The sequence below is a fragment of the Mauremys reevesii genome, linkage group 8 (assembly GCF_016161935.1).
Source record: "Mauremys reevesii isolate NIE-2019 linkage group 8, ASM1616193v1, whole genome shotgun sequence".
NCBI lineage: Eukaryota > Metazoa > Chordata > Testudines > Geoemydidae > Mauremys > Mauremys reevesii.
The window spans coordinates 99,773,900-99,918,078 of record NC_052630.1 but is presented as its reverse complement, the minus strand read 5'-3'; the positions used below and the strand labels follow the sequence as shown (position 1 = coordinate 99,918,078).

The 144,179-nt window shown below is 42.7% G+C and overlaps 1 long non-coding RNA gene across 1 annotated transcript; it reads right to left on the bottom strand.

The window, feature by feature from the left end:
* Window positions 1–60,913: 60,913 nt before the first annotated feature.
* On the bottom strand, window positions 60,914–139,145 carry LOC120370758. Its single transcript, XR_005583912.1, has 4 exons — window positions 138,987–139,145; window positions 67,636–67,824; window positions 63,681–63,747; window positions 60,914–61,110 (listed from the first exon to the last, which is right to left on the bottom strand). It is a non-coding gene; the product is annotated as an uncharacterized LOC120370758 (long non-coding RNA).
* Window positions 139,146–144,179: the final 5,034 nt, after the last annotated feature.

The window sequence follows — 144,179 nt, the reverse complement described above, 5'->3', positions numbered from 1 at the left end:
ATTGATTGAGTCCACAGATCTAGGATTGCATGATTCGTGTTTTTTTGCCATAAAAAGCAAGAATAAGAGTCACTTCCTTATTCCTATCTTAAATCTTTTTAACAGCCCAACTACACGTCTTTAAGTCTTGTTTGGATTCTGTCTCTAGTATATATTTTTATTTTGTTCAGGATGGATTTCCAAGAGATGTTTACCATCCAGCTTTCCCATGCCATGTGTATGAAAGAGGGCCTGCCTATTTTGCCTTTCATGCAGACATGTGGGTCAATATAATGTATTTTAATATATAGAGATAGTACAAGTTCAGTACTGTTGGTGAGTATTGGAGTCGATATTTATTGTCTGTGTTCTTATTCTATTATTTTGCTGTTATTTCATATTTACGGTCCATAACCTAATAACTTTATGTGCTTTGTCTTAAAAACATAATTATTAAATTATATGGTCTACACAGCATCTTGGTTGCTGAAATTTCAAGGCCTCGTGTTTGAAATTTTCTAATGCAAAGAGTTTTGGAGGTTTTTTTTTTAATAAAGTAAGCAATCTGTCTACACTCATACTGTGAGTTGTATACTGGCTCCCAGATATTCCATGTTTACATATCTGCTAGTGTATATCTCTCAGAAATAACAGGGGAGTCCCCCATTTTTGTCCTTAAGGAATGGTATGGCTGTTCTCAGTCTTCTCTTAGAAATCTGTCTGGTCAGTGATCTGCCTGAGTTGTTCTTCCATTTGTAGAACCTTTGTTTTGCAAATAGGAGAGCTGTCTGGTTTTTTGTTTTCCTGTTATCAGGAAATGCTAGTTTGGCTTCTTAATCTCCTGGAGCAAGTCTGTGTTGTTCGTTATTTATATAGCTCCAGCAAACCATTAATTTGTTCCTTTAAGTCTGCCTGGTTTTGCCTATGTAATTTTTTCCTATAATTATTGTGTGAGATTTTTATATCCTCTTATTACCGCTGTAAAGGCCTTCCTCCTAGTTACTGGGAATATACCGTGTAAGGGATGCTCCTTAATAATTATTAATATGGTTTTCCATTTTATTCCCAAAGTCTTTGTCTTTGAGTAATATCTTAGTGCTTGTCCATGCAGTGGCTTTAGTCTGCACTAGTGTGTTGTGCACTAACTGGCCTGTATGGACCCTGCTGACACGCGCTAAGAGTTCCGTAGTGTGGTTCAAAATGTAGAGTACCTGAGTCTAATCGGTGCCTCCTTCTTACTGATCACGTGCATCTGGTTCCGGCGCTGAGATCAGGAGTTTGGGGCTACCCTTGCAATGTAGAAAGTATGGGTTTGTCCCACCTGGTGTATTTTTAGGGTAGCTGGGAATATCAGAGCTCATTAAAATGCTTTCCTATGGACCTGCTCCTGGGCTTCTGTAAATTCAGCCCTTTTCCTCCGTACAACCATAGAGTAATCTTGATAGAAGTATATGCAGTTACCCTCCACTCATTTCTTTCAGCTTCCTGGCTGCTTCAAGAATTGAAACCAGGTCTCTATATTTCTGTAGCTATGGTATGACTGGACATGGTATAGTCAAATTTCTGTTGTATACAGGGACACCGATCTGGTGTGACCATTCAGTCTTAATTTGATTTGATTTGACTGTCAGATTGACAACACTGTGGATCCATGTTTCAAAGTATTGTCTGGGGCATTTGCTTCTGGGCCTCTTTTGCAATCTTAGAATTCTGATATTTTTTTCTGTGCCCCCTATTTTTCTGTCTGTGTTTTGATTTGAGACTCTAGGGCTGCAATTCTCCAATTTGTCATTTAACTTTTCTCCGAGCTTGCTGAAATGGATTTCCAGCAGCACAGTTCATTGAATCTGTGCCACCATTTCACTAGCCATACCCATAACTGCTGATTCTTCTTTTGACTCTGATTTCTTGCTTTGCATGTTGCCTTTTTTAATTTTACCCTCTTTCTCCTCCTTTGTCATTTTCATCCAGAGTGACCAACCATCACCCATTTTTCTGGGGTAGTCATGTCTACTGCAAGGACACCTGATGTCCCCCTCTATCTTGCACTCTCTATTCTGGCTGCCTCCAGCCTGTTCAAACCCGACCTTGAATTATTCAGAGAGCGGGGCAGAGGGTGGAAAACCTACTGCTTTTTTCAATTATGCTGTTGTTGCCACCCACATCACAGATGCTCACTACCCCTGATTACCACTGTCTCCACTCACCAAAACTTCCATCGAAGTGGGAAGTGGAGGTGAAGGGATAGAGAGCTTAATCCAGTTTGGAAGTGGATTTAAACTAATTTGGAATAAGGTCCTCGGACCCACACAGGGAGTTAATCAGGCATAACTATTCTTCTTTAAATTCACACTCAACCTTGATCCAAATTAACTTCTCAGTGTAGACAAGCCCCAAGTAAGAGTTGGTATGTGAGACTTTCCTGGGGGTCATTCTTGGTTTTCACTCAAACCGAAAATAATATAGAAGAAACATGAGAAGAAAACAAGGCGTTAATCACGCCCCAGACCCTCACCTTTTGGAGAGAGGTCCTTTTTTATGGACTTCAATAGGACTTAAGCACATGCTTCAATACTTACTTTGATCAACAGGGATGGACATGGCACATAGCTGCATGCTTTGCTGCATTGGGACATAGTGCTCAGCGCCTTGCAGGCTTGAGCCCTTATTTGAAATCTGTCTATCATCAATGAATTACTATTAGATCATATAAAACAGTGTCCACAGTGGTCAAGGAGTAAAAGTTGCTGCACAGTATGGGGCACTGGACTCATACTCCCAAGAGATATGATGTTAATGCTGGCAGCCTCCCAATGGAGAGAAATTGATTGCCAACAAAAATTCCCTGCCCAGACATGATGAGGGTTGTGGGAGCTGGTTTTATCAGGTTTTCCCTATCTCCCTCCCATTTAGAGAGGTGCTAATGCTTTTTTTTCACACAACACACGGTCAACCTGTGGAACTCCTTGCCAGAGGATGTTGTGAAGGACAAGACCATAACAGGGTTCAAAAAAGAACTAAATAAGTTCATGGAGGATAGGTCCATCAATGGCTATTAGCCAAAATGGGCAGGGATGGTGTCCCTAGCCTCTGTTTGCCAGAAGCTGGGAATGGGCAAAAGGGGATGGATCACTTGATGATTACCTGTTCTGGTCATTCCCTCTGGAACACCTGGCATTGGCCACTGTCAGAAGACAGGATACTGGGCTATATGGACCTTTGGTCTGATCCAGTGTGGCTGTACTTATGTTCTTATGTTAAAGACTGAGGCAGAGGTACAAGTTGCAGCAGAGTCCCTAACTGATGGAAATAAGTTTTAATAGAAGTTCAGGATAGTTACCTGTTTAAAATATTCCACTGAAATGAAGCCCTGGCCAGCTATAGGGAAATGTAAAAGTTGTTGGGATGGCTGAATTTGCCAAATACCTGGTAATTGAAACACTTCCTAGAAGGAGATCAGCAACAGTGCAATCTACAAAACAACTTTTAAAGTAAAATCTTTACTCTTTTAATTGACCACAGGGAACAGAACATTTTGGGAATGTAAATTACAATTGTGATTAAAATATAAGCTGTGCTTTCTTAATATTCAAAGCGATATTTGCTACAATCAGCATTAAAATTAATTCAAATGTATTCTTATCTCTCCAGAAACACATTTTTTTTATTAAAATGAAAAGTTTATTTATGATTATCTTGGTGGGAGTGCAGATTTTTGCCTATATAGAAAATTAAGACTGTCATATTCTCTTGTGTCCTGTATTTGCCAGGCTGCCTCATGGCTCATTTATTTGTGGCTGTTAAATGCATAAACCTTCTCTAGCTATTATGCACTTTCTAAGCAACTGTGCATTAATTGTTATTCATGTGTAGGAAGTATTCTCTCATCGTTGGGAGGTGCCACAGTGAAGTCTGTAACAAACCGGTAATTCAGCACCTTGTTTTCATTTAGCTTTTAAATAATCCTGAAGCAGAGGCAAAGGTGAAGAAAATAAAGTTTAAGCAATATAAAGTGAGTACTCCAAAATACCTCTTTTTTCATAGAAAACAGAAATACAAGAAAATAGGTATTGCCATTACTGATCAGGCCACTCAGTCAACTAGCCCAGTTTCCTGTCTCCAATAAGGCCAGTATCATATACTCCAAAAGACGTTTCAAGAATCCCCACAATGGGCAATTCTGTAACCCGTCTATAGAAGTTTTGTCCTAACTTCATGCATTTAGTAGCACATTGAAATGTGCCCCAAATGAGCAAACTACTGACGTACATGTTTAACTTTAAGCATGTGAATTCAATGGCGTTAATGAATGCCATAGATGATGATTGCAGGTGCTGTAGCTGTGTCGGTCCCAAGATATTGGAGAGACAAGGGGCATGAGATAATATCTTTTATTGGGCCAACTTCTGTTGGTGAGAGAGACAAGCTTTTTTTTTAAAGCTTTCTCTCACCAACAGAAGTTGGTTCAATAAAAGATATTACCTCACCCATCTTGTCTCCCTAATAGATGATAAAGTTAGCATCTTAAAATGGATCTCCTGGGTTATTTTTCCTTGTGCATTACTGCAGGATTGTCTTCTATCTTAATGGTGTAGGGTCAATATTGGCTCCATGGGCCAGATCTTCAGCTGGTGTAAATTGTCATGGCTCCATTGACTTCAACTGAGCTACAACAGTTATGTAAGCTGGGGCTCCCAGCCCTGCAGTCTTTGCACTGCAGAACTGGCTAGATCCCTATAATGCTTCTGCAGCCACCCATGTGATCTCTTCATCATGGGAGAGGAGCCTAGGGGATTGCACAGCTCAGTGCTGAGCTGATTTATAGAGTGCAAATATGACTTCATATTCTGACCCCAGTATTTAGCCCTTAATTGTTTTATGTAATCTACTCTAGTCAGAAATGAGCTGAACAGTCTGCCATGCTAAGGAACTCGTTAACAGGAAAAACTCGTTATTTGCTTACCCCAGCTTGATTTTTCCAGAAACTAAACCTGTTGTAGGGATGACAAGGGCTGAGACACTCAAAGGGACAACGCTGTGGTAAAAATACAGTGTCTGACTCTGGTCTTGCATTGTTTTTGCTGTTAAGTTCAATGCAATTAGTCCTTATCGGTATCAGTGTAACTGAGAGTAAACTCAAGCCCTGTGTATTTGTCCAGAAGCAAATATCCTAACCTGTGATGTTACTAGTGCCTTAGGAAAAAATGGAATTTTTTAAAATTAAAAATGTGCAGTGTTATCTTTTAGGCTGTTTGTTTGCTTTCTGCCTTTCTTTCGGTTCAGATAACAAACACAGACCAGTCAGTTTCACTCCAATTTGCAGCCATATCTCCTTTTTGATTCATGAACATCCTTACTACGCTGCCGTGTCTGACTGCAAATGCTGGGCTGCATGGAAACACTTCAGTTAAAAAATGATGAGAACATTTATGCTAATATTAGATTTTGGGAAGAGTCCTTCCCCCAAAAAAACTAAAACGTAGAATTTGGACCTGAACTACTACTTGCCTAGCAGTGTTTTTACTAGTGGCTTTCAAGTTTGCGCCTCTGACCCATTAAGACTAATTAAACACAGGTGGAGGTCTGAACATCAGTCACAGCAGTGGTTCTGGTTTTGTCCATTGCTACCAGAGCAGGGCTGATCTGAGCTTCAGTCAGCAATGGCCAGATTTTCAAACCAGCGCAGCTCCCATGCTGACACCTCAAAGAAATGGCCAGATTTTCATGTGTTCAGCACTCAGCTGCTTGCACAGACAACGTGCTGGGAGCTGATGTCTTTGAAAATCTGGCCACTTAAGGACCATTGAGGTACCTAAATACTTTTAAAAATCTGGCCCTTAGGGACTTGAGGAGTAAGGAGTACTGATTAGGGGGGAGGGATAGCTCAGCGGTTTGAGTATTGGCCTGCTTAAATCCAGGGTTGTGAGTTTAATCCTTGAGGAGGCCACTTGGGGATCTGGGGCAAAAATCTGCCTGGGGATTAGTCCTGCTTTGAGCAGGGGGTTGGACTAGATGACCTCCTGAGGTCCCTTCCAACCCTGACATTTTATGATTGTAAGGCCTGATTCACTTGTGTCTGTAAAGAGATTAAATGCTGTCATAACCAGGTAAGAGCAGAGCTGGACAGGACACCCATCACTCTTATTCTCCGTAAGGACTCTCCTCTTTCCATTCTTTTATGAATGTAGGAGATGGGCAGGGGGTGTGTGGTGGCAGGTTAGCAGTGGCAAATACTCCCACTTCCTGGAGCACTTCTCAGCCCTTCACCATAAACTCAGTTTTCCCTAGTTTCCCCGTCTTTACTTGACACAGTGTTCCAATCTCCTCTCTCCCCTAGGCAAGGAAACTTCCCCAGCCCTTCCTCAAAGAACGGCGCCTCACCACCCTCCCCATCCATTTTACTGATGTGGATTCTTATGGTTTTCACTTAGCCACTCATTGTTCCTGGGTCCCTACTTCAGCACCGTTTTGGCAGAGACCAATGCTGTTTTTTAAATGCCAAGGTGAGAAAGTGCTTCCATTACTGGGCAGGTCACCATTCTTTTCTGGTGTCAAGTGATGAGTTTCCAGACTGTAACCACGCTGACATTTGCTAGTGCCCTTAGAAAGTCGAAACATTGAATGGAGTCATAAATAGCTTGTTGGCTGACTTCAATTTTGCTTCTTGTCAATTTTGTTGCTTCAGTTGGTAGAAATTACTACTGGAGGTTTCTGAACAAATATTAAACATCAAGTTTCCTGTAGTATAAATAAACCCTGTGGAGAAGAGGAAAATCTTACATCTGTGTTTGTTTTTTGTTTTAAAGATAGCCGCACTAGAATGTATGGTGGGGCAGGGGAGATGGTGTTTTCCTCCTTTTGTTAACATGGTAGCACGTCTTAGCACTTTCTGTGTTGTGTCTATTAGCCCTCTGAGTTGGGTGTTACTCTTAATATTATTTGTATTACTGTTGTATCTAAGAGCCCCAGTCATGGAACAGGACTCTACTGTGCGAGGAGCTGTACAAAAAAGATCAAAACAAGTCACCGTCCCCAAAGAGCTTGCAGTCTCCCCATTTTATAGACAGTGAAAAAAAACAGATAGATAAAGGGGGACTTTCAAGTTTAAAATTATGTATTTTTTTTAAATCAGAACCAACGTTGTTACTAATACCACCTTCTAACATTAAAAATGAAAAAATTTAAAAATCATCCTTTTTCTTACTAGCTACCATTCACGGTTTGCTTACCTTGAGCTTTTCCCCTCAGCTTGTAATAGAAACTAAATGAGACAGTTTCACTTTTGTTTCGAGTCAATTCCACTTTCAGTTCTCACGCACTAAAGCAGTGCTGCAGTGTTTGGGGTGCCAGCACTACAAAAGATTGCTTTGGGGTTTTATAAGTGTTTCTGTGGAAATTTGAAAAGAAAATCAGGAACAGTTGTGTGGGTTTTAGGCTTTATACGCTTATTTTTACTAAACCTAAATTTGTAGCTACATTTGCCCTGACAGTACATCAAGTTAACATGGGAGTGATTGTGCAAATGAGACAAGATAATGAGTGTGGGAGTGGCTATGCTAATGAACCTCTGAGCTTTGCACAGGTGAACTAGACACTACAGAAGCTTGAGCATTCTTAGACTGACGGTGCTCATGCAGTTAATAGAAGCACAGTGCCTCCTTTCTAGCCAGCCTGACTCCAGAGTCCTTACTACACATTACAAGCTGTCGGATGTTGTTGTGAGCCCAAGACAGAGCAATTACTTCCTCCATGTCCCTGGACTTACAGGAAAACCCCACAGAAAAATGTCAACTTGAGCAAGGGTTTGAAATGTCCCTCATCACCATGAGTGCAGGCAGTGACATTTCTCCATGTGACAGGCCCAGCAGTATTGCTGATATAGGCTGAGCAGAAGGAAGATACACAGGATTGGCAGAGGTCGTGGATGGATTTGAGAGGAACTGTAGCTCCATAAAAATGTTGCTTATGTGAGACATATGGCATTTCATTTATCATCAACGGCAATATGAACCAGTTGATTCACATCAAACTGAAGTTTTAAAGCTCAAACCCATGAATTGAAGAAGCCATGTGGCTCTTGAATAAAGTGAAGGCGGCTACATGTTAAAAGCATCCAGAAATTTCAGCCAGCACAGATACCACAGCCAGCTTATTAAGTGTGGCTTCGTACAGCTATATTACTGCTCATTATATCTATGCTCCATGAACTGCACAGGCTGGCAAAGAATATCTGGGCAATGGTTAAGATAGTTTTGACCTATAAAAAACGTGAATGCCTTGGTTCCTGCTTTGCATGAGAGACCACGCCCAAAAGAAGACCCTGCAAAGAAGACCTTGGTGAGACACGAGTGAATTTAAGCAACACATGAAAGAATGGAAAGTGGGGAATTTTCTGTCATATTGTTATGAATCCTTTGTGTGCTTCAGTTTCCCACTGTAGTTACCATTGGTACCCGCCAGGGGAGAAAGGATTATGTTTGTGCTCAGGGCAGACTAAGAGACATCAGGGTGTGTGCGTCACCTGGCTGTCTGAGCGGACTGAATGGCTCATTCAAAAGACTGTCCAAGGCCGAGTCATATCAATGGAAAATCCGAGAAGACAATGGAAAGCCCCAGTCACCAGAAGATTGACAGCTAGCAACCAGTGACCCAGAGGAAGGAGCTTTTCCCTGCCTTTCGTCATGGACTCAACATGGCCCTGGTTGGAAAGCAAAGGACTGAGAGGTATGAGGTGTGGGAGTAAGTGTGGGCTCTGGAAGAATTTGCAGCTCTCTAATGGGACTGACTAAGGAAGTCAGCGCCTGAAAATGGAGTTCACTGCAGCTTATCAGGTGAATTGCTCTGGTTTGACCAGCATGGACTAAACTTTAATTTGTGTTTCTCTATGCTACTCTAAGGACCTCCAATGCTGTGTTCTAGCTGATGAATAAATCCTACTGTTTTGAAAATGTTACTTGGGTGTCACTGCAAACACTTGTTGAGGTGCATTAATCCCTGCAGTGTGTACAAGTCTCACTGGGCGGAGCTCATGGTGTGAAACAGGAATACTGCAGTCCTGAAGCTTGAGTCTAGGATGTGGTGAAGGAAGAATGGGACTCCTTGGGGGTCTGCCTCACTGAAAAGGTTCCTGTAAGGGACTGTTTAAAAACTGAGGCATAGCACAGACCCTGTGACTCCATGCTAGTTACAATAACAGAATGAGGAACTGGCTTACCTAAGGCAGGTGTGCACATTATGATGGGACACACTCCAGCAATGAGTCTCATGCCGTGGGGTTGGAGTGAGCTGCAGGGATGGGAGTGCCCGGTTTTTGCTGGAGGCTCTGATGGGGGTGGTATTGATGCCAGGGCCAGCTCCAGGCACCAGCTCAGCAAGCAGGTGCTTGGGGCGGACAAGGGGAAGGGGCAGCATGTCAGGCTCTTCGGCGGCAATTCGGCAGCAGGTCCCTCAGTCCCTCTCGGAGGGAAGGACCTGCTGCCGAATTGCCGCCGATCGCAGCTTTTTTTTTTTTTTTTTGCCGCTTGGGGCGGCAAAAACCCTGGAGCCAGCCCTGATTGATGCTCAGACAGTAAATCTGTTTTGAGTTTTTGTAGTTGCATTTTGTCAAATCTATTTCATGTGTGTGGGATGCACCAAGAGCTTGGCATTGATTGTAAGGTGCCCGGGGAGCTGGTGAAGGGCACCAGTATAATAAACACACACATAAACTCTCCAGATAATGTGACTGACTCAAAATTGGTTTTTAGATGGTTTGAAAAACTCACCAAGTGCCAGGGGACTGGTTTCCCAATGAAATTTCCCTACCCCAGCCAAAGATATTCTTCTGTGGAAGAAGGTCCTCTGCTTCCCTAAAGCAGCCCCACGGATCCTCCCCCTTTTAACCCTCTCACCTTCAAGGCCCACCCAAAGCAGACTGGGTGGGATTCATTCCCAGAGGTCATCCACACAACTCCCAGATTTTCTAGCTGGGTCGAGGCTGAGCCAAAGGGCGCAGCCATTCTCGAGAGGCTGTGCACTGCCTGCATGTTTGAGTTCTTTCTTTTGTTTGGCCTGCCTGAGACTGGGTAGGGCCGGCAAAAGTGACCCATTCCTTCATTTTTGGAGGAACTAATTGTCCTTTGCACTCCTCCCCTACCTCAAGGCAGGAGACAGCTGCAATCGCGACACACAACTTAGCAGCTCCATCCTCTGAGCCTGGTGCCAAGCCTACGTCAGAAATGCAGCAACAGGAGAGGCAATCCTCCACCTGTTGGCTGTTCCTCTCCAACAACACCCTACACATGCCACTGCTGAGAGACCCTTAAACTCCTCCAGCTTGAGAAGTGACAAACACAGGGCCAGAAATCTCCTCAGGACGTTACTTCATACCCTTTGAACTGTCATTGTTTGTTAGGGAGACAGAAAACTTCTGATCCTCTTCAGACTCAGCTTCATTGGCCACTTTATTAAAAATGCACTTAATCCGCTAGCGTGTCTCATGTAACTGAGAATAACAAACAAAGGGCTGCTCTTTGTTTCTCTGGTATGTAGCAGTTCCTGTTTTGTGATGACTCAGCTCCTTGCTTTTCCAGTCACTCTTATTGCAGGCTCAGGAAAGAGGGTAAGTCATTTTTTTTAAAATGTAGCCATGGCATTAGGGCACTCACTACCACTGGTTCAGAACAGCTATGCTCCCATGTTCACAAACCCCAAACCGGAATTCACCTGCATTGCTGATCACCAACAGGTGAATAGCTTCGCTGATGAAGGCCCCACAGGACTTACCACCTAGATGCCCGCTTCCCAGCTAAGGCAGACCAAGACAGCATATCCTAGGAATGCTCTGTGCTCTACACTGGCTGCCTGTCCACTTCAAGATCCCGGTTCTGATCAGCAAAGCCTTTAAGAGGGTAAGATTCAGATATTCCGCTTTGTGGCACACAGCTAGTCTGCCTGGGCTGTAGCAGCAGTTCTAACTTTCCTCCTATTCTCCTGTGCAGGGTAGCCCTTAGCTTTTGAGGAATCCCAACAATAGTTATCATTTTCACCTCCAGCCTTGGCTTTCTCCTGTTAGCAACAGTTAAATAAGACATTCTGATGTGAATTTCAATCACATTTTATCTGTGACAACGCTCCACAGTAGGACAGGCATGTTACTATGACAGTAACCAGTGCCTGATATTAGCAAGGAAGAAAAAAGCTGCTCCATACATACCTAGCCAATTATGCAATGCTGTACATACAGGAACACTTCCTTCCTGATCTCCGCAGTTGATCAGATTGTGCCCTGAAGCATTAGACTTGATTACACTAATCATTATTTTAGCTAGCATAGCCCCAAACGTCATTAGTGGTGCCCACTGACTTTGACACTTTGGGAATTTAATCAAACAGTTACACTAAATGAGACTATTTATTATATCCCTTGCGGTACCGACTTTTTTAAAAAATCTCTGAATATCATTGAAATTAATATGAAGCCTTTCTACCCTAGTGTAGTTTTGAGGATTTGTATATGTTGATATATAATTTTTTTCTAGCAGGAGTTCCCTGACACACTCCCACAACATCATCTTTGGCATTTTCCCAGTGGGGCCCCGTTGCAGCATTCCTGGCCCTGCTGTGTTGTGTCATGCTTAACACACGCTATTGCCCGGTGTAGTCGGGAACACAATGCCACCTCTCGCAGCACACTGGCCATTCCATCTTATATCCCCTTTGGTGATGCTCATGTATTATAAGAAGTCCTCTTTCAACACTACATGGCACTCCTAAAAGAGCTTATGACCCTGATTCTGCACTACCGGGCCCCTTGAGAAAGAGAGAGGGAGAGAAGCAACCATGGGACCAGAGCAGAATTTTGATTTGGTAGCATTTCATACCCAGCTGGCACTCACTTTGCATCAGTGTAAATGACAGCACAAGGTGCAAAAGGGTGTAGAATCAGGCCCTTTATTTCTGAGTTCCAATAAACTGCCATTTTCCAACACATTCCATGGAAATTAGAGGCCTGAGAATCTTTCCATTGACATCAGTGAGCTTTGCATCAGAGCCGGGCTCAGATTTGGGTCGAGGCTGAGCCAATGGCCCAGATTTTCAGAAATGGCCTTTATTTTGGGGTGACCAATTTTCCATACCTAGGGCCTCGCTTTCAGAGGTGCTGAGCCTTACATTCCTGCCGCGTCCCACACTATATCTGTGTGATCTTCGGGCCAATAAAAATGTATGTACAGTTGTCACAAGACCAATATGTCTCTTTACTTCCTCTTCATCTTCCCTCTTGAGCAGCGCAAGACTTTCTATAAATAAACTTCTTCAGCTCCCCACCCCTGACTGAACGCCATTTCTTTGAGACATCCTGCAAATGTTTATGTGCTGCAAGCTTGGTTTAATCTTTTTAAACCTCTGCATCAGCCCCATTTTCTCTCTTTCAGTCCTCTTAACCCATCATCCGCTGCTTTCCCTCCTTAGCTTCCCCTAACCTTGTGCAGGGTCTTCAGTCTAAGCTACTTACTTATGCTTGTTCCTTTGAATTGAACATCACTCATGCAGTCTGTGATTTCCTTATAGGTATCCCACAAGCTCTCTACCTTTCTTCCATTGCCCAGTTCAGCAAACAGGGCAATGCAGGCTCAATTCATGGAGCTAACTGGCAGGTGATTTGCAAGATCAATAAGAGTGTTGCCATCCCCATATGCAAGCATTTTCTCTTTCTCTTTACTTGCCAGTTCGCACTGCAATGCTGGGAAAACAACTTGATATTTAGAGCCAATTTAACTTCTCTCCATCTTGCATACAGATGTGCCACAAGATGTTTGTCACTCATTACAAGGGGCTACAACATTGTCTGTCCCCCCTATCCAGGTGCCTCCAAGGATTTTGCACACAGTGGAGATAACTTGCAAATCATTTGTGACTTTACGCGATCTAACAACAATATAGGGTCAGAACGGGCATAGTTGTAACACGTGCTGCCATTTTCTTCACCAAGCCGATATCATGAATGTGGGGGTTTTGCACAGTTGTTCATCAAATAGAGGTGAGGGAGAATAAACTAAAGTTCTGGAAGGTTGTAAATAATCTTTATTACATTAATCAGCCAATGTTATTTTTACAATGTATCCAACTGATATTTCTAGGAAACATTTACATACAAAAGATTGCCATGTGTTCCCTGAACATCAATACTATACTTAGAACATAAGCATTTTTTTAAATGAATGTTCATGTGGATTAATGCCAATTATTACAGCTCAGTTCTTTACCTTTGAGGAAATCTCCCAGACAATACTTAACAATGTTGAAAAAGATAGCCCAAGTGAGTCAAGAGTTCCCAAAGGTGCTCTCTTGAGCCCTGTCTCATAGGAAACAGCTTTCCAATTAGTTTATTCCAGACAAGCTGGCTTCTCCACTCTGAGAATTTTGCTACATGTCTATTGTCCATCTGTGCCTTCCCTTTGTCCTACAGTTGGTATGATACAGTGAACTTTTTGACCTGCAATGTTACCTTATTTAGATGCTACATGGAAGAGTACTAATGTCTAATAAAATTGCCCAATGCTCAATGCTAATAATGTATGTGTGTGTTCATATGCAATATTGGAACACATGGGAGAGCACCTAGACTATGGACCATCAGCTTATTCGTGTTTACTTGTATGTGTCTAAACTGCTTAAAGAATCAGTTTTCTTATAAAAGCTTCTGTTCGGTATTTCTGCCTTCTGAGCTGAATGAACCAAATATTGTACTGTGGGGTGGGGGGCGTCTTAAAGACATGTCCGCCAAAGCTGAGGTCATATCTACTGTGAGTGAATGTTGTCAGCGGGTGACTTTTCCATCTGTTCTCTGGCTCAGTCTACGCACCTAGTGTAAGCTCAAAGCTCACTCCCTTTCACTTCACTAACTAACAATAAGGTCTAGTCCGAACCTTCTCCCCAGGCTTGGCTGCTCTTAAGGTTCCAGTTCAGGTCTATTCAGCCCACTCCCTAGCTCTTCTCTATTACAGACCCAAGATCCCTCTGCCGGGCAGCCCAGTTCTGAAGTCTGCTTCCTTAATTTTTAATTCCTTTTTGCTGGTGGACCCTCCAGCCAAGCTTGATAATGCTGGCAGGGCAGGGCAGACCATTTATCCCTTCCTGCCTTGGTCTAGTGAGGGCTTTCTCTTTCCGGTCAGAGATGTTAAATACACAATTGAACTTCCACTCTTCAGCATGCTATTCACCTGCTGTTTACTAGAGGTAACTGCATTTCCGGGGTGGCCTATGTATATTGGCTCGAATCCTGATATCCTTACCAAGTTTTTTCACTCAGCCTATGCTCAGACAAGCTTCCACGGAAGTCAGGGGGAATCTAGCTGAGGAAAAAGTCAGTCATAAATGAGTAAAGGAACTCAGGATATGGCCCACACTGTGGTATCTGAGAGAATAAAATTGACTCCCCTCAACTTGGAGCAGGAACTGCTGTGCAGTAACTGATGCCAAATATTAACCTTTCAGTATGACTAGTGTAGCATATTGTAATGATAGGTAGAAGACGCTCGTTTTCTTAGCCACTGGATAGATATAAACATTTCCTTGTCAAACTACTGAAAACACATTGTGAATGAGCTTCATAATATTGGGGTCTATTGATCCGATTGTCAGTTTCTTTTACATGAATCCAAACATCACAAGATTTAGGTGCCAGAAGCTGGAGCAGCTTTCAAACTCCTGATTGTTTTAGTCCAGGCTGTGCCGCAAACACACCATCTGAAGTTGTTGGTTGAGAAGAAACCAGAATTTCAGATCCCACAATTCACAGTCTAAGATTCTAGGTCCTTTAAATTCCCCTGGAGTAGCTCTCTTCCTTGACCAAGGTCTGGTGAAAGGATAGGTTTAAAGACTCGTTATTTCTAATGTTGACAGCTGGTGGTGTCCAGAGCATGATTCAGCATGTATGTGCTAAATCTTTGTGCTTGAGTCTTTACCACTTTCCCTGGCTGCCAGGTCCGTTAATGCTATAAACAAGGGTGAGTCGTTTATGCCAGCCATTGGTTTTTCCCTTTCCATCAATGTGGATGGAGATAAAGACTCATAAATGACATCGCTGACCTCAGAAACAGAAATGCCAGCAAGGAAGAGTCCCAACAATGTTAGGCTATGACCTCTTGTAGTATTTCCTTGTCTGACATAACTGTAATTCATATATCCCAGTGTTAGGACAGTCGAGGCGCTGGATCTGTGATTGTTTATGAGTGTCTTCGACTTCATGCTCAAAAACCCAGCTGGGGTGGTGTTAGGGATTCCATTCCTGAGAAGGAGGCAGCACAGAATGCCTAATGAGGCATTACGCAGCTGCTTACGAAAGGAAGAGTTCCCTCTGGAATCGCATTTAGCCTCCACAGCTGCTGAACCCAGCTGACGCCAAGGAGCTCCTGCAAGCCAGAAGCCATAGACGCTAATAGCGTCTGGAGTAGGCCCTGTGTGTTAGCAAAAAACCCCATAAAAAACATTTTAAAAGGTGTATAAATACACACCCAATAGACAACGAAGCCTCCGTTGTATATTTAACAGTAGGCCATGATGATTCCAAGGTACTAGATGAGTCATTAAGGTACTATAGGGAAACAATAGTCTCTATCTACAGTACTAGAGAAGGCTCATTGGAAGAATTCTCCCCAGACTCCCAGGAGACATCATTTTCTATTGTGAACTAACTTTAACAAACAAAACAAAAAGGAGCCTCACCTACAGGACAAGCATGTCAACATCACATTAAAAGGGTGGCTTAAACTGGCAGAACTCAGGACATTCAGCATTAGATACAGAACCTCAACTTTTACTTGTCCTGTTGTACCAATGTATCACGGATAACAAGGTCTTCTCTTAGGTGAGCCACAGAATAGTAGGTGACCTTATGTACCAAATGAGCTGTGATTACTAGGTATAGCAGGGGTGAGCTAAGGGTGTGGTTTGAGCCTTTAACTGAATTTTACATGTTTTTTCAGTTTACATCAGCTCCTTAAATGTTATTTCAACTTGTCTTTTTAAGAGTGTGCACAAAGACAGACGTAAGTATGCTGAGATTTTATATGTACACACAAACCTGCACATCATGCAATTACTGCAAAAACCACCCCCACAGTCCCTCATTTAGTGTTTACTCTGAGACAAGAGGCATATAAAAGTCTTCCTATGATATCTTCTCTATTCACTGCTTGCTCATAGAGCTACAAGGGAGAAAAACACCTGGGTCTTGGCTAACTCCGAACGATTAGGAAAAGTCAATAATTTTGTTAAACCAACAAGCAATCATGGTACATTTTATTCACAAAGGGCTTCGCTGCATTTTTAATGTACTACTTTCTAAATAGCCATGCTCAATAAATGTACACAAAATATTGGGTGAACAGTAAGTACAGCCCCAGCGTAGCTATGAGCATCCTTGATTTTGTCCAAGGCAGGGGCGATAACAAAAGAAAGCATGTAAAGATTTATTTTACAGACAGTTGCTGCAGGAAAAAATTATTAATTTCTACATAAAGTGGTTCATTCCACTCTGAGCTTTTTGTACAGTATACACCTTGGCTGCACGTCAGCTGTTGTTGTATGGCAGAAGCTGTATCCATCTGTAACTTTCATTAAAATAGAATGCCATTGCATAATTATAGTTGGATTTTTTTTACATGGAATACCAGTAAATGTTTCTTTCTGCAATAGAAGAGAGCTTGTGTATGGGTTCTGAATTTAAACCTAGAAAATGTGTGGATAGCAGCAAAACATACCACGGAGAGTAAGCATGATAAACATAGAAAAGACAAAAAGTTAGAACATCAAGTTGATTTTACTTGATGTCTGCCACCTATAGCTTCTGCAGATTAGCTAGCAAGGCTAGAAGAGAAAATGGCTGTTTCAGAAAAATATACATCTCTTCCTCAGTCATTTATGTATTTTAAAACGTTCTGTACCTAGTTTCCAGATTAAACAGCGATAATTCACTCTCTCTTTTGTTGTTCTGAATATAACAGTTCAGAAATAAGCTCTCTGCTTTCTCGTGATGGTGTCTTACTAGAATGATGCTCTACCTTTCACCTCAGAACAAGGAGGAGGTAGTAGACTAGGAAGAGAATTCTTCACATTCTGAGCTTCAGCAGTCTTGGAATTGACTCCGTCACAAATAGTCATTCTTATTCTCAGTGAGTTTAGCACATTTACATGCTGGAAATAATTTACTCTGTTGCACCCTCTAGTGGGTTTTACTATATACTAATCAGATCCCCCGCCCGATTCTGTTGTTTTTCCCCTGGTTTTCATACTAACGCTATTCAAATTGTGGAAGCGCCTATTAAATGAGAGTCACAGAAGGTGTATTTAGGTGCCAAAATCAGATTTCTTTAATGTACATTGACATTTCACTTTATTTTAAGATTTTGTTTCCAATAATAAATACCAAGGCACATAGTATCTTTGGTGTGTACACATGTTAAACAATTATGCATGCCAATTTCTGATTTTTACAAGCTAGTTTATCTTTTGAGTCTCAACTTGGACTAGAAACATTTTTTCATGCCAAGAAAAAATTATATTCTTTTATTAAGGTCAAACCATATATGTCATAAGGAGAAAACTAGAGACAGAGAGCATTTTTGTGCATTATTGATTTGCTATATGCTACACTAGCTGTGTTCTGCAGGGTTTTTTCCTGCAAATTAGCCAATGATAAAAGGCCACGTTATTAATTATTTAATTGACTCTGGTAGTGTCCGTGATGGTCCTACTCTAAAGAGCTTATATTCTAAAAAAGTCCAGACACAGCCTGAGAGATAGGGGTAAGAGACGAGAGAACTTTAAACTCAGGCCCCAGTCCTACAAAGATTTAAACACGGACTTACCTTTACATATTGTAAGCAGGCCTGTTGGGTCTGATGCTGCTCCCATTCAAGTCAATGGGACTTTTGTCTTTCATTTCAGCAGGAACCAGATATGGCCCATTGACTTCAGTGTAACCGCACATGGTGCTTAATGTTCAGTATGTGTTAATGTTACGTTTTTGCAGGACTGGGCATAATAAAGTGTTCAGATGGTTATTGGCCGTACGCTGATGGTACAAAGTTTTGATAACAATGAATAAGATCATCCCCCCCGCTCTGGCCCCTTTATGGCAGGTGGCATAAAGGAACTCAATGGGTATGTCTACACTGCAGGGAGGGGGACATACGGCAGCAAGTCTCAGCGTCCAGTCTACAGACTCAGGCTTATGCTACGGTGCTAAAAATAACTGTGTATACATTCCAGGTTGGACTGGAGCTCAGGCTCTGAAGCCCAGGGGCAGGTTTCACAGCCCAAGCTCCAGCCAGAGCCAAAATGGCTACACAGCTTTATTTAGCACCATAGCATGAGTCCTGTTAGCCTGAGTCTGTAGACCTGAGATCTGAGATTAATGCCACAATTTATTTTTTTTTCAGTGTAAACGTACCCTTAAGCCCAAGATTGGGCTGTGGAAGGATTCCCCCAGCACTGGAACTGAAGAACACAGCCATCAATCTGCCGTCTTTGCAAACCCTGGACAGATGGTCATAGGGTAGACATTTCCCCAGAGCTGTCTGTGTTAGGTTGGGGCCATGAAGGCGCCCATAACTGGGAAGGCACAAATGTAGCTTCAAGCCATGATCCGGCTCCTTAACCCTAGGTTCTGAGTTCTGTGCTGTGCCTCAAAGGATGGCTACCAGGTGTATTTTTAATACACACAAAGATATATAGATAATCCCAAATAACCCTACCAAGTATATCATGATTTAAAATATCAAGATACTTCCAACAAGTTCTGACACTGGATGGCAAAAAAGAACAAAGAAAGATGTCTAGCTTATCTTTTATTCTAAGCTGTGTTTTATCAGAGTATAAACAAAATCAATATCCCTCTCATAACTCTTGCTTACTCTCCTTATAGGCATGAGGGCTGACATCCATGTGAAAATATCAAAATGAAAACACTCTGCTCTCTAAGAGATTTTGGTCAATCTCTTTTGGTTGTACAAACAACATTAATGTAAATAAATGCCTTGAGAATTTGAAAGTTCACAGAAGATGGGACTGTTGAGGTGCAGGCTGTGAACCCTTTACGCTGACTTTGTAACTTGTCGAGTACCCCCATTGCCTTCTTGTGTGAGTCACTGTTCTCAGGTATGAATACAGGGCTCATAATCTAGCTTTTAGCTATTTCCCCCAATACATTAACATTTAAAATGAATTATATATTTTTGTTAACATCATTTACTAACTGGTAGATTGCAGCATAAAATAGAAAGACCCTGTAATTGGTCAATATGAGCCTACTCTGGCTCATGTGTCACAACCGTAATATTTAGTGATTCTTAACATTTTGCTGGGCCATGAATGCATGACAGCTGCTACCGCAGCACAGCTACAGCACTGCAGCTGTGCCGCTCTAGCACCGTAATGTAGACACTTCCTAGATAGATGGATGGGGGTTTTCCATTGATGTAGGTAACCCACCTTCCTGAGAGGCAGTGGGTAGATCAATGGAAGAATCTTTCAATTGACTTAGCCACGTCAATACCGGAGGTTTAGGTTGAACAGTGCTCAGGGCATGAATTTTTTCATAGCGCTGAGCATCGTAGCTAGGTTGACGTAAGTTTTGGGTGCAGACCAGGTACTTCCAAAGAGTTGAATCTTCATACTAAAGAACCCCCACAATTTGGACATTATTCTTCTATTTCACTGAGTGTGACACAAGGCATATGACAACATAAAACCTGAATTGTGATGTGCAGAAAGCAAAATGTAAACCTGCCGCAACTTCAATTATAAAATGTGCTTGCGAAAGCGGTATTTTTATGTCATCCAGTTTTTTTAAAAATGACCATTACCAAATTGACTAAGGGAGTTGGAATCACTTTAAATGAACTAATTGATTTTTTTTTTAAATTAAGGAATTGTTTCATTTTGTAACTGGCACCGAAAAGCCAAATGCTAGGTATTAATTAACAATACAAAATTAAATGCAAGCAATCTAGCTGATGTATAAGAAGAATTTCAGGAAAAATGTACACCGATATTTTTATTAATGGCCAACTGCACTTCAATTATGTTATATTATGCACATCTGAAAGGAAAAGATAGCATGAGGGTAAAAATTTTGTAGGCAATTGTTGATAACAGAGGTAGCACAAAGAAGAGAATAAAACTAATACTGGTTCCAGTATCCTGGAGGCAAAATCTAAAACAGTGTCATCAATATCCATGACATCTGTGAAAAGAGTCATCATAATGTTAAAAAATATATATTTAATTTTCCCCACTATGGTAAGCCCTGGGAACTTGCTCCTCTGCTGCTCACTGTAACGTTGTCGGCTGGTGAAGTGAAATACACTCCTCTTCACGCCAAGGCTTATGCACCACTTCAGTTCCACTTTATACTACACACACCAAGAAAGTGTAGGCTTATCTGCTAAGCATAAAGGGTGCTTTAGAGCATAGAAATGTAACATTTGCTGAAATGTGAATTTGATTCAGATCTTGGAGACATGGTTGGAATTTAAGGGATGCGCATGGAAGATGGAATCCTTACAGTTACTCTAACCTTGAATTTTGTTTCCGATCAGGATTTTAATTTTTAATTTCAGGAAGTATTATGCAGAAAATTGAGGCTCTGGGCCAGATTCCCCACTGCCTTACACCTCGGGCAGTCATTACCTTTGCAAATTTAGTATACAATAATATCAAATTGAATTCCCCCATTGCAGCCGGGTAGGGTTCTACACCCAATTTACAAAGATGCAAATGGCTACACGAGGTGCAGCACAGTGGAGAATCAATCCCGCTGTATTTAAAACCATCAGATAGTGTGGTGATGCACAACTCCTTCGCCTACAGAGCCCAAGAATCATATTAGGGTTAGGCTTGAAATAAGTTAAATAAGCTTGGTGAGATCAGTTTAGATTCTGATGGATTTTTATCCGTATCACAGAGCAATCACATAGCTGGAAGTTGCTGCTTAATATAAGGCTGGACTAAGAGAGTTACAAATCAGGCTGGAACTACATGAATGTTGGCGTGTGGGAACGCTTCATAGCACATAGCTGTTATTAGCCGCTTGTTTTCATGGATATTAAATATACCCAAAATTTTAGGTAAAAACATACTGAAAAAAGTCCTGATCATGGAAAGCATAATTATGTATAGCAATCGGGAAATGCCCTCATCCTAAATTTTAATGCCTACTAAATATTATTAGCACAAAATGAAGCATTTCCTGAGAATTTAAATCTAAAAAGATTCTGTATGTGACTTGAACTTCATCTATGTGTAAACTATTATGTGGAAGAATAACTTATCAGCAAATTAATTTGATATAAATAGAATGGTCTGATGTGTTTTGTTTTAGCTGTCAGTGAACTCAGCACTCGTAAAGTTGATCATCAGTATTATTTTATTCAATCAACTAAGGCCCCATATACTATATAACATTACAGAATATAACAAGAACTGTTATAATTTGGGCTGAATCCGTTATCTTTGCTACCTTGTGAATACAGTATAAAAGAGGTACTGAAAATGCTGATATACTTAGAATGACCTTCTTTGGTTCAGTATGTTATAGGCATAGTTTTGAGGGTTTTTTTGTTTTGTTAGTCAGAAGGAGAAAATTACATTGGGCTAAAATGAATACTAATGAAACTTCTTAGTTAGCTTTCTTTGTGGTAAGAATAAAAAAAAGAAACAACGTTCCTCTAGAATCTCAAGCAATTTTTGCCCTTTCTTCTGATAAAAAGATTACTGACAGTAGAGAAGGAGAGCAAAGTAATTTCATAAAATATCTTCATTTTTAAGAATGCTTTTGTTGCAAAAATGTTGGTATGCAATTTCTTCAATCTACTTTTTAAGGCTGTAAAGAAGAAGTACCTATTTGTTCTGCACTGCAACAATGCCAGCTGCATTCAATCAACTAAAAAGCTGCAAGCCATAAACCTTCCTCCACCGCTATAGAAGAAAAAAAGGCAGGGCCATAAAAATTCATCAGGATAATGTAGAGATGAGGCGCGTTTGAATCACCATCCCTGCAATCAACCAATCACTCATCCTGTGGCATTTACAGCACATCTCATTCCCCTGTTCCTTAAGGACAATTGATTTTCCTGATTCCATTAGCATAACGGCGAGGAAAATGACTGCAGTGCAATATTTCTGGAAAGTTCCAACAAGTATGCTGTGTGCTGGAGTGTGACCATAATAATAAGCTACCTAGCTAGCAACTGCGTGTGCTTCTGTTGCTGCTGCTATGGTATCACATCAGAGTGAAAAGGACACAGACTAAGCAATTTTGGGTTCAAGCACAGAAAAAAAATGTTTTTGCAGAATATAAAACAAAAACTCATTTAAGCAAATAAACATAATTTCAAGGAGGGCCGATCAGTAGGCAACATCTAGGAGCCCTTGAGCATTATTGTGTTATGGTTAATAATTCCATTTTCTGAATCATTAGCAATACTTCTTCATTCCTCAATAGCTTTTTTTTCCCTCTTGCTTTTGCTCAGGTTTAAGAAAGAAGAAAATGAAACTTTAATACCACAGACTCCTTATAAATATACAGGAAGAATGCATCAGTGGATTCCCCAAAGAATATATATAATCATTCACAGCATTACATAGTCATCAGCCCTAAGCAGGGGTCTACACATTTTTCAGTTTTCTCTTTGACTTCAACAATAATATCCACTCTGGCTTAAATTATTAAAGATGATGAAGCTTTATTGGTGAACATGCACTGCCTAACTTTAAAACTGTACATGATTATCTTGCCTTGTAAATGTATTTTAAAGATATGTTAAGCTTTTTTGAAGCATAATTCAGAGACTACTGTCTCTCAAACAACATAAAACACTTTTCATCTTGTGAAGAATCCTTTAGACTTCTAAGGTCCTATCTGTTGTACATTTTTAAGTCCCTTTATAGTTTCCAACCAAGTGGGTTATGCATGTTAAATTCAAACCCTAAATTGAATTCAAAGCTGATACAAGGCTGCCCAAAGAACTAAGAAAAGGCTTCCTCTTACAAGTAGTAAAAATCAATAATTTTAACCCCTTTATTGACATGATTTTTGCCATGCATATCATTCCTAGAAATACTATTTCATTACTACCCATGACCATGGAAGGGATGGGATAGGGAAGAAACTGTCACCCATTTCCAATGCAGCCTCTGACATGGTTATGGGCTTGCTTAATTTTAAACACGACGAGACTTCTCAGATGCATGAAGTTATTCATGTGCTTGATGGTGAAAGTTTGAAAAGTGCCTGTGTTGACCTAACTCTGCTCCATTAGTCAACTGACCTCAGTGGGAGCAGGGCTACATATGATGTTGAAGTCTGCTCCCACTGATGCCATCTGACTTCAATGGAAGCTGGGTAAGGTGGAGAGAGACCGCGCTGATAATCCTACCTGAAGCAGGATCAGGACCTATGCACTGGAGTCTTAGCAGCACAACATGACCTTACAGTGGGCAGGGATAGCTAGCAGGGGGTTTCCCTCACACCAGGGAACTGTCCACTAGCATGAAGCTGACGAGGCAGCTTTGTAACCTCCTGCACCAACCATCTCGTCCAACTCTGGTGCAAAGGGAGGGACAGGGCGGGGGCAGGACATGAAGGGGCTGTGGTGCAGCTCAATTCTCCACTGGCCTAAAAGCCTCACAGCAGAGACGTAAGTTAGCGCTCCTGTTGTACTGGGTGAAATCTAGCGCCATTGGTTCCGTGCGCCCTCCTCTCCCCCCCCCCCGACTTTCCAGTGCATCTGAGCAGAGCTGGGACGGGATGGAGACGCTCCCTCTGTATTTCTACACACTGGGCTCAATGTTTCTGATTGGAGATAAAATTCACAGGAAGTGTTAATCGTGTAACAGAAACAGTGTAAAGGAAGAAACTGTGGTTTCGTGTATGTTTGAAACAATTGGCTTTAAAGAAATGCTCTGTTATTAACTCTCTGTGGTCTTTTAAATGTATTAATCCCTTGCTACACTGGCCATCCAGCTATGTTGCCTAATGACAAATATTAATAATTAAAAATTAGCACTTGATGGAACTTTGCATCTTCAAAGCACTGTACAAACAATAATTGACCCTTACAATATTGCCATGGGGGATAGTAGGTAAATATGCTCACTCTCGTTTTACAGATGGACATAATGAGTCAGAGAGGAATAGATCCAGATTCTTGTATGTACTTTCAACTTCCAGGGAGTTCTATCACTGTCTGGCACCGAGGAGACAGAAAATCAAGGTCTCTGAAGCTCTTTGTTCCTGCCTACACCGCAACATTAACACTCAGCACCTCTGAAAATCAGGCCATTTGTTTAGATGCCTAAATATGGACTATGGGGCTTGATTTTTGCCACCCAAGTATGAAACTTTGGCATAGTTCTTGTGTTTAATTTCTTTAGTTTTCATTCTACCTGATATTTATATTGCACTTTTAATCCAGCAGGACCCCAAATCACTACAAAATGTACACAGGAATCATGTGTAAACCCCTCCCTTTATGGGGGCTGCTGAACCTTGCCAGGGGTGTTTTGACTAGGGCTCTATGTACTTCGTATTGACTCCAAAGGACCACAACTACTTCCAGTTAAATCATAGAGGCTACACTGTAAGGACTCCAAATCCCATGATGCAGTGTTTGGTGCCCTGACACTTACATCAAGTAAAGCTGTTCCTGGCGCCAGCGTGGATGTTTAATGCTTTCCTTAGAACAATAAGTATCATTTGTCTTATCTGCTAGCCCTCTTGCATGATTTAGGCTGGAGGTGTTTCTGGAAGCTAAGAAGATACCTTAACAGAGGTCATTCAATGCATAGCCAGGTACAGGGACCACCAACTGTGTCATTCTTCCTATGAGCAGAGAGCTACTGCAGATGGGTGGGTAGAAGATTCCCACTTGTCCAGCAGCACCACTGGACCCTTCCCAGGATCTCCGTTATCCTCAAGAACATCAGGCAAGAGGTGAGCACATGCCTATTCCTGGATGATCAGGGAGGGAAGAGAGGTTTGCACATGTAACCTCGCACATACAGGCAGCAGCATGGTCCCATGAACTGGACATGGGGCCCTGTGCCAACGACTCCTGAATTCAAATCGCAGACTTGATGTACAGTTAGGGTGATCAGAGAGCAAGTGTGAAAAATCGGGGCAGGGAGTGGCGGGTAATAGGAGCTTATATAAGAAAAAGACCCAAAAATCAGGACTGTCCCTATAAAATCGGGACATCTGGTCACCCTATGTACAGTCTTGGGCAAATCACTTGACCTCTCTTTGTCTCAGTTTTCTCGTCTATAAAATGGGAATAATGCTATTTAGCTACAGTTAGGACTGTTGTCAGTTATTAGTTAATGTCCGTGCAGCACAGTGACAGCCTGGTCTGTCTCTTTCAGAGATTGGGGGTGTTTCTAGCCGATTGGTTTCTGTGACCAGCACTTTGAAAATACAAAGGACCATCTAACTGCTAAGAACATATTTATTGTCACTGAAATGCAGCCATTGCAGAGTAGCATGTGGCAGGTTGTTTAACAGTGCACAGAACTGTTGTGCAACTGCTTGGTATAGGAAGAAAAGAGAAATATCGGGGCCCAGTTCTCCATTGGCTTGTACCTTGCAGAATTATTAACGCTGATGGAAAGTGAGTGTAAAATGATACCCCATCAGAATTCTCCACTTGGACAGCTGGCAGCATGGAATGCCCAGTTTACACAGTTATATATGACTACACGGGGTCTAGTCCGTGGCTGTGCTGAGACTGCTTGCAGCTACGCTGGTTGTTCAAAGCAACCCTAAAGCTGGCTTAACCAGTACAGGAGAATCATCTGATGGAGGGGAATCCTCTGGTGGCATCAAGCTGACATTGCAGTTTGACTGGGCTTCCTTGCTGTGATCCCTAGCTGCTATAGCAGCCCCATGGGGCTTGATCCCTAGATTCTAGAGCAGGCCCATGGCAATTAGTGTAATTTAGAGCAATCTTCAGGGATAGTCAGACCAGTGCACAGGTACCCTAGAGTAGGGGGGGAAATCACAAAGGTGGTTTAAAACCACCTTTCCAACCCACTCCTGAATTGTGCTGTGCACTTCTCTTCCAGAGCCTAGGATGAATCAGGCCCATTGTATCCAATTAAAAAAATCCCGGGGAATTTAAAGATTCAGACTGATTGAGGTGAAAGGCTCCCTACATCACAGCTGCTTCCTTTCAGTATCTTAAATTTTGCTTCCAGGCATCAAAGCGATAAAGTCGCTGGGTCCACTGAAGTGCCTTGAGCTTTGAGCCTTGAAGCATTGCTGCATACGGTGAAATTGAGGTACGGGAGCACATGAAGAATTGCACTGTAGCACTCGACAGCATGCTAATACCAAGAACTGGACCTTCGGCACCAGACTTCATCCCAGTTTGTAGGCTAGATTCAGTACTAGGTGCTGTACTTTAACTATTCAAGGACATTAGGTGCAAAGTAAAAGTTAAGGTCTGAATATTCAGATGTGCCTTCTAATGTCCAACGCGCAGGTTGAGTCACATTGGGCGAGACTGGAGAATGCTGGCCACAGGCTGAAGCCAGCACTGCCATTCTCCTTACCACTCAGACTCACAGCTGTGGTGTGATTTCACCCCTCACATCCAGGCATTTTCCCATGCTAACACCTCAGAGGTGTGGCCTTTCCTCTGGGCCACCATGGCTGAAGCCCCTCTCTGTGTTCCAGTGAATGTCCATTACTGTAACAGCTTCCCCTTCTGTCTGCCCAAATAAAGCATCTTCCTCTTCTCTTCTCCCCACTCCAGCTCCTTAGACCTCTGCACTTGTGTCCCTTCTGCATTCAGGCTTCTCCTAGGCCCTTTCAAAGCCCTCCCCAACTTCATCCCTGCTGCATCTCTGGGCTACCACCTTCTGACACCACCCCACTCCTAGCTCTCCATCCATGGTGCGCTTCTAACCACACCCATTCGCCACTCCTGACTCCTTGCTCATGTGAGTAGTCCCACTGACGTCAATGAGTAATGGTTGTAGGATTGGGCCCTGTCTCCTGTGCCATCCACTACTGTAAGAACTGCCTCCCCCAGTCCCTTCCAAAGCACTCCTAAAGCTGAGGGCTACATGTGCCAATGGGCACATACAACGCTGTTGTCCGCTCTTTACAATACAGACCCTGCTTGTGCATTTAGGAACAAATTCTGCCTGCCCCTATATGGCCATTGGAAGGACCCTGGACAGCAGAACCACTGTGGTCCCACTGCACGTGTGGGGCAGGATTTTATAAAGCTGAACATGGTGACCTAGAGATCCTCCAATCCTTCCCTGAGTGGAGTGTGTGTGAGGACTGGGTACTAAGGCTACAGTGGGGGAAGTAGCCTCTGCACAGTGGAGCCAATGCTACTTTGTGGCTTAGGAGATTCCTTTTAGCTCTAGGGTCCAATCCTCCTGTCTGTCCTTAGGTTAAACGCCCTCTGACTACAGGGAGGAATTGCTTTTAGGGTGTATAAGCTGTTCGAGGCTGGGCCATTTTAACTGTAAAGTGCTACGCACATCAGTCATGTACATAATTAATAAATAATGATCACTCAATGCTATTTCCACCTGGCAGCTTCTGTGGTGTCTAGCCTGGGGTGTGGTATCTGTAAAGACATCAGGCACTGACCAATCAGACACCATCAGGCCACTCGGAGCCTGGTGGTAAGATACACACAGATAGCTTGGAGACCACAATGGGCTTGAAGAGGGGAGGGGGGTTGTTGTTCAGAAAGCTGCCGGATTTATATACTATCGTATAAAAGCCCTTTTAAAAAAAAAAAAAAAACCTCTTCCCCTCTCTTAGCTGCCTGCCACAAAAGTACTTGCGGCTGGGGGAAGAATGCTCTTTAAAAGGCTATTAAATGTTATTGTTAAAGGAAGAAGCTGCCCATAATGTGATTCCTTCCCCAGAGCAGTTCTTTCCTCTCCCCACAACAGTGCCTCAGCTTTCTGTTTGTTTTGCACTAGCAGCCTCATGTTGACATTGTGCCTCATGATGAATTGGTGCTTGATGTCATTGCCAATGCTAATAGTGCTCCGAAAGGAGACGACTTGGTTTTATAATTGCAGCAGCTACGTCTGGCACGGATGGAATAATTTTTAACCCCTTCTGTATATCAGTGTCCTCCCAAAGTAAATATTTGTGCATTTAGGGGCAAGGTTAAATATAAACTCTTTGGTTGATTTTCATGGGTTCATAGGTGCCAAGGCCAGAAGGGACCATTGTGATCATCTAGTCTGAACTCCTATATAGCACAGGCCAGAGAACTTCCCCCAAATAATCCGTAGAGAAAATTATCCAATCTTGCTTTTATAATTGTCAGTGATGGAGAATTCACCATGACCCTTGAAAATTGTTCCAATGGTTAATTACTCTCACCATTAAAAATTGACATCTTATTTCCAGTCTGAATTTGTCTAGCTTCAACTTCCAGCCTTTGGATTGTGTTGATACATTTCTCTGCTAGCTGGAAGAGCCCACAGTTAAATATTTGTTCCCCATGTAGATATTTGTAGACTGTAATTAAAGCATTGTTGCCTGCTGATTGCTGCATGTCTGAGTGCAGTGACTGGGTTAACTACAGACAAGGCCTGACTTTGTGGGCATGGAAGTTTGAAAAGCCAAGATTTGCCCAGTCACGTCCCAAGGGCGTGAGCATTAGAAACAGGTACAAATCAAGCTAGTGCAGATGCAAACTTCATGGTTAGCCCTTGTCACTACAATGGGCCAAAACCAACACTTGGATCCAAAGTCCCCTGAACTTTGGGGGAAGTTTGGCTCTGGCTCTGAGCCTGGCAGGCTAGGCCTCTCTTTGCTGAACACGCGACGTACATAAAGTCTGTTCAAATACCATTATAGCAATGCTATGGTAAGTAAGAAAATAAGTAAGAAAGTTGGGAAACTCAGGGTGCCCCCTGTACAGTCATAAATAACAATTGCCAAACACTAAAAAAATTTTTCCCTGACAGCTCCTCAATCCAGCATCTATCCTGCAACAGCTCGTGCCAATCCTAACGCTAATGCAGCAGAGCTGACTTTCTTAAACAGTTTTAAGGAAACCAAAAACTGTAGTAGCGGAAAGAGAGGGTCCTGAATTCAGGTCTGGGGCACTGATCCTGTAATAGAAGATCCCTTTGCTGGATTGGGACCTTAGACAGCAAAGTAAGAAGAAACTTATTTTCAGGTTGTTGGTTTTTTTCCAAAGACATTCCTTAGTAATGTGTAAGTCTGCACCCATTGTCTGGTTGGTCACTGGCCCGACACCAGAGCCTTGCAATTCACTGCTGAATGCAGGCCCTTTTACCGGGAGAGAGAGGATGTAGTCAGACAAGCAGCCGGACTTCCAAATAGCATGTGCTACTGACTGCCCTGGCTTTTAACTATTATGATTTTTATTTAAAAAGTTAAAGCAAGTGCAAAAATTTCACTCCCTCCTGCTGCCAATTTACCTTCTTAATACAAATTCAAAATGAAAAACTGCTGTTGCTGTGAGTGAAAGCAGCTGAAAGAACCACAATTGCCTGCAAGTCTGGGGAAAGGGAGGTTTTTGTGACATTTCTGACCGCCTGTGCAGGGTGACTGGAGGAGACGAGCGAAACAGGAAAAGGCCAAAAAAGTTGGAGTGGGCATGAGGGTCAAAAGGAAACAGATGAAAGATCAAGGCAGGTGCATTTTGTTCTTGTTATTGTAGGATCCATATAATTTAACAGCACTTTGAACTTGGCTAGATGGGTATCTTGTGATCCTGGTGACATCAATGCACTCAAGTGAGCAAATCCTGGCAGGCATTGTACAGAGGTGCTCACCGGAAAAATCAAAGCCTCGCAGGAATGATAGCTGACTGTCCCAATCCCAGCATCCTGGGAAACCCTCAGAGAGGCTCCTCCACAGGCTTACGGTGATGCAAGCTGCAGAAAGGCATTCCAAACAGGTGCCAGGCCCAGAGATCTGTGCATGTCCATACCCTCCCCTGAAATAGCCCCTACACACACACACAATTATTTGCATTGCATAATGCATGTGCATATAGGCTGAGGCAGGAATTACCTGCGCTGGGGATGACTACATGGGGACATATGTAACACCGACAGACCCCAGTTGTCGGTAGGCACAATCGAACCTCTGGAGCTTAGTGCATGATCCTTTATGCATGAGCTAAAAGCCTTACACCTATTAGCTAAGGCTGTAGAACAAATCAATCAATTCTCTCTCTCTCTCTCTCTCTCTCTCAGAGCCCCACACCCAGGAAGTGTGCGGGTTACAGGCAGACAGACATTTGAAAAGTCTCTGCTATGAAATATTGTACATTAAAAAAGAGAAATTGAAATTCTAGAGGTTTCCTTTTAACACCTTTTACCTTTTGCATTTTCTCTAGAAGGCGCAATCAGAATTGTTTATTCCTCTCAGATAATGTTTTAAAATTAAAAATAATCCCATAAATGCTACCCTGGGTCTACCTTACTGAAGCCTACAGATGGCAGGCACTCTTGCAGAAAGTGATTCTTAATCCTTGCAGGAGCTGGAGCAGTGGCACGCTAGCTGCCTGAGTAAAACAATGGAAGCAGAGGTCCTGTAGGACAAGCAGAAGATGAATTCCAGGGGAGCAAGAGGAGCAGAACATCAGCAGAAGAGATTCCAGGGTAAGGAAGCAGAACAGCAGCAGAGGAGGAAGTCTTATGGGCAAACAGAATAGCAAGAGAGGTGAGGCATAGCAGAGAAGCGCAAAGTGGCAGATCCTTGGGGTGAAATCAGCAGCTAGATAGCAAAGTCCGTAAAACAGTCCAGCTGTAGAAGAGGTCCATGGGGAGAAGAAGAGAGAGGCAAGTGAATCTGAGGAAAGGATGGATCTGTTAATTATAACAACACAATAGTAACATAGGAAATCTCTATGAAAATCATATCACAAACCGTTTCAACTTCACTCTGTGGTTAAATAGATAGATTGTGACTCTCTACTATGCCCATCACTGAAGAAGCTAAGTTATAAGAGGTTTATATACTGCAACCACATCTTACAGCAGGAGCTGCAGTTAGTGCTACGGTTATGGTGGCATGAGTTTTTCATTCACGCACCGTATTTTCAGTCACTCGATTTTCTGAAACCTTCCTCATTGGGGCTGATAATTTCTAGGCTTGATCTCCACCCAAAGGTCATTGATTTGTTTTTTGAAAGCTCAAGCAAAAACAATCCAGCTTTTTCTAATGAAAGGCAGTAAGGAAAATATATACACTTTTTCCCCTTACAAAAGAAAATTCTCCCAAGCTTTTAGTTTGGCTAGCACCAAAATTAGCTAGGGGACGAAAGCTGAAAATTTGGCGTGAAGACAGGCTTCATTGAGAAGTGCCTTTGTGTACTCAGGTGAAAAATGGTTTTCATTTGACTGAGTTGCAAGCCTATTGTGCACGCGTAGTACATTTTGTGTGAGTGTTTGTTAAGCTTTTAAAATGGGCTGCAAAAGAAGGCTACATTGTGCAATGCCTGGCCAATTTAGCTGGGCAGTGAAGAGAGTACTGATGGCTCCATTGTAAAGCAGGTACACAAGGAGGCAGAGTTAAGGTTACTCATGCAGCCATAATATTTTAATTTTCTCACTTTTGAATGCCTTAATTTTGACCTCTTACATGTGCAACCTTGATGATCTCTTGATGTTTTCTGAACAGTATGTTCAATAGATAAATGTATACAGTTTTCTCGGTGTATTTGTGCAACATATATATGAACTGCATAATAATACGTCTGTTATGCAGACATTAATCTCCAAGCACTTCTCAAAGGAGGGCAGTATCATTATCCACATTTTACATATAGGGAAACTGAGGCACAAAGCAGGGCAGCAACTTACCCAAGGTCACCCAGAAAACCAGTGGCAGAGCTGGGAATTGAAGGCTCTAAGGCCAGTACCCCTACCCACTAAGCCACACTGCTCTCACGCATATGTGATAGACCAACACACATGGAGTATTATAGGTAATTGCTGTTTCTTTATTGATCCTTACCCCTCCTCCACAGAATTGTGTAAGTTAATGAACTCTGAAATATGAGTTTCAAAAAACTTTCATTTCAATAACATTATACCGCTTTCCAGTGTCCATTAAACAATTTTGCAACAATAACACTATTCAAAACAACATTTCATATGTGAATTATAGTGATACTGCACCATAGGAAAGCTTAGAGAGAATTAAATAGCAAAGAAAACATAGCTTTCAGTCAGCTAGTCATCTGGGTTATATCCAAATTAGCAATGAATAATTCCTAGGGATGAGTAAAGTGACTCAGATAATAAGAACCAAGCTGACCTTTCCTCCAGTACATGAAAATAACTTTTTAAAAGATTTTTTTTAAAAAAACTTTCAGTTTCAGCTGGAAAACTAAAATACCACAAGAAAAATCATCCCGTAGAATTTCTGACCTGATTTTAAAAAAGGAAGCACTGGCCATTTTGTGTCAACAGACTTTCTCACCAGATCCCACTGGATTACCCCCAACAAAGAGTTAACATGAAATCTGGGACGTGTTCTCCTAAGTCTTTCAGGCATTTTAGAAATTTCCACCCATAGCGACTTAGGCCTGGTCCACACTGGGGAGCAGTGTCGAGGTAAGATACGCAACTTCAGCTACGGGAATACCGTAGCTGAAGTCGAAAATCTTATAAGTTTGGATGCTTACACAGAAAGGTCACATTCCAACACTACAAGCTTTTAGAGTGGAGACGAGCCTGGCACAAAAGCCTGGTTTTCACCACCCCTCAGCTTTGAGATGTTTGCGTTCCGATCCAAATGAACCCATCTCTACAGGAGCGGTTCATGCACACCCAGTCATGTGCCATAACTCTTGCTGAAACCTCAGTACAGAATCCCATCCACCACAGATGGTTGCACATTTTTGATAGAATATAAAGCTTCCCAAATGCATCACCAGTGGTGTAAGCCAAATTTCCAAAAGCGCGGCAGATCAAGCCTCCAATTAGTGCCTGACATTTTGCATGCAAAAACATTTATGCCCTTGGATTGCAGGTTTACATTTTGACCCTGCCCCTACAATGAGCTCCATATGCGTGCCAGGATTCTGCCTGCCTGAAGATCAGGGCCTCTGAGCCTAGTTTTGATCTTTGGTCCTGTGTGTCTGTGAGCTATAGAATGAGGTAAATGCAATGTTGAAGGTGCTTTTTTTCCCCTCTAAACTATTTGTATAACCCAGTTCTGTGCAATCAATGACATACGTTTTCTGAATTAGGTTCAGCCACAACCACGGAACCTTTTGAATACAGTTCTTTTAATATCCCTGTGCTTACATAATTCCAATGCCGTCCAACAGAGTGGGCAGCCAACTTGCAACTGGTGTCTGTTGATTTTGTGTTTGTTTGTTTATTTGCAGATCACCAAGAGCATGTGAAGAGTGGGTATGTGTGAAAGGAACTGCAGACTGAGCAGCTGAAAATTGGAACGCTTCTGAGTACAAACCGATGTCTCCGTGATTGAGATCAGTGAGGACCAAACCCTGATGCCTAGGTAAAGCCGAGCAAACAGGTTTTGGGTGGGGCAGGTCTTCACAGGGCCAGGGGAACAGATTCCTTTCCCTCAGGCCATAGACCACCAGTGCAGCAATGCCATTCTGCAGCTCATAGTGCAGCCCCTTCGCTGTCCATCAGCAGGAGCTTCAGCCAATCAATTTGATTAGTCTGTGGATCTGCTGCTCCTTCCTTGCCAAAGAAAAAGTGTCTCTTGGAAATAAAGCAGAAACATTTAAAATGTTGGTATTTGTATAATTCTTAAGTTCTTAAAAAGAGACTGTCCCTGAGAGAAGAGCTATCAGTCTATGCTCCAACTGTATTATTTATGGTCAGAGGTGAAAGTAAGCCAGTCCGGTCCGGTATGCCGTACCGGCAAGAGCCAATACACCGTGCCGAACCGGATAGGCTTCTCTGGAGGTGATTTAAAGGACCCAGGGCTCCAGCCACTGCGGGGAGCCCCGGGCCCTTTAAATCACTGCTGGAGCTCTGGCAGCCGGGCTCAGGTAGGGATTTAAAGGGCCCAGTGCTCCCGCAACTGAAGGGAGCCCGGGGCCCTTTAAATCCCCGCCTGAGCCCTGCCGCCCTGGGGTAGCAGTGGCAGGGCTCCTGCGGTGATTTAAGGGGCCCAGAGCTCCGTGGTGGCCGGAGCCACGGGCTTTTTAATTTGCCCTTGAGCCCCGGGGCTCCCAGCCACCTCTGCAGCTGGTAGATCCAGGGTTATTTAAAGGCCCTGGGGCTCACAGCCACAGCCGGAGCCCCGGGGCCTTTAAATCTTGAAAGGCTCCGCCTCTTCCGATTGAGGCCACGCCTCTTCTGGTTGAGGCCATGCCCCTGCTCAGTACTCCAGGGTACCAGTAAGTTCTTTAAGTTACTTTCACCTCTGTTTATGGTACATGTTACAGAGGGGGAAGAGGAATCTTTGGTGTCCATCAGATTGGTGACCAACCAAAGCCATTCAAAATCATGAGTCAGGTCCCCAAATAATAGGAGTTGGCTTAAAAATCATGTGCTTTAAAAGATAAGATTTTGATTCATTTATTTGCTTTCTCAGGCTTTAACGTTCTTGTTTTCAAGCTATTCTGTGCAACCATGAGTTCTCGAAACTTACTTTTTTTAATATGAAAGCTGAGATTCTCACAAAATCACATGACCCCGGAGCTAGGGCTTTAAAAATAAAACAACACATATTGCAAGACTCACTATAAAAGAGTTGGCAATAGTGCAGCTTACCTCTCAGAATATGAGATTTCATTGTCCTTGTCTTAGCATAAGACTGCAAGTGTTGTTACTGGTCATAAAGTTACCTGGCCTCTTTTCAGAGCCAACTTTTGGGCCTGTCACCACTGCAGCTTTATGCCAGTGCAGCTCCATTGAAATCAGTGGAGTTACACAAGCATAAAACTGAACTAACGCAGTGAAGAATTAGGCCCAAGCTATTAAAAGCCACAAACCAACGTTTTCTTTTGGATTGACCCATATCTAGAAAGAGAACTAATGCTCTGTTATTTCCCTAAATTAGGGATGAAGATGAGTTCTCATAAAGCACTACTGTAGGCAAAGAACTCCTTAGAGAGAAGGGAAAACATCATTTTTTTAATATTAGAAGTGTTGGCCAACCCATATTCACAGGTGGTACTGAGTGCCCCTTGCTTAATAAAAGGATGTGAAATGGTTCCAATTTGTAAGAGTGCCAAGACCTTATCTGTGTTTTGAAAGCAGGCTACAACCTTGGTCAGACCACGATGGCCCACCAGAGATGTACATGTATGGTCCAGACCACCTAGTATCAATTCACTTAATAGAAAATCCCTCAGTGAAAAAATTTTCTGTGCCACCAAACCTTTTATTCACTAATGTTGTACAATTGTGCCCATTTAATATCAATTGTCATTAAGTGATTTTTCCATTTGAGATCAATTGAAAATCACCTATTTCCTGCTCCAAACAATTAATGCCCATTAGCATTTTGCAGACGATACCAAGCCGGGAGGGTTACAAGTGCTTTGGAGGATAGGGTTAAAATTCAAAATGATCTAGACAAACTGGAGAAATGGTCAGAAGTAAATAGGATGAAATTCAATAAGGACAAATGCAAAGTATTCTGCTTAGAAAGGAACAATCAGTTGCAGGCATAGAAAATGGGAAATGATTGCCTAGGAAGGAGCACTGCAGAAAGAGATCTGGGGGTCATAGTGGATCACAAGCTAAATATGAGTCAACAGTGTAACACTGATGCAAAAAAAGCAAACATCATTTTCAGATATTTTAGCAGGAGTGTTGTAAGCAAGACACGAGAAGTAATTCTTCTTCTCTACTCCACGCTGATTAGGCCTTAACTGGAGTATTGTGTCCAGTTCTGGGTGTCACATTTCAGGAAGGCTGTGGACAAATTGGAGAAAGTCCAGAGAAGAGCAACAAAAATGATTAAAGGTCTAGAAAACATGACCTATGAGGGAAGATGGAAAAAAAATGGGTTTGTTTGGTCTGGAAAAGAGAAGACTGAGAGGGGACATAATAACCGTTTTCAAGTACGTAAAGGGTTGTTACAAGGAGGAGGAAGAAGAATTGTCCTTCTTAACCTCTGAGGATAGGACAACAAGCAATAGGCTTAAATTGCTGCAAGGGCAGTTTAGGTTGGACATTAGGAAAAACTTCCTAACTGTCAGGGTGCGTAAGCACTGGAATTAATTGCCTAGGGAGATTGTGGAATCTCCATCATTGGAGATTTTTAAGAGCAGGTTAGACAATCACCTCTCAGGAATGGTCTAAGACTTAGTCCTGCTTTGAGTGCAGGGGACTGGACTAGATGACCTCTTGCGGCGCTTTCCAGTCCTAGATTCTATGATTATTGTATGCAGAACCATGTGGTGCTAGAGGTTTTTCAATTTTCCACTTAACTTCACTATGTAATTTTTTTCTAGTGTCATGGTTTTCAGCTCTGTGAAACAAGGACTTGGGTGGGCTGCAGTGGTGATTTCATTTTTTGCTGTTAAAGAATTGAAAGTGCTCAAATATTGCAGTGGCAGAGGCCATAAAAGTAAGTACTTAGACAGATGGGAAAGAAATGCCTCTGCTCTGATTATTTCTATTTTAACTTGAAGAAGGTCAGTTCACTGATCAGAAAATCCAAGATAAGGCCATGTTACATTGAAATGCACGGTAAGGCCCTGTTTACACTACAGATATAACATGACTACAATGCTCTTGTTCCTTAACCAGGCTACACACTTGGGCACCCAATGCTAATTACTATTAACTTCAGTGAGATTCCTTACAGTAGTAAATTCTGTGCCCTCAAGTAAACGCCTGCAGGATCGAAATCATAGCTCGAATTTGCGGAGACAACTAAACCTAAATGGTGTTTTGAAATGGAGCTAAAGGCTTGGTTTGACCAAGCCTTAGTCTGACTTGTGCAAGGCAGGGATAAGGGCAGGAACTAGAACCAGTTGAAATTTTTCCATCCAAAAATTTTTTGATAGAAAATTTTTTTTTTAAATAAATGGATTCACTAAAAAAAAACATTTTTTTGGTCTATTTGGGTTGTTTTGTCAAAAAAAAAAAAAAGTTTTGTTTTCATCATCAAAAAAAAAAAAAGCAGCATTTTTTTTTTTAAAAAATGTTTCAGAGAAAAAAATTCTTTTTCTAATCAGCTGCAGCTGGACCCACTTTGTATTCCATTTCATGTGGGGATGTGCTACTCATAGCTGCCTCGTCTCCCCAGATCTGTGCAGTGTAACACGCTCCAGCCTATGCAGGGCAATTTCTAATGCAGCAGTACCAGGGTACTGCAGACTGTGGTCCTTATACTTCTGGGAGAATTTCACCCTCAGTGACTAATACAGTGTAAACATCTTGCGTCAAAAAATTTTTTAAACAAAATGACAAAACTGCCGGCCCTTTTTTCATTCTGGTGGCTAAAGTCCAAAAACACAATCTCTGTAAATAGAGTTGAACTTATTTTTTTGGTGATAAAGCTCTTTGAGCTCCTTTTCAAATAAACATGTACAGCTTTAAATGAATAAATCATGCAAATACATGTTAATGTACACATAAATTAACACAACATAATAAGGAAACCGAAGAAACAAGATTACAAATTTTCTGCACCTCCAAAATATGTGAGTGATATTTGCTTTAGAAAGAACAAATTCATTTAGAGGAAGAGCTTATCCAGAGCCAAACAAACACGAATCACCAGTGAAAGTTAATTTTATGTTCTGCAAAGAAGGAAGATGTGCTTCCCACTACAATAGGCAAAATCCAATTAAATTAGGCAAATTTAAAAACATAGAAACAAAATTTAGTTTAGTAAATAAAGTCTAAGGGCCAAATTCTCCTCTTATTTGCACCTGCATTACTCTGCTGAGTGAGCTGGAGTAAAGGTAATTGACAAGAGAATTTGCCCCAAAGAAAAAAGTTTTCAAGTAGATTTTACACAGAAATGAGACCATTCTATTTTTTTGGTCTCTGGGATTGATTTGAAAGCATTTAAACAAAGGAATGTTAACTCTCATGCCTGAGATTCTTGGGGATAGCTGCTGGAAATACATGCTTTTGTTACACATTCTCAATGCTCAATGTTGTACACTGGGTGGAGATTTTCAAAAGTCTACCTCAGCACCCATTGAGATCAATGGTATTGACTTGCGTGGATGCAGAGGTCAGCAAATACTTTGTGCTTTTGAAAATCCTGCCCAATCCTGCTGGTATAATTACAAAGGTCACAGCCTCATTGATTTTAAGACCAAAAGAGGACATTATGATTATCTAATGTGACCTGCATAACACTGGCCATAGAATCTCACCCAAGAATTTCTCCATGAAGCCCAAGTTCTAATATAGAAGTATGACATATAATATTTCTGTAAAGTATTACAGTAAATTATCACATAACTGATAAGCTATGATACTCCTTCTATTGTTATTACATCCTGATGAGTTAGCTATATGTACCCCATGAATTTTGACAAAGAACAGAGCACCCAGTTCTCGCTAGGTGCTAATTCTAGGGTCCAATCCAGTGCTTAATTTGTAATGGAAGAGGTGCCAGGGCTCAAAACATTTGTTTGCATTCATAATGATGCAGCAAGACAGAGGTGTATCAATGACCTGTCCTCTTCATTATCTTCCACTCCCCCCAATTTTGCAAACTTTATCAGTGATGATATGTTTTCTTCCAGGTCATTGATAAAAATGTTAAATAGCATAGGGCCAAGAACTGATCCCTCTGGGACCCCGCTAAAAAGACACTCATTCAATGATGATTTCCTGTTTACATTTTGAGACCCATCCATTAGCCCATTTTAATTCTTTTCATGTGTGCCATGTTAATTGTCTGTTGTTCTCATTTTTAAAATCAAAATGTCATGTGATATCAAGTCTAATACCTTACGGAAGTATAAATGTATTATGTCAACATTATTATCTTTATCAACCAAATTTATATTCTCATTAAAAAAAGACAAAAAGTTAATTTGACAGGATCTCTTTTCTATAAACCTATGTTGCTTTACATCATTTGCATTATCCTCCTTTAATTCTTTAATAATCGAGTCCCATATCAGCCACTCCATCATCTTGCCTGGGATCGATGTCAGGCTGACAGGCCTACAATCACTTGGTCACCCCATTCACGCTTTTAAAAAATTGACACAACATTAACAAGCTTCCAGTCTTCTGGAACTTCCATAGTATTCCAAGATGATTGAAAGTCAACATTAACAGTCCAGCAAGCTCCTCAGCCAACTCTTCTAAAACTCTTGGATGGAAGTTATTGGGACCTGCTGATTTAAAACTGTCTAACTTTAGTAGCTTCTGTTTCGCATCCTCCAGAGATACTATCTATGGGACCTTCCCTTCAGTTGAGAGAGAAACAGTATGGTTTTTTTGGTTTGCAACTGTCTCATCATGTACACTGCTGTTCACTAAGAATTGAGTATGCTGGTTTCACCCAAGTGTCAGACGCCAAGCTATTATCATTCTGTTATATATTGCTACCTCAGAGTCCAATCCTGCTCCCAAAAGAAGTAAATGGCAAAACACCTATTAACTTCCAAGTTACAGCATCAGATTCTGGTCCTCAAAGCAATAAGCCATGAGGTATATGATTCTCTGGTGCTTATATGTGTTGGTTAAGGATAAGCATAGAAAATATAACCTTGCATTGCTTTACCCTCCAAGCCACCTAGCTTCCATCCATTTCTCCGATTAGCCAAAGCTAATTTTGACATGTCAGAAATGTTAAAATATATTTCTCCTGTAATACAAGGACTATACAATATCCTGACAGATTTCAGTGCTGAACTGTCAACAAAAATATTGCTACAATAGAGCTGCAAAGTTAACAGTGCATTTTGTGATTTCTGGAGATGTCAGTAGTTATTACAAATGACTTTCCAGTTAATTACCTGTTTTGGAAATTAAGGAGATTGGGGGTTCACAGCTGCTCCAGTAAGTAGCTTCAGTGCCCGCCTCATCCCACTAAGTATGATAAATAATAGATTCTCTGCCACCCAGACAACCAGACAGGGGTTCTGTCCAACCCCCCGGAGAGCTGGCTTTGTCTGCCATGTGTAATGGGCAATATTAATGATAAAAGTAGAAATTAGATGGTGGTTAATCTTGCTTCTCTGGGTCCATGTGGGGCACAAGCACTGCTGCAGTGTGGTTTGCTGGACAACTGTCAAAAAAATTACCTCAGCAAATTGCATGTGCATCAGGATACAGCACAGGGAATATTCTCGGGCAATGATTTTAGGCAAACTGAGCATTTGGTGTGCTCTTAAAAGAGAGGCTGAGTGACACAGAAGAGCAAAGACTTTATTTTTTCCCTTATAAAAAGCAAATATTATATTACAGTTAGGCCACAGTCAAGGAGTGAAATCATAGTGCTCTGGGTTTTTTGTTTGCTTCCTATTACTACTTAGACTATTTAGCTTCCATATCATGAGATACTCTGTTATAATGACTCTCCTCCCAGTATAACAAATAATACTATAATGTACAACAGCAATGGCCTTGAACTCTGCATCTCTTGTGGAGGTAGAGGGCCTGATTCTCATCTCATTTACATGGGTGTAAAGTAGGAGTAACTCCAGTGACATCACTAGAGTTGCACGATGGTGAAAAATCAGCATGACTGAGATCAGACTCAGGCGCACGGTTTGGGCCATTGCAGTACAAGTCAATAACAATGTACAACACCACTGGAAGTTTTGTCTGACGGAGGACTATGGGACAGATCCCCAAATAAGCTCTTTCTACTTCTAAATCAGATTTGTTTCAATCTCTACCGTAATTTAAATTGACCCTGCCCAGTTGTACATTTAAAAATATATATAATTATAACATGAAAATCATACTAGATAACATCAAAATCACATTAGAATGTCGTAAAGCAATCTGCTAGTTGCAGATTCCATTCCCACCATCTGAGGAGAGGTGGTGCAGCTACCACCAATCAGCCTGTACGTTTTACGCTTCACACCACATCCGTGATACAGTTCCTTACCAAAAAAATGTCATTTACGGCTGGTGAAGCCATGCGCTCTTTGTACGCCTGCTTCCCATAATGCCCAGGACGGGCGCCAATGGAATGGGGATGTAAGGCCAGACAAATGGCTCGCTCCATAGTAAAACTGTGCAACTTCTTACCTAGACCGTAGTTTGTCAGCGGTTGTGCCCAGTGCTGCTCGCCTTGCCCGTGTGAACAGTCACACCAACGTCAATGGGATTGAGTGAGGGGAGAAGGTTTTGGCTCCCGGACGTTTGGCAAAGAATAAGAACAAATTAAATTAACATCAATCTGCGGGTGGTTGTTAATCCTTCACAAGAGTTCAACAGGAGGAGCAATGGGAATTTGTGCCTTTACTCAACTGATTTTTTTTTTTTTACATTTTCAATAACTCACAGGAACCAGAACAAAAGCCAGTGCCATGCTTGGGAGACAGCTATCTGAGAAAACTAAACCGCTCACCTAAGGACTGTTACTGGTCTATTCTATGATCCCTTAAGAGGAGGGAGGGATAGCTCAGTGGTTTGTGCATTGGCCTGCTAAACTCAGCATTGTGAGCTCAATCCTTGAGGGGGCTATTTAGGGAGTTGGGGATTTAGTTGGGGATTGGTCCTGCCTTAAGCAAGGGGTTAGACTAGATGACCTTCTGAGGTCCCTTCCAACCCTGATATTCTATTCTATGGTGTCAGTGAGGTTCTTTCCATTCCCTGGAGGTTTTACCAAGTTTTCTCCTCTCCTCTGTAATGCCTGCATATGTGGTGGTAGGGTCAATGACTTAGCCCAACTGTCACAGCCACTGCATTTACAATTACCTTAGCCACCCAGCTAATGACTTGAAAATGTAGCATACATCTCTAGCTTTATATGAAAGAGAGCTTTGTATTTTATTACTGAAAAGCAACTATCAGCTCAGTTGTAATGAACACACCAAGGGACCTTACATACACTGCATCTTTCACTCTGAAGAGGCAAGACTCAGGGATAGAGTGGGATTTGTGCTCCTAAAGCCATTTGGTTGTTTAGAAAATCTGCCCCTCAAGCCTCAGAGACTATATAAAAATGCTCTCTTAAAAATAGAGAATCTGGGATAACTAAAAATGTGCTATAAACAAAGCCACCTTGTTGATACAAAGGCTCGGCATAAATTTCCTCTTAGAAAACATGATTGTTGCTGGAATCTGTTCAGGAACAATTACAGTTTATTTTATTATGGGACAAGGTTAAAGAGTTGTACCTTTTAAATAATGCTCTGCTTGTTACCCTGAAATCTGTTCATTAATTTTCATTAGGTAGCTCTATCCTTGCGCCCTTCACTAGTAAGATCCAAAATTTCCATTGTTGCTTTAATTTCCCAACATAAGGACTTTAGCAAGGTTGACAACTTTGATCTCTAAGACCGTAAATATTTATCTATTCAAAGGCAGTATTTATCTTACAAAAGCACACATACCAGTTTTGCCTCTGACAAGTGTCTTGTTTATTTATTACTCTAATAACAAATAGACTGTCATCCCTGCTGGGCCTCACAGATGAACTAAATCTGCTGACACAACTGATTGGGAGCGGCTGCAAATTATTTTATTTAAAAATGTGCAATAGCAGATTCATGTTAGGGGAAAAAATGCTGAAATCATTATTTCTGATAGTGACCTATATATTCTGGAGTAACAATGTTCAGAGAAGCTACAAATGCTTTTGTAACCTGTGTGCTTATACTGCAGTATTTGGTCTTTGTTTTGTCCAAGGAGGGGAGAGAAGCAGTGGGGAGGAGACATGGATTTTTTTTTTAATCCTCTATGTATACGTGCAGAGACTAAAGCAGAGCAACTTAGATAAAAGGGCCTGAAGGTAGAAGAAAGGAGTGGTGAGTGGGCAACAGCTGTTTCTGAAGCTAGGCAGAGAGTTTCCATTAAGGGCAAACAGTCCAGCAGGTTGCACACATCTACCATCTGAGAGCTGAGCCAATCAGACCTCACTGGGGAAAAGGTTATAAATAGGAGTTGAAGACTCAGACAGCCCTGTGGATTTAGCTGCTGAACAATGTAAGACTAAGATGTGTCTGCGGTGAGGGCTGCATCTCAAAGCCTGTGCCACTTTAGATCCAGGCTACAAACTCGCTATCTCAGTGGAAGCTGTGGAGACCAGATACTCAGCACAATATTAACAACAACAAGGGTGAAGGAACGTAAGCCAAAATAGAGAAAGAACAGGTTAAAGCTGTGTTCAATTGGCAGGGCCTGATAGAATTCATCCTATGGTACTTAAGGAACTAGCTGAAACCATCTTAGAACTGTGAGCAATTATCTCATGGAGAACAGGTGAGGTCCTAGAGGACTGGAGTAGGCAAACATAGTACCTATCTTTAAAAGGAAACAAAGGGGACTTGCAGTATTATAGACTAGTCAGCCTAACTTCAATACCTGGAAAGATACTGAAACAAATTATTAAACAATCAAGTTTAAACACATACAGGATAATAGTGTTATAAGGAATAGCCACCATGGAGTTGTCAAGAAATTGTGCACAATCAACCTAATTTCCTTCTTTGACAGTGGATATGGGGCAACCAATACATGTGATATAGCTTGATTTTAGTATGATTTTGATACAGTCCCACATGATGCTTTCATAAGCAAACTAGAGAAATGCAATCTAGATTAAATTACTTTAAGAAGGGTGCACAACTGGTATATGAGCCAACACTGTTATGTAGTTGTGAAAAAAACTAATATTTGACAGCAGGTTTAAAACAAATACAAGGAAGTTCTTCTTCACACAGCGCACAGTCAACTTGTGGAACTCCTTACCTGAGGAGGTTGTGAAGGCTAGGACTATAACAGCGTTTAAAAGAGAACTGGATAAATTCATGGTGATTAAGTCCATTAATGGCTATTAGCCAGGATGGGTAAGGAACGGTGTCCCTAGCCTCTGTTTGTCAGAGGATGGAGATGGATGGCAGGAGAGAGATCACTTGATCATTGCCTGTTAGGTCCACTCCCTCTGGGGCACCTGGCATTGGCCACTGTCAGTAGACAGGATACTGGGCTAGATGGACCTTTGGTCTGACCTGGTACGGCCATTCTTATGTTCTTATGTTCTTGTGTATTAACAGAAATGTCGTAAGACAGGGGAGGTAATTGTCCCACTCTACTCAGCACTGGTGAGGCCTCAGCTGGAATACTGTGTCCAATTCTGGGTGCCATACTTTAAGAAAGATGATAAATTGGAATGAATCCAGAGGAGAGCAACAAAAATGATAAAAGGTTTAGAAAACCTAACCCATGAGGAAAGGCCAAAAAAACTGGGCATGTTTAGTCTTGAGAAAAGAAAACTGAGGGGGAACCTGAAAATAATCTTTAGATATGTTCAGCACTGTTTTAATCAGGACTGTGATCAATTGTTCTCCATATCCTCTGAAGGTAGGACAAGAAGTAATGGGCTTAATCTGCAGCGAGAGAGATGTAGATTAGATATTAGGAAAACCTTTCTAATTATAAGGGTAGTTAAGTTCTGGAATAGGCTTCGAAGGGAGACTGTGGAATCTGCATCACCGGAGGTTTTTTAAGAACAGGTTGGACAAACACCTGTCAGGGATGATGTAGGTTTACGCGATCCTGCCTCAGCGCAGGGGACTGGACTAGATGACCTCTCAAGGTCTGTTCCAGCCCTACATTTCTATAATTCAATGAGAGAGCCAATTATCGATCCTGGGACTAGAAATGGTGCTGACCATGAAGATCTTTAGATTGTTTTTGCTGAGAAGATTCTGAGGCATTTGGAGGGAACTGTGAGGCTGCTATTCACCTCCAATTCTGAGCAGGGCTCCCCAGGGAGATGGGGGATGGGGGGGGTGGCAAAAGGGGCAGTTTGCCCCAGGTTCCCCATGTGAGTGGGTCCCTAAACTGAGTGGTGTTGTGTGCTGGTGCACAGGGTCACAGCACCACTCAAGTTTGGCCTGGCTGCCCCTCCAGAGTTTGGCCTGGCTGCCCCCCTGTGCACCAGGTAGCAACGTTGCCCACTCAGATTTGGACCACATTTCTAAACAAAGTATTTTTGAACTGAAAAGTCAAAATGCTGCATTTTGCAAATGCTGAAACAAGACGTTTTGTGGCGGCAGTTCCCACACAAGCAATTCGGCAAAACCAACGCAAATGCCTGATGTCACTGAAGCTGCATTTTTCTCCATTTTACCCAGATGGAATAATACATGCCCAGGCGTGACAGCGAGTTCTTGGAACTAGATGGATTTACTCACTTCATCGGACCCTCCTGGTCAGCTGGTCTTTTCAAGAGCCTTACACGGCTTTGATTTAAGCAACTGATCCGCCAAATCCTGCTCAGGCTGCACATTGGGTAGCCCTGGACTAAGTTGTGTTTTGCCCCCCCCCCCGCCCCCAAACACACATGGCATGGGCGGGGGGGAGCATCTTTTTTATAGACCTGCAGGAGCTACTCAGTCCTTGGGCCTGGGCAACAAATTCTACACAGCTGTTTACTCCCTACATGGAGGATGTGGGTGGGTAACTGGATGGAGCCATGGTGCTGAGCCACCTTGGGGAGGGTCATCGTTTGCTGCTGGCATAGGCTGACAACAAATTACTATCCCCTCCCCGCTGCCTCACACAGAGCAAAAGGGAAGTAGGCAGAGGACTGCACCTCCCAGGCATGCCTCAGACTCACGATGGCTTTCTGGCATGGGGCAGTTTCTACTCAGGGCTCCACCATTAACTTCAGTGGAAGTGCTCTTGTGAGTAAGGTGTGGAGTTTACTTGCATGTAAGGGACCAGCACAAGACCTATGTGCCACTTAGACCCAGCCATCAGACCACATGGATCTTGTGCGGGCCCCCTCCACACAGAAGAATTTCACCTATAGTGAGCGGGAGTTTTCCCAAATTTTTATACTCTACTATATAGGTTTTTATCCTGTTCGCATCACTGTGGTATCTATTGTAGTCACTCGGCCATTTGTTTGAGACATTTCCAAGCAAAACTCTCCATAATACTCAAAGAAGAAATTCAGTTTCTTAGCATGTCAAAAAACCATCTTCTCCACATACTTTATATTATAACCATTTATTCTGCAATGTAATTACATGTTGGCACAGACTCTGATTAGGGCTTTAAACAGGAACTAACAGCAGCTATGTTGAATATGTTTATCTGAGGATGCACAATACCATTGATTGGATGTAGATTATATCCAGCATTAACTCCAGTGATATAAAAATATCACAAAGGAAACTATCCCATAGCATAAAATACTTTTAATTGCATGGAGGATCAGAACATGTTGTGACTTTGCTTTAAAAAAAAAATCTGGTTAAACAATAGAAGTCATGGGCTGCAGGAGAATCATTAATCCAAGTCATTATTAAGCGGTGTTTATTTTTCCTCACAAACTCTCGCAATTACTTGGTTCTGACCCATCTTGTATTGCAGGGTTAAAAGTGCTGAAAGAAATACCAGGTCATTGTCCAAGGATGCAATTTATTAGCTCCTTTTAGGGCTCATAACCCTTATTTCACTACAAAGCTCCCTCACCAGCCACAGGTCTCATATTTTTTGCCTGAGTCTGCACTGCCCCGTGAGAGCCACGTTTATACTGCAGATTACACCTGCTTAGCTAAGGTCCCCATTCCTGAGCACCTCAGCTCTTTAATGTATTTATCCTCTCAACACCTCTGTGAGCTAGGGAAGTATTATCCCCATTTTACAGACAGGGGAACTGTGGCTCAGGCCCAGATCCTCAAGGGTGCTTAGGCATTGCTATGCTTAGTGTCGCAACACGTATCCCCTAGCCCTGAGCTGGACGCCCGGGCTGCACATACAATGCATGGGGAGCATTAGGCACCTAAGAAAAGGATCCTCAGAAGCCAGCAAGCTGAGCAGGGAGAGCCCCCTAAACTAGCCAGGAGTGAAATATCAAGGAGAGAAGACAGGCTTAGTGCCTAAACAGCTGACTTGGCACTCCTGGCTGACAGGCCAAGCGTAGGTGCCTCCCTCTGCTTGGCCTCCTTAGCTGCCAACCTGCAGGCAGAATTTGGCACCTAAAACAGGTCAGCTGCTTAGGCAGACCATCCGCCAGCAATCAAAACCAAAACTCTTTAATCTGGGCCTGGATTAATTACTCCTAATTACCTCCATATGTGGATGCTTTTATTCCAGAATCTGAGTGCCTTACTCCAGATTAAGATCATTCAGAATAAGGCACGATTATTCCAGAAAAAAGAGCACCCATGTGTGGAGGTATCCAAGAATAACTCCCCCTGTAGACAAACCCGTACAGGTGCGAGCCCTGCACATGAGATAGGAATTCCCTCACCTCGTTTGAGAAGCCTGTTTCAGGGCCTCCGGGGCTTCAGAAAGAGCTTGGGCTCCGAGCAGATCATTAGTCATGGAGCAGCCTCAGGGCTGAGGTAGCCTTGCAACTGCTGACTGGTGGAAATTTAGGCATATTGATGATTTAGGAATCTACAGGGTTAGAGGGCAGCTGAGCGGCAGTGTAGGCAGCCAGTGGTGCCTGAATGAGTGGATGGAGGCACGTAAGTACCTGTGAGGATCTGGGCCTGAGTGTATAACTCAGTTACAAATGTTTATTCCAGGGTTAACGTTGCTGTACGTGTCCCATAGGGTATGTTTCCACTGCAGCTGGGAGGTGTGATTCCCAGCACAAGTAGACAGACTCGCACTAGTTCAGCTCAAGCTAGCGAGCTGAAAATAGCAGTGTGGATGTTGTGGTTCAGGCTAGCCGCCTGAGTTTGGACCCTACGGTCAGGCAGACTTGGCCACGGATAATTTTGGTTATCAACCACATACACATTCCTTAGTACCTGGTTGTCACAGCCAAGCAATCTAACTGTACTACCAAGAAAGGCAACTGGGCCAGGCGGTATGTTCACCACTCCTTCCCCAGTGTCATTTCAGCCCCAGGGGAAGTCTCTCAGCATGCTCAGCTGTTACTCTGATGATTCATCCATGGGTTTGTGTTTGGATGCTAAGGCCCTCTTCACTGCACACAGACCCATAGTGCCATTTTTGCAGCGCCTGTTTAATAACCATGCAAATGGCACTGCAAGACCACTAGTTTGTTAGGCAACTTAGATATCACAGCGCAAGCCACCTGTGAAATACCATCGATTAGATTAGAAGAGATACAACAATCTGGCTAGGCCTGTGTGAATGAAGGCCTGACATTAACCGCATGTTTGACAACAGGTGGGCTGGTGAAACTCCCACAAGGCACTGGGAATGCCTTGAAGTCCCCCTGCATTATTCTGTCCAGTGACACCACATAGTAGCTAGTTAACCTGGCTTTTAAGAACCAGAACCAGATGTTTTCAAGGGGTGAGAATACGGAAGGGTTTAGCACTGGACTGCTGCTTTCATTGAACATACATTCTATCCTGTCACGGATAGACTTAGCTCAGGCTGCGAAGAAGCAACATTCGCTCTTATCCAAACGTTTGTTTTGCTGCTTAGGTACTGTAAGAAATTGAAGGTGTTTCACTTTTACGCCTTTTAAATACAGGTCTTCCATTTAAAAGTGCTTGGAGGGAAGGGAGGAAAACACAACTAATTTGTGACACAGTTACATAACAAAGTGCAATTAAGGTCAGTTAGGGGACATCTACACTGCAATAAAAAATCCCATGGCGCCATGTCTCAGAACCTGGGTCAATTGACTTGAGCTTGTGGGGCTCAGGCTGCAGGGTTAAAAATTGCAGTGCAGAAATTCAGGCTCAGGCTGGAGCCCACAAACCTCCCTTGGGTGGTTTCGGAGCCTTTGCTCCAGCCTGAGCATAGTCATCTACATTGCAATTTTTAGCCCTGCGGCCCAAGCCCTGCAAGACAGAGTCAGTTGACCTGGGCCAGCCAAAACTGTGTCACAGGTCTTTAATTGGAGTGCAGATGTACCCTTGGAATCAATATGTACTGTAGCGCCGGAAACTACTGTCACAATACAGGAAGGCCTTGCCTCTGGGCAACTCCATTTGCATCATGTTTTCTACAGAGGACATCATCAGATGACTGCGACAAAGGGAATAGTGAGGAATAAGTTCCAAGCCTCTAATGAAACTATGTCCATTTCATTATTTTATTTCTATTATGAATGGTGAGTAGGCAGCTGAGAGGAAGACAAGACTTTTTGCCAGCTAGAAAAGGTTTAAAGTTGAAACTTGACTCCTGCTAAAGGTTATGATTTCCATTGAAAGCATGGTGCCCACACCTAGTGACATGGTCAATGGACCAGAAGGGAATGATTTTCATTGAGCTTCACTGAAGGACAAAGAAGTGCTTTAGAAAAGACATTTTTAAAATGTATATCTCATGGAAGGTAATAAAATATTAAATTCACAGCTGAGGGATGGAGGACCTTGGTACGCGTTCCCAGACTAGCTCCAGTGTAGGTGATTATGAATAGGCCCTCTGCAAGGTTTCTAACTGTCATAAAGATAGCAAGCATGGGTAGGCAGGGGCAGCAATGAAGAGAATCAGCAGTAGGCTATTAATAAGTAAGAGAGAAGAGACTGATATAATGCCCAGTGCAGGACAAGCTAACGGTGCCATCATGGTAACAGATGAATGTGTTTTTATTACCCTGTTGATACAAGCCTTTGTTTAGACACTGAAAGATGACAATCACGTGGTTCATAATCATAGAGCAGACGATGGCGGAGGTTTTTTTCACGTGGCAAATGAAGGTAATTTAAATCTCGTGAAGTGGGAAGGTCAAAAGTCAGTCACTGAATTCTTGATATATACTAGTTCTCTATACTTTTTCCATGTGTGAGTCTTTGTCTAACAAGCATTAACCAAACCACTCAAAACACCGTCTTTAAGGACTAGCCTCAGTATTGCACTGGACTGTAGACTTTTTGCAGACTGATTTCTGACTGAGAGAAAATTCAGAACAGAGAGGGTCAGCTCTCCAAAGGCTATTTGGCCTCTCTTTCCAACTCTTACAGTGAATGTAACTGAAATGGGGTCAAAGTTTTATTTCCCTAGTAACAGGTTGACTCAGATAGTTTTGATTAACTTATATATCATGAACCAGGACACTGTTCTGCTAGCTGCTGCATTGTTTGTACCCAGATTTTACTTAGTTACTGTAGTTAGCTCATAGCTTAAAGAATCAAATTGATCTCATTGTGGTTGAAGAAGGCAGTTTCAAATAGAGTCTTATAGTTCAGTTGAAAGCTGAATGTCAAATCAATTGTTCTTCCATTCCTTTATCTTCATTTATCAGTCATGGACTTTTTGAACTTTACATCTTCTTCGCTGATTCTCAGGATAGGTTTCTTCAGCTGACTACATAATCAGAACTTTAATAAAGACCCTAGGTAATCTGTATGCAGAGTTTCAAGTTATAACATGTCCTGAGGTTCACTCCTTGAACCGAGTGCATCAAACAGAAGCTGCAGTCAATAGTCTATAATATTAGTCATCCACGGCTAAAATATGTTCAGTGTAGAGCATGGAATCTAGAAAATATTCTGTCTGACAAGAATACTGGCATACTGATTGCAACAGCTCACAAATGAATAGATTACACAAAATATAGAGAGAATTAGAGGCCGATATACCAAGCTCAGAGGAATTTTAGAAAGCTGCAAGAGAAAACAGTATGATCTGTGAATTAATTACCTGACCTCTGCTTTGAATGTGTCATATCACAGTCATTTCATTTTATTAAAAGATTGTATAATCATAAGCATAATCACAAATGCAACCTTTAAGAAAAATTTGGTTTGGCCCTTTGTACTCAAGTCACACCTAATATAATTCAGATTTACTTGCTGCTTAATGTAATTCGCATACAGAATTCTGTAAAGCAAAAATACAGCATGGCGGAACAAACCCTGTTCTAAAAGAACAGTAACTAATTACAACCAAAGCATTTCATGGAGACTGGTTGAGTCACTTACCACAGCTCAGTGTCATGTTACCTGGTAAGACCCAGAAGCACTGAAAATCTTAAGACCAGTGTGACACTTCCTGGGAGTACTTGGGATTGCCAGCACCTCACTACATCCTGCCTTTAGCATGAGGAAGCCTTGTCTGTACCTGCTACGGGTCAGATCCCCGCCTCAGTCGGCCATTGGCAACACAAGGACTCTGTTCCAGGCTTATGTGGGGCCTGCCATCTCTCTATGGGTGAGTGATGGACACACTTCAACACCGAGCCCTCTGGGGGTTCCCCCTTGAGCGTCCAGCCTTATGTCCACTAGACCCTCAGCATTCACAGCTTCATTGCTTCCAAAGTGGCAGTACACTCCAGCTTACAAGTTTCACCTCAGATCACTGCTTCATTTAACACACAGATAGGGTGACCAGATGTCCCGATTGCATAGGGACAGTCCCAATTTTTGGGTCTTTCTCTTATATAGGCTCCTATTATCCCCCAGCCCCATCCCTATGTTTCACATTTGCTGTCTGGTTGCCCTACACACAGAGCTTAGAAAGGTTTAAAGTGAAAACAAGTAAAAGTTTCTTTCGCAGAGTATAGAGATTTGAGCAGTAGCAAGTCAAAATATTGGAGACAAATGGTTACATGAAATCCTAACACCCATTCTAGGGCCTAGACTTAATTACCAAGGTACTCTGCTGTCTAATGACGCTCAGTCTTTGCAGCGTTTTCCAGCCAGATTGGTTGTGACCCTCCTTTCAGAAGACAGAAAACGCTGACAGTTGACTCCTGGGTGTAACTCTGTATCCCCAGGTATGCCCCCTAAAGCCATTGTCTTTACCTGAAAACAGGCTATCACCCTGGCTCTTTTTGTTTTTTCCTGCCAATCTTCTTGCGTGATCTTGCGATCTCTTCATTAGCATCAGGGTCAGTAATGCAAATAGACTTACACTGTGGGTCGCACAATATACAATGACCAGCCAGAGAGAGAAGCGTCTACTACTGCCTGCCTGCTGGAATCTGTCTACGACTACAGCACTAAGAATCACACTGCTCCAGGGGAACACTGGGGAAGTCTTTTTAAAAGCACCAAAAGCCTGTACGCAGATTTCTTGGGAGCGTGTGTAGCAGCCTACTTGAATGGATACATGATAACGGTCCTTAGAAGTTAAAGGTGAGGCACAGAAAATAGCCATCCAGCAGAAGTGAGTGTAAAAAGTCCATAATAACCGTGTGAGATGCAAGGAGCTATATTGCTGCCTGTAGCTTTCCAGCGAGCCAAGCATCTCTGGGATATGCATCCTCTGATTGCCACTTAACCTCATCTCTGCCCATAGAGACACTGCTGATAAAAGGAAAGGGTAGATTAAAGCATCTTCACCCTTGTAGTAAATACCAAGGGACATTATGCAATGCAGGAGGTGCCATTATCTGTAAATTATATGGGATGAGTGTGATATAGGCTTTTCCAGATCATGTTTTGAACCTACTCCTCCTCTGCTTACTCACATGAACAGTTCTGTTGATTTTGGCCCCTTTGTAATGGTAGAGAAATGGCAAGTTAGAGAAATGGCATTTTTCAAGCATGTGTGCATGTTTCTAAGGCTAGTGTGACGGGCTGAAACCTCATTATTCCTTGCTCCAATACAGTATTTATAGCAATTCTTCACCAAGCATTTGTCAGCTCATCTGCTTCTTGGGTAAATCTGTAGGAACATATTGTTTATGCACTTGAGATAACTGTGAGATTCCTTGGTTGGTTTCCATTTAAACAGCATGCTGCGAGTACCTGCATATGCTCATGTGTTATGGATACTTTGCTCTCGTTAGCCCTCCCACTAGAGGATTTCAGCCTCCTTATCTCCTTCTCGCTCCCAAGCTGCGCTCCCTTTGCCTCAACCAGCATGTGGCTGGTGCAGTGAAAGGGTCAGGATAGGAGTGGAAGACAGAGCTTTTGCACCCATAACTGTGCATGCTGGCCCCATTGCCACTTTGCAGCTGATCAGGCTGAGGATTCCTTTCCCACCAGCCCACACAGAGCTCCAGTTGAGCCCAGCCATCTACACTGTGTCCTGTATTGAACCAAGTTCTGTTCACTTACCTTGATGCTCCTCCCACTGAAATCATTACAGGCACTGGCCCAGGACAGGAAGGGTGCCGAGTCCCACCAATCAAGCAGGAGCAGAGAGTATCAGTTTGGCCCATTGTTTACATATAGAAAGAATGAACCATATGCATTAAGAGTGGCCCTTATGACTGCTCACCTGCATAGCGGATTCTGGAGAATTTTCTCATTGCTTTTTTGAACCTGGTGAAAGAGGGGTCTAGGACACAGGCAATAAAAATGCATCCCTGATTCGTTGTGAGTAAACATTGTGAAAATAGGGGACTAAATGCCTAGTTGGAGAGTTTAATATTTCAAACACCATGATGAAAAATAGCTGCAACATTGCCTCCTGTAGAGTAGCAGTGGAAATAAATCAGGGGAGTAATTTACTTCAAAGGTCTCTGTGTTTACCTCTCCCTGTCTCCTAACCAATCTTATTGACTGAAACCAGGAACGTCGTCAAGGAAAAAATATCTGCAAAGTGCTCAAAATAGTCGAGCAAACGTAGAGTCTGATGCATTTCGAATTGGTTTGGTCCTGACAGCCTTGCATTAGGTGACAGTTTCAGGTGTTAATTTTCATTTGTGTTTGCACTGCCTGTCACAGTAGGGTCCAAACTCTGCCTGACTGAGGGACCCATTGGCAGCTTGCCATGAGCCCCTTGGGAACCACAGACAATTGACATGACCGGGGCAGGCTCCCTTCCTACTTAATACATAGATCCGGCTTTCCAAGAGCACAAAACCCAGCATGGCTCGAGCTGGTGCACGCCATGCTGGAAGCTAAAGTTGCTATTAGTGCTGGCGGCAGTGACCCTGTACAAAGCTGTGGACTGCAGTTGATCCCTGAGAGGCACTTTGGCCACCCTAGTCCTGCTATCTTTCTTCACCTCCTTTTTATTCCCCACAGCCCCTCTCTTTAATCGCCAAAGGCATACTCAATGGCGTGATAACCAACTGCTAGAGTTTTCCATAGTCAAAGAGAAACAGACCCTTTTAGTCAGAATAACCTTATTTTCAGACTAAGGAAACAACCCACTAAGAAAGAAAGAACAAAAGTAAAGTCTTTGAGCGCGTGCATGCATACACCCAGTTTGGTCTGCTAGAGTGGTCTAGCAAAGTAGTCCCCTCCTCAAGAAAATTTGGGGAAGATAATGTATATTTTTGTTGTAAATTTTCTATGCAGTTTTTGCATGTTTAATATTTTCTTTAAAACCCCAAGATTTTTGGTGAAAATTTATTTTTCCCCAAACTTTTTTTTTTTTGAGAACTCCCCTTTTTGACTTAAAAAAAAAAGGTTAAAAAAAAATCTGGCCAGCTTTAGTATCCATCTTTTTTGGGAGCCTCCCCAGACCAGACGAAAGAGTTGCCCCATCACTCCAGACAGCAGAATCTTTAAAGATTTAAAAGTACAGTTCACAGAAACTGAAGCCTTATTAATGAGATAGTCAAATACACCACCAAAGAAAACAAAATAACTGAAGGATTCTCTAAAGCAATGCTGCTGTGCATGGTCCCTGCTGAGGTACACCAGTTAATACAATCATTTCCATCTCTCACAAGGCAGAATTCCACTCAGTGTATCTCTGCTTTAATTCTCAGGTCAATCACTAATTCTGATAACTGATCCAACATCTAGCAGGTTTTGTTTGTTAACCTTCCCACACCTGGAAATGCACCAAATCTCTCCACCAACTTTGAATAGTACTTCATTGACAGTCCATGTCATTTAAAAGATAATGGGTTTTTACCTACATTAAGAAACTCACAATTGATGTGAACACTTTTATGTGCTTTTACACCCCAAAAAGCTGATGCAAAATGTATCGCCATGTGAAAATATATCGAGTAATGTTTAGAAACAGAACTCAATATGACATCTGTGACTTCTGCTCTGGCAGGAACAATTGCTTTTATATAGCTCCTGGTGAGGGAGGGGGGTGAAACCATATACTTTAACTAAGAGTGCTTTTCACAGTCCCTAAAACTAAGTTAAGCCTTCAACTATATTGCTCAGATTCCAGGTCAAGTTTACACAATTTTCCTATGATCTGAAAATTGCTTTTTGGTTAGAAACCTGTTTTGTTTAAAACATAAATAAAACTCAGTTCTAGCTTTATTCTGCTGACTGAGACCTTTTCTAGCATGTAGAGGAAATGATAGAGCTAAGCCTCATGAGGTTTTGCAGTAATTAATGCAAACCATTTAATCAGATTCCAAAAGCTAAACCAGGGAAGGTAAATTACTTTTTCCTCTGTTTTACACCTTTTCAATTCCTCAACGAGGGTCAAAGCAGACACCCGGAAGCTGAAATGGCACACGGCACAAAACCACTCTTAGCACTTGCCTTTCTGGCTATACTACTTGTGACTAGGACGGTACATGAGTCTCATTACTATGTTTACACTATGGCGAATGGAAGCATAATCAAAAGATGTTGAGCATTTGAGAAAGCAGAAAGACGTTATTAAAATACAGAGCAAGTGGTGTAATTGGCACCCAGAGCAAGCCAGAGTCCAGCGTTGTTATTATGAAGATAAAATTCACTGGACAAGTCAGGAGGAAGAAGTCTGAAAAGAGTCTGATTGTAATGAAGTCTTTCAGGAGCGTGGGTCACAACACCAACTCTAGTTCTATTCAGCCCTTAACATGGGTCAAGTTCTGGCAGTGCTGCACATAGGCGCTTGCCAGAAAATCAGCACCCCACAAGGGGAACGTGGGTGATAGACTGTCTGAGTAATCTTGTCTCCCAATATAAATAGACAGAGAAGCTGCTCTGCAGACCCTTTGTAAGAGGTCTTGTGGAGGACCTGGGGCAGAGCTGACATGTCAAGTAAGTTTCTGTGCATCCAGCCTCTGACCCAGCAATGACGCCTACTCACAATGCTTATTCACTTTGCTGGTTAAAAATTGGCTGGGGGGAGGAGGGAAGCTTAATGCTGCTTTTGCTGTGAGGGGGGCCAATTTAGGGGCAAGTCAACATTCAGCAAGAATTGGGTCCTACAATTCCATAGTCACTGTCCTTCCACTCACCCAGAGCTAATTAATTGTTGGGCTCCTCAGCTCATGGAAGCAGGGGTCTTTTCCACATTTCTGCTGTGGGGAGAGAGAGCACCCCTGAGCCATGCAAGGGATCCCTCACCTGGTTCTTCATTCAGGATCGGTGGGGGTGGGCTATCTACAGTCCAACCAACCCCTTTCATTCTCCCAGGCAGAGAGCAGTTTTCATCTATATGGCACCTTTAAAATATTCCTAAGGAAGAATCTCCCACTTACTCATCTGGGCCAGCCTATGCTAGCAATCAGACAGGACAGAGCCCATAGCTCTAACCCTGGGAAGGAGGGTGATGTTGGGAGGTTGCATAATGCCAAAAGGGATTACACATTGTTAAGCGTTTTTGTGCAGGGAATAGGGTGGAAGGGATTGGGAGTGTTTAAAGGACCACAGCCCAGCTGGAGCCCTCATTCACCAGATTCTCTTAAGGTATATCTACATTGCAATGTAAGCCCAGCATTCGAACTCAGGCTCAAGCGTAACTCCTCTTCCATCTACACACAAATCAAGCTAACCCAGGGTGCAGACCCAGGGTCACAGGACCCCCCTGGGGATAGAGGGTCCAAGCCTGAATCAAGCCACAACCCAGGCTTCGAGCCTTATTGCTTTCCAAAGTAGGCAGAACCCCAAGGTACTCCTGCTCCAGGAGTCCACCAAAAGTATCCCACAAGCCAACTTTCTTTGACCTCTGGCCAGTCAAGTTTTCCCACACTGCTTCGCAAACAAAAGGCTAGAGTGGCCACATTTTGGGAGGAGCGCTAGGAAGTCTGGGATATGGGTGGTTGGAAACAGGCCTGCATAATGCAATGTAGCTACTGGAGCCCTAGGTTGGGACCCAGAGTTCAACAATTCCTAACCTGGAGTTCCAAATGAGTGTAGATGTTCAAGCCAAGGGTCTGCTAACTCAAGTCCTACTAACCCTGGGCTAACACTGCTGCATAGCCATAGCCATACCCTTGCTGTCATTCCTACTCACGAGTTTAGCTATGGAACAAAAACTCAGTCAGTAGACGGCCATGTCAACTCTGACGGCAGTTTCAGGTCAACCATTGCTTTGGTTTCTACTTTGTTCTAAAATGTAGGCACCGTTTCTTCTGGTCAGCCAGCCTATAGCTTTGAATTTACTTAAAGTCTTACATATGGAACCAAGTTAAGTTGTATTGACCCTGTTTTAATGTAGTTCCTTTGTAAGTGTTAATTTTATACCCTTCCACCTTCTTGAATTTGGTTGGTTTTGTATTAGAATGTCTGTGCTGGGGAATAATCCTGGCCAAAGTTCTGGAGGGATAAAGATAGAAGCCAGCAGGGTTGTTGCTTTTGGTCAAGATATCACTCAGACTTATAGGAAATGCTTGATTGTCCGAGCAAAAGGTCAGGCCTTTCTTAAGCATCAGGCATTGCTATGGTGTTGTCACAAAGTTCCCCAGCAGGTTTTTAGCTCATTACTTTGGGTGACCCTCTGGGCCCAGGTTACCAGTGTATACCTAAAGTGAGTCTAGATCATCTATGAATGTCCTGAATGTTGCCAGCAGGGCAAAACAGAAGCATGATGTGCAACTATGCTTGCAGCAGAGCAAAAAGAGGGGAGACAGAGGCCTGGCTGGTTCAGTGAATGAATCACTGACCTACTCGAGTTGAAGACTTGTTTGCGGTCCAAAGTAAAATTGATTAGTTGGGGGAGGATTGTCTCAATGAGCTGAACCAGACCCACCTTGACACATGGCTTGGGACTGAACAGGGTAGGGAGCATTCCTGAGAATGCTAGCAGTGAGGCCAATAATTATGCCATTTGAGAGGCCTTACAGCAGCTGTCTGCGCTGCAGCTGGGTGGGAGAAAAAAACATTGACAATTGCCCGTCATTTAACATTCAAGTAGAAAACATTACAAATGTGGAGGAAGCATACATTATATATATTTCAAAAGTCACTAAGGAGTCAGTTACATTGATTTAGACAACAAATTCACTGTTTAAATCTTTGTTCAAATGCTTTTAAACACTTAATATTCTTAAAAAAGAAACGTACAGTGTGTGACAAATATTTGTGATTCTTTAGCTAATTTCAAGTATATGACTCATCCTTTGGTCCCATTAAAAACCACTCTAAAGGGCTTCTTACAACCTGCTTTGAGGCTCTGTGATTACCAATCAATAGAGAACTTTGTGGGGGTGGGGTGGGAGTGAATATGGTACTCAAAAGTTGCTGCATCAACAGCCCTCAGGGATAAAATCTTCTGATATCACAGAACAGGTGCAGCATGGCCGGCAGTAGCACCCACTTGCCCATACTGCTCACATGATGTATCCCAAAAGACCAAGCTAGTAGCAAGAGCAATTCAATCTCCCTGGCCTCTGCACGCACACTCCTCTCCCCCACCCCTACACTTCAGTTGAAAAGCAGCTGGCAATCTAATAGGATGCCCAGGGAGTGATGGGACTGAGAACATCTTTACTAACTGGCATCAAGTGAGGCTGTGATTTTTGTGATGTAGCCACTTGTCACTAAGAAGTGGAACAAAAGCACCAAGCATAACCAGTTACTCTTGTGTTGTGATATGGGACTGCAGAAATATGTTCTACAATAGTGCAAACAACACCCTGTTCTAGCCAAACATCCAAAGAAACCTTGAAAATAAAACCTTCAGGCAATAGTAATAAAATCATTATTTCCACGTCTGTAGAGCTTTCCAACTCAGGACCTCAAAGAGCATTACAAACATTAATTCTTAAAGCACCCTGTGCGGGATGCAGAAGTATCATTATCTCTGTTTTATCTCAAACAGGCAAGCTGAGGTACAAGGAGATTTAGTGATTTGTCTACACTACAGTGGAGGTGTCCACACTACAAAGCTACTTTTGGCAGCAAAACTGCTGTTTTGCTGACAAAATAAAACCACTTTGATGAGAGGCATAAAGCTTTTGGTGGCAAAGTTAAAGGAACGTAGTGTCAGTGTAGACGCTGCCATTCGTTATGTCACCATAACTGGCCTCCCCCAGTATCCCACAATGCCCGTCGTGACCGCTCTGCTCAGTATTTTGAACTAGGCTGCCCTGCATCTAGCTACGCAGGCGTGTGTCCTTCCCCTTTCAAAGCTCCGGGAAGTTCTGACATTGCTCAGTGTGGAGAGCTCACAGAGCTGCTGAGGATGCTGCTCCCGGTAGCTGAGGAGGCTGTGGGAGAACTCGGAGTGAATCACAGAACCATTAATGTGGAATTGGCGGCAGGCAGAGCGGGCTGCTACGGGGAGTGAGGGAGGGGGGACAGCAATGCTGTGCAGAGCCAGGAGTTGATGTGTATGGGGGGTCCCCTTGGTTGCTCAGGCTGCTGTCTGAACTGAAAGAGACAGCATGCTGACACACTCTCCCCCAACACACACACACAAACACAGTCTCTCTCACATATACACTCCACATACACAGTCTCTCACACACTTCCCCAACACGCACACTGTTTCTGTTTACACACACACACACACACACACACACATGCTATCACACACTCTCCTCTCCCCTGCCCCTACACTTCAGTTGAAAAGCAGCTAGCAACCTAGTAGGATGCCCAGGAAATGATGGGATTGAGAAACCTGCATCATGTGACGCGGCACCTGCCCCAAGAGGTATTGCAAACCCTTCCCAAAGAACCCTGCAGCCAGTTGCACAGTGGGATAGCTACCCACAGTACACTGCTCTCTGCATCAGTGTAAGGGCTGCTAGTCTGGATGTGCTCTGCTGACACAAGGAGACTAGTGTGGACATGCAACATCGGGTTAATTAAAGCACTTTAATTAAAATGGCATAACTTTTGTCAACAAAACTCTGTCATGTAGAGAAGGCCTTAGTGACATGCCCAAGGTCCCACAACAAGTCTGTGGCAGAGATGGGACTTAAACTCAGTTCTCCCATTTCCCACAGATAACCCAAATAAATTGTCCTCTTCCTTTTTGAGCATGGGCCAGAGGGCATTAAATGTCAGGCTGAGTGATGTGTTACCAAGAGAACATAGTGTTTTGTTCAGCTTTGACATATGCAATGAGTAAAACATTTTGTATTCATAACATTATTTATCCTCTAATCTTAACTACGGTGTTCAAAAACCAACATGCACTGCACCTTTCAGAGCAATGCAAGGGTGGCGTCCTACTTGTCAAAGCTCACAAAGACACTGCTGATAGTGCAAGCTTTGTTTAGGAGACAGAGCACACTTTCCTTTTATGCTTCAAATTTCTGGACAATGTCAATACCAGTTTAAGAGGCCTTGAGCTCTATAGGCCCTGTCAAGTGCTGACATCTTCTAGGAATCAGCAGATTTTATGCCTCTATTCAATTCACTTGACCTGCCTCCAAATATGTTCCCAGCATCTGATGAGCCATTCTCCGTACAAAGATATGGTGAATTCTGGATCAATAACAGGATAAAAACAAGCTCACTAAAGCAGGTCTGAAGTCTAAACAGATGCTCCTATCTGGACAGTTCAATATGATGTTCTGAATTGTACACAGCAGGATTTCATTTGCTACAAAATAGCTTTGCACCGATAGCGCCTTCAATAATTTTGTCATGCACTCTTTCCTAGACAGAGCAATAATTCATTTACTAAACAGCAAATTAAAACCAAAAAACAAACAAATATAGTGAAAGCATGTGTAGATTTGCTTCAGAGTTTTAAAAAAAATATTGATTTTTTTTTTGTTAGTACTTCTGTGGTAGCTCATAAGGTCACCTTCATGACAATTCCAACAGGGGGTTATCTTGTACCGCTCATTCTGACATACAGACCGATGATTTATTATTGCTTAGTTCTTGATACTGTTCGCTGCACAATCCAATCTAAGAGAGAGACATATTTCTCAATTCAGGGACTTTTTATTTTATGAAAAATCAGCTTGGCTCTTTGTGGTAAAAACTAGAGCTGGTGTTTGATCCTATTTTCTTAAGTATTTTTTCCATTGTGTGTTCCATCTTTGCTTGTTGGGGGTGGATTTTTTTCCTCTCTATTTTGTTGTGGTTACACCTAAAAGGAAAGATTATCAAGTCTGCAGCTTCTAGCATCATAGAATCATAGGCCTGGAAGGGTTCTCAAGAGGTCATCTAGTCCAGTCCCCTGCACTCACGGCAGGACTAAGTATTATCTAGACCATCCCTGACAGGTGTTTGTCTAACCTTCTCTTAAAAATCTCCAATGATGGAGATTCCACAACTTCCCTAGGCAAATTATTCCAATGCTTAACCACCCTGACAGTTAGGAAGTTTTTCCTAATGTCCAACCTAAACGTCCCTTGCTGCAATTTAAGCCCATTGCTTCTTGTCCTATCCTCACAGGTTAAGAACAACAATTTTTCTCCCGCCTCCTTGTAACAACCTTTTATGTACTTGAAAACTGTTATGTCCCCTCTCAGTCTTCTCTTTTCCAGACTAAACAAACCCATTTTTTTCAATTTTCCCTCCCAGGTCATGTTTTCTAGATCTTTAGTCATTTTTGTTTCTCTTCTCTAGACTTTCTCCAATCTGTTCACATCCTTCCTGAAATGTGGTGCCCAGAACTGGACACAATACTCCAGTTGAGGCCTAATCTGCAGAGTAGAGAGGAAGAATTACTTCTCATGTCTTGCTTATAACACTCCAGGTAATACATCCCAGAAGGACGTTCACTTTTTTTTGCAACAGTGTTACACTGTTGACTCATATTTAGCTTGTGGTCCACTATGACCCCCAGATCCCGTTCCACAGTACTCCTTCCTAGGGAGTCATTTCCCATTTTGTATGTGTGCAACTGGTTGTTCCTTCCTAAGTGGAGTACTTTGCATTTGTCCTTATTGAATTTCATCCTATTTACTTCAGACCAGTTCTCCAGTTTGTCAAGATCGTTCTCAATTATAATCCTATCCTCCAAAGCACTTGCAACCCCTCCCATCTTGGTATCATCTGCAAAGTTTATAAGTGTACTCTGTATGCATTATCTAAATCATTGATGAAGATATTGAACTGAATCAGACCCAGAACTGATCCCTGCGGGACCCCACTCATTATGTCCTTCCAGCATGAATGTGAACCACTGATGATTATTCTCTGGGAACTGTTTTCCAACCAGTTATGTACCCAACTTATAGTAGCTCCATCTACACTGCATTTCATCCAGAGTCTCTCTTTTCATTTAGGGGAGTATATTTAAACTAAGGAGGGTTATTTTGACATAAGGTTGCCACCTTGGTCTGTGTTTTCCCAGAACCATCCTTTTTTTTTTTGAGGTTTTTGTCCTGGGAAGTCTGTAAGGGTGCTCAGCACACACTGCCAGCTGTCTAGTTTAATGGGCTCGGGATCATGCTGGATGTCCCAGTTTTTAAACCCTATTTGGAAGTTAGAAACACATAGTTATTAAACACCACAGCACGTGCAGATTCATTGGGGTTGTAAGTGAAAAGAACAAAAAATGAAGACACTATCTAATGTGGTATACTAGTTTCTCTGTCCTTGTATTTGTGAATTAAGACAGCTCCTGTCCTCATATGTCATCCTTATGTCTAAGGCCTTATGACAGTGCTTCTTAAACTCTGGTCACTAGCAAAGCTGCCTTCAGTCTTCCAACAGACTGTTTAAGCCATGTGGTATCATTAACCCACATGTACCAGGGTGTCCAGTAAATAGCTGCATTCCTGAAATTCTGACCGTTATTAGCTGGTACGTTAAGTAGCTAATGGTGCTCTTACAGTAGCTGCTGCATCATGCAGGTGCTAAAGAACAAACATTTTTAAACTGCTCCTTTGTCCCATATCATTAAAGGCCCCAATCCTGCACACGTGAATAAACTGACTTACCTGTGCGCTCCCATGTAATTCAACAAGAGCACGTGCGTGTTTAAAGCTACTTGCTCGCAAGTTTGCAGGATATGGCCCTTAATAAGTAAAATCAATATCAGACATTTGGCTAAAAGCTTTTAGAGAGTGACTATAAAGTCATGCCAATCTCTGAAAACACTCTCCAGGCTGCATTGCCTTTTACTGAGAGATGTTGACAACACTGATTTTTTTTTAAGAGGGAACAAAGATTAATATTCTCACCTGCTATTCTATGACATCATTACTTTACCACTAATTGATCAGTATAAAAAAAAGTCAAGGCACTATGAATATTCCCCTACTAATTGGCAGTTTGTAAGGGATATTAACTGAGGGTATGTAAATTATTAAAGCCATAAACTACTTCTGGAGCCTCCCCCACTCTCTAGGGTCAGGTTGGGGGATCGGCTGGCTGTCCCCAGGGGAACTGTGTTATAAGCAAGATTAAGTCAGCAATCCTCATCTCTACATCTGCATCTATTAAGACACCTTAGTTGGATCTCTGGCGCCAGGAAGTCAGGCGCCACCCCCTACATTCAGCACCAGAGAGGCACAGCAGGTTGCAAATGTTACATTTGATACCACAGCAGGAGGTGCCATTTACAGTCCCATAGGAGAACAATTTCACTCCCTTCCCTTTCATGCTCATATAAACAAACAGGCTGATGTAAGTTCAAAAGCTGCTTTGTTTTATTTTATTAAAATTTATTTAAAATGTAATTTCCTTTTACATTTAAAATCTGCTCACCTTTCATATGGAAAAATTAAAGGCCGGAGATGTCATCGTTTCTTTCTTTTTTCGTCCGTTCACGTCACTGTTAAATTGCAAGGAGGATTTGAATTTTATGAACCCATTAGAGCACTGATGAATAAAGGCAAAAACACTGACTAGTGAAAAGCCAGGGTGATAACTTTATTTTTCATTTTAGAAGGAAAGATTAAGGTGTGTGAATGTTATAACCATAAGCCAGCCAGCACTTGTATTATTACTTTTTTAATTTGAAAGATAAATGCAGAATCTTCCTCACCCCCACTTCCCCACAAAACCCAAGTAAACACATTATGTGCATTGGCAAATTATTCCTCTGTATTTCCTTTGCAGTATTTTGACATGCTACAATGAAATCTGTTTCTCTTCATATTACAGCAAATTACCAGGTGCCAGATTCTGTTCTCAGTTACACTCCTATAAAACTGGAATAACTCAGCTGACTGCAGTGGATTTACTCTGGATTTTCAGTGGCAGAAATGAGACCAAGATTTGGTCCTTGATTTACTTTAAAAAAAAATTGCAACCCTGCATAAGTATCTCAGCTGTACAAGATGTACTTAGGTTATTTTCCCTATATCTAACGTACTGATTTAATTCAGTCTTTAAAACACAGCACATTAAGGTGGGGAAATCATCAGTTTTTCAAAAAATTAGTCACAATTGTTTAATTGCTCTGGAATAAGTCTTGCAAATAGACACAGAATACCAAAAAAATAACCAGCAAAGCTGGTGAAATTCATCTCCTCTGTATAAATCCCATATATGCAGGCTCTGTGAGGCTGGAGCAATAGCCAAGAACTGAAGAATTTATACCCAAACCTTTGTACAAGCATAAATGGGAGAAATGAGGTACTATGGCAGAGTTGAAGGTTTATAATTGTTATTGCAATGAAATTCAGACGTCTTGCAGACTGGTTAGGGTGAATGTAAAAACGAAGACTTCAGCAGTGGAAAAAGGAAAAGGTGAGACTCAATCACAAATTAACAAACTCACAAAGGTTTTAAGACCTGATTTGAAGAGCGGAAGCGACTGTGTCTGTCAGAGAGAACAATTAGATTCATGATTTTAAGACTGAAAAGGACCACAGTGATCATCAAATCTAAATTCCTGCCTAACACAGGCCAGAGACTGGTCTACAGTGGGGGGGGGGGATCGATATAAGATACGCAACCTCAGCTATGAGAATAGCATAGCTGAAGTCGAAGTATCTTAGATCGAATTAAAATTACTTACTTCACGCCCTCGCGGTGCTGGATCGATGTCCGCGGCTCCCCCATCAATTTTGCTTCCTCCTCTCACACTGCTGGAGTTCAGCAGTTGACAGGAGAGCGATCGGGGATCCATTTATCACCTCTACACTACACGTGATAAATCGATCCCCGATAGATATATCGCTACCCGCCGATCCAGTGGGTAGTGTAGACATACCCTCAGTCATTCCTGCATTGGGTCCAATCATTTGTGGGTTGTGATTCTTACCTCCTTCTTAAAGCACTTGGATGTAAAGTGCTAGGTATTATTGTTGTGATTGGGGTAAAGCATCACTCTTAAAAAGCTAGCCAGTTTTGCTTTAAACAGCAAATGCATCTCTAGGTAAGTTGTTCCAGTGGTTAGTTACTCCCCACCCATAGCATAAGTAAATGAACAGGCCATGGCAGTGATGACTGACAGAAGGGAAAGAGAACTGGACAAAACTGCAAATGGAGTGAACAGGTAGGAGGAATGTGTGTATATAGCAAGTCTGTATTACAGATGAACCTAGTCTATATTCTGTCTGTATAAGTACCTCAAAAATAACAGTTTTCCCACTGACTGTATATGAGGTCTGTGGCTCTGAGACTCTGTACCATGATCTAATAGAGCACGCCCACTGGCATCACGTTAGATCCATCAGAGAAACTGTTACAATTGTATCACACCACATTTACGCGCTCTGACCATAACGCTCTTAGAACCAAAAAATACGATCAAATTTGTTTTCAGCATGAAACATTGTAAGGGGGGAAAAAAGCAGACTTAGGAGTTGTTTCCAAAGGCCACAACACAGACATTTAAATAAATAAGTAGGGTACATTTTTCAAAATGCCTGAGTCACTTAGGAGCCTGCATCCCACTGATTTTCAATGGAACGTAGGCACTTTTGAAATTTTTACTCAGTCACTAGTCCATACCTGTGACCAAATGGCTGTACCGTCTTAATTTTTTTTATTCAAATTGCATGTGTGAATTTGCTGCTAGCATAAGAGAAGGACCAATTGCACTAGATCAGGGGTCAGCAACCTTTCAGAAGTGGTGTGCCGAGTCTTCATTTATTCACTCTGAATTAAGGTTTCGCGTGGGAGTAATACATGTTAAAGTTTTTAGAAGGTCTCTTTCTCTAAGTCTATAATATATAACTAAACTATTGTTGTATGTAAAGTAAATAAGGTTTGTAAAATGTTTAAGAAGCTTCATTTAAAATTAAATTAAAATGCAGAGCCCCCTGGACCGGTGGCCAGGACCCAGGCAGTGTGAGTGCCACTGAAAATCAGCTTGCGTGCCACCTTTGGCACCGGTGCCATAGGTTGCCTACCCCTGCACTAGATAGAGCCAGACATAGCATGGGTAGGTACTGTGGGCGCTTTCTCACTTGGTGTCAATCCTGACTGGCATCATGGCTCTTCAAGAGAGATTGAGCTGGTACAGCCATTGAAACCCACACTGATTCGGCGCTGTAGCTTCACTTGTGACGAGATCTGAACTCATGAATCCACACTTCAGAAAGTGGTCCCACTTTGCTCTTATTCTTACCCCCTGGCCTGCAGCAAGGATACAGGACCAACCCCTCCATTAGCAAAAAAGAGAAGACTACTATTTGACTATCTTTGACACATCGCAAAAACACGAAACATTCATTAAAGATTTATGGCAGCAGCAAACATTCTGTTTTACTTTCAATTTTGTCATATAATTCCATTAAAACAGTGACTTAGCTGTATCTATTAAAGCTATTTGTCACTGATGGTTCCTTCCTGTGCACTTACAGATCCTGAGATACACAAGCCAAAAAAACGAAATCAGTCTCCACTGAGTCTGTCTCCTCTGGCAGAAGGACAAAGGTGGATCCCCCCACAGGAATCAAAGCTAATGCATAGCTGCTTCTCATTGTCTCACTAAATACAAGTTTGGACTTTTAGGTAAAAAAGAGAAAAAGAACTTACACATAATGCTTTAACATCATTTTGTTACCCGCAGATGTTTGTGGGACCAAATGAGAGGGTACAGAAAACAAATCACAAATGCACATAGCCGTACTAATATGAATATTGTATTAGACCAGAACTTGTTCCATCATCTTGGTTGAAATTAGAGCTGGGCAAATAATATATTCACCAAAAAAATACAGTTGCGGGGGCGGGAATCAACATTATTTGTAAATTTGAGTCAAACGCAGGAAACCTGGGTTCAGTCCCCTGTTCTGCTACAGACTTCCCGTGTGACCTTGGACAAGTCACTTAGGCTCTGTGAACTTCAAATTCTCCTGCGGTAAAACCAAGACAGTAGCACTTCCCTGCTTCCCACGAGTGTTGCGAGGATGAAACCATTAAAGATTGTGATGTGCTCAGATACTATGGTATAGGGAGCCAAATAAGGTGGTAAGGGAGATGGGACAGCAGCTGGCGAAGGAAGTGAGGTCAGTGGTAGATTTAATGATGATGAGGGAGACTGGCACACACAGGTATAGTAAGTGAAGGGAACTAGAAGAAAGTGATCTGATTAAAGGAGGCCTGGATGGGAAGGAGTGACAGAACAAAGCACTTTGTGCGAGAGGGGCTGGAGTCAGCAGGACAAGTGGAAAGGTTAGAAATAGAGAGTTAATAGGGAGAACTTAGCCTCTGTAATAGGTAAGAAAATATGTGCATTCTAATTTTCATTGATTCAATACATCACCTGTTATTTTGTATCCTTTTGGCCCTGTCTTCATCCCCATCATGATCTTCAAGAGCTCTACCATCATAACTGTGGTCCTCCTCCTCCTGTGTCAGAATTTCAGGTGTCCTTCATCTCTTTTCATTCCAGGATGTCTGTTCATATGGCACCTTCTTCATCCAGCTCTGAAAGGTGTTTCAAAGCAACACCCTAAGGCAGGGAAGAGAGATCTGAGTTGGCTCTCCAAAGGCTACAAGGAGTTGTCATAACCAATAGCGGGTGTTCCATTTACAATATCACTAGTTTGCGATCCAGGGGGCTTGTCTTATAAATGGCTTGGTCAGTGGAACAAAGGGCCTATCGCATGATGCATTACCATGAAAAATGTTTTTCTTTCACAAAGTTTAAAAAGGGCTATCTTGCAGCAGGAATAGCCGAATGCAGACCATTTTCTCAAAGCTGTACAGAAAGCTAAAACGTAAACTACTGAATGGTTAGACTCACATTCACTTCCTACTGCTTTAAAATATGATTGGTTCTTCCTTTTTTTAAAAAAAAATGATCCTTGTTTTCAATGGAAGAAAAACACTAAACTTTTTTTGGGAAAAAGAGCAAGCTGATGAAAGAAAAATCTTTTTCATATCCAGGGATGTCAGGTTACATCATGCACGCGATTGCGCTATGCAACTATAGTCCATCTTAGGCAACAGGAAACATCAGACATCTGCTAAGCTTGACTGGTTTTAACCTAACATTTTACTTATGATTTTGTCTGAAAATGGGGGGGGGGTCATTAATAAATTCTGTTCACATGAGCAATGAGAATGTTTTCCCTTGGTGAGTTATTTTTTTAAAAATTGGCTAAGATTTTCTAAGCAGTCTAAGGGATTGAAATTGAAATTAATGGAAGATATGTCTAAATCCTCTAACAATTGCTTCAGCGTCAGCCACTTAGTATCCAAATAGCTACATGTTTGTAAGACTGAAAGATAAATTTGTAAAACTTACACCAGTTCCATATTGCTTATATATCTCAGGCTTTATCTACATTGTAGTGTAGTGTGGCCTACAGGACGGAATGGCACAGGGCACCAAAGAATTGCACGCTAACTGCCCCAGGTAGGCAGCTGGCGTGAACTAAAAAGGTACATAGTTTGCATTAACGTAGTCCTCTTTCAAACAGGACTACACTAACATGAACCGGGCACCGTTTAGTTCACACCAGCAGCATCCACACAGGGCAGTTAGCGCATCTGCAGTTCACACTCCTTGTAGTCCGCACTGCAGTGTCGTGTAGACAAGCCCTCAGTTTTGCTGCGAGAATGACACCTGTCCCTTTTGTCTCCTGATTAACAACAGACTATTGCACAATTGGCTCCTTTTGGTATGCTGACAGACTTCTTCAGCACTGTTATATCGTAATGAGCCAGGGCCTAGCCTGCTCTAAAAAGCAGTTTCTTTTAACTATCCAGCCAGGGGTTTTTGTGCACACGTCTATGATTTTTAGCGTAAATTGTGTATACGCTGCATTTTCCATGTATGAATACTTCATTTCTGAGGAGCTAGATCTTCTCAGTGGAGCCATTCAGTGTCCTCCTAAGGCAGCAGGACACTGGTCGTCGCATTGTTATGTTTCAATCTTAGCTGACAGCATATTTTTCAAGTGTCCCTGGATGTGCCTTAAAATTTCCTCTCTCTCAACCTCTTAACCAAAAGCTGTTCCTAAACAAGCATGAAAATGTCAGATAAGAAATGATAGTTTAGCTTTCCTCCAAATGCCTTACTGGGGGGTTAAAAAAAGAGCCCCTGATATTTGCTCCTTGGTATTAATTACCAGTAATAAAGATACCATGTATCAGTCTGGACTCCTTTTCCCTTTGTTAATTTTCGTGCTGATTGTGATTATTTGCTTAAATGCCTAGAACCATATCAGCTCAAGGCATATTTAAGGAGCTGAAGTACATTAATTACATAAAACTATGATACAAAGGAGGAACCAGAGTTAAGCAAAAGCTGAACTGAATAAATATGCCTCATTGTGCCATAAAGGTTGCTGGACTTGTGCTCCAGCTAAGTGCCCAAAGCCATGAATCCAACGGCAGGAGCCCTCCATAGAGGGAGTCTCCTATCACTGGCCCTGGGGGAACTGAGTTCAAGGGTCTCCTAGCTGATTTTAACTGCCATGGCAGGGTACGGGATGAGAGGAGCTAATGATCTAGGATCTGGTTATGGGCTACATACGTAATCACTAAGACCTTGAATGACAACCAGATGTGAACAGGAGACTCCATGTCTGTCATACCTCTCCATACCTGCTGGGGCATAGAATAGGGAAGGAACTGCCTGCCCAGACATCATTCCCACAGCATGTCCACCATCCTATGTGGCAAGTGGGAGATGGAGACATGAATACCCTGGCCCCGCAATCGGGGAAGGGCTGGACAGCCGCAAAAGCACAGTATGAGTGACAGTGATGGGAGTCCTCGCTCTCAGAATCCACGTTTTCCTCCATGACCTCTGATCTTAGGCAACGTTTGCAGCTCCATGTAGGAGGTACATCATGGAATAGAACTTGGCCCATAAAGTACTTTGATGTCCAGCCTTCAGACAGGTTTATCCTGGGGAGGAGGGATAGCTCAATGGTTTGAGCATTGACCTACTAAACCCAGGAGTGTGAGTTCAATCTTTGAGGGGGCCATTTAGGGAACTGGAGTAAAAATCTGTCTGGGGATTGGTTCTGCTTTGAATGGGAGGGTGAACTAGATGATCCCCTGAGGTCCCTTCCAACCCTAATATTCTATCCCATTATTTTTAATTATTCCTTCTTTAACCAAACTAAATATGCATTCTACCTTTTTGATAACTATCCCTTTTCAATTCTTTACAGGTAGTTCCTGTATCAATGAAAGGAAGGATATGAAATGGAAGGCTACTGCCAACACTGAATTTCCAGATTATCATACTTTAAAAAAAGTTATCTTTAGAGGGGTGAAGGATGCCTCTTCTGACTGTTGATATCTGGGGAAACTCTGAAAACTCCAAACATAAAGGATGTTTCCTTAAAAAATAAATACAAATAAGTCACTTTACATTACCATATCAATGTTAAAGTCTAAAAGGGAAAAAAATTGACACTAATTTTGGCAAAGTTAGTAAAATATGAACACGTATTTCTGATGTAGCAATATGTCCTGTGCTACAAGTCTGAGGGTTCACTTAGCGCAGCTACAGCTTATTCCATAAACATGATTGTGCCCTAACGATACCACTGTCCTTTAGCAAAACCCCAGGGCCACACAAGTATTCAGTACCGTGGACAGCAGCTAATGGTTTGCAGACTGCCTAAGGCCTAAACAGGCCTTTCATATACAGGCCAGATGTTCACTCTTTCTTAGGCCAGCTTAAGGCTAAAACAAACCTTTTCAACCAGGGTTTATCAGAGTTTCTAAATTACATACTGGGAAGAAATTTAATTGGTTTAATTAAGAAAGTTTATTTCATGGTAATTCAGTTTTGTTATGCTGCAAGACTTAATGTGTCCTCTGGTAGAAGTGATTTGTTATAAATATTCATAGCATCTCTCTTCTCACACACACACAAAGTGTAAAGTTGCTAGTAAAAAAAAATTATACCTTCAAAAGTCACAAAAGTGACTGATCAAATCTTCCCACAATACTGTCTGTGCTTATTTAAGTCAATATAATTAAGTGTTATCTCTTTGTATAGCTCTGCATTGTCCTCATTGATTCTCTGTATACTATACCTGAAAGTCATCAAAGAGCATCAGACAGCAAGGTTAGAACTTGACTGACTTCCTTCCTTCCCATGAAATCAGAGTCATTCCTTTTCTCCTTTCTTTCTTTGCTCAGCTTTGCTAGCAACTTTAAAAATAAACCAACCTTTGTTTAACAAAATAGAAAAATTGTTTAAACTCTCCTTTCACCTGTTTTGAACTGGGGTATGTTGTCTAAGCTGCCTGGTAGGTGATACCATATCAGACACACAGAGTTAGAGAGACATTGTAAATATTATTAATTCATTTCACCTGTTAAAGTTATGATTTAATCATTCACACTTAACTAATAGCAAAACTTAGCTAAAACGCCAAGTTCAAAGGCATCAGTCACAAACATAACAAACGGTAGACAAGGCAAGGCAACAGAAGAAGGAATGCTAATGTTCGTTCAGCTAAAGAATTGTTTCAAGATGCAGTCATTCTTCCTAATGATTTTTTTACCCTTCGTCACTAAGAATTTTCAAAATGAGGGAGCTCTGAAGAAACTTTGCACATTGACCATACAGATAGATAGCCAATTGAAGCAGTAATCTATATGGCTCAATAGTAAGGTGATTCTTTTGCCAGTGAATTCTATGCTGGTGAAAGGTGCCAGCTAACAGCTCTGGAGACTATTCAGGCTAGGTACAGCGTGGGTAGCAGCAGCATTCTCTCCGTTCTGCCCTGCCAATGAGCCCCCTACCATGGCTCTCACCTCTATGAGAGGATAGGTAGGCACTGCAGAAAGGCATTACAGAAAAAATGGAGACTAATTGTGATGAGTTGGATCTCATATACAATACAGTAGCATCCAAGCACCCCAGTCAACTCCATTGTGCTAAATGCTTTTCAAGCACATGGAGAGAGTCCCCACAATCTAAAAGACTGAAGAACAGATGACACTTTGCGGGTTGCCATGCTCTCCTGAACGCATAACTTCCTTGCTTTAGGGTTCTGGCTCAATCTGTTTTAAACCCGTGTTTTGGTTTAAGAAATATTAACAAATAGGACAAACACTATGGATCGAAACAGCCCAGAACGGTCAGCTGCCCAACCAGTTTTAAAATCCTTAACTACTTGTGAGGTGAGCAAGGCAGAGTAGCCCAATGGGTACAGTAGGTGAGTAGTAGGCGTGACTTTCCCCAAACTCTGCCACGGATTCTCTGTCACCTTGCCCAAGTCAGTTGCTCTCTGTGTCTCAGTTTGGGCCTCCCTAAAATTAGAATAGAAATCCCAGCATCCCATGGGGGTTGTGAGGCTTCCTTAAATTTTGTAAAGCATGAGCCTTCAGCTATTAGACACTGTAAAACTGGATGCAAAAAATATCAGTATTAAGGATTATGACATAGATCAGGGGTAGACAACCTATGGCACAGGTGCTGAAGTCGGCACGCGACCTGATTTTCAGTGGCACTCACGCTGCCTGGGTGCTGGCCACCAGTCCGGGGGGCTCTGCATTTTAGTTTAATTTTAAATGAAGCTTCTTAAACATTTTAAAAACCTTATTTACTTTACATACAACAATTGTTCAGTTATATATTATAGACTCATAGAAAGAGACCTTTTAAAAACATTAAAATGTATTACTGGCAGGCAAAACCTTAAATTAGAGTGAATAAATGAAGACTCGGCACAGCCCTTCTGAAAGGTTGCCGAACCCTGGCATAGATCTTTGGGTATGGCCAAGGAGTGCACAGCACAGCTCAGAAGCCTACTGAAAGTGCAAAGGCAGCCTTTGTGTTGTTCTCATCCTAATCCCATTCTGTGCTGGGCCACTCCCCGTGGTGCAATTTCCAGCAGTCCACATGCTGCTCTAACTTATGCTAGCTGACAATGGGGGCTGACATGGCACTGGAGCATGTGGAAGGCACAGGGAAGCTCCTGACACCTTTTGTTTCCATTGACCTTCCCTGTACACCAGCTCCAAAGAGGGGTGGTGGTATAGAAGCTGTAATACCAGCACTACGCCACCAATGAATCCACCCCTGCGCTGGAGTAATCCTCCATGGCCAGCTAAACTGTTTTTAGGGCCACTTTCTGGTCATGGTGTGATGCAAAGCAGAGGACCAGGGGCTGTATGTGCTGCTAAAAGATTCAGGAGACTTAAGAACAATTAAGAACAACAATTTTGACTCCATTATTTTTGCACTGGGACTGTGCAGAAGAGTTTACCACTCAAATCTCCTCAGGAGAAGCTGCAGTGCCTGAATTCATGCCAATTCATGCCTGTGGAATTCATGCCAAACAATATCCATTCCTGAGCTGGCAGGACATCTTTTTCTCAATTGGTTAAATTAGGAAGAATGATGATCCCCTCTCCTGATTACTAAAATCCATAAATAAGATGTCTTGACAAAGTATCTCTGCCAGCTCAGAGAAGAAAAAAAGGCACTTTGCTTAAAGAGACAGCATTGATGCAAGTGCTATTTTCTTTAAACTCCTCATGCATTTTATATAGGTATTTTAGGGAGCACAAAGTTGAAACAAATATACTTTTCTTAAATGGAGGTGTATATATTTCACAAGAGGTAACACTCTCCAGCCAATCCTATTATGCCAATAGAAGAACAGCAGCAAAACAGAGTCCAACCTTATCATCAAAAGCTGGCCCAGTAGCAGCAGCAGTGTGGAGCTAGCAAAAGCAGCAGCTCTACCTTTTTCAGGTGGCATGCCATGGGGGGGAAGGGCTGGACGACTGTGCTAGGAGCCACTCTCTTCTTCTTAACTTCTTCTTCCAGAAGCAAAATGATTGCAGGCATTGCAGCTATCATGTCTTGGCCTTCTAGGGCTACATCCACACTAGATGGCTACTTGGCGAGCCACTCCCTGTTTGAATCGGAACGTCCCCTGCTCCTGTTGGTTGAGTTCTCAGGACATTAGCTCCCCACATCTGCCCTTGCACACAGGCTTATGGAGATGTAATGAATCACATCCACAAGCAAACACTGTAGTCGTCAATGGAGACTGAGCCTCAGTATCCAAAACACAACCCTACACAACCTGAGCTAAGGGAGAGCTCCTCTAGCTGTGATATTGCAACAGGCTGTACAGTTGCTAGGATCAGTCTCTGGGAGACCTTCTCCCTCACACCCTGCACTCATGTAGTATAGCGGCGTTCCACAATCAAGCATTTTCTACCCAAAGACACAGAGACCACCCCTGCCCCTAAGGGCATACGATCTGACATACAGATGTACTCTCCCTTGGGCCTCCCAGTCTATTCTTCAATTATCTTTTTTTTTTTTTTTTGCGCATTTCTGAGCCTCTCAAAACTGTTTTTTAGGAGGGATTTGAATAAGCAGAGTGCTGGGGGCCTCAGAGACAGGGATTAGATGAGGCTGCATTAAAGGAAGAGTGAAAATGGGGAGGCAGAAACAGGACTATAAAGGCAAGAGGGCAAAAGCAGACGATAAGTAAAAAGATCATGGATATTGGCTGGGGCGGGATTATCAGGCCTTTGAAAGAAAGGGTGAGAGATTTGAACATAATATGATAGGCAATGGGAGAGGGCACAAAAGGGAATGACATGGTCATTACAATGGGAAGGGAAGATCATTTCTGCCTTTCCATTTTGGATGGACTGGAAGGAAGAGGTAGACATGTCAGGATGGCCAGAAAAGAGGAGGTTACAGTAGTCAAGTCTGAAGTACCAATTCAGGTATAAACAAGAGTAGCTGGGATGCAAAAGACCTCAGAATTTTTGTTTTAAGCCAACTCTTAGCTTTCTGAAGAGTCTCCACTTAAATAATTAGGGCCCAATGTACCCCTGTGTACCTCCACTGTGGTTAATTGAGTCACACCTCTTCTATTAGAATGAACAGCTTTCCTATGAATCACCTACCTCAAATGTGCTGCACATTACCTCACATCACCTGCAGATTTAGCTGGGGGGGGGGAAAGATTCTTTAAAAAGAAATCCATTCTTCTATTTTCATACACTTGTACTATCACTTTCAAAATAATTTGCTATAAAATAGAGTCTCGGCTATGCATCCTGTCACTCTGAGGAGAGACGCGCCATTCAACCACAAATTATTTCCACTTCTCATTACTAATATTCATTCATTGCATTCCAGGGAGAAGCTTACAGCAACATCAAGTCTGTGTGAAATTAGAAACCGAAGATTGTACACTCCTTTCGTTAGCCACTTTTTTTTTAATTTGATGCAGACCATGCATGGTATTTAGACTTATGTTCATACCCTGTTCTAAGCAGTAATTCTTCCGTTCACTTGCTTATGTGGGAAAAAAACAAACCAATTAAGAGCATTACAAATGCCAGTGTTGGGTGGGGGAAGAGGGGAGTGTGAGAGAGAGAGAGACATTCAGCTAACCTAAGAATAAAGGGGGAAAAAATCTTACTACAGGAATTATCCAGTTTGACAACTGAGGTCATTTCCTTAATCAAAATAGTAATGGTAACATATTAGACTCTTTTCAGTGATAAATTACCATTTCTATCTCTTTAAAATCTACTTAACTCAGGGTTGTTTTTCTCCCCATTTGCTATACCATATTACTTCACAGACATGTTTCTGTGCATTCAGCTACCAATCCTGACACAGGCAACTTCAGACATCTATTTCTCGGTGAGCTGAACATGGAGTATTTTCCTGTTTTTAACATGCATTTATTTAAATGAGAGTAATATGTTTTGAGCATTTCAACCGAGCACATACCCAGGCCAGAAACAAAAAATTCAAGTTTTGCAGGAGATTGTGCTTTAAGTCACTGTGCTATAAGTAACAGAAAACTTGCCCGATGGATCTGTGTCATGTAAAAAAAAATAGTCACAGGTTTTCTCACTATGCAGAAAAACAGGGGGACACTGTATCAGGAGAGCTTTCTGGGGGCTGCCAATGATAAAATGGTGAAGAATAGCGAGGTGGGAGAATAGGTGGCACATGCCTGACCAAGCAAAGTACAGAAATATTCAGAAGAATTTTATTCCAAGACAGGTATGCAAGTTAAAGCTGTCTCCAGGAAGGCTGAATTTATGTCACTGATAACTTATTCAGACATTGACCTTGGTAATACTGGGACCCTACCACGAAATATCAGACACAGGTCACCAATCACCATCTCCTTAGACTTGTCTTCATCTTTTGCTATGTACCTCCAGGGCAATTAAGGCCAGTCAGGTTAGGGCTGGGAGCAGAGCCTCTTCAGGTCAGGGTCCCAACGATGGAATTGCCCGTGTTCAACAGAGTCCCTGTTTGACTGTCTTTGAGGCTCAGACTAAGATCGTTCTGTTCAGGTCATCTCACACTTGACTATTTTGCCTGCCTTCCTCTTTTGCTTTTCCTTTCGGCTATTTTGCTTCATTCTTCTTTTTAAGAACTACTGCTCTTATTGGGCCACTGGGTCCTTTTATATTTGTGCAGTGTCCCAAAGGCACACAATTGGCACGCTAGACAACAACAAAATAAATAAGGAACGTCCGGCCATCGCCACAAAGTCTCATAGTAGAAATTCTGTACAGAACATAGGCCTGCCTAAGGATCCAGTCATCCTTTAACTACATAAAAAATCCAGGCAGGTCAGCTGGAGTCACCCACCCAGTGCCGCCTTATGCCAACAACTATTCAGTTCTCTGGAGGAAATATTAACTATGGTCTTCAACTATTTGTCATTAAATTCTGGCCGGAGGGCTCCCATCTGTTTATAGTCACTACAGAAATCGAATCCTTATCCTGTCAGTCTGTAGGGCTGATCCTGAACCAGCAAACTCCCATCAATTTACTGCTGCTGATTCAACACCCGCTTCCTTTGTAAGACTAACTGGCTTGAGCAAAGGGAGAAAAGTGACTGCTCTCAGAAAGCTGAGGGAAATCCATTTTTTACATCAAAAAGGAAGCTTCTGGTGTAGAATATTGCTACAAACTACCAGCTCCTCTTTGTCCCAGTGAAATGGCTCCTGCATATTGGTTGAGATTATTTTCCATCTTGCCGATTACTGTGCAAAGCACTAGTCACTCTACTCGGTTTATGCAGCTCCTTTAGCAGGGCAAGAGAAGAGCTATCTTCTATTGAGATTTCAAATCCACACTCAGATCAGACATGGAGTGCACACACCAGGTGTTTTGTTTAACTATCACATATGCAGGCTTTTTCTTCCACACAGAGAAATCACCACCTGCCCCAGATTAGTCACATCTTGGTAAACAGAGCCTCCTTATAGTTGTCTAAGCCTAGTCATGTTGCTAAACTGACCTGAACATTCCCACCCTCGCTTAGCTCAGGTCTTGCTGCTTCCAGGTGCATTTACAAGCTCATCAGTTTAATCACTGATACAACAGATCATACACAGTGCGCAGTCCATCATGCGAGAAGGAGTAAAAAAAAGTTATTTCACCTATTAAGGGTCACTTCCTAAGGCTAGAAAGCTGCTCAAGCACTCTCTTGGCAGACCAAGAGTCTATTTACCCTTCAGCAAGGAATCATTTTTCCTCTGTTCTCTAATCTCTTCAATATTATATGAGATAACTGATATTATGCAACAGTTTTTGCAGACCTTTCCACTGGCTCAGTTTTCTTGCAGGAATAATGAATGTCAAGAAATATGTATTTTTCCCCTTGTTTTCATTTGAATGGCAGATCATATATAGCACAAAAATCCAAGGATTCCCTAGTGCTTTCATACATAAAACATTTTCTTTGTTAAACAGTACTAAAGCAATAACATTTGTAGGTAGGCTACTTTAAAATTTCTATTGGACACCTTTTAATCCGTCTTAAAATTTTCATTAACAATTTTCCATTTGCTTTATTCTTTTTACAGAAGCCATTTTTCTTTAAACTGATGAGATTCCTACCAACGTCCAAGAGTTTCTGTTACAATTAAACAAAAGAAAAACACAATTAGCAACAAATACCTTGCATAATATACAATTTTTTTAATCCATAGAAGTCAAAGCACTTTGTAAAGTGCTCTTACTTCTATGGATTAAAAAAATCTTATATAATGCAAGGTATTTATTATCCCCATTTGATATCAAATGGGGTAACTGAGGTACAGAGAACTTCAGTGGCTTGTCCTAAATCACACAGCATTGCAATGAGAGAATTGGAAATTAGGAATAGAATCTACCGCTCCTGCTTCCCAGCCCCATGCTCAGTCCACTATATCACAACTGCCTTATAATCCAAGACATTATAGGGAGGTATAGGGTGTCAAATTGTTGAGGGTGGAACTAAGCACTGGGAGACTATTCCCTCCCACACAAAACACACAGAGTGGCTATTTCTTCCCTGAAAGATGCAGTAACAACTCTGCTGACACTCATGACCCCGGGAAGAGATTCCTTCCCTATCCCAAATCCCAAATCCTCAGTCCTGGACCCATAAGTTTGGGCTTCTCCCATGGTGCAGGCCTTGGCTCAGGATCATTATTTACCTATAAGATTTGCAGCATCACAATGGCTTTTTTATGTTAAACTGAGACTTGATTTTCCTCCTGGATTTTTTTATACAGCACATCATGTTAGTTTTACATTTCATTTGACCATGATGATGTGAAACTGCTTAATTCACAAGGGATATAACAGGATGTGAGTCTATAACAGGCTGAGTTATCTTTCAAATATAATTCAGTGTTACGAATAACAGCACTGGGCTGCAGAAAATTATTACATTTAAACAATGACAATGAAAAATAAGTAGGCAGAACTGGCCTTCTCACTTGGATGTGATACAGGACTCTATGCAATGACACCAGACATCACAGGCCAAACGGAAAACAAATTTGCTGATGGAGCCATAATATGAAGAATATTTCAAAAATAAGTTTTAAAGATTCAACAATGTATGCATTTTAAATCACACAAAGATGAAGGGAATTTTTCAAGTTATTAATGAGTATCAACTGGCATCACTGAAATCTGGCAGAAAAATATATTCCCCCGTTTTGTTCACTAGCACAGCTTTTGCTAGGAGCCTGTTCCCAGGGCCGCCCAGAGCTGGAGGCAAGAGAGGCAATTTGCTCCAGGCCCCGGGCCCCACAGGGGCCCCACGAGAGTTTTTTAGGGCCCCTGGAGTGGGGTCCTTCACTCGCTCTGGGGGCCTCGGAAAACTCTCGAGGGCCCCAGGCCCCCGGAGCTTCTTCTGCTCTGGGTCATTGTCGGCAATTCAGAGGCGGGGGGTCCTTCTGCCTCGGGACCCGCCGCCGAAGTGCCCTGAAGATCCGCGGCAGGGGGTCCTTCCGGCACTTCAGCGGCGGGTCCCAGGGCGGATCTTTGGTAGCAATTTGGTGGCGGGGGGTCCTTCCGCCTCAGGACCCACCGCCAAAGTGCCGGGTTTTTGGCGGCAATTCGGCAGCGGGGGCTGCCACCGCCGAAGACCCCATGCCTCCTGAATCCTCTGGGTGGCCCTGCCTGTTCCTGTGAATAAATTAGTTGTATTTCATGGATATGGCAGCTATCAGACCTCTCACTCCTCCATTCACTTTCCACCTTAGTTGGGATACACAGATGAAACCTGAACAGCAGTGATTAAATAAGACCTTCACACATGGAAGGAGCAACACATTTTTTGGTATCACTCAAAGGAAGTATCACCTATTCACACTTCTAATTATCTACTTGCTAAGGCTATTCTTTTTCTTCCCCTTTATTAGAACAGAACAGTTTGGTCTAATTGTTATACCAAGGAATTGAGTGTTTGAACTCCTGGATTCTATCTATTCCCAGCCCTGCCACTGACTGCACAAATTCTGTCACCTTGTCCATAAATATTTAATCCTTTTTTGCCCTCCTTTCCCCACCCATGTTAACCACTGCAGTTTACACATATGAATTGTACTACCTCCAGGGGTATCTCGGAGTATAATTAATAAATGTTTTCAGAACTTCTGGTACAATATGCTGTGTGAGAACTGAAGAAATTCAGAGGTCTGTAAAAATAGAAAATGGAGATGAGGTTCGTGTTCCATACTTCAAAGTAACGGTTAGAAACCTGGCGAGAGAAAAAGGCAATTTGGGCCTCAATTCTGCATGGTGCTGAGCATTCCGTCATGAACCAGCAAAGCACTTATGCATATACAGAACATGAGTAGTCCCACCGGAGCCAGGAGCTCACCCAGTATTGAGCTTATTCAAAATGGCGTGTTTTTAATATGAGAAGGGTCAATCTTACAAGCTAGTTCGGTTCGGTTTCTTACTCTTATTTTTTTCCATTTGGGGATCTCTGCTGAGTGCGGTGTGCAAGACATAACTCCATTTCATTTCTTGCTTGCTCTCAAACGACTTATGGTGCATTCCATAGAGAACATGAACATCCTTAGGCAAAGAAAAAATGGAAACTGTTTAGTTCACATTTCTGTCTTCTGCAAAGCTCCTAAGGAAGCTGGACAAAATTATATCATTTGACTAGAAACTAGCCATAATTTTCTGCCACTGGATTTGAGACCGTACTTTATAGACATTTACATCGCTGGTTTATTAGTACTAGAGGCAAGAGGGAAGGCTACAGTGGAACATTTTAGTCTGTGGTAAGTGCTTTCTCTTTATCCATATTGCATATGTTAACACAGTCTGCTGTGTGATCAATATCTGGACACTGGCCCTGCTCCAATCCCCATTTGCTGAGGAGTTCCAGGATCTTGAATTCCACAATATCATTGCTCTTCTTACCATCTTTCTGGTACTCTTCTTTCACTTTCCAAGTTTTCTTGAGTGTCACCACAAGGGTTAAAAACTCAGCATATCCCAACTCTGACACAGCCAATGGAAATCGAGCCTAGAGCTGCTCTTCCTGTTGAACGATAAAGACTGTCTGCCTTTAGAGTGGCAAAAGTATTGTGTCCCGATGACATTTACACTCATTTTTGAAACATAGCCTGCAAACATTTCAACCAAAATGGGGGGAAAAAATCGTGTCCTGGGTGCCCCAAAGTACCAGGAACAAACGAACATTAGGTACCCAATTAATTTTACACATGCCATTTTTATTTTCACATCTCCCCCAATTTCTGGACAGCCACCATCAGCGACTCTGACACCCCAAAATGCATCATTCTGTCATGTGACAGCTATCAATGATTCCACAGGCCGAAGAGCTGGCTGGTAGGTGGTCAGATAAGAGGCAGGTTTTGTTTTTTTAAACCATATAGTGAGTGCAGTGTTGAGAAGTCTTATGCTCTGTGGGACATTAAAAAAAAAAACAACTAAGAACCAGGTTTATACCAATTAAGCTACCACTTATCCAACCCCTACCAGACAGCTCCTTGTCAGCAGGGTCCAATGTCACAGGATGGTGCTTCCCAGGGCCGCAGAGTGGGACAGAATTGGCCGGCTCACCCTCCCCTGGAAGCGGCTGGAATTCTGAAGGGATAGGAGCAATTCACTTAATGCAGAAGCTGCTTATAATACATTTCCCTTTGCTCTCTTTCCAGAGTTCATCGGCCATAACAAGCTGTAGCTTTCATTGGGAACCCTGGCCTCCCTTTTGGCAGGCGAAGAGGCATGAACTGGCATGGTTCTGCTACACAGAGTGAGGGGCAGGCAGCGGAGAGACTCTGCACCTGAATTAATGCTCGGTGGAGACTCGTCCCATGGCTGCGGAGGATGGGGTATGTGGGCAAACTAGAGATCAGTGCAACTCTCGCAACTGCTGCCCAAACCCTTGCTGAGAGGAAACAAAGCAGGTTGTGGCATTTACTGTCTCCCGTGAGCTATAATAGCAGCCAGGAATAGCTAGGGGATGCTTTGTGGGTTGAGAAGAGTGAACTTTCCTTCCTTCCCTGCTCATATATAGGGGACCCACACAAAGCCTCTCAGCCTTTGCACAGTTGATGAGAATTTTACCCTCGGGGCCCGATCAGTGGGAGTCTTTCCCTTGACTTCAGGGTATTTTGGATCAGACGCCATGATGAGCATCAATGGAACAACACTCAGTGGGAGATGGATCAGATGTCTAGGCCAATGAATGGGAAATGTACATTAATGTAGATAAATGTAAATTAACACATCTAGGAGCAACTGACCAAACCAAGGGATACAGATTAAAATGGAACATGCTGACAAGGAAGAAGCTGTAAGAGTGATTGTGGAGAATTCCTGAGAGCCATTAGCCTAAGACACGGCTGCAGTTAAAAATAAATAAATAAATAAAAAAGGCAGTGAACACTGAAATGCATCAGGAGCTGGGGAGACTTCAAATCAAAAGAAAGGAGGTTGGTGCTTTCGGAAGCACTGTTTAGACCCACCGTGGAACACTGTATTCAGCTTTAACCACTCTCGCAATAATGTAGCTGCCCTGCAAGTGGGGCAGTATTGAGCAGCCAGGATAAAGCCAAGTTAGGGTGGCAGAGTGTACTTGTCATGTTCGCCGATATCACTAGCATGAGCGCAGCCCATTACTTGATTGTTTATACAGCATATTATTTTTTTTTCTTCCCCGTTCCTCCAGCATCAGAAGTCATCAGGACTCCATCCAGAACATGGAAAATAAGGGCTGGAACCTTTGGGCTCTTTCTATGCCTAGCTGAGCTAAATATAAAGGGAACAAGCTCGTCGAGCTAAGTAGCTTCTCCATTCTAACAACCTTTATGCCCTTGAAATTCAGTTTGAAATGGAGCAAGCTGTGCTATTTCCTCACCAAAAATCAATACAAGCAACAGGTTAAAATGTTCTCAGATACAATCAAAGAGTATCTGGGGAAATGACAGATATGTTAAACAGCTCTAAACTTAAGGCCATAATAAAATAAGAAATCTTTTTATTTGCCTGAGAAAACAGCATGGTGCAGTGGATCGATACCATATTAGGATACGGCAAACCTGGGTTCTATTCCCAACTTTGCTACTCTCCTTCTGTATGACCTTGGGCAAGTCACAATCCCTATATGTCTCAATTTCCCCATCAATAAAATGGGGATAATAATGCTTACTGAATTTGTAAAATGGTTTGAGAGCTACATGTGGGAAGCACAAACGTGCTTATTATTCTAAAAAGCAGGAATCTCTTCCAGGAAGAAACTGGTCAATTAGTAATATACATATTTCACAGAGAGGGATTTCATTTAAATTCCTCTTACTTGCAAAAATATTTATTTAATGAAAATATTTTAAAAAAACAGAATACATGGATAGTAGAATAAAGAAATGCCATATAAAGTAATGCTGTACTGCAAAAGAGTCTCCCACAGATCTGACCTCTGATTTGTATTAATTAGTTCAAGTGATGTCCTGGAAAATACATAAACCCACATTAAAGGCCCAAACCTCTAGACTGTATTCATGCAAAACGTTTTTTAAAAGGCACAAATGTATGAAATGCAAATGGAGTATTCCAACAAAATGGGCATGAGCTTCCCCTACTGAATCTGCAGCTACAACAAACAGATTCTTCAGAGGGCTCTGTAAACCTAATTTATGACACTGGTTCAAGGACAAAGAAGAACAGCAGAAGAGGTTATGTTAATCGCAGCTCTGTGAGACGATGAGAAAGGACAAGAGTGCTACCAAGAGACATTCTGGGCCTAGTTTTGATCCCACTGAAATGGTTTTACGCTCCCTTACCACTTCCCGCCTCCGTGAAACTACTCTTGATTTACACAGGTTCCAGAGTAGCAGCCGTGTTAGTCTGTATCCACAAAAAGAACAGGGGTACTTATGGCACCTTAGAGACTAACACGTTTATTTCAGCATAAGCTTTCATGGGCTACAGCTCACTTCTTCGGATGTTCCATTCTATGCATCCGAAGAAGTGAGCTGTAGCCCATGAAAGCTTATGCTGAAATAAATTTGTTAGTCTCTAAGGTGCCACAAGTACTCCTGTTCTTTTTGATTTACACAGGGGGTCGGTGGTGAGCAGAATCTGGCCTGTAACATCAAACTTCTTTTAAAAAAGAACTCCACATAATGGGGAGAAACCCTGAACGCTACAAAAATGTACGTGATAGTGTCCTTTGTTTTACAGAGAGATTGAGATCTTAGAACAACGTGCACCACACTATACAGACAGTCTCACCAGCTGTTTTACCTAATGGAACACACACAAATAAATGTATTATTGTGCCATTGAAAGGAAAAAACTCCAGTTTTAAAAGCTACAATACAGTGTTCCAATGAGCTGAAATGTGTCAAAATACCCCAAAACCTGCAGTAGCTAAAAAAAGACACATTTAAAAAAAATAAACTAAATCAAGTACAGTTACGTTATTTTAAAATTAAATTAGTGTCCATTTTCTACTGCCCCACTCAAAACAATAAACAGCAGATATGGGGCTGCCCATGTTCCCCACTGGCTGAATTTTACACGATTCTAAAGTGATTTCTTGGCCAAATTTTTTTTATACTGCATAGAAGTTTGGAGGGGAACAAATCTATTCATTTATCATTAGGGTCTCTTGCTATTTCAAAAGCAACTGCTGACATCTATTGGCAGAAATTTAGAAGGACGCTCGTTTTACAGACTTCAGAAGGGGTTCCCCCCCCCCCTTCTAGAGACATACAATATATTATGTTATTATTTGTATTGTTGTCGCACCTCTGATATAGAATGGGACCGATTTCTGTCTCAGGACATTATTGCAATCAGAACGCTATTGAACTTGATGGAGTTAAACTGGTGTAAAATCAGAGTAGCTGAAATCAGAATCAGGTTAAATCCTTCTCCTTCCCCCAGTATTCTGTATTTCTTGCGAACATCTGAGTCTAGCAATAAGCTTTTAAACATGGGAGCATAATGTTTAAGCATGGAACGCTAATAGAAAGTCCAAGTATTACATTTGAATGGTCAAACTGGCACAAAGTAATGCTTAACTTCCACAGCAGCTGGAACTGGAGGATCTCAAAGCACTTTGCAAACACTGACTATACAGAGATGGCTACATGATATTATCCCCATTTCACACAGAGAGAAACTGAGGGACAGAGAGGCAGAGTGACGTCTCCTGCAAGTTTGTGGTAGAGCCAAGAATAGGACACAGCTCACCCACCTCACACTCCTGGGCTCTAGTCCAAGACCACCCTTCCTCTTTTATACAATTCTAAATGCAGGAAGCAGAATGTTTACATCCTACTAAAGCACCCAAAATTTTGCTCATATTAGCAGTCTTGTTCATTGTCAGATCAAGTACCCTAAAATGCGCATCACTGACACCCATGCAAAGTAACATCAAGTAGGCAGGGTGGTGATAAAAATTCCTCTGATTAAGTGGCCACTGTTTGACATGCAGAGACTTCAGTGATAACATTTTCACAGGTTAAAGTCAAAACATTGTAGTAGTCATAACTAAAGAAAAGTGTAGGCGAGCTAAAGAACCTCATTAAGGAGAGCTGGAGTCCAGTTTTTTTTTTCCATGAAGAAACCACCACCCCACCCTCCCAGCATAATGTAATTAGTATTTCAGGCTGAGGAGAAGCTCACTTTAAAAAAATATCCTCTGCACTGTTCTAATGAATGGGACCAAGACAGAGAAAAAGCAGACACACTTTTTCCCCTAATTTTTGACAAGCTCTGGAGGTAGCTGACTTTGGTGAAGAACATTAACTCAAGGGAGAAGCAGGACCATGCTGGGCCACAGCAGAAACGCAGCAAGGTCTGGGATGACCTGTTCCAATATGAAAGCCATCAAATCTTAAAATAACTGCAAACCCATAATGAGAAAGGTATAAACGTAACACCAAACAAGGAGGCAGGAGCCCTCAACGCTGATTCTGGCCATAGCAAGGAGAGGTTCAGTATGGGTCTCCACTGACTTCTGCAACATTTGCACTGATGCTAGTGTAATTATGGAAGAACACATTTAGAAGATGTTCAGCAATATAGTTGCAATGGTTTAGCCCAGCACAACATTGGTTCAGGAGAAATCCTTCAAGAATGGGACAATAGAGTGAAGCTGCCTTGGTTATTCTGATTTTCTCATCCTTGTCATATCCTCCCCATTTGTCATAGTTGTTGATGGCAACTGACAATGGATTCTCATGTCCACAGCCATAAGCAAGGAAAGAGGAGAATGAGACAAGGCCAGTGTTCACCATCTACAGCGCTAGAAACAGCTCCAGGGTAATTCAAAGTATGTCTGTTGTAATGACTATTACTCAGAAGGATGAAATAAAGTTGGGGAGTGATGGGGACTGAATCTTAGAGAAAGGGAGAAGCTTAATTTTAGGCCAAGGAGGATAGAAGGAAAGGATGGTAAAGGATAGAGAGTGCACTTTCACGGTTACACAGCATAGGCCATATTCACAATAATCTCTCATGGCCTGTCTACTGCACACCAGCTCTCAGGCAGCCTAGAGACGATGTGCTGGCAAAATAGTAGTGACCAGAGAGACTCAAACATGAACTGTTACACATGTAGTAAACTGCAAATAGAGCACTAACTTTTTATGGTGATTTATAGAACATACATAGAAGAGATGGTCCCTTTTCTGGGAACTCCCAATATAAAATGGACAAACCTAGAATATGAGGATAGATGAAGGAAGAGGCTAGAGAAAGGAGGAACAAGGGTTGAGTATTGTAGAGGAAGTGAGTCATATAGGTTCTAATTTTGTTTGTTTGTTTTAATTAGAGACTGTGGTAGGACAAGAGAAGAGGAACAGTGAGCATGGAAGTGCTTGGACAATTGAGTTAGCTACCAATAGTGGGTAAAGTTCACGAATGGTGATTCTAGAATAGATAAAAAAATTGCTTTCCTGTTTCTTGCCAGTGCGTCCAAGTCATTTTATGTCAACTTGAAGTAGGGTAGTGCAGAGAGATACGGCCACAGTAATGAGATGTTTAGCCATTTGTGCGTAGTTTGAGTAGAGACAGGCCCAAGCTGAAATGTCTGGATAAAAGAGTTAGACTCAGACTTCTCCAGAGTTTGGGGATATTCAGATCTGAGTTCCTGGATCAACCCAGTGTATAGGTATAGACAAGCTGGAAAGTTCAGATCCAGATCCAGAGTTGTAGAATCTGAGGCTTTGATCCAAGCACATCTCTAACTTCTGAGGCATTTTCTGTATTCTTTCTGTGAATGCTGATGAGACAATATGATTTAAGACCAGCCCTCAATTATTTGGATTGTCGTCTATTCACAGGCCCATTAAAACACAACATCTTTTGCCAGGAATTCATATCCAAAACAGGGAAATTGCTTCAGATTTTGGAAGAGGATGAAATGGGAGGCCGTAGAGAAGAAATATTTTGTAGGTCTGAACTTATTGGATTCAGTCAAAATGGAATCATATCTCTGTATATACGATATATAAAACCTTCAGAGATGCTGGTACATGCATAGCTGTCCTCCACAGACAATGTGAGCCAGATGCAGTTATTAATTGGCCATTTCAGTTTTGCATTCAGTTACTTGTGTAGATAAGTGTTCTTATGCCATTTGGCTGCATACGCAGCAGGGATGGAAGGATGTCATCGTTTCATCAGGATAACAAGGCAGTGGAAACAAGTTCTGGCAGTTTGGAAAGAAATTGTAGAAAATGTTATTGGCAGTGCCATGGCATTGATGCCAACTGTTTCCAGTAAAGGGCTACAGTTATTCTCAGGTACTTACCATATGGCAGGAAAGTAAGAATTGGAAGCTTTATTTTGGAGGTTCTATTCTAATGCAGCAGAGGAGCGGTGAAATTAGCATCTGTAGGAATGTGGCATTCTTGGAACATTGCTCTGCAACTCCGGCACTCATGAGATGGAGCAAGTGACTTTAGAGACAGGAAGGCTGAAAGCTGCTGAGCATTTCATTTTGAAGTGCTTGATACTTAAGACACCCTTTAAGGCCAAGCATATAGTTAGGAGTCTGAGAAAAAGTTGAAAGTTCTCTCTCTCCGTTCCTTGGCAGACTTGTCACAGGTAGCTGGTGCTGAATGCAGAAATACATTGATAGAGAATTCTATTCATCTTAACACTTACTTCCCAAAGAAGGGGGGATGTTATATGATCCCCTATATGATCAGCAGCTCAGCATTAGTGTTTTGGAGCTATGGGTGATTTGTCTGGCACTTCCCCTATTGACCAGCACGTGTTTGTCTGTTGCAATAAGAAAGCATCTTTTGCAACTAAGAAAAAGTGGGCACCAGGTGTTGACACCTCTCAAAGTAGGTAATGTAACCTGGGTGCTGAGTAGATTCCTACTAACTGCCTTGAGGGACAGCATGTCTTCAGAGGAGGGAGACTATCACGGCAGATTTGAAGCACTCCTCAGCCAGAGGCCAGATAAAGTATTCCTACCTCCTCTCTGCAGTACTCTCTGCTGGGCATATCTGTTGCCTTTTGCTCAGGATGTTCGTTTGGAGAATTGGAGGAGTAGTGACACATGATAAAGAAAAAAGGGGAAATTATTTACCTGTCACTGTTTGTCACAGACTAACTCTTCCCCTCTCCCTGTTGTGGGAGATCTGTCTTTGCGAGCATTGTCATTGCTTTCTGATCTGAGCAAGATGTGGGTTAACTGGTATCTTTATTTCAGCTATGCCTGACACCTCTCTTCAACTCCATGCTTTCTGCTAGGTGGAGATGTACTATTGCCTGAAAGATATTCCCTGCAGGATGAAAAGGAACAGGTACAAGTGGTGGCAAAGGATAAAGTGGACAGAAGAGGACTTCAGTGGCTCTCAGCATGTAGCAGGCTTTTTACCAATTCTGGGGCAATTCTACCTCCCTCTGGAAATAGTTAGGAGGAAAATAATTGAGACAATACCAGTGAAACATGTGCATGAAGGAGGATCCTTGTTTGAAGGAGGCTAAACATATTCATAAGATGAATTCCAGAAAAAAAATTAAAGCCCAGCAGAAGAAAGCAATCGTTTATTAGATACGGAGGACTCTTTTAAAGGCTTCAGGCAGCATATGGATGAAGTGGTACCCTTACCAGAATTAAGAACTTTTTGCAGTAGTCTTCAACAAGGCCTGGGCTACTTGTCTTTGCCTTGGTGAGAAAGCACAATGTTGGGGAGACAAACACCTGCACTTCAGAGAGCCAACTGAGATGAATGGGATTCCGGATGAAAAATCACCTCAGCAGACCTAATAGTCCATTTTTCCCCTTCCCCAAATGGTCTTGGGCTTTACAAAGTGAAGTCCATGGGAATTACAGTATATCTGCTTATGTCAGAGCTGAATTTAACCCCTGGTTTTCATTCCTGCCTCTGCCACAGACTCTGTGCAACCGAGGGCAAGCTACTTAACCTCTATATGCCTGCATTCCCCATCTGTAAAGTGGGCATGATAAGTCTCACACTGCACATGAGGATGGGAGGCCCAGTTCATTAATGTTTGCAAAGTGCTTTGAACTCTTAGAATGTACGGTGCCCTATAAACACATAAATTATGAAAATCTGGGCAAGCTCTCATTTCATTCCTACCCTCACCCAAACACATCCTCTGAGGTAATGGGCACGACTGATGCACAATTTACTCAATGCTTAGAGGGCTCTTGTGTTCACAAAGTCATCTAATGCCCTTTTCTTGCCTTCCCTCCCCCACTACTTCCTGAGGCCAAGCCTCAAAAAGACAAAGCTCTTTGAAAAGAACAGCTGCCATGGTGCTGAGTCAATACAGACAGAGACAAAATAAAACACCCTGCATCTGTGGCAGTGTTTTTTCAGTCACAGTATCACCAATGCAGAAAGCGCTGATGGCTGTTTAGTAAACAACAGTGCAAGAGTGGGGAGAGAGGAAAAGAAGGGGGGGGTCTTTCAAAGAAATTCGCCATATCCTGAAATCTTGAAAACAATATGTTAATTCCTGCAATGGGGTAACCAAACAGCTGGTGCTGCAATGCTTTGCTTTGAAACAATGATATTTCACTGATGTTCCACTTAGATGACTCCTTCTAGCATTAAACAAGGGATGGAATGAGAGAAAACGGTTTGATTATTTTTCACTGTTAAATGCAACAGGAAGGGCAAAAGACTGCATGGTCTTTTTCAAGGACGACTTATCAAGAGAGGTATAGTTCATCTTATTCTGTGCCGAGTAAAGGTTTGCAGGGGGGAGACCTGTCTGTATTCCACAATATTTCTCTGTCTTGTAACTAGTTTTCATAGCATGATATGGGCTTGTCTACACTGGGAAATTACATTGTGTAAGAACACATGCTTAACTAAAATAATTCCAACCGTGGCTTATCACTTAGTATAGACAAAGACTATCCTGTTTACCATTGTCAGCTGCTGACAATCATTCCTAGGGTGGGTTACTGATTAATGCTGGGATGGGCTCTAGGGTTAACCATGATAGCCCTTGGCCACACTGAAAGTTTTAACACATGTTCTAACAAGATATAATTTCTCAGTGTATGAAAATCCCATGACAGCATTGAGAAATATTGTACAAAGACAGCAGGGACATTTTGGCCAACAAATTTAGAAACTTGGACCATTCCCTTTTAACTTTTGCTTCATGTCCATCCTCTGATTTCATTCAAAGCTGGAGAATGTTGTATTGATGTAAAAGACACCTGCAAAAAGCTTCTTTTTAAAAAGAGTGAAACCCCCAAGCCATGTGTTCAAAAGCAAACTTTTAAAATGGAAGCGTCGCAAATTATATGAGCTGTCGGCCAGCTTCGTAGATGTTATGAAAAACAAATGTGCATGAGCAAATTGTGGCATTCATCATCCGTGAAAGAGACTCTGTACAGCTGCAGATTTGTACATTTGCTCTACAAAGCTGCAGGAGGCCAGTTTTTCATAGCAACAAGCCAAATTATTTTTAAAAACTCTTTACCTAGGGATATGTCCAGCAAACTAAGGATTTGTGATGGAGTATACTGGACTTTGGATCCTCTTTGTCCCCACTCATATAGTTTGAGCCATTTGGTGGGTTTTCTTCTCCATTCCTCCCCTCTGTGCCTCATAGCAGAGGGAAGGTGATTTTGCCTCCTGGCTTCAGCATTTTGCATTTTGCTGGGAATATGTGTTTCAGACAAAGTGAAAATGAGGAAAAAAATATTTCAAGGACACAAATTATGACATCAAACCTAAAAATAAGATGTCAAATGCAAAGAATAGAGCAATCTCTATTAAATCTCCCTAGTCCATAAAGATTTTTTTCTATTGCACAAAAACTTCACTGCTATAAACAGAAAAGACAATATATTGGGCCTGATTATCATTTACTCTAAGACCTCTTTATATTACCCTGGCAGCCTAAAGGAGCCTTGTAGTGGCTATAAATGTAACTTACACCTACATTACCACCTCTTTACATTGCCAGAGTGATGTAGAAGGGTCTAGCTCAAAATGGCAATCAGGCTCCTTGAGTTTACACTAGAAGCTATTTCGTGATGTATTTTAATAATTAGGCGTAACCACGTGCTCTATATTGCAATAAGGTCAATTGCAGCAGAAAGATTAAGGCTTACATTTTTTAAATCTGATTTTTTTTTACTTTATGTAAATTTAAACCCCCTTTTTAAAATAGTTTTGCCACAGACTATAGTCAACTTACTACACACTTGGCACTCAAATACCACCGTGATGACCATGGCGTAAGCAGAGTAGAAAATGTAGATGTTGTATGAAGTATAGAAATCTTGTGAATAATTCAGCAAGAGCTCAAGTGTGCTGAATCTCTGACAGAGGCACTGCAAGTATATTTGGTAAACTGCAGTTATGAAATGCATTTTTCCAGGACTTGTTATAACTTGGTAAAACTGCTCAGGGCTGAAATGCTTTTATACACAGTTGTTTTAAAATTGTTTACAAAAAAAAAGAAAAAAATCACCAAATATCCTCATGGCTATTTAAGTTACAGAAGTGGATTAAAGCATTTGAGTTTGAGGCTTTATATTTTTGACCTCTAACTAGTGTCCTTGCTTTTTTACAGCTCTCACTTTTTACCTTATTAACAAAAGGTATTTTCTTTGCAAGCCAGCCACTACTTCATACAGCTTGCTTTTACAGTGAAACATTTCAAGTCTTGTGTTCCAATCCTGCACACTTATACCCACATGAAACACCGCAGAAGGGAAGGAGCCTATTCAGCCAGGTACATTTACTTGGGTATTTGCAAGGTTGAGATCTTGATTGAGAATAATAAATGTTGCCTCTGTGTTCTAGACTATCTTCGCACCCGTAACACAATGAACGAGGAGTTCTTCATAATCAGCCGCTGTATATACATACTAACAATTTCCCCAGAATAGTTTTCAATAGTGTGATGACACTGGCAGAGAAGGAGTTAATAGAGACCTGGGGTGGGCTTCATGGGGAGCAGCCAATAGGAGAGGGGCTGTGAGGAACAGTCATTTGGGGCCCAGCAGGCCCATATAAAAAGGGAGCTGCAGGGTCAAGTTCAGTTGCTGTGGGAGCCCAGGGAATTAGGACTTTGTCTCTGGAGGGCTGAGAGAACTGTAAGCACCTTGGACAGAGCAGTGGCTGGCTCCTGAGACTGAGCAGCTGAGGCCCTGAGATAAGGCTGAAGAAGGTGCTGGGGCCATGGTGAAGTGACCAGGGAAATAGAGCTGCATTGACCAAGGTTACAGAGGAGCAGCAGGAGGCTGCTATTAACAGGGTCCCTGGGCTGGGGCCTGGAGTAGTGGGTGGGCCTAGGTCCCCCCCAACTTTCCACTGGAGAAGTGGCTGGACCGTTGGGAGAAACACAGATGATGACCTAGCCGGAGGGCAGAGTCGAGAAGGGGAGCTGCAGTTCTGAGAGAGGAGCCGTAGGCAGGAGCAGAGATAGAGTGCTGGTGTGCAGACCATGGATGTCAGCCTCGACCTAATCCCCAGCATGACCAAGAGGAGGCGCCAGTCTAACGATGAGGGCTGTGCCCCGTGACAACTGGCATCTTCATTATCACTTTAATAGTTCCACGCAAATCTGGCTGACAACACAACTCCAAATGTGGAAGAAAACCTGCACAAAGCAGTGAAAGAACACAGCAGAACTTGGCTGCCCTGATTGTACTTGCTCTAGAAAGCCACAGAAAGATTGTTTATAGGTCCTCTGCAACCAACATTATGATCATCAGGGAAGTAGGCCTGGTCCATATACCTATGTATCGTCTGCGCCTGTGAGACTGACAAGACCACTGTCCCTTTGGCAAATTATTCCTTAGGCTAGCAAGAATAGAATGTCTGAGATGCAAAATAAGAGAACACATTGACTCTGACTTTGCAAAGTATAAGTGTCTGTTTGGGGTGCTCTTGACACTTTCCTTGCATTAGCCAAAATTTAATCCCACAGACAGACAAACTACCACTTCAAAGGGAAAAAAAGATGGAACATGAAATATCTGTTCAATACTCAAATACATTGTTTTTCTGCATTGTCACAGCTGAAACCATTATAATGTGCTGGATCAATATTTAGTTTGCTCTTGGAAAACCTGATATTTTAGACCCATCAGTAAAAGCAGGATTGGCTTTAATCACTCAACACATTCACACTACTGCAGAAAAAAAAATCTGTTTTAGATCATAGGAACAGACAAATTAAACTTCAGATGTGGAGTGTTACCAATGTAATTCAAATGTTGCAACCTGCAGTGAATTATTCTGTGCCCCATTTAATAGTGAGAACACAAACAACTTTTACTATGGCAGCATTGAAGCAGTGCAGCGATATGACAAGCCAAGTATCTAAGGGCAGGCCGAATCTTGCATTCCTTACTTATACAAGTTAGCTCTATAGAAGTTAATATGATTACTTACTATTACTTGGCGTGAATAAGATGAGCAGTATTTGGTCCAGTATTTATATTCATCAACTACTCCTGGGAAAATTCTGCACCACTGCACATGTGCAAAATTAATGAGCTGTGCATATTTTTAATTTTTTCCACAGAAACAAGCTTCTGATGGAAAGTTGATGCAGTTATGCCTTTTGCCCACCAGAAACAGAGCAGCAGCTCCCGGCCAGCTAGGGAAGAGAAAGAGCCTGCCTTCTTCACAGTGTCTGTTGGACCAGGTCAGGAGACTGGGGCTATGGGAAGACAGACAGTGTGGGGCTGTGCGGGGGAGGGGTCACATAGGGGCTAGTGGAGAAAGACAGACTGGGGCAGGGGCTGAATGGGAGTGGAGACACAGGGCCACAGTGGGAGGGAGGTGCATGGCCACATGGGTCGGGGGGTGGCTGAGTGGGGGCACAGAGACACAGGGGAACAAGGGAGTGGTGCAGGGCCATATGGGGATGGGGGCTGTGGGTGTCTGAGTGCAGGTGGAAGGACAGATGGACAGGGGGTGCAAGGACACATGGGGATATAGAGACATGGGAACAGGGGCAGATGTGCCTGACTGAATGGGAGATGCTAGGGGTCAGACAGGGTCTGCATGGGGGAAGCTCCTAAGAATCCTTCCCCACTCCCCCCAAAAAACCTGTTCCATATTTTTCCCACCCATACCCAACAACACTCCAAGCTTACACACAGGATCCTTCCCAGCAATTACCTCCCTCTCCCTCAGCTCCTGACTCGCTCAAGCCTTTGCACTGCTTCTGAGGGGCGTGGGAAATACGGTTCTGTATTCTAGTTTAAATGAATTATTACTCAGAGTTCTGTATTAATATGCCTAGTAAGTAATTTATTTGTCAAAAAACATTTCCTGAATCTTTTTGCTGTCTGTATTGTTACAGACATACTTGCTGACAGGTATTTTGAAATAAATGACCAAAAATAATGGAAACTGGTGTGATTATATTGTGTTATTTTGGCAAATAAAATATGCAGAATTTGACAATATTGTGCACAGAATTTAATTTCTTTAGCACATAATTCTCCCAGGAGTAATCTATGGGCTTGTACACACAACCATTTATGTTGGTATAATTTACATCACTCAAGGGTGTGAATAAGCCACTCCCTCAGCGACGTAAATTGCACCAACCTAAACACCACGGTGCACAGCACTATGTCAGTGGGAGAGCTTCTCCCACCGTCATAACTACCACCTCTCATGGAGGTGGTTTTATTATGCCAATGGGAGAACTCTTGCCCATCTGCATAGAGCATTTTCACCAGATGCACTACAGCGGTGCAGCTGCATCAGTGCAGTTCTGCCACTGTAATGCTTCAAATGTGGACTAGCCCTACCAGTCCTATCCTGCTCCCATTTAATTTGGTGGCAAAACTCTCATTGACTTCAGTGGGTGCAGGATCATCCACTGAAGTCCCTCACATAGACCCTAGACAGCTTGCAAAAAAAATTTCCAGCTGTTATCTGCATACGCTCTTTTCTTTTGCATTCTCAGGAGTTTGGAGCACAAAAATCCTATTACAAGAAATACGGTTGTAAATCACTCGCTGTCTTTAAAATTAAAGTCGTAGAGCATGAGGCAGTATTAGTATAAGTGAAAGAATCAACAAGTTAAGAAAGGTTAATAAAAACCCTTGTAAACTTACCCAAAAAAATCTGATAGGGATATAAAAGCAGCACATAAAATACAGAAAGACATAATGTCTGCCGGAATCTAGACACAAATATATTTAGGATTGGTTCCACTTTGTTTGTTTTAGTTCCACTATAATGCCCAGATTTGCCTGGAGCTGATTCTCACTGCTACTGAAAGGAAACAAAGTTTAACATATCAACTGAAGATTGGATTTCCATGGATCTTTCTGACCAAGCAAAATTGTCTGATTTAAAAAATTCTTGACATCACTAACATCCTCTCTAGAGGCACAAACACCTTGGTTAGGCTGAATTATCAAAAGCAGATAATCCTGCAAAAATATTTAGCAAGATTATTAGACCTTGCATATTAACAAAGGGGAAATAACCATCTCCTTAAGCCCAATGTAAAGTATTTCTCAAATGTAGTAAAAAGACAATGGAACCTTTTATCACTATTTGTTTCCTATTCCTGTCACCAAACTTTCTCCATTCACCTTACCAGCCACCATTAGGACCTGATCCAATATCCACTGAAGTTAATGGGAGTCAGAGCTTTAGTGACCTGGCAAAATGCCATGGGGACAGACAGGTATTTGGCACATTCCTTTGACAGAGTGCTCCAGGTTCAGGTACGTCTTCTCCTCCTCCTGTACGTCCTCAGGGTGGAGAGACGAGGACAGGCTGCATTGACTTATTGCAAAACACTTTAAGACCCAGTGAAAACAAAGTAAGAGAAAATCATATCAAACAGAAAACAGACAGTATGAAATCAGATCCAGCCTGACACTGGATAACAGCTTAACCGGATAAAGTACTATTTTATTATTAGATTAAGGTGATTTCAGCAGGTATTCACTTGGATCTTGGGGCTCAGATGTTCATGGCACGTTCCATCAGGTCTTTTCCCTTTCTCTCTTGCTTCTTTTCAGTGTTTCAGCATCTCCCTGGCATACACTGCATCAGACAGCCTCCCTCTGGTGTACAATTATTTTGCTTCTGGACCCCCAAAGTAGCAAGGGGTTAAGTCTTAACTTGTTCATTACTATACCAGGCAGGAAGACATCCTTTGTAATAATATTTTTGACAGTAAGGTTAGCACTTACCACAGATGGTGTCCTCTTTCTGGCTGCAAACTTCTAGTAAGTTCTTATTTTATTCCAAGACATATAGACCTGTTCAGACTTATGTAATAACATCTAAAGGGCCATATGGGTATATACATTCATCTACCATCCCCACCCCATGGCTTCTTCCCATATTGACAGAGCCTATTAACATGTAAATCTTCCTTATCCTGAGCTCTGCAGTGTTGTTGTAGCCATGTTGGTCCCAGGATATTAGAGAGATTATCTATTATCCCAACCTGACATGTGAATCTTTCAAAACAATTTAACATTCCTTTTCCTCACCCTGAAGGTGACTGTTTTCCCCAGCCAAGGAGCCTTTTAAATGCTAATTAGGCATTCAAAGTCTTGGCTTAAAGTGTTAAACGTGAAGTCATTTATCTCTCTCAATTTTTAAAAAAGGGACCAAACTTTGTTAATTCCAATCTGTCAATAGCCAAGGATGGTATCCCTATAGTCACAGGCAGGATGCACCATGGCATAGTGATAGAAAGGTTTTATCAGCACTTGTTTGGGAAGAACTGTATAATTCACTCATGGTTACATTGCTCATGAGTAAATAGTCATCCTGGTTAGATTTGTATACCAACCAACACCCACAAATGCTTATATAACAATATTGGAGCAGGGAAGAGAGTCATTCCAAATGAATGATAAAACCTTTATGCCACCCCAAATCACATATTTGGTAGATGCTAGGGATGAAATTCCATTGGACTCCAATAAGGCTAAGCTATTATCCTATATATTTACTATATGTGCAGGGGCAGACACGTGCATGCAACGTGCAGATGCTGAGTTTAAGAATTTTGTTAGGCAGTACTTGTTTAATCAGTGGATTAAAGTACGTTTCTGATACAGCTTCAAAGAAAATGATTATATCTACACTTCAAACTACAAGATATGCTAGGAGCTTCTGTTATACTGTACAAGTTGACAGGTTTTAATTTAAGTAATGGCAAACAAACAGAGTACTCAGCCATAAAGCCTTCAGAAACCCTTTTTTAGGCTTCAGAGAGTTATACTGCAGTACAAAAAGCCTTGGACAGCAAAAGAGTGGCTGAATAAAGACAATGTCATCAGTCTCTTATTGATCAACAAAAGGTTCAAAGATGTCAGACAGTGTATGAAGGTACCAGGAAAACTAATGTATATTCTGTCAGATGAGCCAGTCTATTGAGTTATGCTGCCCATTAAAAGTTAGTTTTAGAATTCTTTTAGCCCGGTATCCTCCTTGATAAATATGATGATCCATACATTGTTGTTGAAAATCCTCCTCGTGTTATTCACCATTAGGATGGGGATGCTTACAGCTGAATCTACTAGCTAGATAGGGATTCTAGCTCTTGCTAGAAGCCCTCTGGGATATTTGGGTGTTTTAGAGTGTTAACTAGATACTGTTCTGCAAGACTGTCAGTCTATCACTTTAGAGAGACAAGGTGGGTGAGGTAATATCTTTTATTGGACCAGCTTGTCTCTCTCACCAACAGAAGCTGGTCCAATAAAATATATTACTTCACCCACCTTGTCTCTTTAATATCCTGGGACCAACACAGCTACAACACCACCGTACACGGTCTATCACTTTGTTATAGCACACAGTTTGAAGTAGATGCCATCTTAATGATGTGATGGCATCTTTTCAAGCCATATACTCTAATACACAAAGTAATACACACACACACACACACAGAGTATAATTTTGCATCAATATTGAGAGTGTACCTAAAAAAAAAGATTTGTTACTTATTACACAAAATAAGACCGGCCTGGAAGCTGTTATGCACACTCGTCTTTGACACGGAGCAGTTAATTTCCCATCAGAACTGAATATCTCATGGTGGAGCCCACAACTGCAGAGATTACTAATTAATAACTAATTAATTCATAGTTTTAGTCAATTCAGATTAGGAGAACCAGTTGGCCTCTGTCTCAGGCAAATGCTGCACAATAGCAAAGCCCATTAGAACAGCCAGTTTCAAAGCAAACATGTTTTCCTTTTGAGGAAATAAATTAATCTGCCACTTGCAATTCTACTCGGTTTGTGCGTTAGAAATAGAATCAGTCTCTCTTTGCTGCAGCCTCTGCCCAGCAGTTAACCTGCCTCACTGTGCTCACATTCATCACAACAACTTGAGATGCATAACTCCGGTCATGGTCCATTATGTAGTCATTAGTGCCTGCAACGATGGGGACTATTGCTAAAGCAGCTATCACAATAAAACCCTGGGCTGTGATGCTATCGTAAGCCTAGCATACCTGCTGAGATACTGGTATTGCAGAATGTGAGGAAATGCCAGCTTATGGCTCTGACCTTGGAAGAGCTGCTCTGGTTCTGTTCCCAGAGCCACCTGACAAGTCTGGAATCACAGCTGCAAAGCAGGGAGTTTTGAAAGTCTCCAAGCACCAGGTGAGGCGATTGTCCTTTGACACTGCTAGCTTCTAAAAATAGAAAGCCAGAAGGATGATTTCGGCATGACCTTGCTCACTGAGCCGCTGGGAGCCTACAGAGCAACAAGAATGGCTCTCACTACAGGGATGCTAGAATATTTCATGGCTTGTCAGTACCTCAATATAAACTGGGGGAGTGATAAAAGACAAAGGAAAGTAGCATGAAGATTGGAAAAGAACAGACGTTGTCTGCTTCGGCTTTACAGATAACTTATTTTAAAAACCCCAAAACACATCTTCCCTATTATATTGTTAAGGGCGTCCAGAAAAGTGGTCCCTATGCAGCCAAGTTGGAATATTAACTTTGCCATCACAGCCTTCGTGCCTCTCCAAGGAACAGGCACCTCCGATGGAAATATGTTACAGGTTAGAAATTAATGAGCTGTATTTAATTGACAAAGAATTAGCAAAATTCTAACAAGTTGACCAAAAAATGAGCCACATAGGAGAGGAGGATGTAACCCTTGAGCCAGTGACACTGGTTTCTACATATGCACAGATGTAGACTCCACCACTGCACAACTCTACAGCCATCACGCAGTGCATTAAGGGCTGAGCGATCTCTGTTCAGCACCCCTGTCAGGACTGGCCAAACCCCGGCTTCCTTACAGAGTGAAAGCAGCCAAAGTATTGCTGCCTTTACCTTTCAAGTGGTATTTTGCATGGCCTTCCGCTCCTGAGCAGTTTCATTCCAACTTGAACATACAATGTGATGCCAGAAGAGTGCCACAAGATTATCAGGATCCTGGAGTTGTTTCTGTGGTTTATAGGGTTGCCAAACGCTCCAGGATTGTCCTGGCATCTCCAGGAATTAAAGATTAATTTTTAATTAAAGATTATGTCATGTGATGAAGCCTCCAGGAATTCATCCAATCAGAACTGGCGACCCTAGCACTGGTTTACAGTTCCTGTTAAGTGTGTAAGCATGAGGAACTGCACTGATCTGAAAGCCGTAATAAGAGAACATCTTAAAAGCCACACCCATAATAGATTTGAATGAAAAGTATTGAAAGCCTTTGTATGAGAACGGTTGCAACCAACAATCTAAGGGTCAGATTAGTTGTTCAATGATGGTGCATGCTCGGCTCTTACTTGAGTGTAACCCATTGAGTTATGATTAAAGTGTAGGTGAATAAGCATTGACAATACACCAAGGAAATAGGAAGGATGGTCCAGTGTTTAGAGCACTAGCCTAAGACCTAAGCGATCTGGATTTAAGTCCCTCCTCTGCCACAGACTTCCCTGTGTGGTCTTGGGAAAGTCACTTATGTCTATTTTATAGATGAGGAACTGAGGCACTGAATGGATAAAAGCACTTCCCTAGCTTACAGGGGCATTGAGGATAAATACATTAAAGACTGTGAGATGCTCATATACTATGGTAATATGGTCCACATTAGATAGATAACATCACCTCAAGCAAAATACAGCTTGCCTACAAAGCAAAATATAGTACTTTTAGGCAACAGTTTGTCACCGATAATTTTCAAACAAATGATGTTCACTAGTCCTGAAAGATGGTCCCAAGCCAAAGTTTTACATCTTAGGAAAGTTTCAGTCTTGATCACGAGCCAAATTGGATCCTATCTTCATAATCGGTCAAATCAAAAACTTAGCTGTAAACATGTCCAAAGTTCGGGAAGGTTCAAGTCTTGCTACCAATGATTTGGACCCACCGTTTCAATCCCCTGCTGTTTTAAGACAGAACTAACAAACACGTCACACACTTGAAATCTACGGAGCGGCAAGAGTTGGGCTTTGTCACATACAAAAAGAAGGGGAAATAGCTGCAATCAAGGAAAAAGAGCTGGTGACTCAAAGTGTAGAAGCAGAAGTAAACAGAGGAGCAGATCGTTTCATAGGGCATTGTCTACACAGCCAAAACAAGGGGCAGCAAATCTCAGAGCCCGGTCTGCAGACCTAGGCTCGTGATATGGCACTAGAAATAGCTGTATAGGCTTCGGACTCAGGCTGAAGCTTGATGTTGGCTAATGAGCATATAGATTAGAGGGTTCTGAAAATGAAAGGCAGATTGGCATAAAAGCAATTCCACAGTTCTTACTGTTATGGATTGGTTTACACCTGGTTGAAGCTGATGTGCACAACAGCTGCCTTTCATTCAGGGTCAATGTAAAATGCAATTAAACTCCTATATAGAATATATAGCTGACACGTGCCTGCATTTTGGGTGGTGGCTGCTATTGTACCAATACCCAAGACAAAGGCAGATATTGGTGGAGGGGTTTGGCAGGATATTGTTGGGTGAAAGTTAGCGTGCCTGTGAAAGACAGAAAAACTCAATGCAGGAGCAGGAAAAACCACCAAGGACACAACCAAAGCAAGCACCAGGAGAGCGGCCCTTAAAAAGGTTGAGAGAGATTTTTGTGGCCAAGAACTGACCAAAAGAGGCTTGGAACTTTGAGCAGAGAAACTCCTGTTATTTAATTCCTGCTCTTTTTAAGGAAACAGGACTTTGTATATAAACACAATTGCATCAAAGAAAAAACCAGACTCCATCATCCCTTTCTCCTCCTAACTGAAACAACACTCGTTTATACTGCTCTATACACTATGCACTGAAATGTAAGTACAATATTTATATTCCAATTGATTTATTTTATTCATTACATGGTAAAAATAAGAAAGTCAGCAATGTTTCAGTAACAGTGTGCTGTGTCACTTTGTATTTTTATGTCTGATTTTGTAAGCAAGTAGTTTTTAAGTGAGGTGAAACTTGAGGATACGCAAGAGAAATCAGACTCCTGAAAATAGTCTGGAAAGGTAGAGAGCCACCGTTCTAGACAACTCCTGCAGCACCCCTCTGAATATCTTTGCTAGCAGTGGCCCTTCTACCATTTTCTGTCCAACATCTGTGATGTGACCTACCATCCAACCACCCCCTTAAACCAGGCACCTCTCAGATACTCACTTCTCAGATTCCCTCTTCCAGGGCATGAGGGCATGCACTGTGACCCTCTATCAGTACCCAGTTCCTTTTCCCAGCAGCATACCCTGTTACTATGCTCCCTCCTCTCCACAAAAAGATTCATCTCCTGCTCGGGTCTTCACAGGACTAAGCACTTGTGACTCCTGTTAAAGTCAACAGGAGTTGAAGGTGCTTGGCCCTTCACAGGATTGGAAGCCACAGTTCTTCATCACTATTCAGATGCCAAATTGCAACAACTGTGTGGAAAACTTTTGGCATCTCTGAACATCAGAGAAGAGGGAGAAAAGCCCTAATTTGAAGGACTGAGTGAAAAGAACAAAAGGAAGAGGAAATTAAAGTGAATCTTGTGCCACAGAGCTAGCAGGGGCCACTAGACCAATGCCAGAGCATAGCCCTGCTGCACGGAAGCTGGCTGCTCTCTTTCATTCTGATCACTAATAGAATGTAACTACATGTGCTGCTGAAAGAAGAAGGAACAAAGAAACTGAATAAAAGGTGTGTGTGTAACTTCATTTAACTTTGGTGTGCTCTGAACTTAAATATTGTCATAACCATGGAATTCATTTCCACCGGTCCCCCAGTCAATTACATAGTAAATCCTTGTAGTGGTGGAGAGGCTTGAGTGTCTCAATGACCCCAAGAGCGATGCTGCCTGGAGTCATGTACTCCCTTAGGGTCACCCATGGCAGAACATCAAGGGCAAGGGCCCAGACAAAGTGTGATCCAAGAAGTCCCTAACTGCAGAGCAGACGGAGGATAACTGCACAATGGAGGTGATACTGTTGTGTAATGTTACAATGGCTGTGAAGGTGGATGAAGGCTGCAGCAAATAGAGGATTTCCAATCATCATGGTGGCCATGCCATTGGTTTCAATTCCACTATCTGTCAAAGGTAGTGTGGTGACTGTGGTGCACCAGTCTTCCCACTTTAAAAGAAGTCCCGCACAGGCATCTTCCAGTTTTGGGGAAAATAACATTTTGTGGTTCAAGGATTGGCCTTATTAGCCACCTGAGGACCCATAACTCCCATGGAAGATGATCACACTCAGTAACAAGTGATCGCCCATCATCATCAAATCCAAATAATCTTCAGTTATATATCTGGATATATCTGAGAGAGGGGCTCTATCAGCCTTTATATGTGACATGGTTCGGTTTTCTTTCATTTATAGATTTGTCTAGTTGAAAAAGTTTGCTTTTGTTGAGGGGGAAGAAAATTGGTTGGTTACTATTGTCACATAGCCTGGGAAATTTTCTCCTTGCCTACTTGCCCCAGGCAAGTAGTTTTTTGGATGGATGAGTAAAATATCATTAGCTTTTTCATTATCACCATCACCATAAGGACAGTGGATAAGGCACTAGATTGGGAGTCAGGAGCCCTGGGTTCTATTTCTAGCCCTACCACTGACCTGCTCTGTGACCTTGGGCAAGTGTTTTCACTTCTGTGTCTCTGTTCCCCATTTTACCCTTTGTCTTTGAGGAATGTATTATTTCTTACTGTGTGTCTGTACAGCACCTTGCGCAATGGGGCCCCGATGTCGGTCAGGGCCTTTAGGCGCTCCTGTAATAGAATATTTTCAAAGTTCTTCTCCTGGCACACACCACCATACTATCTGAACAGCTGGAGATCTGAAGCAGAAAGAAACTTGTTTCCACATTGTTTTCAGGGTGGGAAACAAGGACAGGTGACAACAAAGTGTACAGTAACCCCTCACTTAACATTGTAGTTATGTTCCTGAAAAATGCAACTTTAAGGGAAACGATGTTAAACGAATCCAATTTTCCTATAAGATTTAATGTAAATGCAGGGGGTTAAGTTCCAAGGAAATTTTGGGGAGGCAGACAAAAGGCATTATATACTGTATGGTACTGTACTGTACTGTGGTTGGGAAGTGCCCCTTGCTTACCCCAGACAGGCACAGCCCGCTGCAGGCAAGGACACTAGGAAGCACCTTCGCAGCAGCAGCGGCAGCTTCCCCGGAGAAGAACAGGCACTGACTTTGCCGGGGGATGCCCTCCTCTTCCTGTCCCCGCTCCACTCCAGGCCCTCCTCTTCCCACCCCCACTCCATCTCCTCTCCGGAGCAGCCACATCCCTGCTTCTTCCCACCCACCCCCAAAAAAGTCTTAAGTGTCACCAAACAGCTGTTTGGCAGCGCTTAGGACTTTCTTGGAGGGAGGGGGAGGAGCGGAGATGTGGTGCTTCCCTGCTCCTCCCCCTCCCTCTCAGTGCTTCGCACTTAGGACTTTCTGGGAGGGAGGGGGACGAGTGGAGATGTGGCTAGGAGGGTGGGGGAAGCGCTGGGAGGGAGGGGGAGGAGGCGGAGAATAGGAACTTGTGCAATGCTCCCTTGTAAAGTCGCTGCTCTTCCACAGAATCTTACAAGCCGTGGACAGAGCAGGCAGCCAAATGATGTTAAAAGGGAGCATTGCACAACTTTAAATGAGCATGTTTCCTAATTGAGCAGCGACGTAACTTTGAAACAACGTTAAGCAGAAGGACATTAAGTGAGGAGTTACTGTACCTGAAAGTTTTCTAACTTAATCACCCCATTACTAATAATATTTAACCTCAGTCAAACAATCCTTTTTACTCCCTCTCTAATCACTAAGCTGTGATTCTGATTATCCTTGACATGTGAAGAAGAAAGATTAAATGTTGATTTTATTTATTTATTTTTAATAACTGACCATATGGTGCGCAAAATTTGTTATTTCCTCTGCTATTCCCAGAGCAAATATAAGTCTTGATGTTGTTTATGTTACTATCATCCAAAAATTAATAGCTTTTCATATATCTCTTGACTTCCTAGTGGCTACAAGGGAAAAAAAAACAAATATATTCAAGGCTAAATGTCAGTTAAACTGCCTCTGATATACGTGTATTATAGTAAATTACCATAAATGTGCTATGCAGTGATGGAGACAAATGCCCGAAGAGAGAACCCATGTAAACAAGATAAGTAAAACTGTCTTATACATATTTAAGGGGATACATAAATGAGAGATAGTCATAAACTTGACAAAGGTAATAGAAGATATAAGTTAAACTTCATTGCTATAAAACTCGGGTTAAAAGGGTGATATAAATATTTTAGTCTTATCTAAGATTCTGTCATTAAAGATTTACCACCGCCCTCTCTCTTTTTAAAGCTGTCTCCATCACACGCTATTTAATCTGGAGAGCTACCTTTGCAACTTCTGCTATCTGTTTTCAAAGTCCTCAGATTCTTTGTCCACAAATTTCCTAAAAGGGCATCATATCATACATTCATTCTGTACAAATATGGTGTATATAGTAGAAAATACACACACACAGCTACTAGAGGCTAGTAATCAGCCCTTTGGTTAGAACATTGGTGCCAGTAGTACAGTTGCTCAGAAATCTGGGTTAGAGGCAATGCAACTGAGAGCCATTTGTGGCTCCCTCCAATGGCTGGATAACTCCAGTCTTCATAAGGAAGAGGGCTCAGTGATCAGAATAGAATTGGGTACAACCACCATACTCCGCCTGCCACCAGAGAGCATGGTTCCAGGATAGCGCTCCACAATTAACTTTGTTTTCCTTCCCTGTCCCACACTAGCCCTTGGTTGCTCCTATTTGACCCCCAGCTTTTGATTTGTTAGTTTTTAAATTCATGTCTTTACCCAAGTGAAAATCTCATTGACTTTACTGGGAGCTTAGTTTGAGCAAGGACTTCAGGTTCGCTGCATATCATTAGTGTTATGTGTCTGGTGGCTTGCCAAAGGGATGGTTACTCTTTGGGTCAGGAACTACCCCTACGTATTTAGGCATCACCTAACACTTCGCAAAGAGCATCACTAGAGAAGAATAGCAAGACCAGCGTTCAATAACTCGGTGCAAGGATAGTATGGCCAACAATGGCACATTCCCAAAATTTCGCTCTTGCCAACTCATGATTTCATCACGGGTCTCGTGATACTTGGTGTTCCTCTTATAGCTCCAGTTCCTGGAGTTATGTGATATTGGGGATGGGAGCTAAGATTCTCATGGCAGGTAGGTTTCCTCATGATTACAGAAAAAATGCTTGAAAATGTGGCCTGAATGCAGCCTTAAAGACTCAGAACCCAAACACAAGAAAGACCCCAAGAGTGTTTTATTGAAACACCTCACAAGTTTTAAGCCAACTAACTAATCTAACCATGGTTCAAAAATATTGTCTAAATCTGTTTCTTGCTGCCTGCACATTTACTGCATTTACACCTTTTGGGGCACCTCTAATTTCTTTCCTCTGTTTGAGAAAAGATGGACCAGATCCAAAACTGATGCAAACAATCCCAGACTTTTGGATATTCAAGACCCAAACCCAAACGTGATGCCTTGATTCCATCTCTCCTTTTAATGTCCGTCTTCTTGATTTCACTCACTCCTGCTCTCCTTTGAGCCATTTATTCCCTCATCTCCCTTTTAGGAGGAGGTCAATTGATTTTTCCATTGTCTCCTCCCTTCCAGCAATTCTTATTCTACATTTTGCCACTTTTCTGCCCTCCAACAGCCCTGCACACATTTTCCTCCCCATTAAGTTAGCCTACAATTCATCAGGAACATACATGCCAAAGCCAAGTAGATATGGAGCTGGTTTAGAAGAATAAGCAAAGATTGCTTCAGCTCGCTAATATATGGTATCAATCTTACTCCCTTTTAAATGAAATGTAAATTTATTGTAGTCATGCTGATAAGTGCTATTTGCCAAATTCATTCCCGGAAGTCAATGAGTTACAGCAAGGAGGGATTTAGCCCTTTATTTTCAGTTTGTGGAGGCTGTGCATTAAAATAAAAGCTCAACTGTGGCTGAAAATGTGACAGCAGCACATAGCACTGCTGTTCCTAAAACAAGAATCAGTCTTAGAACTGACACTGCTCAAGTGTGACACATATGGGACAGATCCTGCAATCCTTTCACAAACTAAACACCCATTAACTGCGGGGTGTGACGCTATACGATTACAACATGACCAGGTAGATAATTGTTGCTATCACTATTATATAATTGCAACAAATCTTATACAAAGTGTGTCAAGTAAGGTGTCTATGGAAAAGTTATGATTTGCTGAATAGGATTATACTATTTGCGTGTATAATTTTTGTATCTGAAGTTATGAATATTGACTATGTACCTGTATTTCAAATGTGTCTGCTCCTGTAGTAACACCCACAAGGTATTTTGCCAGCACATTGTAGAGGGACTATTCAAGTTGAATGGCCCATTGAGGAACACGTAACTCACAATGGACCATGAAAGACGCCTATCAACACCTAATGGGCTTTCCTGTGGACGTTCTACCTAGTGTATGGGTGATGGCCCCTGCTATGACTCAGCAGAGCATGCAAGAGCATGTGACTAAACCATGTGACCCTAAACTCCATCTTACCGCCTGTATTTTTCCACAAACTGACCTGAGGGCTTTGTTTGAAACAATGGGTTTCCCTCTACATTGCAGAAGCTATAAAAGGCCCTGGAAACATCTCCATTTTGCCTCTTTCCTGCTCAAACCTCTTGACTATGAACTTATACTAATGGGAGCATTCTAACCAAAGGACTGAGGAGCTTCCAATGATTTGGGAGCAGCCAGAGACTTAACAAGCCAGCAGTTTATTCCATCACTGTTACAAGCCTGATCCAATAAACTTGCAATTATTGTATGTATCTGATTCTTTTAAACAATTTTAACTCTCAACTTTTTCTTTCTTTCTTTTATAAATAAACCTTTAGATATTAGATACTAAAGGATTGGCAACAGCGTGATTATTGGGTAAGATCGGAGTTACATATTGACCTGGATATGTGGCTGGTCCTTTGGGATCAGAAGAACCCTTTGGTTGATGAAGTTGGTTTTAAAATAACCACTCATCATTAAGTCTAGTGTCTGGGTGTTGAATCCAGGACTGGGATACCTAAGGAGGCTGCATTTCGGACTTCTTCTTAGACAGCGTGGTGAGACAGAAGTTTACTTTTGTATGCTGGTTTGGGTATATCTTATGGAAGAATAACCACCAGTTTTGGGGTGTGTCTGCCCTATTTCTCAGCAGGTTGTCTTGAATTTGTTATTCTCAGTTGTGACCCACTGAGGCACAGTGGCATAGGGCTAGGTCCTAATTAGTCCAGAGCTATAATAGTTATATTATTATTAGTTACAAGAGGGTTGCAAGGGATATAAACCTTCATACTTCAGCTCATTAGCCCACCTCTATCTATGGAGAGTTGTGGAAGTCTTACAGTCTGTGTTATAGAGGAGGTACAGCTAGATGAGGACAGTGGTCCCTTCTGTCTTTATAATCTATGAAACTTTCCCTGTGGGCAGGTTATCCTGAATCGCCTACCGCAGGGTTTCTGCTCAAGCAGCTGATAGTGGCAAATTTCAGAGGTAGGACACTGTACTAGATGGATCATTGGCTCAGACAATGTGGCAATTCCTACTTCTCATAAGAACCCAGAACTACTTCTAATGACCATGGACATTTGGTGCACACATACAGAGGAATTATATCCTTACATGTGCTGTAGAGGAGATGGGCTCACTCTCCAAAGATGGATAAGCCAGCTGCACCAAGATAAGCCTGCTTGAGGTGACTCATGAAGAGACGCTGCATCTCAGGTAGGCAGACATGTCTTCAGCTAATCAGGATATACTCATATGAACAAATTCAATGACAGCCACCACCCACTAGTTAAACATGAAGCATAGTCCTGTGCTTGTGCTCACACACAGCCTTTGTTCACACCAGTGCTGGAATGCAACAGTTTTGCACTCTCTACTATTCATTGCACAAGAACTCTCAGCACTGAGAACACTGGGCATGTTACCATGCAAACAGACAGTATATTTATATATGTAAGCTAGATGCCCACTTGCATACACACTCTTGCTCATGGCCCAACGTTTCCAGGGACCTGTGAATTTTCCAAGGTGCCACGGGCGGGGGCGGCTCTAAGCATTTTGCTGCCCCAAGCACGGCAGGCAGGCTGCCTTCGGCAGTTTGCCTGCAGAGGGTCCGCTGGTCCCAAAGCTGCAGGACCAGCGGACCCTCCACAGCCATGCCTGTGGGAGGTCCTCCGAAGCCGCGGGACCAGCGGACCCTCTGCAGGCAAGCTGCTGAAGGCAGCCTGCCTGCCGCCCTCACGGTGACCAGCAGAACGCCCCCAGTGGCTTGCCGCCCCAAGCACGCGCTTGGCGTGTTGGGACCTGGAGCCACCCCTGGCCACTGGTCAAATCTTATCTCACTAATAATGTTCATCTACATTAACTATGCTGTTTAAATAGCCTTGGAATAACACACCTCTCCTTTGTGAGGTAAGCATTGTAGCCCAGGTTCGTCTGGGGTGCAAAGGCACTTGTTACAAATACCAGGTTCTTTTACTCAGACAGCTACATGAGAAATGTTATTGAGTTTGAGACTGGTGAAGCACACAGAGACTTTATGAGCTTTCGTTAATACAGACAAGTACAACTGAAGTTATAGGAAAATAAGATAGAGTACAAAAAGTATAGCAAATTGACCACCTGGACCAGTCCTACTTACAGCCTTAGGCTGGTACAAGATAAAGCAATCCCCCCCATACTTATAACCTTGGGGAGGCCACTGGAAGCAAAGATGGAACAGCCAATGAAGCACACCGCAAGAGGAGATGATGTCTTGGGATGCAATATCCCACCTGTGAACATTATGTATCAGATTGTACACCCCCTTTTCATACACGTACATATCTATGACCATATTTACTTAGGTCTCAGGCCCTTGTCTATGGGACTTAGTTGGGGATTGGTCCTGCTTTGGGCAAGGGGTTGGACTAGATGCCCTGCCGAGGTCCCTTCCAACCCTGATATTCTATGATTCTATGACTTTCCCGGTACCCATAACTGGACTTCTGACTGTTGACTTACACTATCTGCATCAATACATTTCCCAGTGTTTCTAATATGTTAATGTGGTTAATCTCATGGTTACACATACTAAAAATCCCCTGGAAATCCATTATTTCAAACAAACTGTTCTTTTGCTGTTAACTTGTCTTTATTGCCAAGCCTATCTAAAATATTAATTAATATTATTGTTTCCCTACTTGCTTGACAGCTCTACTAGCTTCTATTTTACTATCTTAAAGCATTTTAATATGGATATATAATTTGATCGTGCACCCTAAGACCAGGTCAGGGGTTATAGATCAACAATATGCTAGCCCAGTTTTTGTGGCTGAAGAAGAGGTAAACAGCCAGAAACTGAAGACTGTTTTTAACATTCACAGAGGTAATATTCTGTATGTAGGACATCACAGAACCATCTCAATATTTTATTTCCTTTTTATTGTGACCTGATTCAAACTGTCTCTTTTCTTTTGGCTTCTATATTTTGAGTCAACAGCAACTTCTCAGGGGATGGATCTTATGCTGCAGATATTATACCGGGGAGATAACATGGAACTGCACCACTCCAGGGAACTCTGGGAGAGAGACTACATGTATTCTCAAGCAGAGAAAGTACAAGAAAAAAAGCCACTTATTGAGGGATCTGGATATGGATTTAGGTACCCAACTTTAGGCACCTAAATTTGAAAATTCTGTCCTGACTTGCCCATCTTCACCAGTTAGTCAGTGCCAGGCCTGAGACTAGAATCCAGGAAAGCTTGTTTCCCATCCCCTGCTTCAACTATCAGGCAAATGCACTCCAAAACCAATCAGAAGGAATCACGTGGCACATGGGATGCTTACGCAGCTACCATATCATTGACAAATACATCTCACCGTTCTGACCACACAAACGCATGTGAGTTGCTTCCTTAGTTACCTTGCTTTTCCAGTGAACATGACTAAAATCTCCTCTCTGATTCCTCAGTTTATTCAGACACTACAGATTGGTTATTGGTGTGACTTTTTGAATCATCTAAGGTAACAGGTTGGTATTATCACACATGCTTAACATAACTGTCCCTCCCCGGTGAGTATACCTAGTATTACCTTCATGTTCAGTACAGTGGAACATTTTTAAAAGCAACTGTAGGCTGAGAACAATAGTAGATGATGTATCTAGGTTTTCATGCCATGCCCATCACTGCAGAGTACCTAAGCATATGAACAGACAGCAAATCCAGATTTCCAAAACATATATAAAATTAAGGTTTCATCATTCGCAGCTACGAACTTTGTTTTGTCTTGTTCATGACCATCAAAAGGACCAAGTCAGCTTGATAGGACAATGTAAATGGTGTTTCTTACTTTAACGAGCCCAGAACATGAGCGGTGATGATCACAACTCATTTTTCTTTTCAATGACAAATGAACTCCTCAGTTATTTTCTTTCTTTTGATAAGTTTAAAAGGAAAGACAGTATGATGGCAGGGAGTAATTGAATTGTAAAGACAGAGGCACAGATGGGTAACAACTCTTTGTCATTTGTTCCTGAAACTTCCTAAATGAAATTCACATCAAAATGTGAAAATCTGCAAAGCATCATTAATTTCAAGAGATCAGAGCAAGATTTTAAACAGGAACTATGAAATAGTTTCCGTGTGTACCCTTCTGATGTCTTTCCTATTTCATCTAATTAACAATAAAACAGATGTCCCGTGACACAATCAGCTTTTTCATCCAGTAACACTGACAATCTAAAAATGCCAATCCTTTCACATGTGTAAGTTAAAATGTCACGAGAAACCATTTTTGCGATTTAGAGATAAAAGCAAAGAGAAAATTAACATTGTCTAAAACTACAGCGGTGCACAAATCGCACTGCCTGCCATCCGCAGCTGCATACCTAGATGTGGTGCTGGGAGGGGGTTGGTCCATTTTGGTTTTTCTGCATGAGAACAAGTCAGATTAGTTAATGTTTTACTCGCATTGCTGCACAAAATAAAAAAAAATAAATCTTCTGACTTTGGGAAGCTGTGGTAACTTTAAAACAGACATCGAGAAGAAGGGTGGTCTTGTGGTTATGGCACTGAATGGAAGCTCAAAACACCTGTGTGCAATTCCCAGCTCTGCCTGAGCCCTCCATGTGAACTTGGATAAGTCACTTAACTCTGTGTTCCAACTTTCCCATCTGTAAAATGGGAACAACACCCCTTCTTTTGTCGGTCTTGTCTATTGAAATTTTCAGCTCTTCACGGCAGGGACTGTCTCTAATTTTGTGTTTGTACAGTGAGGCCCTTTAAGTGCTATTGTAATACACATAACACATTTTGCAGTCTAGTAGCCCTAAGAACAAATCTATGTTGCATTTTTGTTTCCCTGCTGCCCTCAGATGTTGGGAGACCATTACAATGTCAGTTATTCAAATGCCTCAGGTATCAGCTCTTTGTTGCCCAATCTACGTACATAAATTAAGTTATCGTCATCTCTGGGTCTCCCAGTGCATCTTGGCCATTCTTACTATGTCTTTTAGCTGCTCAGGTAAGACATGTCCTGTTTGGCATGAGCCACTGAGTAACAAACAATTAACAAGATAATTAAGACAGGATTAAAACTCTGTCTCATTTGACTTGGTAGCAAGACACATAAATTGCACAACTGAGAACTGATCTTCAAATGTTCAGGTAGTAAGATTTCCAAATTCTACAAGATCATTTCACAGTGTTGGCAACTCTCATGATTTTGTCATGAGGCTCATGGTAATTATTGTTTTCCTTCAAGCCTCAGCTCCTGGAGTCAAGTGGAGATGTGATGATTTCAGCCTTCGTTTTTAAAGAAAAAGTAAGTTTCTAGCCCTTGTGGCTGTAGCGGAAGCTTCCAAATATGACCCCACCCTAAAGGCTCAAAAAGCAGAACGCAAATAAAGAGAACACCAAATCTATTATTTGACATAATCTCATGGTTTTTGGTGACCCTGACTCATGATTTTTGAACATTTGGGGTTGGCAATACTGATTTCAACCACTCAGATGGTCAAGAGATTAAAAGTTACCCCTTCCCAAAAGGCACTGAAACAATACTACTACTAGGCCCAAACAGCCTTTTTTATCCCCATCCTTATGATCTGGGAACTGAGCTGCAAACAGATTGAGTTACTCTCCCAGACCAGTCAAATTCAGACAGCCGAGACACTGGACCCGGAGTACCAGTTCCCATGCTCCAACCTCAGAATACTGAGATGAACATCTGTACTCTATCCTAGGATCACCCTTCCTTTCCAACATGAGCTACTCCTCTAAGGGTATGTCTACACTGCAATTAAACACTCCCGGCTGGCCTGTGACAACTGACTCAGGATCACAGGGTTGTAAAATTGGGTCCCGGAGCCTGGGCTACAGCCCAAGCCCAAATGTCTACACCATAGTTTTACAGCCCACGGCCCAAGCCCATGTCAGCTGACACACAGGCCAGCCATGTGTGTTCAATTGCTGTGTAGACATCCCCTAAGCAGTTATGCCTCGCAACTATCATTCACTGTTTAAACCTGTCTACCCACTTCCCATATCAGTAGAAAATGCTTTAAAAATTGAATACTGGGTAAATGCCCAACCCTTCACCCCCACCCAAAGTTTAGGGCAATATTTTCAGATTTGCTCAGCTCAAAAAAATCGAGGCCAGATTTTTAGAGCTCAGCTCCGAGTTAGGTACCTAAGAGAAGTGGCCACTTCTCTGAAAGGGCTCAGCCCCCAGCAGCTCCCATCGTTTTCAGATGCTGGGTATTTTCAGAAGTCTGGATACTTAATCAAGGTGTCTAAAATGGGAGCTGTTGCTCATAGAGCAACCTGGACCTTAAAAATAAGCTTCCACTCAAAAAGATGAAACAGCGACACAAACAGCAGGACTTTATTTCCTTTATCTGACTGCGTAAAAACAAGAACGCTCATTGCACTGGGATACACTTACAATAAATGGCTCCATTTCAGCATTTCACTAATCACAAAAGCCTTATTGTTACAAATACGCCAGTGCCATAAACATTATCCCTTAATTATTCATCAACTGTTTATATCTATAGCTAATTTACCACCTGCCCATCTCTGCAACCAGGCACCATTGCTTTGTTATTTCTGGACAGGTTCAAGGGTAGATCACTGGCAGGCTGATAGGGAGGAAAGGCTTTGTTATTGCAAAGGGAAACTTGTTTTATGGGAATTCAAATTATACTTAATAACCACCAGCCCCATTTACCTAACCCATGAGAACTCACCCATGCACTGGGTGGCATTGTCAAGCCCTCTTCATAGGGAACTCTCCTTTCTCTCTCCTTTTTCTAAACTTGCGTCTAATGTGAAGAGTCGCACTGTAAAGGCGATGGTTTTTTACTCTGCCAATCTGCTCCCTCAGCATATCCTGACTTTACCAGCTAAAATAAGGTTTTACTTATTTTAGGGCTGCCATGTAATCGCAGTTAACTCACGCGATTAACTCGAAAAAAATTAATTGCGGTTTAAAAAAATGAATCTCGATTAATCGCACTGTTAAAACAATAGAAAACCAATTGAAATGTATTAAATATTTTGGAGGTTTTTCTACATTTTCAAATATATTGATTTCTATTACAACACAGAATACAATATACAGTGCTCGCTTTATATTATTTTTTATTACAAATATTTGTAAAAATGATAAAAGAAAGAAGTAAATACCTTGCAAAGCTGGCTACAAAAGTGCCATGCAAATGCCAGTTCTCACTTTCAGGTGACATTGCAAATAAGAAGCGGGAAGCACTATCTCCCGTAAATGTAAACAAACTTGTTTGTCTTAGCGATTGACTGAACAAGAAGTAGGACTGAGTGGACTTGTAGGCTCTAAAGTTTTACGTTGTTTTGTTTTAGAGAGCAGCTATGTAACAAAAAAAATCTACATTTGTAAATTCAATTTTCAGGATAAAGAGATTGCACTACAGTACTTGTATGAGGTGAATTGAAAAATATTATTTCTTTTTTTTTTTACTGTGCAAATATTTGTCACAAATAAATATAAAGTGAGCACTGTACACTTTGTATTCTGTGTTGTAACTGAAATCAATATATTTGAAAATGTAGAAAACATCCAAAAATATTTAAATAAATGGTATTCCGTTATTAACAGTGTGATTAATAGAGATTAATTTTATTAATCACTTGACAGCCCTGCTTATTTTTGCTGTTAAGCCTGCAGAGCCAAAACAGGGAAGGGAGACTGAGTTGGCCTGTGTGTTTGAACAGTTTTGTCTCTTCAATTTAGATGGCAAATTCCTGGGGGGCAGGAACAATTGTCTCCCTATTTATTTGTACAGCCTCAGACATTGACATGACTTTAGAAACAGTAATAATCCTCAACTGGAGGAAGCCACATCCTTCCCCCAAAAGAAAACAAAGTTATTTCTCATGTTCAGGAATGTATCTGTTAGTAACGTTGGTACATTCTGGAGCTATTACATCTCTTAATGGAACATGGTGTGTGGCACTCCACAGAGAGCGACTTCGGAGAAGTTAATTATAATCATATGTCTTCCTCAACTCACAGCACTGGCAGAATATGATTGACAGGTCCTCCGATAGCAGAATTCAATTAAGTGTAATTTGAATTCCCATAAAACAAGTTTCCCTTTGTTGTAACACTGAAATCAGTATTGAAACAGGATAAAACAGATATTAAATGATATAATACGCTCTATGATATCATCATAAAGCATATAAATGCCACTTAATAATGCTGCCACTGTTGCTTTCTGACGACCAGTGAGCTGGCTCTTTAAATATTAATTTTTACCATGAGGTGCTATCTGAAAGTAAAATATAAATGTCAGACAGGGCATGGGAGAATAAGGACCAGATTTGCAAAGGTATTAGGCACCTAGAGATGCAGATGGACGGTTTTGAAATCCCCTATGTACCCAACTCCCATTGAAGTCACAATGGAGGCACAGAAGAGTACTGATCTGTCAGATAAATGCCATGTCCTCCATGCATTCCCCTTTCCTCTTCTTCCAAAAGGTCAGTGACTTTCCCAGGAGACTGTATTATCTGGGAATGGCTGGGTAATGCCATGTCAAATGGCCTTTGGAGTGTCACACAGGGGAATGCAGCTCAATTTCCCACCTGCGCCAGGTAAGAGCAGTGCATTCTTCTCTCAGATGTGCTTTGCTACTATTCTCCCTACTTTTGTCCACTCGGGACTAGACTATTGTAAAGTGCTCGTCTTGATGCTACACACCGAGACCTGCCAGAAACTAAAGCTAGCACAAATGCTGGTTAACCTGCACATCTGTCACATGAATTATGGCTTCCGATCCTGCATCCCTAACTTATTTAAAAGGCAAAGAAAACACCCAGGAATTTAGAGACCAAAAAAGCAGTTTCACCAACTACAGGAGCTCCCTCAAATTAGTGTGCAGGGCCGGGCTAAATAAACTAGCTTGGCCTTTGTTTGCCTTAAGCCAAGCCAACAGGAACACAGCAGACATGTGGGACGGGACCTAGGCCCTGGAGTGGATGGGGCGTAGGGTGACCAGACAGCAAGTGTGAAAAATCGGGACGGGGTTGGGGGGTAATAGGAGCCTATATAAGAAAAAGCCCCAAATATCGGGACTGTCCCTATAAAATCGGGACATCTGGTCACCCTAATGGGGTGGGTTGGTGAAGAGACGACAGGAGACAGTGTATTTATATTTTTTAAAATTTTACTAATTAATCATTCATACATCTATCAACCTGATCATTTCACTTGTATATTGTATCCCTTCCCCCCTACATAGTCGCTGCCTTTTTTAGATTGTATGCTCTTCAGGGAAGTGCAGTGGCTGTGTCTTTTTCTGTGTTTAGAAAGTGCCTAGCACATTTTGGGCACTACTGCATTATAAGTGATAGTGTTATAACGATGCCACTATAGAAATCATTAACCCTTTTAATGCTGTGTCATGAACATACCACTAGGTGTAAATCCAGAGCCTACAGGTAAGAGACTCCATATGCCACTAACAGTCCCCTGAGTCATCCAGTTCCACCCGCTTTGGTCAGGACATACTACTGGATGGAAAAGAGCTAGATTCAAGCCCCTGCTCCAGATCAAGCAGAGGGGGGGATTTGAATGAGTCTCCCACATCCCAGGGGAGTGCCCAAGCCATGGTGCTATTGGCTATAAGGAGGTAAGGGCTGTCTGTCTCAAGGCAGGTCAACCCTAACTCCAGGAGAGGGGTTACAGCCCATATCAGTGGGAGTTAGATGCCTAAGCACCATTGAGGATGTGGGCCCAAGCCCTGCCTTTTTTCCCCTGTATTTCACTCCTGGCTAGCTTAGGCAGCTCCCCCACTTAGCTTGCTAGCTTCCAGGAGTCTCTCTCTTAGGCACCCAGCTCTCTCCATGCATTGCATGGGCAGCCTGGCTCAGGGCTGAAGCAGGGGGCCTAGGAGTTAGACATTGCAATGCATCCAGCCCTGTTTGCCTCAGTTCCCTATGTGTGAAATGGGGATAATCCTCCTATTCTCCTCCCCTTTATCTGCCTTATCTATTTAGATCGTAAACTCTTTCAGTCATCCCTTACTGTCTGTTCAGATAGCTCTTCTCACAAAGGGATCTCAATCTTAGCTGGGGCCTCTAGATTTGAGAGTAAAACAAATATTTCTGCTTTCATTTAAACCCATGGAAGCTTAGGTATGGAAAAGTCTTTGCTCTAGAGCCTGCTAAGCTATAGTTTAAGTATTAACTTATAATGCAGCAATTGACAAAATAAATGGAACTCTAAATAAATGTTTTTCTTTGTGCCTCTAAGAAGATTCACTGTGAACTTTAAATATTTAAAGAGCCAACTTATGTGTGTCTTTAAAATGAAGTGGTTAGGAGAGAGTTAAAAAGGAAACTGACACGTCCCTCTAATGCTATGCAAATGATACGTAAATACAAATACATATTCGACAAACCTGGTTTTGGGGGTTTTGAGTAACATGATTCATCTGAATCACCTCTGCAGTCACAGGAGTCATCAGTGACACACAGAAAGGGCCCTCCCATCATATTACTGAGAATATAATCAGCAGGGGAAAAAAACTCTGCATAGCAAACATATCCTACAAAGCCACTTGCCCTAAGTGAGAAACATAAAACAGGTGTCATGGGACAAAAAGATTCTAGAGATGGGGCCAAACTACAGTGCAGGGAGAATCAGCTCTGGCTCTGTATTTTGAACCCTTCAAAGCTTGGCCATGTTTGGATCCTGGCCCCATCACTAATGAGCCTCTTACACAGTCAGAATAACATCCACATGTGAGTGTCCCCATAATCAGCTAGATGGTTGTCTTGGGCAAATGACAACTGCTATTGGGAGCATCCCCACGAATGCTGTCAGGGTAACGGTGCACGGCTGAGTAGCAAAGTTTGCCATTAAAAGTCTCTCAAAAAATAGCAAATAAAATTAGGGCTAAATAATTAGTTTCTCTAAAAAAAAAAAATAAGGCAGCAGTTGACAGTTTTGACTTTTTACAACACAGATTAAATTGTGTCTCTCTTCTAGCATTGGTATATAGGCCAAGGGACACTGCCAATTTTTTTTCATGCAGTCTCTGCTGCCCTCCAGTGGGCTTTTTAAAGAGTAAGTGAGCAGAATGTTTTGTTTCAGAGGGTAGATAATTATTTTAATTAGCAATTTCAACCTGCATTAGGAAATCATGATTTTGGGGAGGGGAGGGGGCTTTTGTTTGGTATTTGTAAGCTGCTTTTTATAAGTGTTTCATTCCCAAGACTAAGAATTAAGCAGTGTCATGCCTTCTGCTCTATTTTATACTGATGCTATTTCCCATCATTCCAAAACTACATCAGACCATTTGTGCAGATTAGCAATCCCTTTGGAGCAGGGATTGTCTATTCCTGTGCATTTGTGCAAAGTGCAAAGACCCAATCCTGATAGTGCCCAAAGACCCCATCGCAGTATAAATTACTACTAATAATAAAGAAGTCAAATTCAGCCCCTTGAGTAAGCAGACACAAGGCAACTGAAGCAAATGTAGTTACACCCAGTTATGCAAAGCTAAATTTGGTCCTTAGGTCGTTATCTGCCAGCTGCACACCCATTTCTAGTCCATGAAACGTTCAAAATGCGACAAATTATTTAATGCTCACTTCTATGGTCAGCAAACAAAACCTAGCTGGATTTTGGGCTCCTGTCACTCAGTCTTTTTAAGACTACAAAAGCATATCCTAGGCTGAAGCAGTAATGGGCTCAAGACGCAAAATTGAGACCTGGATCTGGAATATCCCAACGTTGGGGGGTGTTCATGTCCAGGCTGTGGTCTGGGTCTACAGCTAGACTAAAGATACTGAGACAGATCCCTAGGTGTGCCAGAGCAACACACAGAGGGAGGTTTTACCCCTCTGATTATGGGGGCTGCCGAGCGCCAAACCAGTCCCCAGCACACATTAGAACAGCCTCAATCTGCTCTAACTTTTTAACTGCAACAACCGCTCTCAAGGAGCCTCTCCATTGGCCAGGATATGGCCAATGCGACATCTATCAGCCCCCAAAACACCCCCTCCCAACTCCCGCTCCATCCCAGAATGCCCCCTGTGCCGGGGAATGGAGGGGTGAAGAGAGGACAGGAGCAGCTCTGCTAGCCCTACACCAGATGACTATCCCTCTGCACTAGTGGCATCCTCAGATGCTGTCTCAAGGCAGCTTTTACATCCCTTTTACGGCATTAGAGCGATGTAAACAGGACATCAAAGGGGCCACGGATCTGGCTCACCATAAGTGACCTAAAGAAACAAACATCACTATATTTACGTGAGACACACAAGGTGGGTGAGGTCAGATCTTTCATTGGCCCAACTTCTGCTGGTGAAAGAGACGAGCTTTTGAACTTACACAGAGCTCTCCTTCAGGTAGTAGGACAGTCAGAACAGATAGTGTGCCCCAACCAAACGTGATTAACTAACAAAAGGGACTGCATTTTGCTTGTGCCTCACTCCATCATCTATGATCTTTCTAGGGAAGCTTGTTATTTAACACCGTGCAGCCTTCTGAGGTAGTTTGTATGAAAGTCTCTATACAAAATAAGCTTGTGACCAATTTTATTTTCAGCCTCCACACTTTTTTTTTTGCATACAAGTCTTACGGTGTCGGTACAAACACAATTAAAGTGCAGCTTCCTGCTGGAAAATAACTCTAAGCCAGAAAAGTGGCATCAGGGTGGGTTTCTGTGTTTACTGTGACTGACTCCAGTTCTAGTTTTTACAAGAAAGAAGACAGACTTCTTAACTGCCAACCCAACAGACTCACCCTAGGTTCTGGATTCTTTCCTACTCCTGTATTATCACTCATGCTAAAGAGTCAGTGACATGTGTCAACAGGAAATCCCAAATTAAGCACTCAGTTACACCTGCGCTGCCACACTGATGGCTAATGGGATTGCACATGTGTGAGTGAGGGCAGAGTTTGAAGACTGTAGGGTTGCCCTATTGACAGCACTCGGTTGCTGTACGTCAGAGCTGGCTAGGCTGACCAGACAGCAAGTGTGAAAAATTGGGACGGGGGTGGGGGGTAACAGGAGCCTATATAAGAAAAAGCCCCAAATATCGGAACTGTCCCTATAAAATCGGGACTCTGGTCACCCTAGAGCTAGCTTTGAAATCACCCACTGACTTCTCTGGGTGTTTTACAAGAATAAGGCGAGGAAGATTTGACACCAAGATCATACTCAAGTAACAGGGTGAAATCCTGGCCCTCATGAAGTCAGCAGAGCTTTTAGCATTGATTTCACTGGAGCCAGAATTTCACCCAAAGTTTTAAAGACTAACTCTGTGCAGTGGGGTCTGCTGTCGCCCTGGTACTTAGCACACCCCGTTCAACAGAGCCTGAGAGAGTGTAAGAATATCAGGATGCCCAAGATTAATTCACACTACAAGGCAATTAATCTTACTTTAGTTTAACTCTCTTCCCTGCTCCTGCCTTTGTCTCCTGTTTTCATGTCCTATTTCTCTGCTGCAGATCAGGGCAGGGACCATATCCTTTTAACATGTATGTGCGCCTCCCCCCCCTCTCCGCTGAACACTCTTGTACCCCCAAAATGGGAAAGCTTCTTCTTCCTCCCTTCTCAAGGGCTTGGTGACCCACCTTAGGTCCTGGATTCTGTGCATTCAGTCTCTCCATCTAGTGGCCAGGTGCATAAAGCTAATACGCAACCCCTAGGGCATCTTATTTATATGTAACCCTTCTGCCCCTCTGCGTTGGCAGCAACAAGGGCCGGGTTCAGTATCCAGGGGTTCCGTTTCCATAACGCAATGCAAAACCGGCTCGAGCCCCCACCCAGTGACCTGGGACAATTACATACCACCCCCCCGGGCGCCTCTCGGAGGCAATACTTCCCCTCTCGCAAGCACAGAGTCTGAGTGTAGCAAAATCCTTTTAATAAAGGAGGGAAACAATGTGGCATCATATTGGGGAAACACCACAAACAGGATTCATAACATAAACCCTGAGCAAAAGACCCACCAAGTAAGTTTGGCAATGTCCTTTTCCCCTTAGGGTCTTAAGCCCAATCACCCCAAAGTCCAACAACCCAAAAATCTCTGTCCTTGGTCAGTGCCGCCCCAGAGTTCCAAAGTTTATCTGCAGAGTTTTACCCCCCGAGCCTGGGTGGAAATGGGGGGGGCACACAGGGTGTTAAGTGGCACCTTACGTGGGCCGGGGCTGACTGCTCCGCCTCTCTGTGGAGTTCTGCTGCAGCCTTCACCATGACCGGCTCCACTCCACCAGCTGCGCCGCTCCTCCAGCCGTCCCCACAAACTGCTCAGCGCCACTCACTGTTCCGTGGGCTGCTCCAACCATGCTGCAAACTGCTCTGCTCTGCTCGTTGCTTAGTGATAGATCTTCAGGCTCCCCCACTAGTTAACACAGCACTCAGCCCAGTAAGTTTAGCCCTTTTAGTGATATCAGTTTATAGTAGGGGAGCCCCAGTGCTGGTGCACCATTGGCCCAAAGTGAATTCAGCTCAGCAGCCTCTACATGGATTCCTAATGGAATCAAAATTAGCTCTGCTTTTCAACAGTGGAGAAAGGAGAAGGTGCAATTGGTGTTCCAGGCCCTCAAACAGAGCCCATACCATCAGGTACATACATCAGTCCCAGTCCCAGTCCCAGTCCCAGTCCCAGTCCCAGTCCCAGTCCCAGTCCCAGTCCCAGTCCCATCTCTTCATTCACTGGGAATTGGAACCCATGTCCCTTGTCTAGCGAGTGCTACTTAGCTGATGGTGAGATCCTCTGTCATAAAACAGGTTCATAGTCCCTCATTCACATAACCAGGGTAACAACACTTTATTCCTCCTGCCCCAATAACAGAGAAATTGAGGATCCCACAGGTGTCAAAGTGACCATTCTAGGCCGCCGTGGGCTATGCTAGTCGGGGTGGCTGTGCCTATGCAAACAAGATCAGCCCCCTGAAATTCTTTTCCACACTCGCCATAATTCACCACCAGATGTCAGGGTAGAGCTCATCCTGACTCTGCTTACATATAAGTAGAGGAAATCAAGGACCACAGATAAGGGAGAAGGCAAGGGAATCAAGAATGTCAAACAAATGAGTGGCCAACCCATCCACAACAATAAATCGTATACTAAATACCCACAAACTGAGTAAAAACAACAAAATGCCTCCAAAATCTCCTCCCAGGTGTTTGCTGGTGGGTGGAGTTAGATTTCAATGAGAAGAGCTAGCATCCCTTCCCAGGAAGCCAAGAGCTCTCCCGTTAGGTTCAAGCAGGTATCTAGCGGCATCTAACCCCGGCTGTTTCCTGGCTCCTAGTGCAAAGGAGGCCTAGTGGGTGCAGCAGAGACTTAGGGATCAGTCTCTTCTTTATGGAGCTGGTGCAGCGAGCTGCTTCCCCACCAGCGCTTCAACAACCCAACTCCCTGCAGCCAGCTCGCTCTGTCTCCACAAACCCTGTCCCTTCCAGGGCTCAGTGCACCTCAGCGCAGTTCCAGCTACATGCAGCCCATCTGGGGCCTGCAGCTGCCCAGGTGGGCATGTCACTCAGGCTGAGTGACTCAGCCTGAGGAAGCTCTCTGTGTGTCACGTACAGGAAAGGCAGGTCGTCTCCATTTCATTTTCCCTGCTTTTGTGCTGCTGTCTGTGGAAGCTGCTTTCTTAAATGGGGAGAGGGCTACAAGCAGAAGGTATTGTACGAATTTATGATCTGTACACAGGAACTGCACAGAGAGACAGGGTAGTCCAGCATTTCCCCATCACTTTTATCATGCCAGCATCCCATGCAATAGCTTCATGCTATGAACACAAGAACGGCCTTACTGGGTCAGACCAATGGCCCATCTAGCCCAATATCCTGTCTTCAGACAGTGGCCAGCGCCAGGTGCCCCAGAGGGAATGAACAGAACAGGTAATCATCAAGTGATCCATCCCCTGTTGCCCATTCCCAGCTTCTGGCAGAGGCTAAGGACACTTCAGAGCATGGTTTTGCATCCCTGCCCATCCTGGCTAATAGCCATTGATGGATCTATCCTCCATGAAGTTATCTAATTCTTTTTTGAACCCTGTTATAGTCTTGGCCTTCACAACATCCTCTGGCAGAGTTCAACAGGTTGACTGTGCGTTGTGTGAAGAAATACTTCCTTTTGTTCATTTTAAACCTGCTGCCTATTAATTTCATTTGGTGACCCCTAGTTCTTTTGTTATGAGAAGGAGTAAAAAACACTTCCTTACTTGCTTTCTCCACATCAGTCATGATTTTATAGACCTCTATCATATCCCCACTTAATCATCTCTTTTCCAAGCTGAAAAGTCCCAGTCTTATTAATCTCTCCTTATATGGAAGCTGTTCCATACCCCTAATCATTTTTGTTGCTCTTTTCTGAACCTTTTCCAATATATATTTTTTTAGATGGGGCGACCAGATCTGCATTCAGTATTCAAGATGTGGGCGTACCGTGGCTTTATATAGAGATAATATGATATTTTCTATCTTATTATCTATCCCTTTCCTAATCATTCCCAACATTCAGTTCACTTTTTTGACTGCCACTGCACATTGAGTGGATGGTTTCAGAGAACTATCCACAATGACTCCAAGATCTCTTTCTCAGGGCTGGCTCCAGGCACCAGCTTAGCAAGCAGGTGCTTGGGGCGGCCACTCCGGAGAGGGGCGGCACGGCCAGCTATTCGGCGGCAATTCGGCGGAGGGTCCCTCACTCCCGGTCGGAATGAAGGACCTCCCGCTGAATTGCTGCAGATCGCGACTGCGGCTTTTTTTTTTTTTTTTTTGGTGGCTGCTTGGGGCAGCAAAACCCCTGGAGCCAGCCCTGCTCTTTCTTGATCTATGGGTTAACTTGATACTTTATCATCACTCATGTCAATCAGCTGCATAATAGCTCTACAAGCCCCTGTCTTTTGCACTGTAGAACAAGAGTCCTCAAGGCTTACTGGGTCAAAAAAGCAAATAGGTACCTACAAACTAGTTTGCTTCATAAACTAATCTCTCCATTCTGCAACCCACACATAGCCTCAAAACGTATGTTGAGTATCTTACCACCCCCTCAAAAACTCCATTACAATTATAATTAAGGTCTGGCATAAACCCGTTAGCATGGGGCTTAGCCTTCACATTTAACTCATTAGGTGGTTTTGAAAATTCTGGACCAAATCTTCCTTATCTTACTAAGGCAAAACTCCCATTGGTGGGCACAGCCAGCAGGCCTGCTCCTGGCAGGGATTTCTGTTTCTCCTGTATGTGAATACAAGTGTACAGCCAGCTAGGTTTGCAAGCGTTCACTCCAAATTTATTTTTATTTCACCCCACTCTCAAGTACAATTCAAATCCTCATGTTCACTGAGCAGTTGACCCTGCAGCCTCTATTCAGGTAAAAACAAAAATCACATTGATTTCAATGAAAGCTGAGCTGATTGTACAGCACTTAACACAGTGGGGCCTTAATATTAAATCAGACACCGAGCGATACAGTCTCTGCCCTTAAGTCATTAAAGCAAGACCTAACAAGCATGTGTAGGCAGCTCCCTGGTGGTCTAGTGTCAGTGCTCAATTGCCAGGTGAAGTTCCAGACCACACTTCTGGTCCTTCCAATACTGTCACTCACAAGTGAAAGTAATGTAACCTGGCACAGCTTCCTCTTCATCTGGGGAGTGCAGGTTCCACGCTCTGCACCCGCCTTACCCTGTGCCCCATAGTGCTGTTCACTGAGGGCTATGCCATGTTCCAACACCCCACAGGCTCACCACCAACACTGGCTGAGTCCCCGACACATCCCAGTGGCGGGTGGAGCACTCTTACCCTTCCCGCTACCCAGGATGGAGCAAGTAAGTGAGAGGTACCCACCGCTACCAAACTCAGCTCCAGCTGGAGTCAAAAGGGACCATGCCCTAGCCGGAAGCTCCAGGCTGGTGGGGAGGGCCACTAGCTCCTTGACCCGCTTGGGCGGTGAGGGGGAGATATAAACTATCTGCCAATGACACCCCCCCCCCAGCCTCCCTATCATAAGTGACAGTGCCAGAAGGCAGTTCCAACTCCCAAAGAAAGTGCCAAAATGGCATCCCGCAGCTTTCCGGCACAACTCAAGCCCTGCCTAGTGGTCAGGAATCAGTGCTCTCTCATCACTGCAGCTGATGTTTGATTCCCAATCAGGGAACTCCCTACAGGCTCCTGGTCTCTGGCAGCTTTCACCTGCTCATCTCTCACTGCTAGGCAGCTCTCACCATTCCCCTGGGTCCGGCTCCCCAGTGTGAAGACATCAGCAGGCCAGCCCCTCCACTGTTCCCCTGCATCAGCCTGCTCTGGCTCTTCAACCAGAATGTCAGGAGACAACTCCCTCCACAGATCTCTGGCCTTCAGCATTTACATAGGCTAGCTATCATTGTTAGTTGTGCTACATTAGCCCCTATAGATCACAACCAAGACTGGGACTCCATTCTGCTAGACACCATTCTGCTAGACATGGGAGAGGGATAGCTCAGTGGTTTGACCATTGGCCTGCTAAACCTAGGGTTGTGAGCTCAATCCTGCGGGGGGGAGCACTTAGGGATCTGGTGCAAAAATCAGTACTTGGTCCTGCTAGTGAAGGCAGGGGGCTGGACTCAATGACCTTTCAAGGTCTCTTCTAGTACTAAGAGATCGGTATATCTCCAATTACTATATTAACACACAGCAAGAGACAGTCCCTGCCCCACACCACTTACAGGCTAAATAGACCAAACAAAGAAAGAATGGAAGCGGAAACAGGTATAGCATGATCAAGTGATTTGCCTAGGGTCACAGGTGGTGAGTGGTGGAGTTGAGACTAGACCCAAGGGCTCCTAGCTATGTGCACTGCAAGAGGGTTTTCTGCCAGTTATCATTTGTGTGGGTTTTATTGTTTCCTGAATTATGATTGTTATGTTCACAGCATACTCACAGAGAAATTAGATAACAAGCATACGATACTCTTGCTGAAAGGTTTCAGTGTAACAACTGTATTTCTTAGAATTCAGAATGGTAACATACAAGAACCAAAACAGAGAGAGACAAAGCAGACTGCTCCCTAACCAGAGAGGCATAACTCAACCCACGTTATTCTAGGCTGGCTCTCTGCAGAACTGACTGATTGCACACTTTTCTACACAGCACCCTAGCCTGCAAACAGGGCCAGGAAAACCATTAGGGTTTAAATTGACAGGTTGTGATTTTTTAAAAAGTTTTCAATACACCACAATGATAAGCATCAAGAACTGCAGACCAGATGTTTTTGTCATCTAGGTTGCTTTTCATATTGTGTTAATAAAATAGTGGCTGCACTCCTATTATCTTGAATTCTCTCCATCAATTTCATTTTACTTTTAAAATTTTGGGGCTTAAGGCACATTTTTTTTCAACTCAATTTCCTTACAAATATTTGGGGCTTGACCCCGCATTCCTTGAAGTCAGTGGAAATTTTGAGTAAGCAAGGGATGCAGGACCAGACCTGTGAGTTGTGCACTTTTACCTGATCGTTTGCTTTGGGACATGTCATGATTTATTTCTACAGACGAACTTGGCTGGAAGACCCATTGGAAATTACTAAATTATGTGAAATGGCATATAAATGAACAAGTACAATTTAAAACATCAAGGTTATCGCATCATAAAACACTTGGTCCTGCAGACAATTGTATTTCCATTTTCAGCTATTTATGGCAAGACTTTGCAGCACATTGGCAAATGTTCCATAGTGTGCTTTGCAAAAGTAATGAAGACATCTCAGCACAACCATGAGAACTCATCACAACTTTTAAATCATTGCTGAGAAATGGAGAAGCCACCACCTGTGGGTGTGTAAATTCCAGGCATTCAGGTTAGAGAAGTCCAAATTAATGAGGAACTACTATATTTTTTTCTTTTTGCTTCTATTTCAAGCAGCTTACTTGACTACAACTCTTTATCAAGGCCCCAATCCTGAGAGCACTTCAGTCATGAGTTTTACTGTTATCCTGTCATCCCATTCCCATGTCTCTGTTTCTTTTAATTGGTGCATCATCATAATCATAGTTTGTGAGATCTCTGGGACAGGAACTGTCTTTTCTTTTAAAAAAAAACTTGTTTGAGGAGTGCCCAGCAGTGCAGTGGAGCCCTGCTTCTGACTGATGCTACTGTGAAACAAATAAGTACTCCTGGTGAGTTCAATTTATACTGGTGTAGGAGAGGGAAGTCAAGGCCAGTGGCTTACTAGCGAGGTGAAGTATCAGCTGTCTCTGTTACTGTTGACCCTTGCTGCTGTTTTCCTACAACTCACCGAGCTTGAACAAAAATTCTGAAAATGGGAAGATCTGAAGCAATTGACTGATTATGACCACACTGTGGCAGCAGAACCAAGACACTGCTAAAGCAAGTCCCTTAACAAATGGAACAAGAGGCAGAGGAGTACACATCCAGTATCTCTCCTTCACAGAGAGCCGCAGGCCAATGTTATTTAAAACTAGACTGCTGATGCAGGACCATTCCTTACAGAGAGGTCACCTCAGGTATTCCCATCTCTCACTTCACTGAGTCGGGCAGTTTCTCTGGCGTATTCACGCTCACTGATGAACTAGCATAGATTGGGCCCAGGTCTTCAAAATATTTAGGCTCCTAACTTCCACTGACTTCAAAGGAAATGAGGAGCCTAACTACCTTTATGGATTTAGGCCTTTGAGCAGTGTCACAGAACAACTCTAGCCCGTGCCAGTTGCTTGAGTGCTCCAGGTAAGCACTCCAGATCCCAGCTGTGCAATAGGGAGAGTAGCACTGCCTTTCCTCACAGGGGCGTTGTGAGGATAAACCCATAACAGACTCAGGTGCTCAGGTGCAAGCTCTATACCACAAGCCAATGACAACATATCCCAAGATGATTATTTTAGCCTCCGCCTTCCAGAGAAGCATGTGGCACTCGATGAGTTAAAACTGGGTGAAGAAGTTTGCTATTGAAGCCAGCGGCTCTGGGGTGGGGGAGGAGGTAAATTCAGCACAGAGTGTGCCCAATCCATGCACAGCAATGAAAGACAGAAAGTTCCCTTCACCCTCTGCCCCTACCCTGTTACAGCTGCTCAGAGCTGGGCGTGGTTCCCTGAAAGAGAGGAGACAATGCACCCAGCAAGCACTGATCAAGAGGGAAGGAGTGAAAACAAGGCTACGGGCCTGCCCTCCTCCCAAGAGCACATGCTGCAGGGTGACAGAAGTGCCTCTAAAGCAGGCACGTCCTTGGAGCGCCGCGAGGAACACAGACTGATTCAGCCCATCCAGTGCTGCCCCTCTCCATTATGGCCAGCATGGCCACCAACTCTTGTGATTTGATTGCATGTTTTGCAATACTTGGTCTTTGTCTTAAAGCCCCTGCTCCTGGACTCGTCATTACATGAGAATCTCAGCATTTTGTGGTAAGTTGAATGCTTGCAGATGTGAACCCTAGAGGCTCAAAAGCCAGAAGGCAAATAAATGACCAACTTTTGTTTTTACTCTGATGATTTTTAAGCCAATCTCATGATGTTTCGGGGCCTGACTCATGATTTGGGGAACATTTGGGGCTGGCAATACTGGGGTTTACAAACTATGGTCTAGCCCATAATCAAATGGCCTAAGACAGTCAGTGTCTTGCGCTCGTATAGGAGCTGTAATATTTAAATTATTTTTAACCCAGGTGAATAATAAATTATAAACTTAAGAATGATTACAGCAGATCCTTGTGGGATGACTCCCCATGCAGCTTAATGGCTACAATCTACTGAAACCTGATGACCCAGTCAGTAATTTGTATTTTGTAGTGTCCATATGTACTGCTCCGCCTGCTTCCCCTCTCACCGCACGCTTGTGGCCATCCGCTCTCCCAGGCTCTTGCTTAATCTCTTTACCCCAGGTCCTCAGAGGTACTTAGGCACCTAACTCCAATTGAAATCAACAGAATTAGTCAGTGGACCTTTGGTGCTTCCTCTTCCTCTGCTGTACTTTACCCATGGCCAGTGCTTCCCCTGTCCCCTGCCCCTCCTGGCTACATCAGTGTGATCTTGCCTCCTGCCCAGGCCTGAGCCACATCTGGAAATTTAATTTGCGCAGTGCAATGACAAAGCTTGATTTGGGCATAAAGGGGAGCAGCCACTTTGGGGCCCGACACTGGCTTTCAGGGCCACATGACAATGGCTAGAGCAAGCACAGCTGTCACTGTAAGACCAGGGCACAAGGTTTCAAGGCCAGCAGCCCAATTAAGGTTGCCAGGTGTCCAGTTTTTGACCAGAACCGCTCTGTCAAAAAGGGACTCCGGCAGCTCCGCTCAGCACAGGGCTGTTAAAAGTCTGGTCGGCGGGGCAGCAGGGCTAAGGCAGTCTCCCTGCCTGCCCTGGCTCTGCGTGGCTCGCAGAAGTGGCCGGCATGTCCAACTCCTAGGCACAGGGACCAGGGAGGCGCCGTGTGCTGGCCCCTCCCCAAGCGTTGGCTCTGCAGCTCCCATTGACTGGGAACTGCAGCCAATGGGAGCTGCAGGAGCAGCGCCTTCGGGCACAGGTAGTGCGCAGAGCCCCCGGCCTCTCCACCTAGGAGTTGGACATGCCGGCCACTTCCGGGAGCCGCACGGAGCCAGGCCAGGAGCCTGCCTTAGCCCTGCTGTGCCACCGACTGGGAGCCACCTGAGGTAAACGCTGCCCAGCCAGAGCCTGCCCCACAAACCCCCTCCCACACCCCAACCCGCTGCCCTGAGTCAGAACCCCCTCCCACACCCAAACTCCCTCCCAGGGCCCACACCCCCTCTCGCATCCCAACCCACTGCCCCGGGTCAGAACCCCCTCCCACACCCAAACTCCCTCCCAGAGCCCGCACCCCCTCCTGCACCCCAACTCACTGCCCCAGTCCTGAGCCCCCACCCACACCCAAACCCCTTGGCCCCAGCCCAGAGCCCCTCCTGCACCCAAAACCCTTGGCCCCAGCCCCACCCCATAGCCCACACCCCCAGCTGGAGCCCTCACCCCCTCCCACACCGCAACCCCCTTACCCAGGTCAGAACCCCCTCCCACACCCCATCCCCTGCCCCACCCCGGTGAAAGTGAGTGAGGGTGGGGGAGGGAAAGTGATGGAGGGAAAGGGTGGCGTGAGGGGGGGACAGGGACTCAGAGAAGGGGCAGGGGAGGGTGGGGCCTTTGGGTAAGTGGTGGGAGAGGGGCGGGGGAAGGGTGTTCGGTTTTGTGAGATTAGAAAGTTGGCAACCCTAAACCCAATCCATGATCTTGAGAAGAGGGCCAGCTCTCCCCATCCCAGATCGGCTCCTTCACAACAGATCAGACTCTGCAGGGCTGGAGGGCATAAGTGCTGGAATTATGGGTGCTGCAGCACCCCCTGTCTTGAAGTGGTTTCCATTATATACAAGGTTTACAGTTTGGTTCAATGGCTCTCAACACCCCCACTATAAGCATTGTTCCAGCACCTTTGGTGGAGGGGACAGACACTTAATTTACATTGGTTCCCCCATTGCACAGTGAAGCCCCACAAGCCCCATTGATCCCCTCCCCAAGATCTGCAGAGGCCACAACTATCTACATACATTCCTTCCTGGCTCACTCCAGAACCCCTCCAGTCCTGGATTTGTGCTAGCTGACAGGTCTTCCCCAACCAGCCAAACTTTGTAGTGGAGTCCCAACAAGGTTGCTTGGGGTGGGGGTATGATAAAAAAGAAAGCTCTCCTCTACTCTCTCCTTTTGCTTCCCAGGAGCTTGTGAGAGAGTCTACGAGGACGATCTGCAGATTTCTCTGTTCTCATCTCTCTCACACACACACTTGACTTTGGGAAGGGGGCGGGGCAGGGGCAGCTCAAACTTATATATATGCAGCATCAGTGCCTGGGGAGAGGGACACGATCTTATGAAAAGTGCCATGGGGGTCTTAAAATCAAGACAGAGCAGGCAGGAGATTGGTTCTTAAGCACCCACAGTGGGAACACATCTGACTTTTTTCTCCCCCTTGAACAGTATCTGCTGTGGCTGACCCCGCCCCAGACCGGGAGGCCCCCTCAGGGTGGGGGGGGTGCTGTGCAGAAGCACCACACCACAAAACAAGACATATTTGGAAGAGCGACCTCACTCAGTCTGTGCGCCCCCACTGCAAACATTACAGCCAGGCCATCAGCATGTGCAGGAGCAACTGTGATGCTGCAGATATCACTATTGAAACAAAGGGAGGTAAGGGGAAAACCCCTCATTACGAGTCCAACTCCCCTGCACTCTCGCAGCCACTCAGCTCACTCATCCAGAACTAGAGGAATACATTGAAGGAAGTCAGGGCCAGATTTTCAAAAGGTGCCTAATGATGCAGATAGATGCCTAGTGGGATTGTTCAAAGGGATTTCATTGGGGTTAGGTGCACAGATAGATTCCTAGTAGGGTTTCATAAGTATCTGTGCACTGAACCAATGAAATCCTTTTGAACAATCCCACTAGACATCTATCTGCATCTTTAAGCACCTAAATACCTCAGAAAAAAATCTGCTGCCCACTCAATCAGATTGTACTACATGCAACCAGAGGTGTCTGCTACTTAACCTAGATGGAGAGTCTGTACGTTTAAGAAAGAAAGGTGAAGAGGTGAGGAAACCGGATAGATTCTACAGTGATTCTATTAAAGACAGATGTGACAATTAGCATCTGATCTTCCCTCTGTCCCCAAGAGAGACAGAAGAAAAATATCTAGGCAACTCAATAACTTTTGGAGCTCTTTTTCTTGATTTTGTTTCATATATTAAATATATTATTCTCTAGTCTTTAAATATAGTTTTCCATGATATGATGTATTCAGTGCAATTGATATGATACTTTAAAGTTCAAATACAATTTTTCTTGGCATTGTTATGTACATTTAACACTTCATTGAATACACTGAGCACGCTGGATGGGTACCTATTGTAGTATTTTAAAAATTCAAATAAATAAAATAAAGTAGTGGGGATGAATCTAAATCAAATGCTCAGATCCAAACGCCCCCTAGGTTTACAGGGTTTTTGGTTCAATCCAATCTCTTCTCTATTCTTTAAAGAGACAGTGTCATTTCTGTCTGAAAGTGTTCTACCTGCTATTGTTACAAGTACCATGTAAGGCTATTATAAATGCAAAGAGATTAGACGGGGAAGTATTTCCCCTCCCCCATTTTTTTCAGTGTGCTTGTTGTGTATTTGACAGCATTTAGTTGGTACTCACTTTCACTATATTCAGTTCTCCCTGTTGTATACGTGGACATTCACACAGCAAAAGAGAAGAGAAAAACTTCTCAAGAAAATAGGAAAGTTATGGTTATAAAACCATACAAGTATAAAGGAGACAGGGCAATTTGTTGATTTTGATTATAGTAGAACCTCAGAGTTACGAATATCTCAGGAATAGAGGCTGTTCATAACTTTGAACAAAACGTTATGGTTGTTCTTTCAAAAGTTACAACTCAACATTGACTTAATACAGCTTTGAAACTTTACTATGCAGAAGAAAAATGCTGCTTTCCTTTTGTTTTTAGGAGTTTATGTTTAACACAATACTGTGTTGTATTTTTTTTTCTCTGCTGCTGCCTAATTGTGTACTTCTGGTTCCAAATGAAGTGCGCAGTTGACTGGTCAGTTCGTAACTCTGATGTTCATAACGCTGAGGTTCTACTGTAACTAGGTTTTGATTTCATGGTGGCCCTTTAAATACGACTAACTACAAAATTCTGCCTATTCTTTGCAATTCCTCACTTCTAACCTGTGATCCATTTCTGAAAACAGAAGGGGCCATTTGGTTTATTAGTATGGTTCTATATGCACAGCCTTATCAAGAAAATTGATGGATGTAAGAAAAATGAGAATAGCAACTTTTATGTAGTGTGGCTTTCAAATCTTGGATGTCAATAAAACATGAGATGTCCCAAGCAACCTAATAAAAATGAACCTTTTAATATAGTTACACATTCCTCCTGACTTACCAACAAATCTGCTGGGTCTGATCGGTATATGAGTAGTCTGTTCATGTTCTAACAATGCAGCATATTTGCTAGCCCTCTGTTTGTACGGCCTTGTAAAAATTAAACTAAGTTTAATCAAACTTGGGTGCCTATATTGCTATTTAACAAGTAATAGATTAATCATACTAATATTTAATGTCAGCAGTGTGCCTAGTGCTGTTCAAGACGAAGATAACAGTCCCTGCCTCAAAGACTTTACAGTCTAGAAGACAAATCAGTATTTAAATGGTTAAATCAGCATTTTGGTATCTAAATACAGATTTAGGGGCCAACCCTACAAATACCTATGTGCATGAGCAACTTTACCTACGTTGTGAGTAATCCCCACTAAAGTCAACGAGACTACTCACAGGTGTAAAGTAATGCATGTGCATTGTTTGTAGGATCAGGTCTTAAGCCTGAGCTTTAGGCACCCAAGTTTGAAAACTTTCTTCAACTACAGTAACTTGGGTCCATTATCTGATTTTAGCTGTTCTTGCCTGTGTGCCGATAGATTTTATGTGGATAATTCCAGTATTGCTTTTTGTGTCTTGAAGCCAAATTCTGATCTCATATATTGCATAGCTCCCTTTGTAGTTTACAAAAGAATCTGATGGCAGAATTTATCGCTTGTGGTACCTCTGTTTAAGGGGATGATGGCAATTAGCGTTTACACAATGTGTATCCTTGGAGTGCCAGAAAAAAAGAAATATTTCTTACTGGCCAGAACCCCCAAAAACAGTCCTAAAATAAAGGAAGTCAAACAAATACAGCATATGATCATCTTGCATGACCCAGGCTGGAGTGATCCTGCTGCATGTTAGAAAAGATCCAGTAGGGAAACTGCAGACAAGTCCCAGGCTACCATTTCAACCACTGGACCATCTCTATAGTCTCAAGCACACTTTTTTGCTGGAAGAGACTTTTCTACACCTCTGCTTTGTATGGCAAAACTTCTGCATTTATGTCACTAAGACAAAACAAAACTGAAAACAAGTAGTTGAGGGAAAAAACTTAAAATGTGAAACAAAAACCAGACCAAATGAGAATACATAGTAAAAATAAGTGTCTGAAAGACAGAAGTGGTTTTGGGGACAGACGAGCTCACACTATACAAAGAAAGCAGCATGTTGTTCAAATTTGTAATGAAGGGTCTAGACTAGAAATTATTGGAAGGGGAGGACATTGAAGATATTCTTGTTCATTAACTTTTTGGCATTAACAGAGCTTTCTCCTTTTACAGAATATTTGTTGTTTACTATTTTGAGCGTTTACTTTTGGGATGAGATTTCATCACAATATCATGATATTCCCATGAGGTATAAAAAAATCTGTGCACCAAATGAACAGGAAAGTGAATTCCTCTAATTATTAAGACACAAAAAATCTGTGCTAGAGTAAAGAGTGCCACATTTTTAAGCCATCCTCTGAATTGGTCCATGTTTCATAGTTGAATCTGCATGTGTGTGTCCAGATTTTATGCAGACAATTAAAGTCACCTGGGAATATGAGTGATGATTCGGAGGGAATGGAGAGGTTAAGACCCCATACAAAGCTTTGAAAATGTCAGCCTTAGAGCAACACTGTTTAGTTATCACTCATTTATAATTATCACATATGTTCCAAAGACTGTGGCTATTCTTCCTAAGGCTCTGGTTCTGCTCCCACTGAAACAAATGGAAGAGCTCCCATTGATTTCATTGGTACAGAATTGAGACCAAAGACAACCAAATGCATTAGACCGGGGTTCCCAACGCAGTGCCTGCGGGCGCCATGGCACCCACAGGGGCATCTAAATGCGCCCGCGTCCTGGCCGGTGGTTGAGTATCCGCCGAAATGCCGCCGAAGTTCGGCGGCATTTCAGCGGATGCTCAACCGCTGCCACGGTCCTTCGTCTGGTGCCCGCCAGAGGAAAAGGTTGGGGACCACTGCATTAGACAATATATTTTCAGTTTAGATTTGATGCCCACCTAATTTGAAAGTTTCTTCTGAACATCCCCACAGAAAAGTGATAAACAGATCGTTATCCAAAACCCAAAGTTTCTTAACTAGGCAAAGCATTTTTTCATACTTTATTTTTAAAAAATTGCACTTTACTATTTTAACCCTAAATTAATTCATCAGCAATTATAAATGTCCTCTGAAGGATGAAAGCCTCCCCCATGTTGTTGGGTTTGTCTTTTTTATGAGGGGAGAGGGGGTTGGTTAGGAGAGAATATGATCTAGTGATCTCCACCAAAGAATTCCAGGTCATCTTTTGCAGGCCCCTTTCATGTCCCTCTTCAGGTTTCTTATCTCACCAGTCTGGTCTTTTTCCCCTTTTGTCAACTTAGTCACTCTACTTAGCGGAAGTGAAATTTCTCTGTAGCTATGCAGCAGATTGCTGGGCAGCATGGTAGTCCCTTGAGAGACTTTTTCCCCCATGAACCATATTGTGTCTTCAGTCTTTAAGTGGAATTTTCTGTTGGAATTCAGCTTAAACATCAATGGCACAATAGGGATAGCTCAGTGGTTTGAGCATTGGCCTGCTAAACCCAGAATTGTGCGTTCAATCCTTGAGGGGGCCACTTAGGGATCTGAGGCAAAACCAGTATTTGATCCTGCTAGTGAAGGTAGGGGGCTGGACTCAATGACCTTTCAGGGTCCCTTCCAGTTCTAGGAAATAGGATATCTCCATTTATTATTAGGACCCTACATCCCTATTTCCTTAATAATCTTTCACGGATACTATAGTGCTGCTGTCTTCACAATTGCATTTAACACCAACACAACATGTTCCTGCTTTCCTTCATTGCTCCCATAGCGCTTCCAACGTAACCTTCACTGAGCCAAAGACTTCCCCTCAGCTTACAAAACTAAGGTAGATGGGTTTGCTAAGTTACTAAGTTTTTTCCCCCTTACATCATGAATATCTCTACTGTTCATTAGAAACCGCTCCACAAGACTTGACCAATCATATTGCATTTTCAGTAACAGTAGCCTGTGGACTTGTGCATATTATGGGGTTGTTGTTGTTTTTTAAACTCTGTTACTTCATCATAGTAAGTCTATTGAACTAAGAGCTACCCATTTAAAATAAAATTGTTAATTATGTTATGAGCAGCATGTTACCCTAGTAGAAACAGCCACCTTCATTGCAGCTTCCCCAGACACAAAGGACTCATAACTCACTGTCGGAATAAAGAGATCTCAGTCAAAAGGATTCTTACTTCTTAATTCTATTTACTCCTGTGGTTTATTGACATCTATCTTTGTATTATGACTATCATAACTCTGGCACAATGTTATAACAGCAAGGAGAGCAGAATTATAGCCTCTGCCTTGACATTCGTCAGCCCATACTTGGAAAATATTGTCCCTGAAAAAACACAGAACAGGGACTCACAATTAACACTAAGAAGTGTTAATTAGACAGAGCTGGATCGACTTATTAAAGAGAGGGTATTTTACTTAGCCTTCTCTCACACCAGCAGCATAGCTTCCACAGCGAAGTCAGCGTGCTTCTGCTCATGGAGCTAGGAGTGAAGACACTCAGAACCCCTGGGTGCTCTGCCTTATCGCTGAATGGATATTTATTAGCAGCCATGCTCTCGGGCCATTGAGGCTGTCTATTTGGGACACCGATTCAATTTTTCCATTGTAAGAGCTTTGCTGTAAACGCTGAAGCAGAATTTAACACATTTTAACGAAAATAGGGTCCAGAAGAGATTTCCTACAACAGGGATTACTATCTTAATTAGGGCCCTTATTAAACAATAATTACTCAAGTAACCCAAGAGTCTGATAATCAGGCCCTAACTATCTCAAATTGGGCAACCAAAAATGAAGGCACCCAAAATTAGTGGGCCCTTTGGAAAATGCAGACTAAATTGACAAGCCCAAAGTCTCCCAGGGCCAGTAAGTCAGAGGTAGGACTGGGAATAGAAATCAGGTCTTCTGATGCCCATTCAACAGATACCCATAAACCTCCATTGCTTCTCGAGCTCACAAGACCATGCTGCTCCCCTGCAACAATAACAGCTCCCCCACATTCCATGAGAACAATCCAGTGAAAACCAAACAAGCCAAACTGAATAGATAAGGAATAAACGTGCCTTTCAAAAGGCATCATATAAGAAACAAGCCTGCTTTACTTTAGATGTGCCTCACTCAGCACATGTTTTTTCATGTTTCGTTGTCTTTTCAGATTAATCTCTGAGCAGACCAGGAGTCCACGCTCGCATAGCTTCAGCAATGTGTTAATGCCACCGGATGGGTATTTGTGCTGCGCAGCCTCCTCAAGACAATATTTAATATTTGGATTATGAAGCGTATAGCTGAGAAATCTTGTTCAAGTCTATCTTCCCAGGGTAGCAAGGCAGGGAGACAGCACAGAGATAGCGTTTGGGAAACCCAGATGTGCTGAAAATTAAATTGTTGGATACAGAAGACTAGTCACTGTTCTGTGCCTAAAAACAGTCACTAGGCATGGTTATTATACTAATAAATGTTCATTGCTAGATTACCAATGCATATGGCCTCTAGACACTTTAACAACTAAAAGCCATTATTTCCAACAAATGGACAGTGTGCCCCCAAACAATAGCCAGAATTAAAAATAAAAACAATGAAAGTAAAAAAAAATTGCTCTCTGCATGCAATGTGATTTAGACACACACACACACACACACACACACACTCCAAAATGGGGAAAGGAGGGAATTTTACAAAATGTAAAGAATTCAATTCAATGTGTAAACAGGGATCACTCCAGAAAAACCATGGTGTTTAGAATCAAACTATATGGAAAGTGATAATGTTTATTTAACCCCTTTTTTAGGTTAAAAGCACACGAGCCTTAGTGAAAGTTAAAAGATGACTTTTGGACTCATGATGCCATAAACCTCTGCAAAACAAAGAGGACAGTCAAAGTAAAACAGTCAGGACTATTTATTGAACAGATGGAGAGACTTCCATTCAAGGGAATGAGATTTTGATGCAATGCACAATACTTGCTTTTACAGACCAGAATGAGTTCCCTTAGTGGTCAGTCAACCAGCCTATTGTAATTGCACCCAGCCTTTGGATCTCACTTTCTTCCAAGCCAGCTGGGTCTGGGCAGAGTCCAGTCACCATTTCTAGCTCTGGGTCTCTAAGGCACACTCCTGGGTATAGATTCCATCTGGCACCTTTCCTTGGGAATATGAGACTCTGCAGTCCAACTGCCCTAGGCCTGAAAGCAGTGCTGAGAGCTCCCAAGTCACTTACGCATGCCTCCTGCCTTCCTCCCCAACTTCCCTGGTTTATAGTTTAACCCTTAGGGATGATGTGGCAGGTAAAGCAAAGAACACAGGCTTTGCAGAGGAGCTTCTTAACCACAGTAACATTTACTCTTAAAACATACAAGAGTTACAGATCTTTGGTGGGGGGGAACAGAAGCCTGTATGCTCTCTCCCTTGAGTTGATGCTTACCTCTTCTTGTGAGTCCTCAGGCCAGCTAGTGGATCAGGCAAGTAAGGCCTCTCGCCCACCCTCTTCTGTTGTCTGGCAACGGTCAGCTAGTGAGACTGAGAGAAAGAGCCTAGAGCGCATCCTCCCTTAAATAAGATTTCTGCCCTCTGTCAGGTGACCAGCCAATCAGCTGCAAAACTCCAGTCAGGTGGTTAGCAGGGAAGTTCTGGAGTCCAAACTGGGAACAACAGTTGCTTCCAGCCTGGCTCCACTATAGCAAAACCATTGCCCTCGTGGTGGGCTCCCTGGATTAGAAGACAATCACAGCTGATGACTTGTGTTAGCACTTCAGGGAGGTGTCAGGCATTACAATAAACTGCCTTGGGTCTGACCCTGACAGATCTACTTAGAGTTACATACTCAAAATGTGGGTCAGATTCTTCAAAATGGCAGTTACAATCCAAACTGAAAGTCACAATTCGATATAGACATACAGCTATACCAATCCATCACATCTCTCCCCCAGATGAAGATGAAATGAGCAGGGTACTTCCCCTCTGACCCTTGGGAAGTTCTCACATCTCCCTCTGGGACTGCACGTCTGCTATTACAGATATGCTCCCATTAACATGAACTACTTCCACATCCTAACCTTGAAGTTCTAGACTCCATCTCAGTAATTTGGCATTAAATACTTTTGCTTAATATAACCAGGGAGATAGAAGTGGTTGATATACACCAGCGGTAGGCAATCTTTCAGAAGTGGTGTGCTGAGTCTTCATTTATTCACTCTGATTTAAGGTTTCGCGTGCCAGTAATACATTTTAACATTTTTAGAAGGTCTCTTTCTATAAGTCTATAATATATAACTAAACTATTGTATGTAAAGTAAATAAGGTTTTTTAAATGTTTAAGAAGCTTCATTTAAAATTAAATTAAAATGCAGAGCCCCCCGGACCTGTGGCTAGGACCCGGGCAGTGTGAGTGCCACTGAAAATCAACTCGAGTGCCGCCTTCGGCACGCGTGCCATAGGTTGCCTACCCCTGATATACGCTGTCAGATACTGCCCAAACAGATACAACTCTAAGTTCCTAAGTGCAAGATACTCCTTTCTCAACAGTGCATAATTCTTTTCTCAGGGGAGTAGTTTCTGTCTCAGATACACAATCAGATGCCTCCCCCCCTTGTCATCAGTTTGCATTAGCACACCTGGCCCAGCATCCAAAGCATCTATAAAAGCCCTGGAGGGAGCCAAAGTATGGATTTACCAGAACTGGATCTGACTGGGGGTTTCTTCAGTTTAGAGACATCCCCTTAACATTGATTGGTTTGATCCATTTTGTCAGGCTTACCCTTTTTACACAAATCAGTGATGAGTGCAGCCTAGAATCTAAAGAGAGGGACAAGTCTCCTGTAATAACTTGCCATCCCAATAAAGCATTGGGCTGACTTCTCAGTTTCTGGAGTAGACCAGTTCTTAATAGCTTCCACCTTTGCAGGTTCAAGCTTAATGTAGCCACTTTCCACTATATGGCCAAGAGAGGCCACTTCTACCATTCACACTTCTCCACTTTTACAGTCAGTCATGCCAGCCGAATGCAGTGGAGCATTCTCCCCACATGGATAACATATTCCTCCTCGGCTTGACAAAAGTACAAATATCTACCCCCTCCAGTAACCTATCTGAAAGGTATCTGGGGCCACTTTGCGGCCAGAAGATAAAACCAAGAATTCAAAGATCCCCAATGGGGGATAAATGTAGATTTAAGCCTGGCCTCAGTTTCCAAAGGGACCTGCTAATAATCCTAAGCGAGATCAGTTGTGATAAGATATTGTTCCCCAGATCAGTTTCCACCTCTATAGGAGATATCCCCTTCTGCTTTCAAACCCAAAATCTTTTCCTGTAAGTTGGAGGGGTGGGGGGTCACTTCAAACGTAAGGAGCAACGGCATTTTAAATGGTTCATGAGCCCCACAGTCTGTCTATCCACTTGGCTGTAGTCTTCTAGGGCTCTCTCTCTGAGCAAGGGGATTAGAAAATAGAAACAATCTATGGGGTCTACCCAATTTAAGTCACATGCCTTCTCAAAGGCTGAGAGATAGGAATCAGTATCCTAGATACACCCCCTTCCCCTTGGCATCTATGCCCCTCCCCACAAGGAATTAGTGTTCTGTGTTCTATCCCCAGCTTCTAGATCATTAGATCCCTGGCTCCTCCATTGCACAAAGGTCCAGTTTATATCAGCACTGCCTCAATGCCAGTGTTGCTGCTCCCAGTCAGTCTTCCTCTCATAGACCAGGTCCCACCGCTCCAGAACTCTTCTCACCACTGGATCATCTGTGGTGCCATCTCCTTGGTCCTTCACCTGCCCTGTAGGAGAAGAGGAAACCACCTCAAGGTGTTGGTTTGGGGCTGGTACCCTATTCTGCCTCTGGTCATCTGAGTGCAGCCAGGTCTGACTTGAAGATCAGCCATGGGCAGACCTCCTTGTGCTGTCAGGAAACAATTCTTCTCCCCAATCCTTTCTTCTTTCTCCCCTCCCCCGCCACCTTAGCCATACATGAATCAGGAGGCTTCTCACACTTGGCCATATCTAAAAGAATTAATGCTTGAATCTCTTCCAGCTCATCAAAATGGGCCTGCCAGGTGCCATCATAGTCTTCAGGAAGCATTATTTTTCCTCACAATTCAGAGTCTACAGGGAGTCATCATTACCTTAGATTAGGGTGACCAGATAGCAACTGTGAAAAAATAGGACAGGGGGTGGGGGTAATAGGCACCTATATAAGAAAAAGTCCCAAAAAACAGGATTGTCCCTTTAAAAATAGGACATCTGGTCACCCTACCTAAGATAAGATTCTAGTATCCACATCTAAGATAAACCAATACTTCTCAAAACAGCATTCCAAACTGAGATAACCCAAACCTATATGTCTAATCAGAGTCGTGTCTGTATTGTGTACCCAGTTCACACCTGGTATAAACAGGCATAGCTTCACTGAAGCAAACATTAGAATGCCCATGTGGTGTATCCTAGGTTTTATGTTGCTAGATTTCTTATAATTAGGTCAGGATGACACGTTGGGGGCAGGCCTGTTACTGCCGCTTGGCACTTCTGGATGCAGTGTGTGTTTTTATTTCACTGGATGTACTTGCTCTTGTGCAATTTGCAGTTAAGTGTTACAGAAATATCTTTTACCTGCTTCAGCTGGTGACTACACCATTCTCCTACATTATGGTCTAATCTATTTTAGTTCTTATACAGCAGCCAGTACTGTTCTCCAAACCTCAAAGTCCTCATATGACTCTCTTTAAAACATATATTGCTGTCTAGTCCCCTCTTATTATTTTTTCCCTTGCTGACTATGAAAGCTCTTAAAGCCTTCTTCATGCAGACACCTTATAACAGTAATACTCTGTGACATTGCACTCTATATGATTTTATGAACATATGCTGATGAGTGTGAACATAATGTAACTAAAATATGCTTCTTGCTAAAGGTCTCTTGTAAGGTATCATTACAAAGCTTATAATCTACTGAGTGTGTTCATCCTATTTGTATAAATGTATCAAGAAACTAGAAATATGAAATATAACTCTGAGGGCCTATTGTAATTATGCAAAGTGTGGGCCATTAATGGTGGTTTGGAATCTTGATGGCTCCCATTAACCAGGACAATTGACTGTAGATGGCTCTGTTTTACTTGTAAGTCTTCCTGTATATCCGTGTGCTGGCAAGTGGGTAATGAAGTCCTGAACTGGACTCCATCTATAACCTGGTGCTTTTCCATTGAGGAGTGGGTGGGAACCCAGAGAGGGACAAAGGATTCCCGCCTTATGCAAAAGATATATAAGTGGGTGGAACAGAACAAAAGGGGCAGCCATCATGAGAAATCCCCTAGCTACCACCTGAGCTGGAACAAGAGCTGGACCAGGGGAAAGGATTATGCCCAGACTAGGAAGGTGTCCAATCTGTGAAATAAACTTATTGAAACATCTCTGAGGGTGAGATTTTATTTGTATTCAGTTTTATTACTATACTAGGCTTAGACTTGCGTGTTTTATTTTATTTTGCTTGGTAATTCACTTTGTCTGTCTGCTATTGCTTGGAACCTCTTAAATCCTACTTTCTGTATTTAATAAAATCACTTTCTACTTACTAATTAACCCAGAGTATGTATTAATACCGGGGAGGGGCAAACAGCTGTGCATATCTCTCTATCAGTGTTATAGAGGGCGAACAATTTATGAGTTTACCCTGTATAAGTTTTAAACAGGGTAAAACGGATTTATTTGGGGTTTGGACCCCATTGGGAGTTGGGCATCTGAGTGTTAAAGACAGGCACACTTCTTAAATTGCTTTCAGTTAAGTCTGTAGCTTTAGGGCACATGATTCAGACCCTGGGTCAGTGTTGGAGCAGACTGGCGTGTCTGGCTCAACAAGACAGGGTGCTGGAGCCCCAAGCTGGCAGGGAAAGCAGGGGCAGAAGTTTTCTTGGCACATCAGTTGGCTGTTCCCAAGGGGGTTTCTGTGATCCAGCCCGTCACATACTCAGACCTCAGTAGTTCAAGAGTCAAATTAATAATCAACATTATCCAAAAAAGCCACAGTAGTGTGAATTCATTGTTTCATTTACTAATATATAGAGATATAGACAGAGAAATTATTCTCACAGCAAAATGACCAAGTATTATTATTATATCAACTACAATTGGTTAATAACATAGTAAAAGCATCCTGGTGTCTAATCATTAAATCACCCAGTGTTTTAATATTCTATGCTGCAAAGAGCCACAGGAGACACATTGCTGGCTCCTCAGCCTCAGTCTGAGTATCAGAGCCTTATAATCTTCAGATACCTCTTGTAGCCCTCGCCAGCACCCCTTTAATAACCTGAATACCCTCACTTACATTTTTGGTGCCTAGTGCTAGCCACCATAGCCTAAGCACACTCATCACCTTGTTTTTTTTTGTAATTCAAGCTATCTAGGTACTTACATAGCCCCCACCACCAATATATCTGAGTTCTGCTCCTGCCTCTTTCCAGACAAACTATTCAGAGACAGGCTTCAAGTGAAACAGCCAGTGATGTATGCACAGCATTCATCCCCTACAGCTTGTGCAGCAGCTTCACCAGACTCCGGGGGCGCTACAGCTCCTAAGCCCAGCAAGGGAGACACCACCTATGTCCATGGCCCAGAAGCCTACTGC